At 42.2% G+C, this 144,179-nt stretch overlaps 5 protein-coding genes across 15 annotated transcripts in view; 2 read left to right on the forward strand and 3 right to left on the reverse strand.

The window, feature by feature from the left end:
- Positions 1 to 5,594: 5,594 nt before the first annotated feature.
- Positions 5,595 to 33,174, reverse strand: LOC106580813 (myelin protein zero-like protein 2). The gene is made up of 5 exons (XM_014162267.3): positions 32,762 to 33,174; positions 10,552 to 10,721; positions 8,276 to 8,486; positions 7,749 to 7,917; positions 5,595 to 6,401 (listed from the first exon to the last, which is right to left on the reverse strand). The coding sequence occupies exons 1-5, from the start codon at positions 32,814 to 32,816 to the stop codon at positions 6,245 to 6,247; spliced, it is 762 nt and encodes a 253-aa protein (XP_014017742.1). The 5' UTR covers positions 32,817 to 33,174; the 3' UTR covers positions 5,595 to 6,244.
- Positions 33,175 to 36,313: 3,139 nt separating this feature from the next.
- Positions 36,314 to 39,186, forward strand: cd3e (CD3 epsilon subunit of T-cell receptor complex). 2 transcript variants are annotated; one of them, NM_001123622.1, is given in 5 exon segments: positions 36,314 to 36,608; positions 37,524 to 37,733; positions 37,972 to 38,109; positions 38,377 to 38,432; positions 38,772 to 39,186. In NM_001123622.1, coding segments are annotated over 5 exon segments (546 nt in total). In that variant the 5' UTR covers positions 36,314 to 36,538; the 3' UTR covers positions 38,844 to 39,186.
- Positions 39,187 to 53,729: 14,543 nt separating this feature from the next.
- LOC106580814 (transmembrane protein 25) lies at positions 53,730 to 58,545 on the reverse strand. Its single transcript, XM_082966096.1, is given in 8 exon segments — positions 53,730 to 54,036; positions 54,454 to 54,487; positions 54,586 to 54,714; positions 54,902 to 55,111; positions 55,114 to 55,200; positions 55,468 to 55,818; positions 56,003 to 56,087; positions 58,477 to 58,545. Coding segments are annotated over 8 exon segments (1,272 nt in total).
- LOC106580817 (serine/threonine-protein kinase SIK3 homolog) lies at positions 58,232 to 110,253 on the reverse strand. 4 transcript variants are annotated; one of them, XM_014162271.3, is made up of 25 exons: positions 109,920 to 110,253; positions 92,725 to 92,841; positions 92,451 to 92,514; positions 92,008 to 92,169; positions 91,740 to 91,864; positions 91,279 to 91,402; positions 91,031 to 91,149; positions 90,785 to 90,895; positions 90,523 to 90,657; positions 86,898 to 86,975; positions 84,505 to 84,614; positions 84,216 to 84,372; positions 83,977 to 84,126; positions 77,281 to 77,354; positions 76,664 to 76,798; positions 75,357 to 75,498; positions 65,784 to 65,903; positions 65,446 to 65,504; positions 65,106 to 65,209; positions 64,624 to 64,921; positions 62,580 to 63,268; positions 62,223 to 62,389; positions 61,805 to 61,934; positions 61,124 to 61,250; positions 58,232 to 60,536 (listed from the first exon to the last, which is right to left on the reverse strand). In XM_014162271.3, exons 1-24 carry the CDS (start codon positions 110,202 to 110,204, stop codon positions 61,129 to 61,131), a joined length of 3,777 nt encoding a protein of 1,258 aa, XP_014017746.1. In that variant the 5' UTR covers positions 110,205 to 110,253; the 3' UTR covers positions 58,232 to 60,536; positions 61,124 to 61,128. The 4 variants fall into 4 exon arrangements, with proteins under 4 accessions (XP_014017746.1, XP_082822648.1, XP_014017747.1 ...); XM_082966522.1 differs by having other exon boundaries at positions 65,784 to 65,910; positions 75,355 to 75,498; positions 109,920 to 110,252; XM_014162272.3 differs by lacking the exon at positions 76,664 to 76,798.
- A 16,275-nt stretch (positions 110,254 to 126,528) lies between these two features.
- The window catches only part of LOC106580818 (SID1 transmembrane family member 2), a 26,136-nt gene continuing 8,485 nt past the window's right edge, over positions 126,529 to 144,179 (forward strand). The window contains exons 1-20 of one of the 7 annotated variants that reach the window (XM_014162278.3): positions 126,529 to 127,305; positions 127,657 to 127,781; positions 130,664 to 130,828; positions 131,195 to 131,240; positions 131,728 to 131,829; positions 134,383 to 134,466; positions 134,627 to 134,792; positions 134,948 to 135,041; positions 135,156 to 135,214; positions 135,459 to 135,470; positions 136,166 to 136,213; positions 136,570 to 136,644; positions 136,861 to 136,923; positions 137,329 to 137,447; positions 138,196 to 138,269; positions 138,483 to 138,549; positions 138,753 to 138,826; positions 138,925 to 139,048; positions 143,533 to 143,650; positions 143,903 to 144,039. In XM_014162278.3, the coding sequence (XP_014017753.1) occupies positions 127,084 to 127,305; positions 127,657 to 127,781; positions 130,664 to 130,828; positions 131,195 to 131,240; positions 131,728 to 131,829; positions 134,383 to 134,466; positions 134,627 to 134,792; positions 134,948 to 135,041; positions 135,156 to 135,214; positions 135,459 to 135,470; positions 136,166 to 136,213; positions 136,570 to 136,644; positions 136,861 to 136,923; positions 137,329 to 137,447; positions 138,196 to 138,269; positions 138,483 to 138,549; positions 138,753 to 138,826; positions 138,925 to 139,048; positions 143,533 to 143,650; positions 143,903 to 144,039 (1,974 nt within the window). In that variant the 5' untranslated portion in view covers positions 126,529 to 127,083. Of the gene's footprint in view, positions 127,306 to 127,656; positions 127,782 to 130,663; positions 130,829 to 131,194; positions 131,241 to 131,727; positions 131,830 to 132,764; positions 132,904 to 134,382; positions 134,467 to 134,626; positions 134,793 to 134,947; positions 135,071 to 135,155; positions 135,215 to 135,458; positions 135,471 to 136,165; positions 136,214 to 136,569; positions 136,645 to 136,860; positions 136,924 to 137,328; positions 137,448 to 138,195; positions 138,270 to 138,482; positions 138,550 to 138,752; positions 138,827 to 138,924; positions 139,049 to 143,532; positions 143,651 to 143,902; positions 144,040 to 144,179 lie in introns of those variants that run through there. The other 6 variants (XM_014162274.3, XM_045703622.2, XM_045703623.2 and 3 more) reach the window with 6 other exon arrangements.

Genomic DNA, 144,179 nt, shown 5'->3' on the forward strand with positions numbered 1-144,179 from the left:
ACATTTGTGGGCAGAACTGAAAAAGCGTGTGCGAGCAAGGAGGCCTAAAAACCTGACTCAGTTACACCAGCTCTGTCAGGAGGAATGGGCCAAAATTTACCCAACTTATTGTGGGAAGCTTGTGGAAGGCTACCCAAAACGTTTGACCCAAGTTAAACAATTTAAAGGCAATGCTACCAAATACTAATTGAGTGTATGTAAACTTCTCTCCCACTGGGAATGTGATGAAAGAAATAAAAGCTGAAATAAATCATTCTCTCTACTATTATTCTGACATTTCACATTCTTAAAATAAAGTAGTGATCCTAACTGATCTAAGACAGGGAATTTTTACTAGGATTAAAAGTCAGGAATTGTGAAAAACGGAGTTTAAATGTATTTTGCTAAGGTGTATGTAAACTTCCGACTTCAACTGTATCTGTAACGGCTCTCGTTGGTGGTAGAAGTAGACCAAGGCGCAGCGTGGAAAGTGTTCATGATACTTTTATTCATAAAACACTTTAAACAAAATACCAAAAGGTAAAAACGAAAGCGCACAGTTCTGTCAGGCACAGACACTAAACAGAAAACAAGATCCCACAAAAACCAAAAGGAAAATGACTACTTATATATGATCCCCAATCAGAGACAACGATAGACGGCTGCCTCTGATTGGGAACCACACTCGGCCAAAAACAAAGAAATAGAAAACATAGATTTTCCCACCCGAGTCACACCCTGACCTAACCAAACATAGAGAATAATAAGGATCTCTAAGGTCAGGGCGTGACAGTATCTGTATTCCCAGTCATGTGAAATCCATAGATTAGGGCCTAATGAATTTATTTCAACTGACTGATTTCCTCATATGTACTGCATCTCAGTAAAATCTTTGAAATTGTTGCATGATGCATTTATATTTTTGTTCTGTATAGTTGCTATGTTTATCTGAGTAATACAATTTTTGAGATACCAAAGTAGTTACTCAGTTACTACAAGCCATAAAGACAACTAAACTGTTACCCAAACAATGTATTGGTTGAAATAACCAATATATTGGTTAAGATGCCAATGTATTGTTTGAGATAATAATAATCGTTGTAACAGAAAATTGCAGCAATCATATCATGACATTGAATCAACCCTTCATAATCATTGAATAGTATTTTGACCAAAGATCACATTTTTTCTCCAAGACTTTTTGAGGAGAAAACCTGTTCATTCCCAATCTCCAGAGATGATTAAGTGATGAAATCAGGAGTGAACGTAGCGTTGAGTGGATAATCACCTGGAGCCTGGTGATACTGGAGAGCCCAGATTACACCATTGTTGCCTTTCAACAGAGCTGCCATTCTTAACTACAGAATGCAACAACAGATCCAATTATCTTGGATCATTAGACTCCCTTCTAGGGTATTATCCCCCGAGTCTGTCGCTCCCTCCCTCCTCTCTCCCTTCGCTCCATGCTCTGTCAGTCAGTAACCAAAGCCGCACCAGAGGGGATAGACTTTGATCAATGCACACACACACTCTCCGACTTTCACATGCAAACACTCTCCTCCTACAAGCACACACACGAAAGCAACTCGCAGATGCATGGACAAGCATACTTCGTGATTACAGCTCAAACAATGCTTTGCACTAGGGCAACAGTTACAGCTAAGGACACATCCATAGCATACACACATCAGTTGATAGACCACTAGAGACAACAAGTGATAGATAACGGTGCATTCCTGATGAGTGGGTACTTGTTGTTTTTCGTATAAATGTAACACTATTCAAATCAGCCCAACATTCTTGATGTGATACATTCTCTTTGGTACAGCGCATTGTGAGATCCCTGTTTTTTCTTTACGCAGCTCCTCTCACCTCATTCAGGTAGCAGTGTTCTGTCCCTTACCCTGTCCTTATGCCCTGCATTGGGCCATACTAGTCTGCTATGCTGCCTGGTGCTTCCTATTTCCCCTCTCAAACTTCATCATCATCTTCATCCAATAGGATTCTCAGATGTATTCTTGTTTTAGACTCTTCAAACTCTTCTTCAAACACTGCTTGAGATAAAATACTTTAAAGGCATTCCCCTCATGTTCTCCTCTCCTGTTATGTCATCCCGGCTGCCATGCTTAGCAGCAGGGGCGGTTGAAGAAATCACAGGTCACCTGGATTCACCTGGTCAGGCTGTCATGGAAAGAGCAAGTGTTCCTAATGTTTTGTACACTCTGTGTGTGTATATATATATATATATATACACTGCTCAAAAAAATAAAGGGAACACTTAAACAACACATCCTAGATCTGAATGAAAGAAATAATCTTATTAAATACTTTTTTCTTTACATAGTTCAATGTGCTGACAACAAAATCACACACAAATAATCAATGGAAATCCAATTTATCAACCCATGGAGGTCTGGATTTGGAGTCACACTCAAAATTAAAGTGGAAAACCACTCTATAGGCTGATCCAACTTTGATGTAATGTCCTTAAAACAAGTCAAAATGAGGCTCAGTAGTGTGTGTGGCCTCCATGTGCCTGTATGACCTCCCTACAATGCCTGGGCATGCTCCTGATGAGGTGGCGGATGGTCTCCCGAGGGATCTCCTCCCAGACCTGGACTAAAGCATCCGCCAACTCCTGGACAGTCTGTGGGGCAACGTGGCGTTGGTGATTGGAGCGAGACATGATGTCCCAGATGTGCTCAATTGGATTCAGGTCTGGGGAACGGGCGGGCCAGTCCATAGCATCAATGCCTTCCTCTTGCAGGAACTGCTGACACACTCCAGCCACATGAGGTCTAGCATTGTCTTGCATTAGGAGGAACCCAGGGCCAACCGCACCAGCATATGGTCTCACAAGGGGTCTGAGGATCTCATCTCGGTACCTAATGGCAGTCAGGCTACCTCTGGCGAGCACATGGAGGGCTGTGCGGCCCCCCAAAGAAATGCCACCCCACACCATGACTGACCCACCGCCAAACCGGTCATGCTGGAGGATGTTGCAGGCAGCAGAACGTTCTCCACGGCCTCTCCAGACTCTGTCACGTCTGTCACGTGCTCAGTGTGAACCTGCTTTCATCTGTGAAGAGCACAGGGCGCCAGTGGCGAATTTGCCAATCTTGGTGTTCTCTGGCAAATGCCAAACGTCCTGCACGGTGATGGGCTGTAAGCACAACCCCCACCTGTGGACGTCGAGCCCTCATACCACCCTCATGGAGTCTGTTTCTGACCGTTTGAGCAGACACATGCACATTTGTGGCCTGCTGGAGGTGATTTTGCAGGTCTCTGGCAGTGCTTCTCCTGCACCTCCTTGCACAAAGGCGGAGGTAGCAGTCCTGCTGCTGGGTTGTTGCCCTCCTACGGCCTCCTCCACGTCTCCTGATGTACTGGCCTGTCTCCTGGTAGCGCCTCCATGCTCTGGACACTACGCTGACAGACACAGCAAACCTTCTTGCCACAGCTCGCATTGATGTGCCATCCTGGATGAGCTGCACTACCTGAGCCACTTGTGTGGGTTGTAGACTCCGTCTCATGCTACCACTAGAGTGAAAGCACTGCCAGCATTCAAAAGTGACCAAAACATCAGCCAGGAAGCATAGGAAATGAGAAGTGGTCTGTGGTCCCCACCTGCAGAACCAGTCCTTTATTGGGGGTGTCATGCTAATTACCTATAATTTCCACCTGTTGTATATTCCATTTGCACAACAGCATGTGAAATGTATTGTCAATCAGTGTTGCTTCCTAAGTGGACAGTTTGATTTCACAGAAGTGTGATTGACTTGGAGTTACATTGTGTTGTTTAAGTGTTCCCTTTATTTTTTTGAGCAGTGTATATATATATATATATATATATATATATATATATATATATATATATATATATACATACACACACACATATACACACACATATACAGTAGGCTACTAAATACTCTTTCCAGTGGCACACTGACTCACCCAAAGATAAAGACGAAGCCATAGGCTACTCACCGCTGATGGCCGATGTCTTCGTCGTGGCAATAGTCTATCTCAAGATAAGCTCCTTTGAAAAACAGTGCTGATGTTCGCAGTTGTTGAGAAAAATGTTTCCATTGGTTCTATAGACAGTTTAGTGTTCTCTTTTCAGCAGTAGGCATTTGCTTTACAAACTGTAATTTATTTTTCTTCGATTGCATTTTGAAATATAATATAATCCATAGATGGCAGTTCCCATTCAAATCAGGACTGGCAGCCATTGCTAGTGTACCCATGAATTTAACAGTCAAATTGCCAGGGTAAGAGGTTCCAAAACCCTTCTATGGATTGTATTTCTATGTCCACAACGCAACAAGCTGTATATTTGGCGCACATGGAGGCTGGAGGCATACCGGTAACTGACAATATAAAGGAAACACTTGAGTAATGAGGGACAAAGTATATGTTATGGTGTGGGATGCATATTCCTGGCATGGTTTAGGTCCACTTGTAGAATCTAGGCCTTTTTAGGAGTTATCTGTATGTGCTTGTGATAAAACTTAATCCACAGCCATTTTTTGGAAACTATCGATCTTCTGTGGCTAAATAATGCTCTCTGGTGTATTTTGAATATTGAGAGTGGACTCCTGCAGTTGGATAAAAAATATATATGATATAATGTCTAGATATCTATTTTTTTTGTCTCTTGGGCCCTCCATAGGCTTGGGCCCAGGGGCTTCAGTCACTGTAAACCCCTGCATTATATTTATTTATACAACGGGTGGGTCTAATCCGGAATGCTGATTGGTTAAAACCGCATTCCATCCCGTTTCTATTCCACAAGTTACCACCGGCTAAATCTATGACGTTAAAATTCCTATTTACTCTGTTCCATCCGACTGCGCAATCCACTGTCTCATCAGTAAAAAACATCCACTGACTCCACTATAAAAAGCATCTAGACATTATCTCACGTCTTTTAGACTAACATTTAGTTTTCAACAGCAGAGATTTGAATAAAAATCTTGCTGTCTGTCTCTGACATTTGCAACATTGTTTCAATATTCAAATTCGATCTCCAGCTGTCCCATAGTAATGAGCATGTCGGAAGTCGGGACGAGACGACTTGGGTAGCAACCCTAGATTTGTGTCGGGACTATATCTTGTGGAAGGATGAAATAGTATGAATAAATTAATCAAAATAACATTTTAAATGTAAATATGTCAATCATTAATTAAATATGTTGGTAACCCATTGCATAAAAATACAATTTATGACTTTAATATATACATTACCATATACAGATTCTTCGAAGTAGCCACCCTTTGCCTTGATGACAGCTTTGTACACTCTTGGCTTTCTCTCAACCAGCTTCATGAAGAAGGATTTTCAACAGTCTTGAAGGAGTTCTCACATATGCTGAGCACTTTTTGGCAGCTTTTCCTTCACTCCGCAGTCCAACTCATCCCAAACCAACCCTTGAATGAGTATATACATACATACATACATACATACATATATATATATATATATATATATATATACACACACACTACCGCTCAAAAGATTGGGGTCACTTAGAAATGTCTTTTGTTTTTGAAAGAAAAGCACATTTTTTGTCCATTAAAATAACATCAAATTGATCAGAAATACAGTGTAGACATTGTTAATGTTGTAAATGACTATTGTAGCTCGAAATGGCAGATTTTTTATGGAATATCTACATAGGCGTACAGAGGCCCATTATCAGCAACCATCACTCCTGTGTTCCAATGGCACGTTGTGTTAGCTAATCCAAGTTTATCATTTTAGAAGGCTAATTGATCATTAGAAAACCCTTTTGCAATTATGTTAGCACAGCTGAAAACTGTTGTTCTGATTAAAGAAGCAATAAAACAGGCCTTCTTTAGACTAGTTGAGTATCTGGAGCATCAGCATTTGTGGGTTGGATTACAGGCACGTGTCATTGGAAAATCTACCGTTTCCAGCTACAATAGCCCTTTACAACATTAACAATGTCTACATTGTATTTCTGATCAATTTGATGTTATTTTAATGAACAAAAAATGTGCTTTTCTTTCGAAAACAAGGACATTTCTAAGTGACCCCAAACTTTTCAACGGTAGTGTATATATACTGAATACATTTTATCCAACCACAGGAGCCCACTCTCAATTTTTCAAAATACACCACAGAGCATAATTTAGCCACAGAGGATCAATAGTTTAAAAAAAATAACTGTGGATTAAAATTTACCACAAGCACATAGAGATAACCCCTAAAATAAAGCCAACATTCACTGTCCCCATCTCAGTCAGAGTCATTGCCTCCGCCGTAGTCAGAGCTCCTGTCGTCTTCCTCAGAGGAACTGGGGTCCTTGGTGCTGGCCTCAGAGATCATACCGTCCGAGCTGTCAATCTCTAGCACGTCATCGTCCATATACAGGTGTTTGGCCCTTGCAGGGTGGCTAAGACACACACACACACACACACACACACACACACACACACACAGGAGCAGTGGCACACAAACAAACACAAACATACACACATGTGTAAGCCGCAGAGGTCAGAGGCCAAAGACGGGAAAGGTTGAGCAGGAATTTGCCTTTTAGGTGAGGGGAAAAGAACAACTTTTCAAGCGAAGCCATCTTGGAACACCATGTTTGCTCAGGATTAATCAATTGGTCTGGATTTTGTTGTTTGAAAAAAAAAAAAAATCCTTCCATCGCCAAGTTATAGAGTTGGCTTTTGTTGGTGAGATTCGAAGGGCAATTTCTTTTGCATATGTGGTTACACATGACATTGTTAAATGTAACCCTAAAGAAGCACCCAATGCGCAGAGATCAGAAAACCCAACAGAATAAGAGGCAAAGTAGTGCCTTCACCCATAAACCATAGATATAGAATCCTACTGATATATTGTGTATCCCATAGACACCAAATCAAATAGAATGTGTTCAACTGATCATAAATGCACTGTCTAAAACAGAGACATCGGGTGTCAACCATCTAAAGGTAAAAAAAACTGCAATACGGTGACAGTCATAGTGAAATAGTCAATTCTTTGACATTTTTAAGCATTTGAACATAATGATTTTGTATAACCAACTTTATGTTGAGTGTGATATTTTATAAATGTCTGTTTTAAACAAATGCCTTGGGTCTTGCAGTGAATATTGACATTTTTTTTAGTATTTCTGCAGTAGTTGAACATTTTCACGGATAAAAAAAACAACATCTGCTTAGAAATACAAAATCACTTCAGAACAAAAAAAAAATGATATCATTGATCAGCAGTAAACTGAGACGGAAATGTAAAGACATCTTGTTTTGGACTTGTGGTTGAAAGGAATTGAACCAGATGAGAGAGAGACTGCTGGTACCTATACAACCATGTGCATTGGCTTACTAAGTGCATGCGATTGGAAATTGATTGGGCAGATGTTAGAGTTTGAAACTGGTTAGTAGTAAATCACAATAGAAACACTATACAGGAAATACAGGAAAATATGAATGCAGGCATACTGTCTTTCCAGAAAGGTGCATGGCAGTAAGATACAGGATCCAGCAGATGGATCATCTACAGTAGTATTCTAAGGCACTTTTAGCATTTAAGTCTGCTCTTTGTAAAAACATCTGCCCAATTATAGGTCCAGGTGTTTGGTTCCAAAGCTAGGTTCAGAGGAGAGTGTCCACACAGACAGAGCATTTGACTGAGCACAGTCCCAGAGGTGAGCACCGCACAGCCCAGCCAGAGTGAGGAGACCGGGTGGAGAGATCCCACTCTCTCTTGCTCCTTCTCTCTGTCTTACCACACGGTAGGGTCCTTTCTCTGTCTGCGAGGTAGATCCTCCGCCCCCTCTTCCTCCTGTCTCTTCTCACGACATCGTCTTATTGACATGATGATGACGAGGAGGATGACCATCAGCACGATGGCGCCCCCGATGGCTGCAGCCAGCATGATAATCTCAGAGAAGGATGCTTTAAAGAGAAGAGGGGTAAATGAAATAGACAAAGAGGTAACTGTCACTTTATCTATTCAAACAGGACTAGATGGCTGGTTCCCAGGGGAGGTACATGATGATGACTTTATGGGATGTGTTAGGATTTGCATCAACAGTATACATAGTATCCCACTACAGTAGCAATGTCGGCTAGTACCTCTTGTTGCTGTGAGAAAGGAGCTGCTGGATGTAATAAATTACAAATATGCCAGATTGGTTTTGTAAAGATTGCTGGGAGGTTTTCACAGCCTGAGGCCAAAGATTGGACAGCAGACATGTCTACAGTATATTTTAACCCAGCACCCTTGAACGCTTCACAGTAGACAGACACTAACCTGTGGTGACCACGGTTAGTTTCACCTCCCCTGCGGTGCCATGGACGTCTGGAGGGTTCTTCACCTGGCAGCTGAACGTCCCATTGTAAGTGAACTTGACCTTACGTACCACGATGGAGGCGTCCCGCCCCATGATGTCACCTGCCCATGTCGCCCGCTTATGGAAACGCCCGTCTGGGGGAGGGTAAGGCCTCTCATGGTAATAGAACACCTGACATAGATTGGCACAATGCTTAATGAGATCACATTGCACCTCATTAGAGGGTAGTTAATTGCATCTAATTGACACCTCTGATTGAGTTTCTCCAACAATAGCCTTTCCGAAACAAGGTACAGTGAGGGAAAAAAGTATTTGATCCCCTGCTGATTTTGTACGTTTGCCCACTTACAAAGAAATGACCAGTCAATAATTTTAATAGTAGGTTTATCTGAACAGTGAGAGACAGAATAACAACAAAAAAATCCAGAAAAACGCATGTCAGAAATGTTATAAATTGATTTGCATTTTAAGTATTTGACCCCCTCTCAATCAGAAAGATTTCTGGCTCCCAGGTGTCTTTTATACAGGTAACGAGCTGAGATTAGGAGCACACTCTTAAAGGGAGTGCTCCTAACCGCAGCTTGTTACCTGTAAAAAATACACCTGTCCACAGAAGCAATCAATCAATCAGATTCCAAACTCTCCACCATGGCCAAGACCAAAGAGCTCTCCAAGGATGTCAGGGACAAGATTGTAGACCTACACAAGGCTGGAATGGGCTACAAGACCATCGCCAAGCAGCTTGGTGAGAAGGTGACAACATTTGGTGCGATTATTCGCAAATGGAAGAAACACAAAAGAACTGTCAATCTCCCTCGGCCTGGGGCTCCATGCAAGATCTCACCTCGTGGAGTTGCAATGATCATGAGAACGGTGAGGAATCAGCCCAGAACTACACGGGAGGATCTTGTCAATGATCTCAAGGCAGCTGGGACCATAGTCACCAAGAAAACAATTGGTAACACACTACGCCGTGAAGGACTGAAATCCTGCAGCGCCCGCAAGGTCCCCCTGCTCAAGAATACATATACATGCCCGTCTGACATTTGCCACTGAACATCTGAATGACTCAGAGGACAGTTGGTAGAGCATGGTGTGTGCAACGCCAGGGTTGTGGGTTTGATTCCCACGGGGGGCCAGTACTACAAACCAAAAAAAATGCATGAAATTAAATGTATGTATTCACTACTGTAAGTCGCTCTGGATAAGAGCGTCTGCTAAATGACTAAAATGTAAAAAAAAAAAAAATGTAAAAATGTGGTCAGATGAGACCAAAATGGAGCTCGTTGACATCAACTCAACTCGCCGTGTTTGGAGGAGGAGGAATGCTGCCTATGACCCCAAGAACACCATCTCCACCGTCAAACATGGAGGTGGAAACATTATGCTTTGGGGGTGTTTTTCTGCTAAGGGGACAGGACAACTTCACCGCATCAAAGGGACGATGGACGGGGCCATGTACCATCAAATCTTGGGTGAGAACCTCCTTCCCTCAGCCAGGGCATTGAAAATGGGTCGTGGATGGGTATTCCAGCATGACAATGACCCAAAACACACAGCCAAGGCAACAAAGGAGTGGCTCAAGAAGAAGCACATTAAGGTCATGGAGTGGCCTAGCCAGTCTCCAGACTTTAATCCCATAGAAAATCTGTGGAGGGAGCTGAAGGTTCGAGTTGCCAAACGTCAGCCTCGAAACCTTAATGACTTGGAGAAGATCTGCAAAGAGGAGTGGGACAAAATCCCTCGTGAGATGTGTGCAAACCTGGTGGCCAACTACAAGAAACGTCTGACCTCTGTGATTGCCAACAAGGGTTTTGCCACCAAGTACTAAGTCATGTTTTGCAGAGGGATCAAATACTTATTTCCCTCATTAAAATGCAAATCATTTTATAACATTTTTGACATGCGTTTTTCTGGATTTTTTTGTTGTTATTCTGTCTCTCACTGTTCAAATAAACCTACTATTAAAATTATTGACTGATCATTTCTTTGTCAGTGGGCAAACGTACAAAATCAGCAGGGGATCAAATACTTTTTTCCCCCACTGTAATTTTTCTAAACTGTTCAGACAGATTTCAAAATGACGCTGACAAGGTTGATGGTTGACTCAGAGGTCCTTGAAAAACGACAGAATACAGACTATAAACAAACACACACACACACACACACTGTCTCTGAACTACATCTCAGGATGTAGGATGCCCAGAGGGTTCCACAATTAGCCAGGGTGACTCACTGACTCCTCACGGCCAGGTCCGATGGGTCGGAAGCTCCATGAGACCGTGAGCGTTGCTGGGGTGATGGGCGAGCTGCTCTGGAAGGTACATTTCAGCCACACATCTGTACCGTTCACTGCCTCCACCTCCCCCGACGTTTCCACCCTCAGCCCACTGACCGGTAACAAGCCTGAAGCCACAGGATCACAGCACAGCACAGTAGTTATGCAACAGAAACTCTGCTAAACATACATACAACATCAATACTGTATGTTATCGATGTTTGTGTACAAACAAACCCTCACAGAAACACATTACAGAGAAAATGCTGGAAAATGAAAAAAATTGGCTGCATTTTCCCTGCTCCAGATAATGGATTGAGTGACACCCACAGAATGGAGTCTGCAGTGTGGTCCACACACACACACACACACACACACACACACACACACACACACACACACACACACACACACACACACTCCCAGGAAGAGACATTCTTAATCGCTCCTCAGTTCCTGTTTCACGACAAACAACGTTACATCAGTGCTCAGCTGATTATTTCTGTTTTTCTCTGATATTATATTGGTTTTAAATCGCTTTAGTGCAATTTTCACAAGTATGTGATACATTTTCACAACTCTTAGTACAAAAAAAAAAGATAATCAAAAAGGCAGTTGTTTCAAAACTATAAGCACATTTTTAATTGACTAAGTACAACACACAAAATCAATCATACTTTCCCACCAAACTTAATCCGTGTATCATCTAGAAATACGGTTCACATTGCAATACGTGTTCATATGAAGCAATTACTTTTCAAAATGCAAAATTCACATTACTTTTGACATGATTGTATTCTCAGTTGTTAAAATACATTTTAGTATCACTTAATCAAATCAAATTGTATTTGTCACATGCTTCATAGACAACAGGTGTTGTAATAAAAATAATGAGTAAAAATAACATGGCTATACATTTTAGGGAGTCTAAAATAATATGTCTCTATACAGGGAGTAGCAGAACGCGTCGATGTGTAGGGGTAGGAGGTAATTGAGGTAGCAATTTAGCCAGGGGTAAAGTGACTAGTTAACAGGATTGATAATAGACAGTAGCAGTGTGAAAATGTGTGTGTGTGTGTGTGTTAGTGTGTGTATGGGTGTGGCGTCAGTATGCATGTGCGTGCGTGTGTGTGTGTGTGTGTGTGTGTGTGTGTGTGTGTGTGTGTGTGTGTGTGTGTGTGTGTGTGTGTGTGTGTGTGTGTGTGTGTGTGTGTGTGTGTGTGTGTGTGTGTGTGTGTGTGTGTGTGTGTGTGTTGGGGTGTCAGTGTACTGTAAGTATGTGTGAGTTTGTGGATAGTGTCCAGTGCGTGTGCATAGAGTCAGTGCAAGAGAGTTAGTGCAAAAAAGGGTCAATGCAGGTAGTCTGGGTAGCAATTTAATTAGCTATTTAGCAGTTTTAAATATAAGTCTTATGGCTTGGGGTAGAAGCTGTTTAGGGTCCATGCCAGATCTTTTCAGCCTCCTGAGGGGGAAGAAGCATCGTCGTGCCTTCTTCACAACTGTGTTGGTCTGTTTGGACCATGATAGATCCTTAGTCATGTGGACCCGCTCCACTACAGCCCAGTCAATGTGAATGAGGGTGTGCTCGAACCTCTGTTTCCTGTAGTCCACGATCAGCTCCTTTATCTTACTGACATTGAGGGAGAATGGGTTAAATCAGGGGCCCCACGAGTGTTTCTTGGTAGTCTTAAACAAATCTACTTCAAAACAAAAGTATACACCTCATATACATGGTTATGGGCTTATAAAAAATAAGACACCTGTACCATGTCAGATATAGAGTCGAAATGTATTACATTTTGAGTATGCGTCACAATATTACACTTTATACACATCACAGAAGACTGAATTATAACAAAACTGTTTGACATAGAAACACCAGATTTTCAGTGTTATAAAAAAATATTTGTCTACTAATTATGAAATTATGAAAAATATTAGTAACATTCCACCCATGATGGCACTAGGTCATTTGACTGCAGGAAAGGTGTGTCACTGATCTACACACAATATCCCATAATGTCAAAGTGGAATTTTGTTTGTAGAACTTTATTGAAATTAATAAAAAATGAAATTTCTGGAGTAAATAATGATTAAACCCCTTTGTTACAGCAGCCTAAATAAGGTGAATAAGACTGCTCTTTGCCTTTGTAGGGCAGTTCAGGTGAATGCCCTGCCATTGCCATTAGCCTGCCTCCTGTCCCTCCTATCGCCATGGGTACGCCTTCCTGAAACAATGGCACTATACTTTGCTTAAACCTGTTCTGCCTTAAAGATTAGTTGTTGACCTTTTGATTAGTTGTCCTTAAAAGACTAGAATGTTCCCATGTGGTTTGCCAAAAAAGATCACAAGATAGTAACCCTGAATGACGAATGTGTGAACTATCAAACAGATGTCACATTTCTTGTTTCCTGCTTGTAGCAGGGCACATTGAAAGGAATCCTTTTCTCTTACTTACAGTGCATTTGGAAAGTATTCAAACCCCTTCCCTTTTTCCCCATTTTGTTACGTTACAGCCTTATTCTAAAATGGATTAAATGGATCTACACACAATACCCCATAATGACAAAGCGAAAACAGGGTTTTAGAAATTTTTGCAAATGTATTACAAATAAAAAACCACAAAAACCTTATTATTTACATGAGCATTCAGACTCTTTGCTATGAGACTCGAAATTGAGCTCAGGTGCATCCTGTTTCCATTGACCATCCTTGAGATGTTTCTACAACTTGATTGGAATCCACCTGTGGTAAATGCAATTGATTGGACATGATTTGGAAAGGCACACATCTGTCTATATAAGGTCCCATAGTTAACAGTGCATGTCAGAGCAAAAACCAAGCTATGAGGTCGAAGGAATTGTCCGTAGAGCTCCGACACAGCATTGTGTCGAGGCACAGATCTGGGGAAGGGTACCAAAACATTTCTGCAGCTTTGAAAGTCACCAAGAACACAGTGGCCTCTATCATTCTCAAATGGAAGAAGTTTGGAACCACCACAACTCTTCCTAGAGTTGGCCCCCCAGCCAAACTGAGTAGTCAGGGGGAAAGGGGCCTTGGTCAGGGAGGTGACCAATAACCCAATGGTCAATCTGACAGAGCTCCAGAGTTCCTCTGTGGAGATGGTAAAACCTTCCAGAAGGACAACCATCTCTGCAGCACTCCACTAATCACGCCTTTATGGTAGAGTGGCCAACGGAAGCCACTCCTCAATAAAAGGCACATGACAGCCCACTTGGAGTTTGCAAAAAGGCACCTAAAGGACTCTCAGATCAAAAGAAACAAGATTCTCTGGTCTGATGAAACCAAGATTGGCCTGAATGCCAAGCATCACATCTGGAGGAAACCTGGCATCATCCCTACGGTGAAGCATGCTGCTGGCAGCATCATGCTGTGGGGATGTTTTTCAGTGGCAGGGACTGGGAGACTATTCAGGATCGAGGGAAAGATGAATGGAGTAGGTACAGAGAGATCCTTGATGAAGAGGGCTCAGAGGGCTCAGGACCTGCTCCAGAGGGCTCAGGACCTCAGACTGGAGCGAAGGTTCACCTTCCAACAGGACTTCCACCCTAAGCACACAGCCAAGACAACACAGGAGTGGCTTTGGGTCTCTGAATGTCCTTGAGTGGCCCAGCCAGAGCCCGGACTTGAACCCGATCGAACATCTCTGGAAAGACCTGAAAATAGCTGTGCAGCAACGCTCCCCATTCAAATTGACAGAGAAGAGTGGGAGAAACTCCCCAAATACAGGTGTGCCAAGCTTGTAGCGTCATACACAAGAAGACTCAAGGCTGTAATCACTGCCAAAGGTGCTTCAACAAAGTACAGAGTAAAGGCTCTGAACACTTATGTAAATGTGATATTTAAATGTTTTTGTTTTAATACATTTACAACCATTTCTAAAAACCTGCTTTTGCTTTGTCATTATGTGGTATTGTGTGTAGATTGATGATGAAAAAAAACAGTTTCATCCATTTTAGAATACAGTTGAAATGTAACAAAGTGTGGAAAAAGTAAAGAGGTCTGAATACTTTCCGAATGCACTGTAAATGTTACATGATTTCATGACAAGTGTTTCTGCAGTGAGGGTGTGTAATGCAAGTCAAGGTGTCCTTGGATGAATGTTAGCAAGATGCATAACCAGCATTGTTAAAATAACTATTTAATTAAATGTGACCATAGCTGTTCACATCCTAAAAGAATAATATGTTCAATCGTAGTCCATGAAGAGGTATTAGGGTTATGTGCACAGCTATAACTGCATGTAACAAAAGGTATACCCATTACAGTAAATATATATCCAAAATTAAGTTGCTGGGGTCTTTTTTATGGGGGGGGGGGGGGGGGGGGGTTCATACTGCTTTACTAAAATTGCATTGGAAAACGCAGTACCCTAATACAATACTACATGTATATGCCATTTTCACTTTTATCCAAAGTGACAACAGTCCACACACTTTTGTATGTGACCCCAGTGTGAATCGAACCCACAACTCTGTTGTTGCTAGTGCCATGCTCTTACTAACTGAGCCAAATAAGACATGAGCGTGCCACCCTCCATCAGGCCATGGATGAGCCATCCAATGACATCAATCCAGACACTATGTCAGGCTTGTTTGGTAATACGGCCCTGGACATTTACTACAATGTAGATGAGAACCAATGGTCATATGCTCAAGACAGGCTTGCTGCAAACTAGTACCTGTCAAACATGATGTTTTTTCCATTCATTTAATTAGTTGAATTTTATTACAGGACACCTATGTTGTAATTATATCGGTAAATATATATTTTGGATCAATGGTTGCGTGGTGAAAGATGTCTCCAAACAAAATTAATGCAAAATAAAAGGTTTTGAATATAAGACTGGCTGCGTTACAAGTGTTACCAATTTGGAGTTTTGTACTAAGAGTTTTGAAAATTCACCACATACTTGTGAAAATAGCAACAAAGCGAATGAAAAAAACTGTACCAAACAATCTTGTCCCCAATTAAATCAGAAGCCCTGCTTATTCTGTCCAGGTGTCGTCCGAGTTAAGATTGCCCTGTTTGCTTTGTGTTCTGAGTGAGTGTGTGTTCCAGGTAGAACCCTTTAGGAGCCATGTAGAACCCCCTGTGGAAAGTGTTTTACATGGACCCCTAAAGGGTTCTACCTGGAACCAAAAAGGGTTCTCAAAGGGTTCTCCTATGGGGACAGCCAAAGAACCCTTTTAGGTTCTAGATTGCACCTTTTTTTCTAAGAGTGTATGTTTACCCATTTATACTGAACAAAAAATATAAATGCAACATGCAACAATTTAAAAGATTTTACTGAGTTACAGTTCATACGAGGAAATCAGTGAATTTAAATAAACTAATTAGGCTCTAATCTGTGGATGTCACATGACTGGGAATACAGATACGCATCTGTTGGTCACAGATACCTTAAAAACAAGGACCTCACAATGGGCCTCACAATGGGCCTCACAATGGGACTCACAATGGGCCTCAAAATGGGCCTCAAAATCTCATAACGGTAGTTTTCTGCATTCAAATTGTCATCATAAAATACAATTGTGTTTGTTGTCCATAGTTAACAGTATGAGTACCCATTCCATAACCCCATCACCACCATGTGGCACTCTGTTCACAACGTTGACATCAGCAAACCACTCGCCCACACGACGCCATACACATGGTCTGCGGTTGTGAGGCCGGTTGGATGAACTGCCAAACTCTCTTAAACGACGTTGGAGGCGACTTATGGTATCATTATCATTAAAATACACTGCTCAAAAAAATAAAGGGAACACTTAAACAACACAATGTAACTCCAAGTCAATCACACTTCTGTGAAATCAAACTGTCCACTTAGGAAGCAACACTGATTGACAATACATTTCACATGCTGTTGTGCAAATTGAATAGACAACAGGTGGAAATTATAGGCAATTAGCAAGACACCCACAATAAAGGAGTGGTTATGCAGGTGGAGACCACAGACCACTTCTCAGTTCCTATGCTTGCTGGCTGATGTTTTGGTCACTTTTGAATGCTGGCGGTGCTTTCACTCTAGTGGTAGCATGAGACGGAGTCTACAACCCACACAAGTGGCTCAGGTAGTGCAGCTCATCCGGGATGGCACATCAATGCGAACTGTGGCAAGAAGGTTTGCTGTGTCTATCAGCGTAGTGTCCAGAGCATGGAGGCGCTACCAGGAGACAGGCCAGTACATCAGGAGACATGGAGGAGGCCGTAGGAGGGCAACAACCCAGCAGCAGGACCGCTACCTCCGCCTTTGTGCAAGGAGGAGCAGGAGAAGCACTGCCAGAGCCCTGCAAAATGGCCTCCAGCAGGCCACAAATGTGCATGTGTCTGCTCAAACGGTCAGAAACAGACTCCATGAGGGTGGTATGAGTGCCCGACGTCCACAGGTGGGGGTTGTGCTTACAGCCCAACACCGTGCAGGACATTTGGCATTTGCCAGAGAACACCAAGATTGTCAAATTCGCCACTGGCGCCCTGTGCTCTTCACAGATGAAAGCAGGTTCACACTGAGCACGTGACAGACGTGACAGAGTCTAGAGACGCCGTGGAGAACGTTCTGCTGCCTGCAACATCTTCCAGCATGACCGGTTTGGCGGTGGGTCAGTCATGGTGTGGGGTGGCATTTCTTTGGGGGGCCGCACAGCCCTCCATGTGCTCGCCAGAGGTAGCCTGACTGCCATTAGGTACCGAGATGAGATCCTCAGACCTCTTGTGAGACCATATGCTGGTGCGGTTGGCCCTGGGTTCCTCCTAATGCAAGACAATGCTAGACCTCATGTGGCTGGAGTGTGTCAGCAGTTCCTGCAAGAGGAAGGCATTGATGCTATGGACTGGCCCGCCCGTTCCCCAGACCTGAATCCAATTGAGCACATCTGGGACATCATGTCTCGCTCCATCCACCAACGCCACGTTGCACCACAGACTGTCCAGGAGTTGGCGGATGCTTTAGTCCAGGTCTGGGAGGAGATCCCTCAGGAGACCATCCACCACCTCATCAGGAGCATGCCCAGGCATTGTAGGGAGGTCATACAGGCACATGGAGGCCACACACACTACTGAGCCTCATTTTGACTTGTTTTAAGGACATTACATCAAAGTTGGATCAGCCTATAGTGTGGTTTTCCACTTTAATTTTGAGTGTGACTCCAAATCCAGACCTCCATGGGTTGATAAATTGGATTTCCATTGATTATTTTTGTGTGATTTTGTTGTCAGCACATTCAACTATGTAAAGAAAAATGTATTTAATAAGATTATTTCTTTCATTCAGATCTAGGATGAGTTGTTTAAGTGTTCCCTTTATTTTTTTGAGCAGTATATTAGGCAACAGCTCTGGTGGACATTCCTGCAGTCAGCATGCAAATTGCACGCTCCCTAAAAACTTGAGACATTTGTGGCATTGTGTTGTGTGACAAAACTGCACATTTTAGACTGGCCTTTTATTGTCCCCAGCACAAGCTGCAGCTGTGTAACGATCATACTGTTTAATCAGCTTCTTGATATGCCACACCTGTCAGGTGGATGGATTACCTTTTTCTTTTATATATAGATATTTTTTATATTAAAACACTCTACCTGCAGTGAAGCCACTCAACATTTACATTACATTCAGTCATCTAACCGTCTCCCGTCCAGAGCGACTCACAGTAGCAACCAGGGTCAAGCGCCCCACCCAAGGGCACGTCGACAGATCTCCCATCAAGTCAAGACGGGGAATCGAAAAAGCGACGTATCGGCCCCCGGCCCGAACTCCCAACCGCCAGGCCACCAACCATCCAAGATCCTCCCCTCAGGCCACCGTCCCCCAACAACCAACAACAACCAACAGCAACCAACCAAAAAAAGAAAAACTAAGTAAAACAACAACAGAAAACAACAATGCAAAAACAAAAGACATCAAGGTCAACAAAAATCAAAACGTCAAGATCAACTGTGTATGTTTCAGTGCATGTGTGGCAATACCCCTTTTTAACAGGGTAGGCAACAGGGGTGTTGTCCAACCCAATGACCAAGCAGAACATGACCTAGACCTTTAAACCTCTGGGAAGATATGATCGGAAGTACATGGTTGTATTCATTAGGGCACACCGTAGCAAAACGTTTTGCAACAGAAAACAAAATTGAACAAGTACAGGTAGTCAGTCACCTTCCCGCTTCAATTTGTTTTCTTCTGTTTGGTGCTAATGAATATGACCCAGGGTCTATAAGGTCCTTTTGGGGCAAACACATGCACTTGAACCAGCTACATGTGATCTTCACTTTAACTGGATAACTACTGTATATGGCAGGCAACCAAATACAGTCATAATACTAATCACTCTGATCTCTCCTCAAAATGCATGCATCCCTCCCGCACTGAGAGGGCTTTTGAAATGGATATAGGCATATGGGTCCATATAGACTGGATGCTTGTTTATCTAATGCGTTTACTCATGTAACTAGGAAAACAGCTGCTGGGCTCGGCTCCCCAGGAACCCAGGAACCCATCTCATCCTTATCAGCAGCGCAGAGGGCTTTCTGTAGGCCACATTACTAGTAACCAGCCCCACTGTACATTAGACAGAGAGGACCCTCTCTCTTCACCCCCACCAGAGAAGTTCCCCCTGGCCCTAATGTGTTTTAAATTGCCCAAAATCATTGGGGGGGGGGATGTTTTAGTTGGCGTGGCTGTTTTGTCTTTGGGGTGGGGGGCGGGGGGGTTTGGTAGAGGCAGACTGATTGGGGCGGCAGGTAGCCTAGTGGTTAGAGCGTTGGACTTCTAACCGAAAGGTTGCAAGTTGAATCCCCGAGCTGACAAGGTAAAAATATGATGTTCTGCCCCTGAACAAGACAGTTCCTAGGCAGTTCCTAGGCTGTCACAAAAATATGTTGTTCTGCCCCTGAACAAGACAGTTCCTAGGCAGTTCCTAGGCTGTCACAAAAATATGTTGTTCTGCCCCTGAACAAGACAGTTCCTAGGCAGTTCCTAGGCTGTCACAAAAATATGTTGTTCTGCCCCTGAACAAGACAGTTCCTAGGCAGTTCCTAGGCTGTCACAAAAATATGTTGTTCTGCCCCTGAACAAGACAGTTCCTAGGCAGTTCCTAGGCTGTCACAAAAATATGTTGTTCTGCCCCTGAACAAGACAGTTCCTAGGCAGTTCCTAGGCTGTCACAAAAATATGTTGTTCTGCCCCTGAACAAGACAGTTCCTAGGCAGTTCCTAGGCTGTCACAAAAATATGTTGTTCTGCCCCTGAACAAGACAGTTCCTAGGCAGTTCCTAGGCTGTCATAAAAATATGTTGTTCTGCCCCTGAGCAAGACAGTTCCTAGGCAGTTCCTAGGCTGTCACAAAAATATGTTGTTCTGCCCCTGAACAAGACAGTCATTGAAAATAAGAATTTGTTCTTAACGGACTTGCCTTGTTAAATAAAGGTAAAATAACATAATAATAATTGGGCCTGCTTTGAGAAACAGGGCAAAATTCTCAGGGATGAGAAAAATGCCTCTATTTAGAAGAGCTGAGCTGGCTAGCTAGGCCTCTATCAGTCCCTGTTAATGACCGTGGCTGGCAGAACGAGGACGAGGAGGAGGCTCAGACCTGGGCCAAACAGTCTGTCTGTCCACAGCAGACAGACTCCACACTGGCTTTGTTGTGAGTCAGGCATCACCCTCCTTCCCCAATACATTTATCTTCCACCAGGAAACTGGAGTAGAAAGGATGGGGGGGTGTTGGAGAGCGGAAGGGGAGGGGAGGTGGATTAAATTGGTTCTCACATGGTACTTATTTACAGTAGGTTCATCCAAACTCAAGTATGTTAGGTAATCATTTTAAAAGATCACACTATGAGCGGTACATCATTTGAATTTGTGTAAAAATGTTTAATCGTTTTCCTTTCATTTATTAGAAGCATAAATAGCACTTATTTCTCCGGCATGAAATAATTGGCCTTGATTTAATTCGGAGATGAATACTTCTGCTAATGCAGTAGCTTTTTGATGCCAGTGTTACTGATGAACAATTACTTCTCAGGATTTCTGAATCTAATGTGGGTTTTAATAGAGGTAAAAAAAATATTGTAAAGTGTGTACCAATTACTTTAATAGCATATCCATATATGTTATTATATGTTATTTAATGAGGAATTAGTGACAGTTACAATTACAACAAAAAAACTGTTCTGAGAACACACTGCTAGCTTAGTTTGTGTTACTGTTTAATGCCAAGCACAGATAGGAAACAAGGAAATTAATTTCCTTAAGCATTAATCGTGCAAACGCATTTCTTTTTTTATGGTGGCAAGGCAGCCGTGAGTTTCAAACCTGTTCTGTATCCATGAAACAGTCCACTGGGCCACCAGGATGGAGCTAGCATGCCATGAAGTGCGGCAAGTAGCCTAGTGATTAAGAGTGTTGGGCCAAAGGTTGACTAGGTGAAAAATATGTTGGTGTGCCCTTGAGCAAGGCACTTAACCCTAATTGCTCTGGATAAGAGTGTCTGCTAAATGACAAAAACATATTTTTTTAAATATTTTTTTCTACTCTTTTTTTCTACAAAGTTGTGGACTCGTGGGTGTGGCCAACACACCTGAATATACTTAAGATAGAGGATAGAGTTTTGTTGACGCTGAGAGCAGAATGTGTATGTTTTTAAACAGCATTCTTTGAACATTGTTAATGTTTTGTGGTTTTCCTGGAAAGTTTTCTTAACGTTCTCCGAACAATTAGCCACACCTGATCTTAAGTACTTGTTTCCATTGAAATTCAGTCTGTTAGAAAATACTAAAATGAAGAGCTTTGTATGAAATTAAAAAACATGATATGCTAGTTCCATCCTGGTGGCGCAGTGGACTAATTCCATGGATCGAGAACATAGGGTCAAATCTCACTGATGCCATGCCACAATAAAAATACGTTTTTGCATGATTAATGCCTAAGCAAATTCATTTCCATTATCCTATCTGTGCTTGAAGTTCAAAACAGTTAACCCAAACTAAGTCTTATTGAAACATTTTCTGAGAATATTATTTAATTGCCTTCAAATAACCTATAATTATCAGGTTTCAGGTATGACCCAGATGCAGACAGTGTCAAAGAAACAAACGTTTATTTACAGTACAGGGGCAGGCAAACGACAGGTCAAGTCAGGCAGAGGTCAGTAATCCAGAGAGGGTGCAAAGGTCCAGAACGGTAGGCAGTCTCAGGGTCAGGGCGTTTCTTGATGTGGTCGTTCCTTGATATCAGGAAATGCCCATTGGTGCCTGCCATTGGTCAGTTCTGATGGTTTCTCGACACAGATGATTTGCTTCCATAGCAGGTTAGAATAATTAGCGTGGCAAGTTAGGCAGGTTAGGAGAATGAGGTTAAGGTTAGGAAAAGAGTTAGGGTTAGACTTAGCTACAATGCTACAGTTGTCAACAACTATTGTCCCCGACGCGAACTAAATGGCCACGGACCAATGGCGAGCATCATAGGGTGTAACCTGATATCAAGAAGCGGTCTGTAATTAAACCCTTCTCGTTTTACCGGTCAGAAAACGTATGGATTTGTTCATTGGCATGGGAAACGTATGTTTATATTGCCAAAGCAAATGAAATAGATCATAAACAAAAGTGAAATAAACTATTAAAAAAATTAACAGTAAACATTACACTCACAAAAGTTCCAAAAGAATAAAGACATTTCAAATGTCATTATGTGCAAATAGTTAAAGAACAAAAGGGAAAATAAATAAACATAAATATGGGTTGTATTTACATTGGTGCTTGTTCTTCACTGGTTGCCCTTTTCTTGTGGCAACAGGTCACAAATCTTGCTGCTGTGATGGCACATTGTGGTATTTCACCCAATAGATATGGGATTTTATCAAAATTGGGTTTGTTTTCTAATTCTTTGTGGGTCTATGTAATCTGAGAGAAATATGTGTCTCTAATATGGTCATACATTTGGCAGGAGGTTAGGAAGCACAGCTCAGTTTCCACCTCATTTTGTGGGCAGTATGCACATAGCCTGTCTTCTCTTGAGAACCAGGCCTGCCTACGGCAGCCTTTCTCAATAGCAAGGCTATGCTCACTGAGTCTGTACATAGTCAAAGCTTTCCTTAAGTTAGGGTCAGTCACAGTGGTCAGGAATTCTGCCAAATAGCATTCTAGCATTCTGCTCAGTTTTTTGTTAATTCTTTCCAATGTGTCAAGTAATTATCTTTTTGTTTTCTCATGATTTGGTTGGGTCTAATGTGTTGCTGTCCTGGGGCTCTGTGGGGTCTGTATGTGTTTGTGAACAGAGCCCCAGGACCAGCTTGCTTAGGGGACTCTTCTCCAGGCTCATATGTCTATTGGTGATGGCTTTGTTATGGAAGGTTTGGGAATCGCTTCCTTTTAGGTGGTTGTAGAATTTAACGTCTCTTTTCTGGATTTTGATAATTAGCGGGTATCGGCCTAATTCTGCTCTGCATGCATTATTAGGTGTTTTTCGTTGTACACGGAGGATATTTTTGCAGAATTCTGCATGCAGTCTCAATTTGGTGTTTGTCACATTTTGTGAATTCTTGGTTGGTGATCGGAATTCCAGACCTCACAACCATAAAGGGCAATGGGTTCTATAACTGATTCACGTATTTTTAGCCAGATCCTAATTGGTATGTTGAATTTTATGTTCCTTTTGATGGCATAGGCCCTTCCTGCCTTGTCTCTCAGATCGTTCACAGCTTTGTGGAAGTTACCTGTGTTGCTGATGTTTAGTCCCCGGTGCACAACTGAGCAAGAGGACAAGAACATTAGAGTGTCTAGTTTGAGAAACAGACGCCTTACAAGTCCTCAACTGGCAGCTTCATTAAATTGTACCCACAAAACATCAGTCTCAACGTCAACAGTGAAGAGGCGACTCCAGGATGCTGGCCTTCTAGGCAGAGTTGCAAAGAAAAAGCCATATCTCAGACTGGCCAATAAAAAGAAAAGATTAAGATGGGCAAAAGAACACAGACACTGGACAGAGGAACTCTGCCTAGAAGGCCGGTATCCCGGAGTCGCCTCTTCACTGTTGACATTGAGACTGGTGTTTTGCGGGTACTATTGAATGAAGCTGCCAGTTGAGGACTTGCACTTGTGCAAATCTAACGAGTTGTTTTTACGTAATGTGTATACAAGGAATGGTTGCCTCTTTCATAAACGGTGGGATTTACATTGGATCTGGAAAAACAATGTAAGGCAAATCAACCAATCGGCAGGGCTCTCCCCTCGAACTCAGGAAATTGTGTTCTTTACATTATTTCCAAGATCGTGTCTGAGTTGCTTTTTCTTCCCCCGTCATGACCAGACTCCTAGTCCGTCGGGAGGAAACCTGACTCTCTTACAGGTTTGGAGGAAGAAACACTTGGGCCGGGTCTCCGACACACAACAACACAAAGCCTAAAAAGACTACAAAGACACTCTTCTCTCCTTTGTGGTCAGAGATTTCACAAGCCCAGGTTACATTTACAAGAGCTCTTTCATATTGGGAGAGTAGAGCTGAGTTCAGGTATCAACCTGTATTCACAGGCCAGGGCTACAGAGAGAGGGGCAGGGCCAGGGGTGTTGAGTGTTCCAGTGGTGCCGTGCAAAATATATGGTGGGATAGCTCCCACTTGGACATCGACAAATATGCACAGTAGGCTACACACTATCACTATCACTCTCTCCCTCCCTGTCGCTCTGTCTCTCTCCCTCAATCCCTCCCGCATAGGGCTGTGGCGGTCATGCCATTTTGCCAGCCATCAATTTAATAGACACCATCACAATAAATCCATTCTTTATTTTAGGCAGGTCTAAAAAAAAACATGATGATATGAAGAACATGTATTTCAGAAGAACAGAGTATGAGTTGGCCTACTGTGTGTTAGTTATCTGGCTATGCTCCATGCCATAGGCTCTGTAGGCTTGTTCATTTAGCAGACAAGATATGCTTATAAGTCCCGTGCCATTATTTTATTTTATATGACTTTATACTAAGAACAATATAAATTAACTTAGCTGAATAAAATAGAAAGGATATTTTTCCCATTACAGAGCGAGTGCGCATATGAAGTGGCTATGTTGAGCGTAAAAGTGACCATTTGAAACAGGTCCTAAGTGGTAGATTTATAGTTATTTGGCAACCTTAGTTGTGAATGATACAAACCTTAGAATGTCCTAGAAATCAAAACATATATGGGATGCATGACGCGACTACAGGCTATTGATGATTTGAGAAAGTAGCAAAAATACGTATGCGCTTTGTTCCTTGCTCCAGACTGCACAGCTGTTCTCTCATCAAGTCATCATATTTTCATCAATCAGACTATTCTCAATTGAATCTTGCCTTTCGATTTAGAATGGCCCATTATGAAATGTGCAGCAAAAGGGGCACGGGCAAAAACACATGTCAGATGTATGCACTTGAATAGCGAATGGAGGCCGCACGCTTTCCCTCCAGTCCGTTTTGTAGGATACTTCGGTTTTATAGAGGATCATGTGCTTAATATGAGCAGCTGAGAAATAAATATAAGAACACTTATTTACTCCATTCATCAACCACTGTTTGAGGAGCATGATCTTGCTGCCCGACAGGTGATATTCCGCCCAAACTCTGTATGCCATTGACTCTCCAACCTTGTTCCTGCAACGACCCAGTGCCTAATTTGGAAAGAAAGTCAAATCTGTTTGGGAACATCGATAGTAACATGTTTTCGCAGCAAAACATATTTCACTAAACTGTTGACAGCCCGTCAGCGTGCTCGAGAAAGGAATAAAGGAGAGAGAGGAGGAGATGGAAACATGGTTTGAGATATTCTATATAGCTAAAGGTAATATGTCACTCAATGAATTATGAAAATATTTTAAAAATGCCCTATTACTAGGCTATTCAAAATCAAATACAATACAATTCACTATAATTGTAGGCTAACTGTAAACCGCCCTGCACAATCAATGAACCATCAACATCACCCAGGGCTATAGTTCTCTCCCAGACTCATGGATAGACATTTTGGAGCGTACTGTAGCATAAGGTAACCAGTCCATCCAGTATGCATAATAATACAGTCCACACTCAAAGGCTAGACTAATTATGTACCAAAGACATCTTAAATCAGTTTTATGTTCTACTGACATGCGTAATATGCGGTAGGCTATGTTTGTATAACGACATAACCATCATTTTAATTCCGTTTTTTTCCCGGGTTTACACAAGAATAAGCTCTAATATGCATATGGGTGTTTTGAATTAATCACCACCTTAAAAAGCGCTGTCCGTTTCTTTGTTAGGCTTTGAAACAACATCCATGACCACCATGTTTTGCACTGTCTCAACCTGCTGTTGATCTTCTTTCTTCAAATTGATCATCACAGTGAGGTGAGTTTTAAAAGTAGGATAGTCCTACTGTTTTGATGATAAGTGTGTGATGTGATTTTCCATGGCATTTGCATTGATGTCAGAGTGGTTAAAGGGACAATAGAGTCCTGAGTATCAGGCCATTAGGACCTGATGGTAGTTAGTGAGTTGGGTACTACCAAAGCATGTCCAGAGTGCATAAAAGGAGATTACCGTGACTCAACGGTCACATGGAATTTCATTGCGGTCATGAGTCATGACGGTAATACGGTCACCACAACAGCCCTAGAGGGAGTCCCACTCCTTTTCCACCCCCTTCTCTCTCTCTCTCTCTCTCTCTCTCTCTCAACTTCCCCCTCTCCCCCTTTATTTACGAATTTAGGGGTGAACTGACAGACTACAATTAATCTTGTAGTATTGGCCAGGAGAAGTCTGTTTACAATAAGAAAGGATAAACATTTAATCCATCAAACCTTGTCACGCCCTGACCATAGAAAGCCCTTAGTTCTCTATGGTGTTGTAGGTCAGTGCGTGACTAGGGGGTGTTCTAGTCTTTTCATTTCTATGTTGGTGCTCTTGGTATGGTTCCCAATTAGAGGCAGCTGATGTTCGTTGTCTCTAATTGGGGATCATACTTAAGTTCTCCATTGTGCCCACCTGGGTTGTGGGATATTGTTTTGTGCATGTAGTACCACTACTTTCACATTTAGTTGTTGGTTTATTGTTTTGTAGAGGTTTCACTGTTTATTGAAAGATGTGGAACTCTAATCACGCTGCGCCTTGGTCCGTCTCTCATCACGTTCGTGACAAACCTCCTCTCCCTCCTCGGCCTCAACGCTGACTCAAGACGTTCTCCACAGATTGTTGATTTGGATTCATTATTTTAAGTGGGTCTAGGTCCAACCCAACAAAATCACTACCGCCCACACCAATTACGCTCTAATGCGCGGAAGAACTTTTCCACACACCATATTTAAATTACAGGTAGCCATTTTGTTTAGTTCCATAGCGCCTTAGAGGTGGAGGATGACTTTGGACCAGATAATTGAATGGATCAACTCCTTTGAATATGTAAGTTTGTCCCAGGGACTCCATAAAACATTTTACATAATACATGCAGTCTCTCACAGCGACAATTCTCTCATGCTCTGACATGTAAGCCTTTCATCAATGTTCATCACTTGGCTATTTAGCTGGTTCTTGACTAATTTCCTGCTGGCTCTAACGACGTCAGATGAGCCGTCTGAAGTTACTGGAACTGGTTTCTTTTTCCTGAGGAAACCCACTAGAGTTAACTGGAAGTCCATTTGCTTACATTATTTGACAAATCGTTTGGAGAACAACAGAACAGTCCCCACAACAACTTTGTCATGCACAGGGAAGTACATATGAAATCAAACCATTGTTTCAGCTTAGGGCCAAAACCGTTCTCATGAAAATAAATCAGGAGTTTTAAGAGTGGCTTTGCATTGAAAGCCCGGGAAAGCAGGTCCATCCCTTGACTTTATGAGGCTAGCTTATAGGGTGGAACTTGAGATAGACCAAGTGACTATCGACTGTCCCCCTGGGCTGCCCCTTCACTTTCTGCATAAAAGGTGTGTTGACTGTTTAGCATGTCAAAAACACACAGCTTTCCTTAGTGATATTGACCATGTACTAATACCAGAGGCGGTCAGTAGTGGAACAGAAGTGACCTTTCTCTATTATGGCTAATGAGATGTTATCAACTATGCCAAACTGCCAACCAAATATCTGGAGGTTAGATAACCAACACAGGCAATTCACTATTGCTCTGAACTCGTGTGTGTGTGTGTGTGTGTGTGTGTGTCAAGATGGTAAACCTGAATATCAAAACAAGCTGACACATGCATGGTTGTGTGCCTGTGAGCTCTCATGGTCACAGGCACACAAGGCTGGTTGATAGGAAAGGATACCTAGGTATATACTTATGAAAGGTTAACCCAGTCATGGTAAGAAAGAACAGTTATCACCAATGGCAGAATATCACATAATGGTTAAGAGAGCATTGTGACGGCGTCCAGTTCATGTTTTAGCTAAACAGGGGAAACAGGGATATTTACAATATCGAAACAATATTTCTCTCAGGCCCAGAGTAGTCCAAAAGAGCCTAGAGAGGGGGTAGGAAACCCTGGTCCTGGAGAGCCGCAGGCACTTCATGTTTTTGATTTAACCGACCTGGAAGACCAGGTGTGTTGAATTTAGGAAATCACTGAACTGATCAATTAGCTCAGTTGGTCAGGTGTGGTGTCTAGTTAGGACAAAATCCTGTTATATCTGCGGCACTCCAGGAACAGGGTTGCCTGTGAGCGAGCCTATAGGTCTATAGATGAATTGCAATTAATTGCAAAGTCCCTCTTTGCCATGCAAATGAACTGAATCCCCCAAAAACATTTCCACTGCATTTCAGCCCTGCCACAAAAGGACTAGCTGACACAGGTGTCAGGGTTGACGAGGACAAGGCTGGAGATCACTCTGTCATGCTGATTGAGTTCGAATAACAGACTGGAAGTTTCAAAAGAGGGTGGTGCTTGGAATCATTGTTCTTCCTCTGTCAACCATGGTTACCTGCAAGAAAATACGTGCCATCATCATACTTTGCACAAAAAGGGCTTCACAGGCAAGGATATTGCTGCCAGTAAGATTGCACCTAAATCAACTATTTATCGGATCATCCAAGAACTTCAAGGAGAGCAATTCAATTGTTGTGAAGAAGGCTTCAGGGCACCCAAGAAAGTCCAGCAAGTGCCAGGACCGTCTCCTAAAGTTGATTCAGTTGCGGGATCGGGGCACCACCAGTACAGAGCTTGCTCAGGAATGGCAGCAGGCAGGTGTGAGTGCATCTGCATGCACAGCGAGGCGAAGACTTTTGGAGGATGACCTGGTGTCAAGAAGGGCAGCAAAGAAGCTACTTCTCTCCAGGAAAAACATCAGGGACAGACTGATATTCTGCAAAAGGTACAGGGATCGGACTGCTGAGGACTGGGGTAAAGTCATTTTCACTGATGAATCCCCATTCTGATTGTTTGGGGCATCCGGAAAAAAGCTTGTCCGGAGAAGACATGGTGAGCGCTACCATCAGTCCTGTGTCATGCCAACAATAAAGCATCCTGAGACCATTCATGTGTGGGGTTGCTTCTCAGCCAAGGGAGTGGGCTCACTCAAAATTTTGCCTAAGAACACAGCCATGAATAAAGAATGATACCAACACATCCTCCGAGAGCAACTTCTCCCAACCATCCAGGAACAGTTTGGTGATGAACAATGCCTTTTCCAGCATGATGGAGCACCTTGCCACAAGGCAAAAGTGATAACTAAGTGGATCGGGGAACAAAACGTCAATATTTTGGGTCCATGGCCAGGAAACTCCCCAGACCTTAATCCCATTGAGAACTTGTGGTCAATCCTCAAGAGGTGGGTGGACAAACAAAAACCAACAAATTCTGACAAACTCCAAGCATTGATTATGCAAGAATGGGCTGCCATCAGTCAGGATGTGGCTCAGAAGTTAATTGACAGCATGACAATTGCAGAGGTCTTCAAAAAGAAAGGTCAAGACTGCAAATATTGACTCTTTGCATCAACTTCATGTAATTGTCAATAAAATCCTTTGACACTTATGAAATGCTTGTAATTATACTTCAGTATTCCATAGTAACATCTGACAAAAATATCTAAAGACACTGAAGCAGCAAACTTTGTGGAAGTTAATATTTGTGTCATTCTCAAAACTTTTGGCCACAACTGTATAGTGCTGCTACAGCCTAGGCTACTATATTGTAGAGGACAGGCATGAGATTGATTCTTACCCTAAATGCAATATATTTGAAAAATGCTACATGAATGTGAACATTTGAAAGAGGGAGAGTTTATACAGTTGAGTGAGTGATGCTCAAAAGTGTCAACAGTTTGTTGTCAGTAAATTGCTCAACAACAATATCAACAAGGTAGGTCCGTCAGGCCCTAGTTTTGTCGCAGCTGGACTACTGCCCAGTCATATGGTCAAGTGCCGCAAAGAGGGACTTGGGAAAATTACAACTGGCCCAGAACAGGCTGGCCCTTAAATGGACACGTAGAGCTAACATTAACAATATGCATGTCAATCTCTCATGGCTCAAAGTATAGGATAGATTGACCTCATCACTACTTGTTTTTGTAAGAAGTATTGACATGTTGAATGCACTGAGCTGTCTGTTTAACCTGTTGGGGCTAGGGGGCAGTATTTGCACGGCCGGATAAAAAACGGACCCGATTTAAACTGGTTACTACTCTTGCACAGAAACGAGAATATGCATATAATTAGTAGATTTGGATAGAAAACACTCTAACGTTTCTAAAACTGTTTGAATGGTGTCTGTGAGTATAACAGAACTCATATGGCAGGCCAAAACCTGAGAAGATTCCATACAAGAAGTGCCCTGTCTGACAATTTGTTCTCCTTCTGTGGCATCTCTATCGAAAATACAGCATCTCTGCTGTAACGTGACATTTTCTAAGGCTTCCATTGGCTCTCAGAAGGCGCCAGAAAGTGTAATGGGGTGTCTGCAGTCTCTGGGCTAAGTACAGGAGCTCTGTTTGTGAGTGGTCAGGCTCGGAACAGTGACACTGGAGATGCGCGTTCATGAGAATTCTCCATTTTTTTCTTTCAGCCTTTGAATGAATACAACGTCGCCCGGTTGGAATATTATCGCTATTTTATGAGAAAAATCGCATAAAAATTTATTTTAAACAGCGTTTGACATGCTTCGAAGTACGGTAATGGAATATTTTGACTTTTTTTTGTCACGAAATGCGCTCGCGCATCACCCTTCGGATACTGACCTGAACGCACGAACAAAACGGAGCTATTTGAATATAACTATGGATTATTTGGAACCAAAACAACATTTGTTGTTGAAGTAGAAGTCCTGGGAGTGCATTCTGACGAAGAACAACAAAGGTAATCAATTTTTTTTTATAGTAAATCTGAGTTTGGTGGGTGTCAAATTAGCTAGCCGTGATGGCCGGGCTATGTACTCAGAATATTGCAAAATGTGCTTTTTAAAATCTGACACCGCGATTGCATAAAGGAGTTCTGTATCTATAATTCTTAAAATAATTGTTATGTTTTTTGTGAACGTTATTCATGAGTAATTTTGTAAATACACCGGAAGTTTTCGGTGGGTATGCTAGTTCTGAACATCAAATGCTAATGTAAAAAGCTGGTTTTTGATATAAATATGAACTTGATTGAACAAAACATGCATGTATTGTATAACATAATGTCCTAGGAGTGTCATCTGATGAAGATCATCAAAGGTTAGTGCTGCATTTAGCTGTGGTTTTGTTTTTTGTGACATATATGCTTGCTTTGAAAATGGCTGTGTGATTATTTTTGGCAGGGTACTCTCATGACATAATCTAATGTTTTGCTATCGCTGTAAAGCCTTTTTGAAATCGGACAACGTGGTTAGATTAACGAGAGTCTTATCTTTCAAATGGTGTAAAATAGTCCTATGTTTGAGAACTTTGAATTATAACATTTTGTGGTTTTAAATTTGGCGCTCTGATTTGTCACTGGCTGTTGAATAGTGTACCCTAGAGAGGTTTTAAACAGATAAAAAGACAGCGAGGACTGTGAAAAGTCACACACACAGGTACAAACACCCAACAACAAACACATATAACATACACACAATACACACACGTACACCTGGACTGTGTGTAGTTGTAGAGTGGTGGCCAGAGAGCACACACTTAATGTATTGTGAAATCTGTTGTAAAATGTGTTTTAATGTTTAAAATTTGTATTATAATGTATATTACTGTCTTAATTTTTCTGGGCCCCATGAAGAGTACAAATATTGTCTATCTTTATTTGCACAATTAGTCAATATGAAGGAATTATTGCTCAGCACATGCTGTCAATGTAAACCTTAGCAGTTTGTGCTTTGCTTGCACCTATGCATATAATCCATTTATAGCATACAGTTGGACACTTCCAGAGATGAAGCCAAGGTTAAATAGGCCTACTGTTCTCCAGAGAAATATCAGTGATGCCTACCAGTGCATGAAACTAAAAACGTGTCAATTAACTTCAATTAGTCCAGCATGCTCCGTTGTATACATGTTAACTTAATAGCCTAACATTTGAACTATTTTCAGTGTCAGCTGTTTATTACATATCCACTGAGGGTCTTTGTATGTGCCAAGATAGTAGCTCATATGATACACTAGCGACATCCTTTGGCTTGTTCACGGGAAACAGGTGGACCTTCCTATCCGGCGGTCAACATCTCGGAACCCTTTGCTAGCACGCAAGCACGGATACACATGATCAAAAGCAGGAAAGTAATTATGTTGCATGAAGCTTCAAAACAATGCGTCTTTGCCTCAATACCGACAAATAATGTAAAGTCATTAAGGGGCTATAGCCAAGTTGCATTTTATAATCACGTAGGAACGCTCAAGCGAACAACCCTATATGGCAGCAACGCATGTTGCCAAATTCCCACTTCCCTTTGACGCACGTCGGACACACGGATCAGGTTGGAGACTCTTCCGGTATTCATAATGTTTTCACCACTTTAGTGCTCATAGAACAGCTACTCCAACATCTCACGATAGCATATTAATGATGTGTCGAGTGAAGGATGGAGGAGGAACATTACTGACACGAAAGAACCTAACCATATGAGCTAAACTACTATAAACAGAGATTAATAATACCCACAATGACTATTATCTTGGACTAGTTTCCATTGTTTGGATTAATTCAAAATGTGTAGAGCATAAATCAAAACAACTTCGCACACTCACCTGAAGCTGCCAGTCCGGACAAGAGGACGAGGAGATAAAAATGCTTTACGCTCATTGGAAAAGGTGTCCGGAGTCGACCAAATTGCCTAGACCCTTGTGGTGTCCCCACCAACCCACTGAATAAAATCAAAATGGACTGGACACTTCGATGCTATAAACTCGCTGAACTCTTCTGGACCTGTAGTTTAGACTGACTGTAAACCTCAACCCTACCCGCACTGACAGGCGGCCAGACGATGTGGGACACGTCTCAACTCGATCCTGCCCTCGTCATTTTTACGGTCTCCCACCTTTTTCGAGCGGAGTAACAAACCTTCACTCTATACTTATCTAATTTTCACTTGCTGAAGTTGGGGAAGACAATTTTCCAACCTGTTGAGCCACCAAACTTTTCAGATTTTACTGCCGTTCCATTACTTTAAAAAAAAAAATTGTCAGTGGCAAATGTATATCCAGAGTAAGATGGTGCCCCCAACATAAATGTTAACAGTGAACTTAAAACACATCAGTGGAAATCTTTTTTAAGGCTTCATAAAATTACATGTTGATGCTGTAGTCTCTACCTGAGGCAAAGAGTTATGCCATATTTGGCACAACACCAAAGGCCTAATGACTGTTTATATCCCCCTATAGTATGTTTATGTCTATAACATAATATGCAAAGCATTTTTAAGCCTAGTGCTTATGAAGAATAATATGCTTTTAAGCCTTTATTTATTGTGCTGCGAAACCTATTTATCCAATGTTTGTTTTTATTGAGCCTTTGTAAAAGTTTCCCTCAATATTTTTGGTGTGGCCACTGGCTTTATGTCAGTTCAAAGTTGTGATAACAGGGGGCACAAATGAGCTATATTCTCTGGTCCTTATCATCAAGGTTCCACACAAAGTACCACTGATGCTCTCATCCAAACCTGTGAAATATACACAAACATCGCTTTTCATATTATTCATTTAAAATGAGAGACTTTAGTTCAAACAATTTATTGTAATAGACAAAACATAGGCCTACACATAGTCTTACAGCAACACAATAAGAAACAACGTGACAAAATCATTCAGTCATATCTACATTTTAGTAGACACAACTTACAGTAGTGAATGCATAGATGTCATAATTTTTTCCCCCCGTACTGGTCCCCCGTGGGAATTGAACCCACAACCCTGGTGTTGCAAACACCATGCTCTACCAACTGAGCCACACGGGACTACAAGTCAAAACCATTGTGTGTGTGGTATTGTAAAAATAATTTAGGTACTGGCCTATGTATTTTCTTTAAAAAGCAATTATGTGGGATGGAAACAAAGCACTAATATGTATATTTAGGGGTAACTAATACGGTATAGACCCAGAGGCGGTAGAGAAAGCAAGACACCCCACTCTGTGGGCGGAGCCACTCTGGTCTACTTATTTCCCCCTGCTGGTGGGGAGAGCGGGGAGAGACAATAAGTAGACCAGAGCCATTGGTCTCACATGGGAACACCTACTTACACAGACAGGAACCTTGACCATTTTTTCCAATGGTAAACTGCCTGAGTAAGACATCTTCATTCATCCACCATCTTTGATAGGCTTACAGTATAACCACACTCTAAAAATAAAAGGTTTCTGGAGTATCCTTTAGGGGTTCTTCAAATTGAAACTGGGTGGGAACCCCTTAAGTTCTTCGAGGAACCCTTTGAAAGGGTTCTTCAAAGAACCCCTTTTAATGGATCCTCAAATAACCTTTTGAAGAACCTTTTGGGGTTCATTTTTGAACTACCCCCCTCCCCAATTATTATTAATAATAATAATACGCATAACAATAATACAATATTTTAGTTGTCAGTGTTTATGATGATTTTAGTGGCAAAGCAGAATAAAACAATTCTAAATATGAGGTAAACTTCCAGCAGAGCCCCAAGTCCAATGGGTATATCCTCTGTCCTGTTGATGTTAATGTGTTGATGTTCTCCGTATCCATAGCCAGAATGATTTTGCAGTGCATGGTGATCGAACAGGTTTCCTGTTATATTCATCAGAGGTGTAGGGAGAGTGAAGTCCGTGAATCACAAAAATGGTAGTTATACAGAAGATTAACAAAACATGCATACGACACTATTTTTTACCTTGCTTTTTGTGGTAAATATGAATGAAGAAAAAAACTGAAAATGGTTTTCATGCACATACCTTGTCCAGAACGTAGAGGCCTGTGAGATTTTCATTGAAGAAGTAAGGGAGGAGGATGGTACATGTGATCTGCATAACATACCAATACCTATTGACATGCCTTTGTATGCCTCCTCATCTGTATACCTGCAGACACAGACACAAAAGTGAGCAGTTTAGTCATATGCACCCAATACAGCTAGCATTCAACCTATTCTTATAGTTTACATATTCAAATCAAATCAAATGTATTTTTATATAGCCCTTCGTACATCAGCTGATATCTCAAAGTGCTGTACAGAAACCCAGCCTAAAACCCCAAACAGCAAGCAAAGCATGTGAAAGAAGCACGGTGGCTAGGAAAAACTCCCTAGGAAAAACTCCCTAGAAAGGCCAAAAACCTAGGAAGAAACCTAGAGAGGAACCAGGCTATGAGGGGTGGCCAGTCCTCTTCTGGCTGTGCAGGGTGGATATTATAACAGAACATGGTCAAGATGTTAAAATGTTCATAAATGACCAACATGGTCAAATAATAATAATCATAGTAGTTGTCGAGGGTGCAACAAGCACATCCGGTGAACAGGTCAGGGTTCCATAGCCGCAGGCAGAACAGTTGAAACTGGAGCAGCAGCACGGCCAGGTGGACTGGGGACAGCAAGGAGTCATCATACCAGGTAGTCCTGAGGCATGGTCCTAGGGCTCAGGTCCTCCGAGAGAAAGACAGAAAGAGAGAAAGAGAGAATTAGAGAGAGCATATTTAAATTCACACAGGACACCGGATAAGACAAGAGAAATACTCCAGATGTAACAGACTGACCCTAGCCCCCCGACACATAAACTACTGCAGCATAAATACTGGAGGCTGAGACAGGAGGGATCAGAAGACACTGTGGCCCCATCCAATGATACCCCCGGACAGGGCCAAACAGGCAGGATATATTCTTACCTCTTTGTTGATTGATATCCATTGAATTGTGTTCATTTTCTGTTTTAGAAAGATATGAAAAGATAGATGGTATCATTATAAAACAATATCAATTTAGATCATACAAGGGACAAACCTTTCCTTAAATTAAGGAGATCTTTACATTTTTCAGTTGCACCTGCCTGCACCTGCTGTCCTTTCAAATTCAAATCCAAATGTTTCAGTTGGGCAGTTAGGTTCCTGCAAGAACCCCCACCAACTAAGGAGGTTCCTCGATGAACCCCACCTTCTATGGGGTTCTTGGACAAACCTTTTGTGGGCAATTGTCAGTGCCAAGAACACTAAGGTTCTTCAAAGAACTTTGAGGATCTTAGAAGAACCCTTGTTTAACTCCTAATTTCTAGAGTGCACATAACAATCGCATACAAGCATTCACTTCCTGTTGCAAAGGGGAGAAGAGAGAGAGAGAGAGAGCGCAAGAGAGAGCACGAGAGAGAGAGCGCGAGAGAGGGTGCGAGAGAGAGGGCGCGAGAGAGCTCTTTGGATGACTATTGTTGACTTGTCACAACTTAAACAGTTTCTGTCTCCTCAAATGTTCCTGAGTTTAGTTTTGTTCTGTTTCAGATACAATCCTAGTAAGCTAGAATTTAAGTTTTAGACTGCTGAAAATCAAGATAATCGAAGGTCTGTCTGAGACGTAGAGAAAATGAACAGAGATGGCGTTTATGGCGGGCTTGTCTTCCTCCTCCTCATCATGACTTCTGTGGAGGGTGGAGGTAATGTAAAAAAATGTCCCTGTCTTTTACTCTACGACATTGACCCTTTTCTTATCAATTACAGACTCAAAACATTGCTGAATTGTATAAAAATGTACCCTAAGATAAGTTAATTTTGCATACTATTTTTATTGTGTTGGTGAATATACCATTATGTGTTTAATCAGACGTTGAATTTTTAATTGAGAATACAGTACTGTTTATTTACATATATTTTCCGAAATATAATACACAGAGTGTACAAACATTATGAATACCTGCTCTTTCCAAAGGCTTAGACTGACCAAGTGAATCCAGGTGAAAGCTATGATCCCTTATTGATGCCACTTGTTAAATCCACTTCAATCAGTGTAGATGAAGAGGAGGAGACATGTTAAAGAAGGATTTTTAATCCTTGAGACAAGTGAGACATGGATTGTGTATGTGTGCCATTTAGAGGGTGAATGGACAAGACCAAAAATGTAAGTGCCGTTGAACGGGGTACGGTAGTAGGTGCCAGGCGAACCGGTTTGTGGCAAGAACTGCAATACTGCTGGGTTTTTCATGCTCAACAGTTTCCTGTGTGTATCAAGAAGGGTCCAGCACCCAAACGATATCCAGAGAACTTGACACAACTGTGGGAAGCATTGGAGTAAACATTGGCCAGCATCCCTGTCAAACGCTTTCAACACCTTGTGGAGTCCATGCCCTGATTAATTGAGGCTGTTCTGAGGGCAAAGGGGGGGGGGCAACTCAATAGTAGGAAGGTGTTCTTAATGTTTTGTACACTCAGTGTATTATATAAAAGCTAGTTATTTGAATATTATTTGGAAAAAAAAAGTTTAATACTCAAATGAGCCATGGGCTGGATTGGACCACCTCGCCGTATGTTTGTCATCCCTGTGTTAAAGCACCCGTTGTGTTTTCTTTATTTAGGAGATGTGTCATTCTGGAGAACTACAGTCACATTGACCTGTCCTGATAAAGGAGATTGGTATGACAACACTATCAAAATGAACGAGGAAGAAAGTAAAGAAATCAAAATGGATTATGATGAAAGCAAGAAAAATGTTTACCAATGTAAATATCTGTATGATCAGTATGATACTGAAAAAACAACCTATCAGTTTTACTTTAAAGGAAAGGGTGAGTAAAAGTGTCCTAGTGACATCATTATGTTTAGTATAACCGTGTGCGGAGCCCCAGATTCAGCACTCATCTCTGTATCTCTGTTTATTGGCAAACACTACTTACTGGACCTTTCAAATCATATCTTTCCCTCTCCCTGAATACACCCCAACCTCTTTTCTCCATCCCATTTGAGCGGTCGTTTCAACACATTATTTCCACCCCTATGCCTATCTCTGTGTTGTTGGTGTTGCAGTGTGTAAGGACTGCTATGAGCTGAATCCGACTGTGGTTGCCGGGGCCATCATTGGGGACCTGCTGGTGACAGGAGGGGTCATCCTCATTGTGTATCTCAGGGCTCGGAAGAAGTCTGGACCTGCTGCACCCCAAAAACGTAACGCTGTTACCATCTGATTATCCATCCGCCAACAGTGGCACTTGGTGATAAGGAAGGCTCTTGACTATTTAATTTGACCATACCCAGGACTACTCAACAACAAAGCATTCAGAGATCATAAAAATCTAAATTCCCTGTGACATAGTACACATAGGGTATCGACCATATGTTATAAACGTTCAGTATAGTGACATGTTTATTTATTAAATATTTGTTTTGTTTATTTATTAATTGATACTAACTTATATTTGGTTTTCCCCATAGCCACTTCCCGCTCAGCAGGCCGTGGCCCACCAGTGGTGCCAAGTCCTGACTATGAGGTAGGCTGTCTACCACTACCTCTTGTCTATCCCTCCATCTGTATTTTTTGCTTTTATTTCATCCGTATCTCCTACCTGTCCTTCATTCCACATCTCCTGGTTAGCTAATGTCTGTCAGTATTTTAGGGAGATGATCTAGGCTAGCTATTCACAATACTTCCGGTGGAGATGCATCAAAAATAGTGGCGTTGCAATGGAAACTGATCTGTGAATCTTGATCTGTAAATCTGACTTAAACTGATCTGTGAATCTGACTTAAACTGATCTGTGAATCTGACTTAATTAACAACAACAAACAGCTACATCAGTCACCTAAAGCCTTTCTTTTCCCCCTGACAGCCCCTTAGTGTGGCAACCCGCAGCAGCGATATCTACGCAACTACGCAGACATCTACCCAGAGGACTGGGTAGACTGTCCTCTCACCAGACCACACCTGTTCTCTAGGACTCCTCTAGGACACCAGCAGACCTCAGCTCACCCTGCCATCAAAGAGGAGGGGAGAAGGCTCTGTAGTGCTTAGCTTAGACATAAATTTGCTTTTTATTTTTGCTTGATGTGTAAAATATGTGATATTATGATTTAGTTAAAACTGTAGTTTAGAATTACTGTAACTAGTGATAATAGTGATTAATGTAGTGTTGCTCTGGAAAATAGAGATATAAAGATAGGGAGATCTTTGTAAAGACTTTTAGATGTTTGCTGTACTGAAAACAACTTGTACATAGCTGTGTTGATCAACTGTTGTAAAATTATATTAATGTTTGCAGATGCCAGCCAAGTTGTTCCTCTTCACAATGTAATTGCTGCCTGTATTTACACTGAGTGTACAACACATTAGGAATGCCTTCCTAATATTGAGTTGCACCCCCTTTTGCTCTCAGAACAGCTTCAATTCATTGATGCTTTGACTCTACAAGATGTTGAAAGAGTTCCACAGGGATGCTGGCCCATGTTGACTCCAATGCTTGCCACAGTTCTGTCAAGTTGGCGGGATGTCCTTTGGGTGGTGGACCATTCTTGATACACACAGGAAACTGTTGAGCATGAAAAACCCAGCAGTGTTGTAGTTCTTGACATACTCAAACCGGTGCTCCTGGCACCTATTACCATTACCCGTTCAAAGGCACTTCAATATTTTTGTCTTGCCCATTCACCCTCTGAATGGCACAGATACACAATTCATGACTCAATCCATGTCAAGGCTTAAAAATCCTTCTTTAACCTGTCTCCCTTCTTCTACACTGATTGAAGTGGATCACTCAAGTGACTTCAATAAGGGATCATAGCTTTCACCTGGATTCGCCTGGTCAGTCTATGTCATGGAAAGAGCAGGTGTTCTTAATGTTTTGTGCACCTAGTGTATTAGCACATGTACGTTATATTTTGCATTGATTCTATCTACTTCACTGTGAGCCACTATGACACAAAGGAAATGTTTGTTTTATGAAGTGTAGTGCCATGAGTGTAGCTAGTCTAGCTAGTTTGTGGTTCTTTATCTTCAGTCTCAGCTCTCATGGTCTAAGCCACAGATGCCTGCACCCCTTACGCTTACAGTAAATGATGGTGGATGATTGGCCAGGTCTCTCTGTTGCTAATCATGATGATCTCACCGGAAACATTTCACATATGACTGTAGGCAGACTTTACTTACCCGCATCAGTGGAAAGAAAATGTATGTTTTGCCTTACTCAAACTTTCTATAGCTACAATGAAGTGGAAATCATGTCTATTTGATGTATATTTTTTTCTCTTTTGACAAGAATAAATCCCTTCTTACAACATTGAGGTGTGGGTGTCTATAGTTGTTTCCCACAGTTTTGTATCAATGAGTGACTAGATACTGTAGATCAATCCGGCCCTGAACTTAGACAGCTGATTCAGCTAATTATGGTCCAGTGTGAAGACCATGAACATGGGGCGTGCACACCTGGAACACTGAAGTGAATGGTATCTGTTAGACCTGATCAACAGTGGTTCTTTTGGGAAATTTGAGTGTTGTTTGATAACTGTGTATGTTTGCAAGTTTGGTTGATTGGTTTGTGTGTGTCTGTATGTAAGGGGGTGATGTGAGCTTGGATGTGTGGGGGTTGGCTGTGTACACTGTGAGCTCTGTGTTGTTTGAGCTCTTCCGTTTGATCTCATCTCTAAGCTCCGTTAGGAAACCGCACTTTGTAGACTAGCAGCAGTAAACCCCCATAACTACACTCGAAAAGCATTGCATATATCATCCGCTCTGTTCCATTAGAATATCTGACAGTTTTGGGCTTCCTGTAGAGCAAACCCTCCACTAAAGTTTCTCTATGTGGAAAGTCTGATAGAACAAAATTACTTTGACTCACTTAGTGATCTTCTAAAACGTAGGATGAAACCAGAAATAACAGAACACAATCAGGGAACATATAAAAGTCAATGATTTATTGTTGCAATTGCAGTCTATTTTGTGACCACCTTTCCATTTAATTATTTATTTATTTTATTTGGTTTTATTTCACCGGGTTAGTCTCATTGAGATTAAAAACCTATTTTCCAAGAGAGACCTGGCCAAAATAGTTGTTTTAGACATAATTACAACATACAACATAATTACAACAAAACAGTAGAGCAAACTTAACAAAGCAACTGAGCAAACAGGCAATGTATGTACATCAAACATCCGAATGACGTTAACTTGTACAGTCAATGGTTCTGTACATAAGATTGACAGTTGAGAGACTTGTCATGGACATTGTGGACCTGATTTCTCAATGCTTTACAACTATTATTCTGAGGGGTGGTAAAAGTAATGTAGCACTGAGCACATTTTATTATTCTCTTCATCTCCTTTTCGGCAGAGTGCTGTATTCAGATCTGTCCGAAAGAAAGAAAGAAAAAAGAAAGAAAGAAAAGACAGACACAAATGGATCCAATCCATGGTTATAAATTAACGAGTTCGACAAGTTGTTTTGTTTACACTGACCTCATTGTGGACAAGTTGTTTTGTTTACACTGACCTCATTGTGGACAAGTTGTTTTGTTTATACTGACCTCATTGTGGACAAGTTGTTTTGTTTACACTGACCTCATTGTGGACAAGTTGTTTTGTTTACACTGACCTCATTGTGGACAAGTTGTTTTGTTTACACTGACCTCATTGTGGACAAGTAATTTTGTTGACACTGGCCTCATGAGACCCATTTTGCTAGATGCTAGGGATGAAAGAGAGAAATGTAATATTGCTTCACATTATTGATTATGGTCTTCATGTGTATTATTTTTTTATGTTTACTGTAAAACATTTCATTTTTACTTCTGAGTATTCAAAATTCAATGCACAATATACAAAGAAAACAACAAAGTGGGTTGGGGCTCGTCGGGTACCATTCTCTTTTGTGTGGTCACTCACTTTTCTTGCCGGCGGTTAGTGTTCCTTTGGGCTGTGAGGCGATGCAGTAAACAGCTACTCCAATCAAGACAGTGGCCACCAGGACTCCCACAACCATCCCTACAGCCATAGATGTATCCAGCTTAATGCATTTATCACAGGCTGGGAACACACACAAACACGCCACACATACACGCACACAATACACACAAGCACGCACGCAGTCGCACGCACAATCCCATACACACATGTACATTATAATGACGTGTATAATGGCATACACACAAACAAATATTGACTTCTTATATTCTTGTGCCACATTATTGTACTGTACTTACTCCGACATTTCACATAGATTTTGCGATCTTCCTCTCCGTCTTTCTTGCATACAAACTCCCCTATGTTCTCATCCTTATAATCCAATATATGAGTTGTTTCATTATTAGGGCTGAAAGTGAAACCATAAACACGTGATAGTGTGATCTTGTCCGAGGATTCTGCCACGTTCATTTTCAGCTGAACTAAAGATATAGAAAAAACAGCATTTGATGAAACAGGTTGATAAGCCCTTTCAGGATATTCATTGGGGATTGGGGATGGCAGAATTGGGGATGGCAACAGTAAATGGGCCAGGGTGTACATGCACATTTCTAGATATCATCAACAGTAATACAATCAAGGCACGGCATAGGACAGGGAGAGCTCTGCAGTGTTGATTTATGACATCTGAATGTGTATCAGATGGCAACAAGATCATATTGTACAGCAATTTCATCAGGTAACATGAATACAAAGCCGGCAAGAGGTGGTTAGAATGGGATGGGAGACCAAAAATCTGTGTAACAAATAGAGAGAAAATTCCCAGCGACAATAAATGACATGGCCACTGTAGTTTCTATTTAACTAGATACACATCTAGCGCCATGTCTCCCCATGTACCAGACAGGGGGAGACAACCAGGGCAGATGGTGAACAGATCGCCAGGTGGAATCCAAGCAGCACTGCAGCAGGCAACAGGAGTAGGTGTCACACCCACTTGGGAGAAGCTTTTATTTCTGGAGGCAGATTTCTTGTAGAAAATGCCAGTCTCTGAACAGCAGGAGGGGGCTTCAAGGACCTCTATACCAGGTGGTGTCAGAGGAAGGCCCCAGAAATTCTCCAAGACTCCAGCAACCCAAGTCATAGACTGTTCTCTCTGCTACCACACTGCAAGCGGTACCGATGCACCAAGTCTGGAACCAACAGGATCCTGAACAGCTTTTACCCCCAAGCCATAAGACCTCTAAATACACTGAACAAAAATATAAAAGCAACATGCAAAGTGTTGGTCCCATGTTTCATGAGCTGAAATAAAAGATCCATGAAGTGTTCCATTCACACAAAAAGCATATTTCTCTCAAATTTTGTGTACAAATTAGTTTCCATCCCTGTTAACGAGCATTTCTCCTTTGCCGAGATAACCCATCCACCTAACAGGTGTGCCATATCAAGAAGCTGATTCAACAGTATGATCATTACCCAGGTGCACCTTGCGCTGAGGACAATAAAAGGCCACGCTAAAATGTGCAGTTTGTCACATAACACAATTCCACAGATGTCTCAAGTTTTGAGGGGGCGAGCAATTGGCATACTGACTGAAATCCATAGATTAGGGCATAATGAATTTATTTCAATTAACGAATGTCCTTATATGACCTGTAACGCAGTAGAATCTTTGAAATTGTTCCATGTTGTATTTATATTTTTGTTCAGTATAATGTAGTGAGTGTATTGTAGTTAACCAATAGCTACCCAGACTGTCTGCATTGACCCTTTTTGCACTAAGTCTTTTGACTCACATGCGCTGCTGTTACTGTTATTTATCCATCCTGTTGCCTAGTCACTTAATCCTTACCTATATGTGCTTGGTGTTATTGTCTTGCTGGAAGATCCACTTGCGGCCAAGTGTCAGCATCCTGGCAATGGCAACTAGGTTTTTGGCACAAATGTCCAGGTACTTGGTAAAGTTCATGATGCCGTTGACCTTAACAAGGGCCCAAGGACCAGTGGAAGCAAAATAGCCTCATAACATCAAAGATCCACCACCATATTTAACAGCATACAAGTATGCTTCTGTTTTTCAACACCAAACACACCACTGGTGTGCGTGGCCAAAGAGCTTGTTTTCATATCATATGACCATTGCACTGGTTCCAATCCAAATGCCATTTATCAAACTCCAGGTGTTGCTATGGTCAGATGACAAAATCATATTTTTTTGTGAGCAAATGTATTAGTATAAATACAGTAACCGCCCCATTTTTTTGTGTACATTATAGCTCAGTTTTTGTATTATTTATTTTAGTCTTTTTTTTTTTACTCATCTCTATCAAGGGTGCCAATAATTATGGTGGGTTTTAGTCAGATAGTTTTGAATACTAAATTAAATTAAGAGAGTTGGGAGAAAACCTGTTCTACAGAATGTCCAGATAATGCCCCAGAATTCATAGTTAGATTAAATCAGGAATTGAACTAGTCTGGCCACTTACCTGAGTCTGAATTTACAGGTACTGTTAAAAGAACGGGGGATAGCATCAGTTGGGGTCACAGTAAATAGATCAGAAAGCATTTGCGACCTTGACATCGGTGATCTTGTACTTTTTAATGTCATCCAGCTGATTAATCTAGTCAGAAATAAGCAGAAAAAACTGGTGTTGAAATATTGTGAAATTTTCTATGCAGTCTGTCTATTTTTTTTATAGCTACCCTAAAACTTAGCAGTCATGGTCCAAATCAACAACAGATGAGCCAAGAGTATGGTCCCCTTCATTCTATTTACTATTCTCTTGATTCTTCTGGGGAAAATAAAACTGATGTATCATTTCATACACTGCAGTTATAGGTGGTCCAACCTAAAGAGCCCTTATGTCCATAAAAAAAAACTAGAAAGACACCATTCTGTCCCTAGACAGCCATTCGACTCAAACTTCAATTTTGTATAATAGTAAAACAAAAAAAGACATATAGTTTTACTGAATTGAGGCCTGAAATGTTACAAGAAATAACACCTTCACACAAAGATATTGATTTATTGTTATTTTGTGTCTCTCGCAAACCTTTTCAACTGTAAATAAATCTCTCATGTCAGTGATGACAACTTGATAAGTGTCTCTATCAATTTCAATTTAACCCACCAGAAAAGACAGAACAAATAAATAATACAACAAATAGTGGTTCAACTCAAATATACTAATTGATTAAAAAAATCTTTGTTTTTTATTTTAAAAAAGAAGGTAATATCTTCGTAAATGATATCATAAATAGGACAGGTGGAGTTGTCACACATGCAGCTAACAAAAACATATGGAAATGTCGGCTCTACCCAAAATTTCAACCAACTAATTGCAGCATTACCGCAAAAATGAAAGAGTAAAGTGGAAGGGGTAAAAAGTAAGCAACTTGTCTCTCGGCCCTGTATTAAAGACCATAATTGGTTAAAGAAAATTGTGATAGATAAATAAAAAGTATACCTGTTTAATTTAAGCACCAAAAAAATGACACCCGTACCATATAGATCACAAAATAGTTGGGAAGAGATTTTTGACGTACAGATTCCATGGCACATGGTTTATGAACTGATATGGAAAACGACGCCAGATTCAATACTTAGAATTGTTCAATTTAAATCATTATACAAAATTATTGAAACCAATATAATGTTGTATATATGGGGGATACAACCATCCCAGCTCTGCAGATTTTGCTGTGAAGAGACAGAATCATTAGATCATTTGTTTTGGTACTGTCCATATGTAGCTTGTTTTTGGTCACAGGTCCAAGAATGGCTGAAGAATTGCTATATTTACCTGGAGCTAACCCTGCAGACAGCACTACTGGGTGATCTGAAAAGTCATAGTCAATCGACCAATAATATAATAATACTTTTAGCAAAAACAATGAGAATAAAAATGTTCAGAACTTTTGTGAAACATCACAGCACAGATGAAAAATATATGGCAAATAGAAATCCTATATGGATGGTGTTAAGAGATAGATGGGAGGGGTTGAACGAAGCTGAAGGTTGGGACTAATAACAACTAATAACAAGATAACTCATGTAAAACATACTGTGTCCGTAAAACGTAAATAGGTTAAGAACTTTTGTGAAAGAGCACAGTTTGAAAGATACAGCAAATATAATTCAAACTGGATGGACATTAGAAAATGGGAGAGGTAGAGGAAGGACACAGTAAAAACAAACAAAATAGAACAATTGTCAAATAAACTGTGTCCATAAAATGTATATAGTATGTATAAGCTGTAAGTAGAGGCTTAAGCATTGTTGTTCACTAGTTTACTCCAATTAGGAGAGGAATGGTAGGGTTAGAAAGTAATATAGGAAAATATATTTTTAAAAAGATATGTACAGTTGTTGGAAGTTTACATACAGCTTAGCCAAATACATTTCAACTAAATTTTTCACAATTCCTGAAATGTAATCCTAGTAAAAATTCCCTGTCTTAGGTCAGTTAGGATCACCACTTTATTTTAAGAATGTGAAATGTCAGAATAATAGTAGAGAATGATTTATTTCAGCTTTTATTTCTTTCATCACATTCCCAGTGGATCAAAAGTTTACATACACTCAATTAGTATTTGGTAGCATTGCCTTTAAATTGTTTAACTTGGGTCAAACGTTTTGGGTAGCCTTCCACAAGCTTCCCACAATAAGTTGGGTGAATTTTGGCCCAGTCCTCCTGACAGAGCTGGTGTAACTGAGTCAGGTTTGTAGGCCTCCTTGCTCGCACATACCTTTTCAGTTCTGCCTACATATTTTCTATAGGATTGAGGTCAGGGCTTTGTGATGGCCACTCCAATACCTTGACTTTGTTGTCCTTAAGCCATTTTGCCACTACTTTGGAAGTATGCTTGGGGTCATTGTTCATTTGGAAGACCCATTTGCGACCAAGCTTTAACTTCCTGACTGATGGCTTGAGATGTTGCTTCAATATATCCACATAATTTTCCATCCTCATGATGCCATCTATTTTGTGAAGTGCACCACTCTCTCCTGCAGCAAAGCACCCCCACAACATGATGCTGCTACCCCCGTGCTTCACGATTGGGATGGTGTTTTTCGGCTTGCAAGCCTCCCCCTTTTTCCTCCAAACATAACGATGGTCATTATGGCCAAACAGTTCTATTTTTGTTTCATCAGACCAGAGGACATTTCTCCAAAAAGTACAATCTTTTTCCCCATGTGCATATCGGTTCTTCCTTGCTGAGCGGCCTTTCAGGTTATGTCGATATAGGACTCGTGTTACTGTGGATATAGATACTTTTGTACCTGTTTCCTCCAGCATCTTCACAAGGTCGTTTGCTGTCTCTCTTTCCTGAGCGGTATGAATGCTGCGTGGTCCCATGGTGTTTATACTTGTGTTCTATTGTTTGTACAGATGAACTTGGTACCTTCAGGCGTTTGGAAATTGCTCCCAAGGATGAACCAGACTTGTGGAGGTCTCCAATTTCTTTTCTGAGGTCTTGACTGATTTCTTTTGATTTTCCCATGATGTCAAGCAAAGAGGCACTGAGTTTGAAGGTAGGCCTTGAAATACATCCACAGTAACACCTCCAATTGACTCAAATGATGTCAATTAGCCTAACAGAAGCTTCTAAAGCCATGAAATCATTTTCTGGAATTGTCCAAGCTGTTTAACTTCTCTAGGGTAGGGGGCAGTGTTTTGACGTCCGGATGAAAAGTGTGCCCGTAGTAAACTGCCTGCTACCCAGACCCAGAATGTAAGATATGCATATCATTAGTAGATTTGGATAGAAAACACTCTGAAGTTTCTAAAACTGTTTGAATGATGTCTGTGAGTATAACCGAACTCATATGGCAGGCAAAAACCTGAGAAAAATCCAACCAGGAAGTGGGAAATCTGAGGCTGTAGTTTTTTTAAGTAATTGCCTATCTAACACACAGTGACTTAGGGTACATTTTGCACTTCCTAAGGCTTCCACTAGATGTCAACAGTCTTTAGAAAGTTGTTTGAGGCTTCTATGGTGAACAGAGAGCGAACAAAGGAAGTTGGAAGTTGTTGACTCATGTTGACATGAGTTCATTGGTGCGCATTCAAGTGAGAGGTAGCTGTGTTCCATTACATTTTTCAAGACATTGGAATCGTCCGGTTGGAATATTATTGAAGTTTTATGTTTAAAAAGGCCCTAAAGATTGATGCTATACATTGTTTGACATGTTTCTACGAACGTAAATATAACTTTTTTGGACTTTTCGTCATGAAATTTTCGGCACGCTTCCTACATTTGGAGTAGCTTACTGAACGCGCAAACAACAAGGAGGTATTTGGACATAAATTATGGACTTTATCGAACAAAACAACGTTTATTGTGGACCTAGGATTCCTGGGAGTGCATTCTGATGAAGATCATCAAAGGTAAGTGAATATTTATAATGCTATTTATGATTTTAGATGACTCCAAAATGGCGGGTATCTGTATTGCCTGCTGTTGTTTTCTGAGCGCCGTACTCAGATTATTGCAAAGTGTGCTTTCCCCATGAAGCTTTTTTGAAATCTGTCACAGCGGTTGCATTAAGGAGATGTTTATCTATAATTCTTTGAATAACAGTTTAATATTTTATCAACGTTTATGATGAGTATTTCTATAAATTGATGTGCTCATTCACCGGAAGTTTTTGAAGGAAAAACATTTCTGAACATTACGGGCCAATGTTAAATGGATATTTTTGGATATAAATATGAACTTTATCGAGCAAAACATACATGTATTGTGTAACATGACGTCCTATGAGTGCCATCTGATGAAGATCATCAAAGGTTAGTGCTTAATTTTAACTGTATTTCTGGTTTTTGTGACGCCTCTTCTTGCTTGGAAAATGGCTGTGTGGCTTTCTTGTTTAGGTGGTGTCCTAACATAATCTAATGTTTTGCTTTCGCCGTAAAGCCTTTTTGAAATCGGACAATGTGGTTGGATTAACGAGTCTTATCTATAAAATGGTGTATAATACTTGTATGTGTGAGAAATTTGAATTATGAGATTTTGGTTGTTTTGAATTTGCCGCCCTGCTATTTCACTGGCTGTTGAATAGTGTGTCCTGCAGGTGGGATGGTCATGCCCCACATACCCAAGAGAGGTTAAAGGCACAGTTAACTTAGTGTATGTAAACTTCTGACCCACTGGAATTGTGATACAATGAATTATAAGTGAAATAATCTGTCTGTAAACAATTGTTGGAAAAATGACTTGTGTCATGCACACAGTAGATGTCCTAACCGACTTGCCAAAACTATAGTTTGTTAACGAGAAATTTGTGGAGTGGTTGAAAAACGAGTTTTAATGACTCCAACCTAAGTGTATGTAAACTTCCGACTTCAACTGTATGTATATATATATATATATACACACACACACTCATATGTATATATGTATTTATATATGTGGGTATATATATATATATATATATATATATATAGTGTATATATGTGTATATATATATATATATATATATATGTATGTGTATATATATATATATATATATATATATATGTGTATATATATATATATATATATATATATATATATATATATATATATAGATATATATATATATATATATATATATGTGTATATATATATATATATATAGTACGCATACATATATATATATATATATATATGTGTATATATATATATATATATATATATATATATATATATATATATATATATATATATGTGTATATATATATATATATATATATATATATGTGTATGTGTATATATATATATATATATATATATGTGTATATAGTATATATATATATATATGTATGTGTATATATATATATATATATGCAAAAAATATATATATATATATGCAAAAAAAATATATATATATATGCAAAAAAATGATATATTTGCAAAAAAATATATGGGAGATTGGAAGTGATGCAGACAATTACATTAACGGAAGATACAATCTATCTGCAATATTAAACCCGATCTACCCCACCAAAACTGTTTTAAAAATGTAAAACAAATAAAAGAATAGGGGATCAAAAACCTAAAACTTACCCTTTCCTTGTCGGTTTTCAAAAAGTCTTCAAAATGTCACCTTCTCATGGGGTCTGTCTGTCTCTATGTCTATGAGGAGGTATGTATGATTATCTTGCATTAACACCAGAGCTGTATCTGTCCCTATTTACTACCTCTGTAACTTGAGACCGGGTTGAGTTATGGGTGAGGCCACAGATCAGCATAACTTCAACATGCTGCTTTGGCAAGTACTATCACTTTTGAAACAACAATGTCCCAATGTTTAATACCAAGGGTAAGAAGAATTACCTATGGGCCTACAGTAAATTGCAAAAAAGAATTTAAGAGTAGTGGTTTTTAGTATGTAGTATGATTTTACGATGTAGTAAAACATGATTATGATCATAATCGCAGATCTTTAAGTTACGTCCCAATGATTCTGTTGAAAACCTAAAATCCCTACTGTTCTGCAGAGTGCAGAGGAGCCATGTGAGGAAGATAAAGAGACAACAGCTTCCTGCTTGGCAACGGTAGACCACAACACCCTGTAACCTACAACTGGCACCTGGAACACAGTTACAATCTCACCCAGGCACTAAGACACAATGCCTCAAACACTACCACCACTATGTCGACACTAATAACAATGCACTAACCACAGGTAAGACAGAAAACACTTTTCTTACAAGAATTGCAGTTTACAAAATGTTGATTTTGGCCAGTTTTATTACACACAATCACATATACCCGGACAGCAGTGTCAGAACCATCAAAGATAGGACAGCATCACTTCCCTATCATCAGTGTCAAATGAACACATTCTGAGATATATTTGTCATATGTGAATGTCATCACAATTTCCATTAGACTAAGGCTGCATTTCCTCCCACTAGCTCAGCATACTGATATGGGCCAACACTAGCCTGGGCTCCATTACAGCAGAACCAGTGAAGGCCAGCCCTGCACTTTCCCAACTGTCCCCTGATGATGCCCAGTCCTGACCTGCAAAGCACAGCTGACCTATGACAGCATTAATATGACAAGAAGACAGACCGTTATGTGTAAATCAATAGACAGTTGGTTCCTTTAGTCTCCAACTAGGGTATTTGACAGGGTAAGATTAGTGCCCCCTGCTGGTTAAATAAAAACAAACGCAGAATAGACTGTCCATATTCAAATCCATAGTCATACTCATCTTAATTAGATGTATTTTATACACATATACATATGAATACAAATATACATGTACACGTTATATACTTTTCGAGAAACATCTATTGTTTATGTATATATCCATAGAAATATATCTGTTCACATACATTGTCTTGGACATTCTTATGATATACAAAGAACACTAAGCATTCCGTAATCCAACAGGAGTTCATGGTTATGGTATGTGATCAACAAACTGCAGTATATGGATATTTGGTATTTGGTATTTTATTAGGATCCCCATTAGCTGTTGCAAAAGCAGCAGCTACTCTTCCAGGGGTCCACACAAAACATGATATATTACAGAATGACATAATACAGAACATCAATAGACAAGAACAGCTCAAGGACAGAACTACATACATTTTTTTAAAGGCACACGTAGCCTACATATCAATGCACACACAAACTATCTGGGTCAAATAGGGGAGAGGCGTTGTGCTGCGAGGTGTTGCTTTATCTGTTTTTTTTAAACCAGGTTTTCTGTTTATTTGAGCAATATGAGTTTGTTCTGGATTTGGGGACTGTGAAAAGACCCCTGGTGGCTTGTCTAGTGGGGTAAGTGTGTGTGTCAGAGCTGTGTGTAAGTTGACTATGCAAACAATTTGGGATTTTCAACACATTAATGTTTCTTATAAAAAAAAGAAGTGATGCAGTCAGTCTCTCCTCTTAACCAAGAGAGACTGGCATGCTTACTATTTATATCAGCCCTCTGATTACAATGAAGAGCAAGACGTGCCGCTCTGTTCTGGGCCAGCTGCAGCTTAACTAGGTCTTTCCTTGCAGCACTCGACCTCACGACTGGACAATAATCAAGATTAGACAAAACTAGAGACTGCAGAACTTGCTTTTTGAAGTGTGGTGTCAAAAAAACAGAGCATATCTTTATTACGGACAGATCTCTCCTCATCTTTACAACCATTGAATCTATATGTTTTGACCATGACAGTTTACAATCTAAGGTAATGCCAAGTAATTTAGTCTCCTCAACTTGTTCAACAGCCACACCATTCATTACCAGATTCAGCTTAGGTCTAGCACTTAAGGAATGATTTGTACCAAATACAATGCTCTTAGTTTTAGAGACGTTCAGGACCAGAGATGTGGTAGTTGTCAGTCAGTGTAAACCATCTGAAACACTGGTACAGTATACATCCCACACTGAGCATCAGTTTAGGTGTTTAGAGCCATCTAAAACACTGGTACAGTATACTTCCCACACTGAGCATCAGTTTAGGTGTTTAGAGCCATCTAAAACACTGGTACAGTATACTTCCCACACTGAGCATCAGTTTAGGTGTATAGAGCCATCTAAAACACTGGTACAGTATACTTCCCACACTGAGCATCAGTTTAGGTGTTTAGAGCCATCTAAAACACTGGTACAGTATACTTCCCACACTGAGCATCAGTTTAGGTGTATAGAGCCATCTAAAACGCTGGTACAGTATACTTCCCACACTGAGCATCAGTTTAGGTGTTTAGAGCCATCTAAAACACTGGTACAGTATACTTCCCACACTGAGCATCAGTTTAGGTGTATAGAGCCATCTAAAACACTGGTACAGTATACTTCCCACACTGAGCATCAGTTTAGGTGTTTAGAGCCATCTAAAACACTGGTACAGTATACTTCCCACACTGAGCATCAGTTTAGGTGTTTAGAGCCATCTAAAACACTGGTACAGTATACTTCCCACACTGAGCATCAGTTTAGGTGTTTAGAGCCATCTTAATGCATTAACTTGATTCTACAACTGCACCTTTTGATGATTCAGTCCATGCCAGTCAGAGTTATTAGCCTGGTCCCAGATCTGTTCATGACATATTGTCACACCAAACAGACAGACAGCACAAACATAGGACAAGGCTACAGATTTATACCTGTCAGCTTGAAATACACTAACCAATCAACAAAGGACGTGATATTCTGAGTTTCTGATTTTCACTGAATCAAGTTGGAATGTTGTAATATGTTCATCTGGACAACCTCAGAGTGAGATAGCTAACTACAGTATCTTCCTGATCGGTTTCTCTTGCTGGTCCGCGCCTGTAATCATCTCAGCATCTCTATTGGTCCTTTTTGAAGATGGGATCAGCTGATTGGCTGACAGGCAGTCGTTCACAGGTTCCTATTGGCCGGTTGAACTGTGCTTTGACAACCCAGTGGTGGGACTGTGGCATAGTAGTCAGAGACAGATCTCATCACTGCTCTTGCTGTTCACCTTATAGATGTAGCCCAACGTGGAGTACCGGCCAAAGCCTGGAGGGGGTGTCAACAACAAACTTTATAACAATGTACAGTCATATGTGGTGCACGGTATTTACACACAAACAATAATTACACACACACACACACACACACACACACACACACACACACACACACACACACACACACACACACACACACACACACACACACACACACACACACACACACACACACACACACACACACTAATATATAAACGTATTCACACCCTTTAACAGCCTGAAAGTATGTAACATTACATTAGTGTGAAGTGGGCCAACTAATTTCCATTCAACAGGCAAGCTAACCCTAAACCTCTGAACCATGTCTTACCCCTAGCAGCATAGGCAGCAGAGAGATCCTCCTCTTCCTCGCTCATCTTCTCCCCAAGGTGGTGTTTGGCGGCCTCTCTTGCTACAGAGAGACATCGTGATGAAGAAGTAGAGTAACAGATGGAACGGAGTCATGGAGAAGACCACCGGGACAGGTGCCAGTGCCCAGGGCACCAACATGGCCACTCTGTTTCCTGTTTCCTGTTCTGTAATTGCTTTGCCCCATTGATGAGACTTCTACCTCGGTTCTAATGAGGTATCTGTCTCTCAGCAGTAGTGTCTTACCTTTACGCAGGGTGCTGAGGTCATTGAGTTGCATGTTGGAAGGTAGAGACATGTTCTCTCTGGGTAGGTATATCTTGTCTACCTTCATAGTAGGTGATTCGATACTGAAACAAGAATCATGGGGTGTATTCATTAGTGCACACCGTCGCAAACCAAAGCAATGAAAATTAGTCTCTTATTGGATAAGTTCAGGTATGCCCCTCCCCATTTTGGCCTGTTTGTTTCCTAGTGAATACATACATGTAAAGGATATTATTATACAGACACTTGCCTTATATAGTGTACAGTAAATATAAACAGAGGAGCATGCTCATGCATAAATATATACCATTGAATACAATACGTAGGTATTACATTTTAGTAATTTTACCAGACACTCTTATCCAGAGCAACTTAGTGTGCATACATTTTCATACTCCCTCCCCCTTTACCTTTTATTTCATCTTCAAAGACACATTTAGACCGATACCTATGCTGACAACTGACACAAATAGATAAACTAGCCAAATAACGTACGTTACCATTTTTTCGCCATTATAATCTCGACTGGCTCATCTGAAAAAGAACAGGCACAGACATTCTTCAGAGACTTAAAGCACCTCATTCATTGTATCATCAAAATACAACAGTTCCTCCTTGTTCCCCTGTCTCACCGATGATGGCCTTGCCCTTGTGCAGAAGGCAGAGCACCAGAAGGCTGAGGATGAGAAGGGTAATGAAGGCCACAGCGCCCCCTGTCAGGATGCCCAGCACCGGCACCTCCACCCTGGACTGGAGGAACACTGGAGAATACAGATTCAGGACTGTAGTAGAAAAAGGGGCTTTTCACACTACTGATCGGAGCCGAGCTGGGCCAAACCAAGCTATGCTCAGGTGGCCTGGTTACGCGTCCACCCTTCACTGGAAATAAAATATGCAAGACAGTCTGGTTCGGTACCATAGTGAGAAAAGGGTAAAAATGATAATAACCTGCCAGACCTGCCAGAGGAAGGTTCCTCTGAGCTGCACCGACACTGTTGCTGGCGTTCACAGAGACGTTCCCTGATAGGCTGCTCAGGGTGACCTGCAGCGTGTGATTGGTCAGCCATGGGTAGCTCCGCGAGTCCAGGATGAGGAAGTCCGAGGTGTTGGCCACCAGCTGGCCAGACTGGTCCACCCAGGTGATGTGTGCAGGGGGTTGGACCGTACAAAGGCAAAGAGGACCAGGGAGAGGCCAGGGTCTGAGGTCTCAGTGTAGTGAGTATTTACACGCAGAATCTCTGGCAGGACTGGGAAAAGGTATGGGAACATAACAAATAGAGGGAAACTGAGCATCACATCGGTTCAATATACTACTGGGTTTAAATAACCTACAGTGGTGGGATCATATTGGATATTGATATTAGCACTGGAACCAATGATAATATCTGAGTAGGCAGAAGGACTGGGGTTAATACTGTATTTGGTTATGAAACCTTAGCAGCCACAACATATAATCATATAAACACATCCCCACACCACAAAACATCAGTAGATCATTCAACAAGCCTCCTGACACTGCACATTAAGGATGACGGTGGCGTTGTAGCTCTCTCCACAGTGAGGGCTGGAGGCAGCACACACCAGCTCTCTATCCCACTTCCTGGCTCTCAGAGAGAAGGTGCTGTTGTGCTTGGAGTCCAATTTCAGCAGCCCAGACTCCTCCACTGATGTCACCACCAGGCGCCCAGGTGTCCGTTTGTCCGTCGGCTGTCTCTGTTGCTTCCCGTTGAGACACCACGTCAGCAGGGGCGGGGCATTAGGATTCCAACCCTCTGACTGGCAGTTGAACTTGTGGGTGACATTCTCTTTCAGTGTTAGCGCAGCTCGATGCCGTCCATCAATCTTGGGATCGTGTTCGATCGCACCTGGATGTATAGAGAAGTTTATATGTTCAAAATATGTGCACTTGAAAGCAGTGTCTATTTAAATGTACTTTTCATCTGTTTCTCATGAGAATCTTTATCCTTTATCAGTATATTGTAACTCATAAAGAACTGAGTAGTATATTGTGTGGTGGTATATTTTCCATGATCCAGTCTTGTTACTGACCTGTCCATGCCCAGGCCAAGGTGTGTAGCAGCAGGGCAGTGGTGCCTGGCCCCTGCATCAGACACACAGGACCACCAACACCCAGCTGCTATCACACACACACACACACACACACACACACACACACACACACACACACACACACACAGTGAGTGATTGCTCTCCAGTGACTGATTAGAGGGATTACACAGACAAGAGAATAACAAGGAAAACAGAAGTGGACAAACAGACAGAAACAAGACAGGGAGAGAGAGTGCGAGAGAGCGAACATTGACATGTAAGAATTACATTAGCCCTAGAAAGAAAGACAAGAAACAAGAAAACACTGACAGAAGGAAAGAAACTGGAACAAAGACAGTAAAAACACGCAGGGATAAAGAGGACAGATCCCTACGAGAGACAAAGAATGTGGTGAACACAAGTTGAGACAGATAAACAACTAATGTGAACATACAATGTCAACAGAGGAGCAGTAGCTTCCTGGACAATCCATCAAAAGACACAGGAACAGCCAATCAGAGAGGATACAACAGTCTATGAAAGACACAGAAATAGCCAAAGTGCATTCCAATTTATTTTTTACATTTGAGTAATTTAGCACTCTTATCCAGAGCGACGTACAGTAGTGAGATCATACATTTCCATACTTTTTTCATTTTTGGTCCCTTGTGGGAATCAAACCCACAATACTGGCGTTGCAAGTGCCATGCTCTCCCAACTGAGCCACAGGGAACCATAGGCATATAAAGACACAATGAACAGTGACGAGGAGAGGTAGAGTAAGAGTTGATTATGCTCTTCACAAATAGACCCTGAATCCAAAGTATTCAATAATAAAAGTAAATGTGCTTGTTATCATAACAAGCACAGGCACAATCATAACAAGCACAGGCACAATGGATTGAAGGGAGTAATGGACAAGAGTGGGCTAGACTCTGCACAACACACTCAATCTGCTGTGTAGGGATGCACGCAGTGTCTCAAAACACACACACCCAAACACATACACAGCAATGCACACAGCACTGTCTTTCAAACTCAGATACACCAACAAACACAACACATAACAGTCCTAATCTTTCTTCCCCCATTCTTTCTTATTTTTCTCTCTCACACACACACACACACACACACACACACACACACGTTAGTGCTACCTTGGCACAGTCGGCAGAAGGATGATTCAGCCTGTCGGTCCTCCATGCATGCTGGGTAGGGTAGCAGAGGAGACGATAGGAAGCCCCCCCCCCCCTCCCCTCACTCAACTACACACACACACACGATCCTCCGACTGCAGCAAGCAGCATTTAGTGTCTGACGCAGGCCGTCATGCTGTCACCACACAGATAACGAGAAGGGGAGAGGAAAGAGGAGAGGAAAACAGGATAAGCTACGCAATGCAGCCGTCATTTAATGAGCCACTAACCATGTATTCCAAGGTGTGAGAGAGAGAAAAAGGGAGAGATGGCTGGAAGGAGAGTGATGAGGGGGCAAGGTGTCAGTCTATTAAGGCACAGGGACTAGACTTATCCATCATTCTTGTCCATCTTCCAATCGCAGCATCCCTGCCTGCCCCTCCCCTATTACATACTACAGGGCTCCCATAGATCTGTGCTCAGCTACCATTGCCTGAAAAGCCACTGCAGTGCAGCTCTACAGACAGACCAAAGAAGATGATCACAGAGCACTGCAGCACCAAGGTAGAGGGATGGAGTAGATCAATAGCTTACCCAATGATCCCCAATTCATCCCTACAGTGCTCCTGTGTCAGGGACAAAGAGGTCCTTTCCTTAAATCTGACAAATACAACTAGTGGAGTTGTTCTTCTTACCCAGGAGCATTTCAGGTTTGTGCCCCATGTATCACATACTGTCAAATCTGGAGTATATGGCAGGGTTGATCATTTTTAAATTCAGTCAATTGAGTAAGTCAACTGAAATTCCAATTCCAGTGGGAATTTCTGTTTACTTTCTGAATTGACTTTATTGAAGTGGAATAGAACGCAACCCTGTTATAGTGCATAAAGGTGTTTGCCATAGGTGTGCATGTTTGACCATCATTAAGTCTGCTCCTCAACTACAAGCAACTGCATTACAATAACTTCTAGCTTTTGTATCGAGTCAATCAGTATGAAATTCAGACTGGCAAAAGACAAACATTAATACAAGCAAACTTTCCACACAGGTGGTATACAGATTCCTTAAATGTATTGAACATCACCCAAACACATTGTCTTTTTAAATTATTTATTTATATATATTTATTTAATTCATCTCAGTTTGGTTGGAATTCTATTTAATCATCATTGTTGCACTTTAGTATTTTTGTACTAAAAATAAAATGAAAAAATGAAAGGATAGAAAGAGAACATAGGTGCCGAGCAGAGAGTTGGTTTACAGACGATGAGAGAAGTCAGACAGAAACAGATAAGGAAGAAGAAAACGAGGAGGTGGTCACTCATCAGCAACACTCACAGGCCCTCGCTGGACCATGATGCACTGGGAGTCCTTGCGGACAACGGGGAGGATAGGGGGGCAGATCATTCTCCCAACCCCTACGCTCACTATCTGAACTGTACATACTGCGTTGGGGTCAAAACCCGAGACCGCTCAGTTTATGGTCAGTTCCTCATTTCTCTCCTTCTGAAGCGATGGAGGACTGAGTCCAGTATTGGGGCTGGAGTAGGTCTCACTTGCTGATCATGTGACGAAGGGAGGGAATGAGATAGAGCGAGAAAGAGATAGAAAAGGGGGGCAGCACATGTGCAGAGTAGTAGTCTCCTCCTTGGATGTGGCCGTAGTGGGGCCAGAGTCGGGAGGAGAGACAATGTCCATTGTGTCTCGGCCAATAAGGGGGCGACGAGGTCAGAGACGGAGGGTACCACTGCAGATTGGGGGAGCGAGAGGAGAATGGGTCTTTCTATCTCCACCTCTAAATGTCTTACGTGATGATGGGGATGATATGTCAGCTATATTACAGTTCCCCTCCATTTCAACTACTGCACTCCCAGCACCGAACAGCCCTACAACCCCTTGCCTGCAAAATCTACCCCTAAAAAGCAGAGAACGATAACAATGACAACGGCATCAATGATTGAAATGATAAAAAGTAACACAAATAATCACTCTCCTCTTCAAGTGTCTCGATAATAAAACAATAAGAACAATATTTTTTTTTTATGACAATGAAGGAGACTTCTCCCTGTACTCTTTTGGCTAAAAATCTCAATATTCCCCCCCCCCCCAAATAAAAAAATTAAAGAAATATGATATCTGAAGACATCCAAAAATACAAATAACAATAACAATATAAAAATGCTTCCCCAACACCTCCCCCCAAAAATGTGATACAGAAATTGCAATCTATACATGGTGTCGCTGTACAGAGGAGGAAGGGGAAGAATGTCAGTTAAAACTACCCACAATGCCACACTGTCACAAGAGGGGGCAGGGGAGCGATGGGGAGTGGAAAAAGAGAGAGGAAGGATGGAATGATGAACGGGGGGAGGAGAAGGGCATAAAACAAGAGAGAACAAGGGAGTGAGAAAAGGAACAGGCAGTATGAGAGGGTAAACAGGGAGAAGAATATAAGATAGCATTGAACTGAAAGTGCAGAATTACGTAAGTAATCAAAACTAAAATGTTGTCCTCCTTGCAACACAGAACATTTTTTTTCCCTTTAATAATAATTGTCATTATAATCATAATAACAATAAAACTTATTTTACAGTAAACAGTAATAACAATAATAGTAACAATAATGATCATAACTTCTAGATGAACATTAGCCGTAAAAATTAATTTTAAAAACAAGAAAAAGAACGACAGAACAGGAAAATAAAATTAAAAAATGAGAGCTGGTTGTGCTGTGCGATCCTCGATGTCACTGAGCTCCATTGTTTTTTATTTTTTTAGCACCCCTGAGCCTGAACCAAACCCATCCCCGCAAGCCCAACGTAATGGGTCATTCTGAGAGAGAGCCTCATAGGATCTGAGATCACAGCCGCTCCGGAATGGTCCACCGGAATACAGTGGAGGGGAGAGGGAGGAGCGGACAGAACCTCACAGGAATCCCCACGCACAGACTTGGTGTGAATACTTTGGGTTTGTGGCTGAGTGTTTGCACGTGTATGTTTATGTGATCTATATGTTTTGCCTGTATGACTGCCTGGGACATTGAGGCGCATGAGTATGTTGCTACAGCAACAGTTGGGGAGGGGGACCACAAGGGGGTAGGAAGGAAGAAGTGAATGGGGGTGGCAGAGCCCAATCTATCCAATCGGATGGAAGAGCAGAAATGGAGAGAGCCAATGATGGCAATGCTTGCTAGATGGCTGTGCAGAACAGAATGCTAGCATTGGACCCACTCCCCTCACCCAGCCAATCCCCTCCCACCCACCCTGGACTGCAGCCTGCTGGCAGCCTGCCCTCCCCCAGGACTGACAGAGTGCCCCCTCCAGACAGACAATGGCGGTTTGGCGTGATGCTGCTCAACACAGGTGGCTGATGTGGACCTTTATACACAGGACACACTCCTAGGAGAGAAAGAACACAGAGGGACAGAGTTAACGCTAGGGGTGAATCCCAATTGTCTTTCCCTCATCTTGCTCTCATCTCAAAACACATTGAAAGAGCAGATCTGAGGTTCCTCCCCACCGTCCTTCTCCTCCAGTGCACTTAGAGAAGGCGGTGAAAGAGGTGAGGAACCAAGGTAATACTATTGAGATTCACCCTCGATATCCCCTAGCTAGGAGCACTAACAGTTCAAGTACTGTGCTTTATCATGTTCACCTCTTGACCAAAAAAGTCAGTACCGTGAATGAGAATCAGGCCAAAAATGACCTGCCTGGCTAAATTAAGGTTTAACTAACTGACAGCTGATCTAAGAACAGCATTAACAAACAGTGGCAACAGTATGGACAACCATTGACAAGAGCCTGGCTAAAGACATTCACTCACTGTAGACGGAGTGTAGCACAACAGAGTCATACTGTAATGTTAGCCCAAAATAGCTCCCTATTCCCTATATAGTGCACTACCGGTCAAAGGCCCTGGTCAAAAGTAGTGCACTACATAGGGAATAGGGCACCATTTGGGACACAGACTTAGTGCATGTGCGTACCCGTGCTAGACCCCGGCCTGCTCCATGCTGTACTGCAGGTCTGGGGGTTTGTAGCTATGAAGGATGTTGCTGGTGCAGGACGACGGGTAGCAGGCTCCAGCGTGGAGCTCTCCCTCCACGTCACATACTGCCAGGAGAAAACACACAGACACACAGCCTTTCAGAATGAAGAACTCCTCCATGTTCAAGGCAGGCATTTGGTGGGTATTGTGAGCGCATGTGCATGATCCTCTGTGGCTCAGTTGGGCGGCAGGTAGCCTAGCGGTTAGAACGTTGGGCCAATAACCAAAAGGTCGCTGGTTCGAATACCCGAGCCGTCAAGGTGAAAATCTGTCGGTGTGCCCTTAAGCAAGGCACTTAACCCTAATTTGCTCCAGGGGCGGCGTATTACTATGGCTGACCCTGTAAAACAACACATTTGACTGCACCTCTCCAGTGTATTTCACAAAATATATATTTAAAACGCTAGGATTCTGGGTTTGATTCCCTTTGGGACCACCAATTGAAAATGTATGCACGCACTACTGTAAGTTGTTTTGGATAAAAGCATCTGCTAAAATGGCATATATTATACATTTGTCATGTGATAGAAATGATTTACTTAAACCGGACTTAGTCTGCCATGTTTCACTCACTTTAACCCATTTGGTGTGTGTATGTGTATGTGTATGTGACACTGACCCGACTCTTCCCGCTGGTGGAGCTGCTGGCTTCCTGTCAGAGGTGATTGGCTGAGGATGTCAGACATGCGGGCGGAGCTCAGAGCCTTGCCAGCCAGTAGGCTCATCCCAGTCATGGGCTCGGCCTGGTCCTGAGGAGGTACAGAAAGACACATTAAGTACATAAATGCACGCACACAGACACACAATGTTCAATTCCAAATCAACCCCTAGTCCCTACCCCTAGGCATGCCATACAGATCTGAAAGGATAGGTATGAGCAACACGGTGCATCGTGCCCTCTGATAGGCTAGGTAAACTAAGACCTATCCATTGGAACTATCCAATCCTTTGAGATCTACATAAGAGGCTGAGAAATTCTGTACATTCTATTTCTATGGTCCCAAACGGACCACATTATGGCACCGTGAGAGACTCACATAGGCGTCGTCGCTGGTCTGGATGGTGTGGTGGCGCTGTAGCTGGCCCCGGGGCCGATAGCCGTCCCCCTGGGGGCCCCTGGTGGAGTAGCCCACTCCGTTATGGTCAGGCACGCCCTGCTCCATAACCTGCTGCCCCTGGGTCCTGCAGTCAACATGCTCATTGTCTGGAAGGGGGGAGAGAAGGAGGGAGGGATTACTGAAGTTAACAATGTAGAATGTAGCTTGTGCGACCAAAGCAGGAGAGCGTGTAAAACACATGTGAATATTAGCATACAGTGACGTGAAAGCTGTTTGAGACTACAGAAATAGAATGACTAGGTTCTACTTCTGTGGTTGAGCCTGCTTGGCCATTACCTCTGGTCGTGGTGGTGCTTCTGATGTAGCTGTGTCTGTGTGTGGGGGAGTTGTAGGGGGGCGTCCCTCCCCGGGGGGGGCCCAGCAGGTCATGGCTGTCCCCACAGCCTTGGGCCTTGGCCAGGAGGCCCTCATGGTAGCCGGGCGGCAGGTCATCCTCCTCCATGCTCTCAGAGTGGGGTAGGCTGGGGGGCTGGACGTCTAGGGGCCTGATCTGGAGGAGGTGTTGGTAGGGGCTCCCCGGCTCCAGAGACTCCCCTTGGCCGAGCTGGCGCAGCAGCATCTCCCCGTAGTCCTGGGGTACATTGGGGGGCGTGGGGGGTGCCGGTCGAGGACTCTGCCTCTTCAGCAAGGAGGCCAGGTCCTGGGGGGGCAGGCGGGGGTCGGCGTGGCCCGTCAGGGAGTGGCGGGGGGAGAGGAGACCCTGTAGAGTGGGGGTGACGTGCTGCTGGGGCCGGTACTCGAGGGGGGTGGGGGAGAGGAGAGCCTGCTGCAGGGCAGAGGGGCTCCCGTAGCCCCCGCCTCCGGCCCCACCCTGGTAGCCCTCCATCCCTGGCACCTTAAGGGAGGTCCCCTGGAGATAGGGGTTATAGCCCCCCACCACCCCCGAGGCCCGAGACCCCTCATTGAACAGATGGGGGTTGTTGAAGGCGGCCTGGTCGTATGTGTTGAACCGTCCGAGGCTGCGACTGGGGAGCGAGGGACCCAGGGAAGAGAGGGAGAATAGTCAGCTAATGCCCCTTGCAACCAAATGTACCATCCAACACGAACTCTAGCAAATACTGAGAGAGTTCTTACAGGAAAAAAACGAATACACCATTGAGATAGTATTCTGGATTAAGGAAGTATACAAGAAATACATGACAGTTATTATTATTAGTAGTATAAAACTGAAAGGAGTTATTTATGAACAGTATGAGAGGAGTATGTCACAAAACACAAATATGTCTACGTGATACAATGACAATACAGTTCTACATGTTCGTCTACACTTTTAACTACAACACTATGACCCACTATGGGTCAAAATCAGCACAGAAACCCTTACGGTTTTAAAGGTCACAAGTCCACTGAGGGGTGTGCAAGCAGTCAAATACACACAAATGCTTTTGCTTTTCCAGAGGAAATGACAAGAAAATTAAAGGATGAGGTAACTGCCAAGCTTGGCTAAATACAACACAGACTGGTAGGCGCAGAGCTGCCTAGCTCCTACAGTATGGTGACACTACTACCGTTAGCAGTCATCCCACCACCTACGTCCATTTTAGTCAGCCAATCTCAGTGGAGGATTCAGTGGTGACGTCTTCTTCTTCTTCAGCCAAGTACGTTGTTTTGGGTCATCAACAAACTTTAGTAACAATGGTATTTCTCAATGTAAAAACCCACAAGGATTTGTCTGAAATCCACTAACCTATCAGGTGTAAGACTCTGTCTGTGTGTCCCTAAATAGCAGGGGTGTCCAAAGAATTTTCCTCGCGGGTCGCATTCAGTCTTCCCCGAGGTCCCGAGGGCCACACCTAACGTTGGTTATATTTACTCACAGTCAAAATGTGCAAAACATAACATAAGCATCCATCCATCGCTTTTGGGATTTTCTATGATCCCTGACTGTCTAGATTGTTTTCAAAAGGGCCGGATTGAATGGGCTGACGGGCCCATATGTTTGACACCCCTGTTATATAGAGTACTTTGATCAGGGCACATGGTCTAAAGTAGTTCACCATATAGGGAATAGGGTGCCACGGGCAACACGGTTTAAAAAATGTACTACGAGTGAGTTTTTGGCTTCAGGAACATGGCTTCCTAGGGTTAACTGAGGTATGAGAGACTGAAATCTACAATAACGGTGAACATTATGAAAACGAAAAATAAAGAGGGGGAAAAAATGAAATTGAAGAATTCACAGAGTGAGGACATGCGAGAAAGTCCAAAACACAGAATTGAAGAACATAAAAGTTGAAGAAAAGTGCTGGCAGAAAAAGATGTGCAAAGGGAAAAAGGCATGCCGGGTCAGGCGCAAAGTGAGCAGCAGTGTGAGGGTCACCTGTGGGTCTCGGCGTTGTCTGCACTCAGCTGCTTCCCCAGGACCCGGTGGGCGCACGGCGTAGAAAGGAAGGCATGCTGCTGGCGCTGTTGGGCCCCGCCCCCTCCCAGCTCTACCTCCTGCACCTGGATAGTCACCTGCTGCTGGGGCATGGGTACACCCCCACCACGGGAGGAGGAGCAGGGCTGCTGCTGCTGGGGAGGCAGGGTGACGGGGCGCAGGCCGCAAGGTGGAGGACTCCCGCTGGAGGGCTGATAGAGGGCGGGGCCGTGCTGGTACTGAACCGCTGATGGCACACCTGTGGGAAGGAAGGAGAGATCAGTCAGTCAGGAGAGAGCTACTGTACCTACAAACAGGTCATTTCAACCATCACTACGTCCTAATAAGGGATCATTAACCATTTAGTCATATTGACTGATCATTCCATCCTTTAGTCCAATAAAAAAAGACAAGTAAGGCTAAGGGGTGGAGTTAGATCTCACCATGGCCCTGCATCATCGCTGTTGGAGGGGGACTCTGATTGGGCTGTCTGAACAAGTGGTTGCTGGGATGTGTAGGCGGTGGGCTGGAGGGCTGGATACGCAACCTGAGGGAAGGGAGAGAACAGACAGGGATGTAAATAACACTCAAATTAATAGAGCGGCACAAAAGCCTGGCTTGTTGGTGGAGCTTCTCTCAGCTACACTACATGTGTTTAGCAGACTATTGCCATCGAGTGTGTTATTTTGAACCTATGTGTCTAAAAATAAATGCTTGTTTTTAGTCACTAATGATTATCATTAGTCTCTCGCTCAGAGTTGTTGTTGTGTGTGGTGTTCTCACCTCTGGAGCTGGTGGGTAAGGTGACTGGGCTGGCACTCTCCGTGTCCCAAAGACAGGGCCTGCAGAAGGTGGAGAAAGATTCAGATAATGGAAAAACAATTTAGGAACACATCATGGCATGTGTTTACTGTTTTTGTGTCACATCGACCTGCATTTCATGGTGTGCGAGTCTTTCAGAGAGAGAAGAGATGGGGACAGAAATGTCTAGGCTAGGGTCATAGTGACTTGCATCTGCTAGTGTAGAAAACGCTGCTCCCGCTGATACAAACCATGCAGTGTGCGTGTGGTTCTCTGTGAGTGTGTGTGTCCATGTCTGTGTCAGTGTGTGTCACAGGGACCTGTATCTGCTGGTGTAGAATCTGCTGCTCCTGCTGGTACAGGAAATGCTGTTGTTGTGTGTGCTCAAGCAGCCTCTCGTCCTGGGGGCAAGCGTACATCTTCTGCAGCTGCTCACACTCCTGGTACACATACGCGCACAAACACACAAACATATTGTCGTTAGAGACCACACAAAGAAAGAAAGACGGTGGCACCCGAAATAAAGGAATAGCATTATTTGCTGTCACTTTCACTCAGAATACCCCCATCCAATGATAATAGAATGCAACGATAAATGAGACTAAAATCAATCCAAGTCTAGACCCGAAAGGCTTCTTAACAGCTTTTACCCCCAAGCCATAAGACCGCTGACCAGCTAATCAAATGGCGACCCGGACAACTTGCATTGACCCCCCCCCCCCCCCGTTTACGCTGCTGCTACTCGCTGTTCATTATCTATGCATAGTCACTTTACCCCTACCTACATGTACAGTTGAAGTCGAAAGTTTACATACACTTAGGTGGGAGTCATTAAAACTAGTTTTGTTTTTCAACTCCTCCACAAATTTCTTGTTAACAAACTATAGTTTTGGCAAGTTGGTTAGGACATCTACTTTGTGCATGACACAAGTCATTTTTCCTACAATTGTTTACAGGCAGATTATTTCAGTTATAATTCATTGTATCACAATTCCAGTAGGTCAGAAGTTGACTGTGCCTTTAAACAGCTTGGAAAATTCCTGAAAATGATGTCATGGCTTTAGAAGCTTCTGATAGGCTAATTGACATAATTTGAGTCAATTGGAGGTGTACCTGTGGATGTATTTCAAGGCCGACCTTCAAACTCAGTGCCTCTTTGCTTGACATCATGGGAAAATCAAAAGAAATCAGCCCAGACCTTGCAGACCTCCACAAGTCTGGTTCATTCTTGGAAGCAATTTCCAAATGCCTGAAGGTACCACGTTCATCTGTACAAACAATAGTACGCAAGTATAAATGCCATGGGACCATGCAGCCGTCATACCGCTCAGGAAGGAGATGTGTTCTGTCTCCTAGAGATGAATGTACTTTTGTGCGAAAAGTGCAAATCAATCCCAGAACAACAGCAAAGGACCTTGTGAAGATGCTGGAGGAAACAGGTACAAAAGTATCTATATCCACAGTAAAAACGAGTCCTATATCGACAACCTGAAAGGCCGCTCAGCAAGGAAGAAGCCAGTGCTCCAAAACCGCCATAAAAAAACAATGCGGTTTGCAACTGCACATGGGGACAAAGATCGTACTTTTTGGAGAAATGTCCTCTGGTCTGATGAAACAAAAATAGAACTGTTTGGCCATAATGACCATCGTTATGTTTGGAGGAAAAAGGGGGAGGCTTGCAACCCGAAGAACACCATCCCAACTGTGAAGCACGTGGGTGGCAGTATCATGTTGTGGGGGTGCTTTGCTGCAGGAGAGACTGGTGCACTTCACAAAATAGACAGCATCATGGGGTAGGAAAATTATGTGGATATATTGAAGCAACATCTCAAGACATCAATCAGGAAGTTAAAGCTTGGTTGCAAATGGGTCTTCCAAATGGACAATGACCTCAAGCATACTTCCAAAGTTGTGTCAAAATGGCTTAAGGACAACAAAGTCAAGGTATTGGAGTGGCCATCACAAAGCCCTGCCCCGATCCTATTGAAAATTTGTAGGCAGAACTGAAAAAGCGTGTGTGAGCAAGGAGGCCTACAAACCTGACTCAGTTACACCAGCTCTGTCAGGAGGAATGGGCCAAAATTCATCCAACTTATTGTGGGAAGGTTGTGGAAGGCTACCCGAAGTTAAACAATTTAACGGCAGCATGGACATTTCTGTAGGCTGCTGCCTGCACGCTTAGGTGCAGAAGGAAGATAAAATGAAACAGAAGCGTACGGGGTAAGGCAGGACAATGCTTAGGAACTGCACTGCTTACCCCAATAAGTATTGTAGACCGCAGATCAATGCAAAAAAATACAAGTTTGTCTTTACATATTTCAATATAGTTCAGCCAGCCCTGGAGTTGTGCAGGTGAGAAAATGTAGGAAAAAAACTGGACAAATAGCTGGAAAAATGAAGCTGGAAAAGTGCATTGATGACTTGTTCTTCACATGGAAAAAATATTGAATGAAAAGCAGAAAATAAAAAAAATTCTGGTTTCTGGGAAAACTAAAATGGTATGGTTCCTGGAAAAAAAGATGGATGGGAGAGAGGGATCTTTAAGTATACAGACTAAACAAGAACCAACTTGCGTTTTAGTGTCGCACCCTCTCTCTACACTGGTTATACCATGTACCTACCTGTTCCATTATAAGGCAGGACCAGCAGGATCAGGTGGGAAGGGTAAATAAGGACCAGCATGGATGTGACAGAATGAGAATTAAGAGGCATTTAAATCGATGGGATCTCAATAAAGAGCTAGTCCATGTGTTTCACACCACCTGGAACTTCCAGGGGTACAAGTAGAGCACTTGGAAAGCTATCTAGCTACGTGCGTATGCAAGTGGTTGTATTGTGACAAAGGCATTAATTGAATCACAGTAAGACCCTCTCTTTTCCCTGAATGCATTAACAAAAGACTTTCCAGTGAGGCCAGACTGTTTGGTATGACGATAGAGGACGTCAGGGGCCAGGCATTAAACACCAGTACAGTACCAGGTGGAGATGTTCACACTGACTCTACACTGAATCTATGTAGTCTAAAGAGGCTCAGTATCTAAATCTAACCCAGCACGTCTGTCCTTTCACTGTGTAGGAAAACAAACTAAGAGGAAGTACATGGAAAGTGAGTGGATGACGTCAAGGGAGGCTTGTGTGGCATTCACACTTGCGCCCCAGGGGTTGTAGGCAGTCTGGGCACTGATGTAGGATGCATGCATGCTTAGGAGCAGCAGGTAGACACATTGGAGCAGGACTATGCTTAGAAGCTACAGGTAGAGGTAAATCAGGACTAGTCTCTCATGAAAGAACACATTAAAATGCTATGTCTGTTGGGATATGTACCAGATGGGGGTGTATAGAATCAGGTGGGGGTAGTACAAGGTTTGGGCGTATAAACCAGGTGGGGGTAGGGTTGTGGCGCTCATGACATTTTGTCAGCCAGTGATGGTCATGTAAGTAAAATGTCGGTCTCCGGTAACTGACCGTTAATTAACAAACATGTTTAGCATCTCCTGGCTTCCACGCATAGCCTATAAGCCACTGAGGCAGACCTTTGGAACATCTACAAGTCTAATAAATCCATTTAATATAGCCTACACCATCACAATAAATCCACTTTAGGTGTGATACAAACATTAGGCTATATGTTCTGATTTTTAACACATTCTAAGGCTGCATAATGCGACACATTTTGTTTTAAGTTACACGAAACGCTTGAGCTGTGCAGTTTCTTGTGCTGGCTGCACACACTTCATCAGTCGCTCATTCACAATTTGACAAGCACTTGACAATATTCTCACCCATCAGACTACTCAATGTAATCTGGTCTTTACATATAGCCTACTAATATATTGGATTTCAATTTGCCATATATTTTTTAACTGTGCTGTTTCACAAAAGTCCTGAACATTTCTATTCTCATAGTTTGACCGACTGTAAATTAAAGATAAACATTTTTGCCAAAAGTATTATTATATAATTGATCGATTGACTATGACTTTTCAAAGCACCCAGTAGTGCTATCTGCACAGTTAGCTCCAGGTAAATGTTGTAATTCTTCAGCCATTCCTGAACCTGCGACCAAAAACAAGCTACATATGGACACTACCAAAACAAATGATCTAATGATTCTGTCTCTTCACAGCAAAATCTGCAGAGCTGGGATGGTTGTATCCCCCATACACACTATCGTTCAAAAGTTTGGGGTCACTTAGAAATGTCCTTGTTTTTGAAAGAAACCACATTTTTTTGTCCATTAAAATAACATTGATCTGAAATACAGTGTAGACATTGTTAATGTTGAAAATGACTATTGTAGCTGGAAACAGCAGATTCTTAAAGGAATATCTACATAGGCGTACAGAGGCCCATTATCAGCAACCATCACTCCTGTGTTCCAATGGACGTTGTGTTAGCTAATCCAAGGTTATAATTTTGTGTTAGCTAATCCAAGTTTATAATTTTAAAAGGCTAATTGATCATTAGAAAACAATTTTGCAAGTATGTTAGCACACCTGAAAACTGTTCTGTTTAAAGAAGCAATAAAACTGTCCTTCTTTAGACTAGTTGAGTATCTGGAGCATAAGCATTTGTGGGTTTGATTACAGGCTCAAAATGGCTAGAAACAAATACGTTCTTCAGAAACTCATCAGTCTATTCTTGTTCTGAGAAATGAAGGCTATTCCATGCGAGAAATTGACAAGAAACTGAAGATCTCGTTCAACAGTGTGTACTACTCCCTTCACAGAACAGCACAAACTGGCTCTAACCAGAATAGAAAGAGGAGTGGGAGGCCCCAGTGCACAACTGAGCAAAAGGACAAGTACATTAGTGTGTCTAGTTTGAGAAACAGACGCCTCACAAGCCCTCAACTGGCAGCTTCATTAAATAGTAACCGCAAAACACCAGTCTCAACGTCAACAGTGAAGAGGCGACTCTGGGATGCTGGCCTTCTAGGCAGAGTTACAAAGAAAAAGCCATATCTCAGACTGGCCAATAAAAAGAAAAGATTAAGATGGGCAAAAGCACAGACACTGGACAGAGGAACTCTGCCTAGAAGGCCAGCATCCCAGAGTCACCTCTTCACAGTTCACATTGAGACTGGTGTTTTGCCACTCAAGTCTCAATGTCCTTGAGTGGCCCAGCCAGAGCCCGGACTTGAACATGATCTAACATCTTTGGAGAAACCTGAAAATAGCTGTGCAGCCAATCCAACCTGACAGAGCTTGAGAGGATCTGCAGAGAAAGGGAGAAACACCCCAAATACAAGTGTGCCAAGCTTGTAGCGTCACACCCAAGAAGACTCGAGGCTGTAATCGCTGCCAAAGGTGCTTCAACAAAGTACTGAGTAAAGGGTCTGAATACTTATGTAAATATGATTTCAGTTTTCATTTTTTTAAATAAAATTACAAAAAATACTAAAAACCTGTTTTAGATTTGTCATGGGGTATTGTGTGTAGGTTGGTAAGGTAAAAAAAAATAACGAAAGGAAATGTGGGAAAAATAAAGGGGTCTGAATACTTTCCGAATGCACTGTAAATTCCAATCATACTTTATCAAAAGCCTTTTCAAAGTCAGCTATAAATACCAGGCCTGGTTTCCTAGATTTGTCATAGTGTTCTATTATTTCCAGTAATTATATTATCTCCAATGTCCATGTAAAGTCCATGTAAATCACCTGTCTGATTAGGATTAATAATGTCCGACAATACCTTTTTAATTCTATGCACAATGCTAGAATTTTTGCATCACAACACTGAAGTGTAAGGAAAGTCAACATTTTTAAATGGACTGGATCTTTATACTTACCACTTGGATTCTGTTTCAGTAAAAATGAAAATCAGACCTTGTTGACTATCTGATAATCTACTATTTTTATTTGAGTGGTTAAAAAACATGCTAATAACAGTCCTCTGAGTATACCAAAAAAGGTTTGATATACCTCCACTGGTGTGCCATTCAGCCCAGGAGTTTTCCCAGACGTAAAGGCTTTAATTGCATCAAAAGGTTCCTCCTCTGTAACTTTGCCTTCACATGAGCCTTTCGCTACAGCTGATCATTTTACATTATTAATAGAAAAAAATACATACAATTAACTTAACTTTGGTTAGTGGAGACGGAGGAGACAAACGAAAACATACTTTAAAAAGGACTTTGCTTCCTCTCAAAATATTGTTTGGTGAAGTTTCAGTAAATTATGTTTAGTAGCATTTCTATGTTGAAGACAAAAAAAATAATTTGGTGCATTTTCCCCAAATATTACATCCAGTTCGCTTTATTTTTATAACATAGTACACTTGATTTTTCTTGAATAAGTTCTTCCATTTATTTTTGTTTTTCCTCTAACTTATTCTGTGCCTCTATGTTACAGTTTTTATTGCTATCTAACTGTATTGTTAGTCCTATTTCCTTTGTTATAATGGTCTCTTTTAACTTAAATTGCTTTTGTTTTATAGATGAGTACTGAACTGCATGGCCTCTAAAGGCATATTTAAAAGTGTCCCATACAATAAGGGGATCTGCTATACCTATGTTATTTTGAAAAAAAGAAGAAGAAAAAAAGTCAGTTATAAATTATTCTGTCCTAGCTAAAAACAAGTTATCATCCAATAGGCTTTTATTAAATTTCCAATATTAATCGCCCACGTGGGAATTCTTTACGAGTAATGTATATGAAAATTATTTTATGGTTCCGACTGCATTCTGTCCCCTCTCAACACTTTTTAAAAACTTTGGGTGCCAGCGAGAATGACAAGAAAGTAGTCAAGACAACTATCTCACTAGGTCACGATATTAAACCTCCTCCATGTATATCTCACTAGGTCAGGATATTAAACCTCCTCCATGTATATCTCACTAGGTCAGGATATTAAACCTCCTCCATGTATATCTCACTAGGTCAGGATATTAAACCTCCTCCGTGTATATCTCACTAGGTCAGGATATTAAACCTCCTCCGTGTATATCTCACTAGGTCAGGATATTAAACCTCCTCCGAGGAATATCTCACTGGGTCAGGATATTAAACCTCCTCCGTGTATATCTCACTAGGTCAGGAAATTAAACCTCCTCCGTGTATATCTCACTAGGTCAGGATATTAAACCTCCTCCGTGTATATCTCACTAGGTCAGGATATTAAACCTCCTCCGTGTATATCTCACTAGGTCAGGATATTAAACCTCCTCCATGTATATCTCACTAGGTCAGGATATTAAACCTCCTCCATGTATATCTCACTAGGTCAGGATATTAAACCTCCTCCATGTATATCTCACTAGGTCAGGATATTAAACCTCCTCCATGTATATCTCACTAGGTCAGGATATTAAACCTCCTCCATGTATATCTCACTAGGTCAGGATATTAAACCTCCATGTATATCTCACTAGGTCAGGATATTAAACCTCCATGTATATCTCACTAGGTCAGGATATTAAACCTCCTCCATGTATATCTCACTAGGTCAGGTTATTAAACCTCCTCCATGTATATCTCACTAGGTGAGGATATTAAACCTCCATGTATATCTCACTAGGTCAGGATATTAAACCTCCTCCATGTATATCTCACTAGGTCAGGATATTTAAGCCTCCATATTTCCACTAGTTCCAATATATCAATGACATTGGTGATTTCCTTAAGTGCATGAGGGTGATAGTTTGTAGTGTGATTTCCTTTAAGATCCAGTTTATAATTTACCACCATTGTATTGCTTGTAAGTTTGACAAATTATTAGATATATTTTCAAAGAAGCATTGATCATCATTATTTGAACCGTATATATTAAATGAGCCAAATATGTTTATGGTCCAATAACATATTTAAAATCATCCATCTAGCTTGAGGATCTGTTTGGACAATTTGCAGATTCAGATGAAAATGATTGTTTATTAAGATCATCAACCCCCCATCAAACCCTCAGTTTCTTTGCCCATGGAAGAAAAATACCCCCCCACCAAATTGTTGAATGAGTTCCCTGGTAATAGATATTATATTCCTTTTTTTTTATCCAGGTAAATACTGATAGTCTTTTCTTATTATCTGCTAAGACATTACAATTATAATTGGCTATACTTATTTCACCATAATGAGATACAAGTTGCAATTAAATTTAGCATAATATATGTTTGTAAACTTACCATTAAAAAGTACCATAGTGATTGAGTGTCCATATAGGTGTACCATGATATTTGCATTGCTATTAAGTTAACCTCCAATTGTTCTCCACCTTTCCACCCTTTTCTCCACAAACAACCACAAGCTCAGATGTTGTTCCAATTGTTCCATCCTCGAGCCCAACTCAAGAAAGGACTTGATGTGCAAATACAGTTGCAGCTGTTTGAGAAGGTATGCAAAAATGGGGAGATTTGATTAACCAATGTCAAGTCCTAGCTGATGGAGAAATTCTTTGTATATTATGCTCACCCATCAGAGAGCAGGGGAGGTGCTGCTTTAGTGGGTCTCCGACCGCATTTATCTTTCAGTTTTGGCTGCGTATAGGCTAGTTACAGTAGGCCCAGAAAACAGATAAGGACTTCTTCTTAGTGTAGGAGTCGCTCAGGTGGGTGTCTAGGATATAGGGTTGGGGACCGTCTCATCATGATAGGCCAACAAATCAATAACCTAGATTTATAATTTGTTTTAAAATGTATATCCCATATCTGCACAATATTGAAAGCTCTCTCTCACAACCCCTGCTCACAGACACACATGGCTCTGAGATTTGCAACCATTTTCCTTTTTCACTCACCCTTCCATCACAATACACCTGCACATACCCACATAGTGTGCCTTCTATGTCCTCTGTGTTTTATCTCTACCATGTTGATTTGAGTACTTTTGTGTTCCAGTTCCTTCTATTTGGAGATGTATTATTTAGCTAATTATCCTTTCGTATAATGCTGTCTTATCTATTTATAAAATACTATAAATAGAAAGTGGAATACTAATTATTTTACAACATTCCCTACCATCTTGAATGGTATAGTGTAGTTGTGGTTCATTTCTTTATCAATTGTTGTATTTTATTGTTTTCCTATATATTTTATGATTACAATCCCTACAATTATTTTTCTTCTAGATGATTACAATCCCTACCATGGATAGTATTGGGTGTTCCATTATTCCACTCCTCTATGGGAACTTTGTGATATTTAGAATTACCGTCTTCGTGTCTTGGAACATTTGGTTATCAATGCACAGTTTGACTACAAGGGCTACACGTTTCTCTTTTAATCCATTATTGAAGTGTGGACACAGAACTTTGCGCCGCGCTGCAATTTTCTTTGGGAACTGATCATTCATGCCTATTTTCGTGCCAGCGAGTGTGTAGAATTATTTTTGACTTAGAATAGCCCACAAAAAGAAAACTTGTCATCCGTAGCCTGCACTCGAATAGCGAATGGAGGTTACATGCGGTTACATTTTTAATATGCTAGCATAGGCAGTGCTTCCATAAGGCTAGAGGAAGCGAAGCTTTCCCTAAAGTAAATTTAATTGCCACAACTATATTGCCAAATTAGCCTATTCCTGTCTATACAGAAATAAATAACATAATTCAAAATAGGCTACTAAACCATGATTTGGCCAGAGGATAATTAGCTCCTTTAAAAAAAAAGTTGTGGATTGTTTAAAATCGTTCTGCCTACAGTCAGAAGGAAAGGCAGCGCGTGCAATTTGGGCAGATTATTGTTGAGTTGTGAAAAGTAGAAAGGCCAAGCCAGGCATATCGCAATATTTCAAGATACAGTTGCATAGCCTATAGAAATGTTGTGCAACAAGCCTAGTTACCTTGACTAAACGGTCATGTGGAATTTAACTGCGGTAATACATACGGTCACCGTAACAGCCCTAGGTGTAGGTTTACAACACCAGGTGGGGGTGTACAGAGCCAGGTGAGGGTGTATAGTACCTGTTTGAGCTGCCTGATGAGGCTGCTGTTCTCCAGGTGGGCCTTAAAGGCCTGGATGGTGGTGGCCCCATCGGAAAAGCGCCTCACGGGGGAGAAACGCTCCATGGGCAAGTGCAGGGTGTTACAGTCCTTGTAGCTGGACCTGGGGAGGTGTGCAGAGCCGCACACATACATACACACAGATCCAGACGCATAGACAGGAGCCAGATATAGATAGAAATGGATACACAGGTGAAGTCGCAGAAATGGATACAGAGGTGAAGTCGCACACAGACACACAGTCATACACAGATGGAAAATACAAATAAAAACATTTACATGAGCTACTCTGGTCTCTCTGCATCAGAATGTCACTGTAAACACAGAGCTGATCCTAGAGCCGTGAACACAAGATCCACAGCAGGAATGCACCACTGTCATCATACCCAATCCAAACGTAGACCTGATCGACAGGATCATTTGGAGAATCCCATACCTGGCTGTAACATCTTAGCGTCGTTCAGCTGCAGTCAAAAAAACGAAACATCTTATTTTTTTCTATATCGAGAATAGCTAGCTAGAGAAATCAGAGAATATCTAGGTCAACTTAAACTGGCTGTAGAATGAACCGTTTGGGATAATAAAGACGTTCCTCCGAAACAGAGTTGAACGTGTTCAATCAGTATCAGAAGACCAGCGGCCGGCCGTATGTATCAAGCGTCTCAGAGTAGGAGTGCTGATTTAGGATCAGTTTTGCCGTTTAGATCACAATGAATGAGGTTAGATGGGGAGCTGATCCTAGATCAGCACTCCTACTCTAAGACGCTTGATACATAGACAGACAGACCTCATCCAATGAGACGGCAGCTTCTCCACAACACAGACTGTCCAATGGCTGACCTGCAGCTCAGGAGATCTCAGAGCCCGGTGCAAGGCTCTGATAATTGTTCTGTTACCTAGCCTACCCCTGGATCACTAGAAGTCCTCATGTCGTATTCTCCAAGCTGGTGACTGTGATAGTGTAACCTGCACGGTGCACTGGTGTCCCTGCTCCTGTGTGCTGGCTGGGGACCATGCATACCCCCCGGTGTGGACTTTCAGCTCATTATAAAGTGAGAATATGTGTCTCGGTGAATGTCTCTAAAAGTTCCCGTGCCCCTATCCCTGCCTCGCTGAATGCTGGGGCCCATGCATAGTGAAGGGGGTGTATGTGTGTCTGTGCATCTTAGTGCTTGTGTCCCTCTCTCTATTACTGTCCCTGTGTGTTGGGGCCCATGCATGCCCCCCCCTGGCCTGGGGTGTCTGTCAGCCCCAGTGAGGCCCCTCACCGGCAGTGCTGCTCCGGGGCCCACCCCCTCTGCCGGGAGCCCTGGGGCCTCTGCGAGTCTGCCAGTGTCTCAGCGCCGTGCGCTGTGCTCATGAGCGCGTGCGTCGTGTGCCGCTTGGAGCGGTTCGCCAAGTACCTGGGCCGCGGGGAGGGAGACAGGAAGCAGCACTGGTCAGCTCTCTGTCCTCATTGGCCCTTGCGTGGGGAAGGGGCAAAACCACCCTCCCCTTCCTTCAGGCAGGACGAATCACATATCAGATAACTCCCACAACCCCCCGTTCCAATTTGAGGATTGGATTGTTTGAGCAAGCGTAGTGTAAGCGAAGCCGTGGCGAGATAATTTGGCGGCATAATTTGAAATGAGAGAGATATTTTAAGAGGATATTTAGAGAGGTAGATTTGGTAGAAGTTGGAGAAGAGTTGATTGATTGCCTAATGAAAGCCAGTTGCGTGATGGAGAGGGGGGGAAGAAGACACCGGAACAGTGGCCCGGTCCCCCGGTGGCAGAAAGCAGTGCTGCAGCCTACTTGCACCTCGACTCCCAGTAACCCAGGAACACTAGCGCTTCTACAGTTACGCCTCAAAGCCCCCCGGTCCCTGTGCCCCTCCCAGGCTTACCTCTGCACCGCCTCCTGGTCTGGTTCCCCGTCAGAACCCTCCTCATCCACCGGAGCCACAGCCGGGATGGGGTGCTGCGAGAGGGAGGGACAGAGTGAACGGGAGGAGATGGAGAGAACATGATGAGGAAAAACAATTTTGGACAGTGAAAGTCTGAAAACAGGTGGGTGATGTATAAAACCACTGTCAACTCAGTAGACAGAGTAGGTACATTGGCACTGACAGAGAACATGGCTTAGTAGACTGGACAAAAAAAAACTATGCTCTTAACAGACCTGCGTGCAAATACAATTTAGGGTATTTCAATTACCTTCAAAGACATTTGGAAGAACATATTTTGATATTTTTTATTTGAAAAAACAAGTAGTTGAATATTGGAATGTATTTGGAAATAGACTGGGAAAGTACTAGCATGTATTTAAAAATACTCAAATACAGTGTAAAAACAAATAAATACTCCCATGCATTTGAACCAAGTATTTGAAATAATGGATTTGTAAATAAGTAATTTAATAGGAAATTGGAAAATACGTCAAAAACCTCCAATGTACAGTACCAGCCAAACGTTTGGACACACCTAGTCATTCAAGGGTTTTTCTTTATTTTGACTATTTTCTACATTGTAGGATAATAGTGAAGACATCAAAACTATGAAATAACACATACAGAATCATGTAGTAAGCAAAAAAAGTGTTAAACAAATCAAAATATATTTTATATTCTTCAAATTAGCCACCCTTTGCATTGATGACAGCTTTGCACACTCATGGCATTCTCTCAACCAGCTCCACCTGGAATGATTTTCCAACAATCTTGAAGGAGTTCCCACATTTGCTGAACACTTATTGGCTGCTTTTCCTTCACTCTGCGGTCCAACTCATCCCAAACCATCTATAATTGGGGTGAGGTCAGGTAATTGTAATTGTCTCTGGCCCCCTCCCAGTTAGGGGGAGTGATGAGCTCTACAGCAGAGTCTCACAACTCAATCACTGGTTGAAAACAGTTTTCTGCCCCTCCCAAAAGATAGAATTTGTAGATAATTGGCCCTCTTTCTGGGACTCACCCACAAACAGGACCAAGCCTGGCCTGCTGAGGAGTGACGGACTTCACCCTAGCTGGAGGGGTGCTCTCATCTTATCTACGAATGTAGACAGGGCTCTAACTCCACTAGCTCCACAATGAGATAGGGTGCAGTCCAGGCAGCAGGCTGTTAGCCAGCCTGCCAGCTTAGTGGAGTCTGCCACTAGCACAGTCAGTGTAGTCAGCTCAGCTATCCCCATTGAGACCGTGTCTGTGCCTCAATCTAGGTTGGGCAAAATTAAACATGGCGGTGTTCGCTTTAGCAATCTCACTGGAATAAAGACCTCCTCCATTCCTGTCATTATTGAAAGAGATTGTGATATCTCACATCTCAAAATAGGGCAACTTAATGTTAGATCCCTCACTTCCAAGGCAGTTATAGTCAATGAACTAATCACTGATGATAATCTTGATGTGACTGGCCTGACTGAAACATGGCTTGAGCCTGATGAATTTATTGTGCTAAATGAGGCCTCTCCTCCTGGTTACACCAGTGACCATATCGCCCGCACATCCCGCAAAGGCGGAGGTGTTGCTAACATTTACGATAGCAAATTTCAATTTATAAAAAGTAAAAAAACGACTGTTTTCGTCTTTTGAGCTTCTATTCATGAAATCTATGCAGCCTAATCAATCACTTTTTATAGCTACTGTTTACAGGCCTCCTGGGCCTTATACAGCGTTCCTCACTGAGTTCCCTGAATTCCTACTGGATCTTGTAGTCATGGCAGATAATATTCACATGGAAAAGTCCACAGACCCACTCCAAAAGGCTTTCGGAGCCATCATCGACTCAGTGGGTTTTGTCCAACATGTCTCCGGAGCTACTCACTGCCATAGTCATACTCGGGACCAAGTTTTGTGCCGTGGAATAAATGTTGTGAATCTTAATGTTTTTCCCTCATAATCCTGGACTACCGGACCACCATTTTATTACGTTTGCAATTGCAACAAATAATCTGCTCAGACCCCAACCAAGGATCATCAAAAGCCATGCTATAAATTCTCGGACAATCCTAAGATTCCTAGATGCCCTTCCAGACTCCCTCCACCTACCCAAGGACGTCAGAGACCAAAATTAAGTTAACCACCTAACTGAGGAACTCAATTTAACCTTGCGTAACACCCTTGATGCAGTCGCACTCCTGAAAAACAAAAAACATTTGTCATAAGAAACTAGCTCCCTGGTATACAGAAAATACTCGAGCTCTGAAGCAAGCTTCCAGAAAATTGAAACGAAATGGCGCTACACCAAACGAGAAGTCTTCCGACTAGCTTGGAAAGACAGTACCGTGCAGTATCGAAGAGCCCTCACTGCTGCTCGATCATCCTATTTTTCCAACTTAATTGAGGAAAATAAGAACAACCCAAAATGTATTTTTGATACTGTCGCAAAGCTAACTAAAAAGCAGCATTCCCCAAGAGAGGATGGCTTTCACTTCAGCAGTGATAAATTCATGAACTTCTTTGATGATCATTTGAAAGCAAATTACAGACTAATCTTTAAATCTGCGTATTTCTCCAAAGCTCAATTGTCCTGAGTCTGCACAACACTGCCAGGACCTAGGATCAAGGGAGACAAGTTTTTTAATACTATACATCTCTTGACACATTGATGAAAATAATCATGGCCTCTAAATCTTCAAGCTGCATACTGGACCCTATTCCAACTAAACTACTGAAAGAAATGCTTCCTGTGCTTGGCCCTCCTATGTTGAACATAATAAACGGCTCCCTATCCACCGGATGTGTAACAAACTCACTAAAAGTGGCAGTAATAAAGCCTCTCTTGAAAAAGCCAAACCTTGGCCCAGAAAGTATAAAAAACTAAAAATTGGCCTATCGAATCTCCCATTCCTCTCAAAAATGTTTGAAAAAGCTGTTGTGCAGCATTCTCACTGCCTTCCTGAAGACAAGCAATGTATACAAAACGGTTCAGTCTGGTTTTAGACCCCATCATAACACTGAGACCGCACTTGTGAAGGTGGTAAATTACCTTTTAATGGCTTCAGACTGAGGCTCTGCATCTGTCCTCGTGCTCCTAGACCTCAGTGCTGCTTTTGATACCATCGATCAACACATTCTTTTGGAGAGATTGGAAACCCAAATTGGTCTACACGGACAAGTTCTGGCCTGGTTTAGATCTTATCTGTCGGAAAGATATCAGTTTGTCTCTGTGGATGGTTTGTCCTCTGACAAATCAACTGTACATTTCGGTGTTCCGTAAGGCTCCATTTTAGGACCACTATTGCTTTCACTATATATATTACCTCTTGGTGATCTAATTCAGAAACATAATGTTAACTTTCACTGCTATACGAACGACACACAGCTGTACATTGATGAAATATGGTGAAGCCCCAAAATTGCCATCCCTGGAAGCTTGTGTTTCAGACATAAGGAAGTGGATGGCGGCAAATGTTCTACTTTTAAACTTGGATAAAACAGAGATGCTAGTTCTTGGTCCCAAGAAACAAAGTGATCTTCTGTTGAATCTGACAATTAATCTTGATGGTTGTACAGTTGTCTCAAACAGAACTGTGAAGGACCTCGGCATTACTCTGGACCCTGATCTCTCTTTTGACGAACAAATCAAGACTGTTTCAAGGACAGCTTTTTCCATCTATGTAACATTGCAAAAATCAGAAACTTTTTCAAAAAATGCAGAAAAACGTATCTGTGCTTTTGTCACTTCTAGGTTAGACTACAGCAATGCTCTACTTTCCAGCTACCCGGATAAAGCACTAAATAAACTTCAATTCGTGATAAACACGGCTGCTAGAATCTTGACTATAACCAAAGAATTTGATCATATTATTCCAGTGCTAGCCTCTCATCACTGGCTTCCTGTTAAGGCTAGGGCTGATTTCAAGGTTTTACTGTTAACCTACAAAGCATTACATGGGCTTGCTCCTACCCATCTTTCCGATTTGGTCCTGCCGTACATACCTACACGTAGGCTACGGTCACAAGACGCAGGCCTCCTTGCTGTCCCTAGAATTTCTAAGCAAACAGCTGGAGGCAGGGTTTTCTCCTATAGAGCTCCATTGTTATGGAATTGTCTGCCTATCCATGTGAGAGACGCTGACTCGGTCTCGACCTTTAAGTCTTTATTGAAGACTCATCTCTTCAGTAGGTCCTATGATTGAGTCTAGTCTGGCCCAGGAGTGTGAAGGTGAATGGAAAGGCACTGGAGCAACGAACCGCCCTTGCTGTCTCTGCCTGGCCGGTTCCCCTCTCTCCACTGGGATTCTCTGCCTCAAACCCAATTACAGGGGCTGAGTCTCTGGCTTACTGGTGCCCTTCCATGCCGTCCCTAGGAGGGGTTCCTGTTCGTGCCGTGGGGGAGATCTTCGTGGGCTATTGTCTTACTATCCTTGTCTCAGGATAGTAAGTTGGTGGTTGAAGATATCCCTCTAGTGGTATGGGGGCTGTGCTTTGGCAAAGTGGGTGGGGTTATTTCCTGCCTGTTAGGCCCTGCCCGGGGGATCGTCGGACAGGGCCACAGTGTCTACCAATCCCTCCTGTCTCAGCCTCCAGTATTTATGCTGCAATAGTTTGTGTGTCGGGGGTCTGTTATATGTGGAGTATTTCTCCTGTCTTATTCGGTGTCCTGTGTGAATTTAAGTATGCTCTCTCTAATTCTCTCTCTGTCTCGCTCTCTCTCTCTCTGAGGACCTGAGCCCTATGACCATGCCTCAGGACTACCTGGTCTGATGACTCCTTGCTGTCCCCAGTCCACCTGGTCGTGCTGCTGCTCCAGTTTTAACTGTTCTGCCTGCAGCTATGGAACCCTGACCTGTTCACCGGACGTGCTACCTTGTCCCAGACCTGCTGTTTTCAACTCTCTAGAGACAGCAGGTGCGGTAGAGATATTCTGAATGATCGGCTATGAAAAGCCAACTGACATTTACTCCTGAGGTGCTGACCTGTTGCACCCTCTACAACCACTGTGATTATTATTATTTGACCCTGCTGGTCATCTATGAACATTTGAACATCTTGGCCATGTTCTGTTATAATCTCCACCCGGCACAGCCAGAAGAGGACTGGCCACCCGTCATAGCCTGGTTCCTCTCTAGGTTTCTTCCTTGGTTCCGGCCTTTCTAGGGAGTTTTTCCTAGCCACCGTGCTTCTACACCTGCATTGCTTGCTGTTTGGGGTTTTAGGCTGGGTTCTGTACAGCACTTTGTGACATCAACTGATGTAAGAAGGGCTTTATAAATACATTTGATTGATTGTGGAGGCCAGGTCATCTGATGCAGCACTCCATCACTCTCCTTCTTGGTCAAATAGCCCTTACACAGCCTGGAGGTGTGTTGGGTCATTGTCCTGTTGAAAAACAAATGATAGTCCAACTAAGCGCAAACCAGATGGGATGGCATATTGCTGCAGAATTCTGTGGTAGCTATGCTGGTTAAGTGTGCCTTGAATTCTAAATAAAATCACTGACAGTGCCACCAACAAGTACCCCAGCACCATCACACCACCTCCTCGATGCTTCACGGTGGGAACCACACAATGTGGTGATCATCCATTCACCTACTCTCCTTCTCACAAATTCATGGCAGTTGTAACCAAAAGTCTCACATTTGGACTCATCAGACCAAAGCACAGATTTCCACAGGCCTAATGTCCATTGCTCGTGTTTCTTGGCAGAAGCAAGTCTCTTCTTCTTATTGGTATCTTTTAGTAGTTGTTTCTTCGTAGAAATTCAACAATGAAGGCCTGATTCACACAGTCTCCTTTGAACAGTTGATGTTGAGATGTGTCTGTTACTTGAACTCTGTCAAGCATTTACTTGGGCTGCAATTTCTGAGACTGGTTTCTCTAATGAACTTATCCACTGCAGCATAGGTAACTCTGGGTCTTCCATTTCTGTGGCGGTCCTATTAAGAGCCAGTTTCATCACAGCGCTTGATGGTTTTTGCGACTGCACTTGAAGAAACTTTTAAAGTTCTTGAAACGTTCCGCATTGACAGACTTTCATGTCATAATGTAATGATGGACTGTCGTTTCTCTTTGCTTATTTGAGTTGTTCTTGCCATAATATGGACTTGGTCTTTTATCAAATAGGGCTATCTTCTTTATACCACCCCTACCTTGTCACAACACAACTGATTGGCTCAAACACATTAAGAAGGAAAGAAAATCCACAAATTAATGAACACAGTTAATTGAAATGCATTCCAGGTGACTACCTCATGATTGAGGTAGATTGAGGCTGGTTGAGAGAATGCCAAGAGTGTGCAAAGCTGTCATCAAGGCAAAGGGTGGCTACTCTGAAGAATCTAAAATATAAGATACATTTTGAATTGTTTAACACTTTTTTGGTTACTACATGATTCCATGTGTTTTTTCATAGTTTTGATGTCTTCACTATTATTCTACAATACAGGAAATAGCAAAAATAAAGATGATTGAGTAGGTGTGTCCAAACTTATGACTGGTACTGTAAATAGTTGATTCCGGCTATATTATTTATTTATATTTACATTATACAGAGAAAATAAGTATTAAATAACAAATAATCAAATACACATATATTTCAATCCAGTTCTGTCTCTTAAACACAAACACACATTGGGGGGGTGGGGGGGAGGGGCAGGGACTCACAGGGTTGGCAACCAGAGGGGACTGTCCACGTGGCCTCTTCAGTAGCTGGGCGTGCAGCTGGATGTTGGCCCCTCCGTCCGAGGCCCTACGGCCCAGGGGTCCCATGCCATTCAGCAGCTGCAGGGTAGGGGGCTGCAGCAGGGACTGCTCCTGGAGGGACAGAGAGAGAGAGAGAGAGGTGTCAGGACTATGTAACTATACTCTGTCATACCAAACACACATCCCTTCCGATCCCTCACCTTGTATTCCAGCTGCTGTGTGGGCTGCAGGTGTGGGTTCTGGGTGGGCATCAGTGTGTGCATGTGGCCCATGGTGGGGGGCATGGGGAACGGGGGCTGTGGGGCCACACGGGGGAACCCAGGGGGCAGCTTCTGCAGATCCTCCTGCATCTCCGTCCTAACAGAGAAGAACACAGTCAGTAAGGAGATGCAAGCAAGCAAGCACACACACAGACGGCAAGACAGAGACAGCCAAACAGCCAGAGAGACAGAAAGACAAACGGACAGACAGACAAGGTGTATAGAGTACCTGGGGTCTGGGACGCCCACAGTGTGACGCCTCATGGACAGGTAGCGAGCCATTGCCTCTGGAGACGGCTCCTCCGCGTCATCACTGTCCAGGGCCATGTTTCCGTCCGGCTACACAGCAAACGACAAACAATATCTTTATGTGTAAAAATGCATTTGTTTCTACATTTGTGTATGTGGTATGTGTATGCCTGTGTATCTGAGTAATTCAGAGTTGGATATATATGAATCACAGGGATATACAGTGGGGGAAAAAAGTATTTGATCCCCTGCTGATTTTGTACGTTTGCCCACTGACAAAGAAATGATCAGTCAATAATTTTTATAGTAGGTTTATTTGAACAGTGAGACAGAATAAGAACAAAAAAATCCAGAAAAACGCATGTCAAAAATGTTATAAAATGATTTGCATTTTAATGAGGGAAACAAGTATTTGACCCCTCTGCAAAACATGACTTAGTACTTGGTGGCAAAACCCTTGTTGGCAATCACAGAGGTCAGACGTTTCTTGTATTTGGCCACCAGGTTTACACACATCTCAGGAGGCATTTTGTCCCACTCCTCTTTGCAGATCTTCTCCAAGTCATTAAGGTTTCGAGGCTGACGTTTGGCAACTCGAACCTTCAGCTCCCTCCACAGATTTTCTATGGGATTAAGGTCTGGAGACTGGCTAGGCCACTCCAGGACCTTAATGTGCTTCTGCTTGAGCCACTCCTTTGTTGCCTTGGCTGTGTGTTTTGGGTCATTGTCATGCTGGAATACCCATCCACGACCCATTTTCAATGCCCTGGCTGAGGGAAGGAAGTTCTCACCTAAGATTTGACGGTACATGGCCCCGTCCATCGTCCCTTTGATGCGGTGAAGTTGTCCTGTCCCCTTAGCAGAAAAATACCCCCAAAGCATCATGTTTCCACCTCCATGTTTGACGGTGGGGATGGTGTTCTTCGGGTCATAGGCAGCATTCCTCCTCTTCCAAACACGGCGAGTTGAGTTGATGCCAAAGAGCTCCATTTTAGTCTCATCTGACCACAACACTTTCACCAGTTGTCCTCAGTCATTCAGATGTTCATTGGCAAACTTCAGACGGGCCTGTATATGTGCTTTCTTGAGCAGGGGGACCTTGCGGGCGCTGCAGGATTTCAGTCCTTCACGGCGTAGTGTGTTACCAATTGTTTTCTTGGTGACTATGGTCCCAGCTGCCTTGAGATCATTGACAAGATCCTCCCGTGTAGTTCTGGGCTGATTCCTCACCGTTCTCATGATCATTGCAACTCCACGAGGTGAGATCTTGCATGGAGCCCCAGGCCGAGGGATATTGACAGTTCTTTTGTGTTTCTTCCATTTGCGAATAATCGCACCAAATGTTGTCACCTTCTCACCAAGCTGCTTGGCGATGGTCTTGTAGCCCAATCCAGCCTTGTGTAGGTCTACAATCTTGTCCCTGACATCCTTGGAGAGCTCTTTGGTCTTGGCCATGGTGGAGAGTTTGGAATCTGATTGATTGATTGCTTCTGTGGACAGGTGTCTTTTTTACAGGTAACAAGCTGCGGTTAGGAGCACTCCCTTTAAGAGTGTGCTCCTAATCTTAGCTTGTTACCTGTATAAAAGACACCTGGGAGCCAGAAATCTTTCTGATTGAGAGGGGGTCAAATACTTATTTCCCTCATTAAAATGCAAATCAATTTATAACATTTTTGACATGCGTATTTCTGGATATTTTTGTTGTTATTGTCTCTCACTGTTCAAATAAACCTACTATTAAAATTATAGACTGATCATTTCTTTGTAAGTGGGCAAACGTACAAAATCAGTAGGGGATCAAATACTTTTTTCCCTCACTGTATTAGTGTAGGATCTTACAAAACAATTGCTGTGCAGCCTAGATACAAATGTTCCCAAATTCCTACTTAAAAAGTCCCAGTGCAGTTTTATATATTTCCACACTATGAGATTGGAATAATACTGTGAAATTGTGAAAATTATGATAATGCCCTTTAAGTGTAAGAGCTGTTTGGAAAAAAAGCCTGAAATTTCAATGTGTTTTGGTGGGATAGAGTCCTGGCCTGCCTGGTAAATTAGTTAATAGACCAATCAGAAAAAGAGCTCCAAACCTCTCTGCCAATAGCTAGTTTTCCCCTCCCCAATCAGACCACAGTCCAAGCAAAATTCTTCCTTGAGAAATTGCTCTTTGCTAAAAAAGCTATTTTTTGGGCTTTTTTAATTGAAATCAATCACAGTGAGGTACTTAATTGTTACCCAGAATGGCATTGGACCTTAAAGAAGTATGCTAGGAGGCTAAGCTTAAAGCGATCATAGCAAACAGGCCACCATGTCAGTGTCACTAGAGCAGCTGCATTGCAGGATTGTGTAATGGGTGTAGGTGGACTCACTAACCTCAACGATCTGGTTCTCTGGGTTGATCAGCTGGACGTGAGGGACATTCATGCTAACAGGATTACCCTGCTGATCCGTCTGCAGGAAAAAGACATGCACGCGCGCACACACACACACACACACACACACACACACACACACACACACACACACACACACACACACACACACACACACACACACACACACACACACACACACACACACACACACAGGTGAGGTCACTCAAGGATTGCACTGATTGGCTCGCAATCTGCTCTGGCCTGCTGCTAAGTGGATGTGGGTCACTCAGTTCACCTCAACATAACCAGTACACCTCAACATAACAGATGGAAATTAGGATTGTCACTCACAGGCATCCTTCCTTCAAAACTTGCCTTTTTACTATAATATGTAATATATAACATGCCAATTAGCAGACGCTTTTATCCAAAGTCACACACAGTGCCTTCAGAAAGTATTTGCACCCCTTGACTTTTCCCAAATTTTCTTGTGATACAGTCTGAATTAAAAATGTATTACATTGAGATTTCTTGCCACTGGCCGACCCTATAATGTCAAAGTGGAATTATGTTTGACATTTTTACAAATTAATAAAAACTGAAAAGACGAAATGCATTGAGTCAATAAGTATTCAACCCCTTTGTTATGACAAGCCTAAATAAGTTCAGGAGTAAAAATGTGCTTAACAAGTCACATAATAAGTTGCAAGGACTCAATCTGTGTGCAATAATAGTGTTAAACATTATCTTTGAATGAATACCTCATCTCTGTACCCCACATATACAATTATCTGTAAGGTACCTCAGTCGAGCAGTGAATTTCAAACAGATTCAACCACAAAGTCCAGGGTGGTTTTCCAATGATACGCAAAGGGCACTTATTGGCAGACATTGGATATCACTGTGAGCATGGTGAAGCTATTAATTACACTTTAAATGGTATATCAATACACCCAGTCACTAAAGATACAGACATCCTCCACAATTCAGTTGTTGGAGAGGTAGGAAACTGCTCAGGGATTTTACTATGAGGCCAAAGACTTTAAAACAGTAACTGAGTTGAATGGCTGTGATAGGAGAAAACTGAAGATGGCTCAACAACGTTGTAGTTACTCCATAATGCTAACCTAATTGACAGAGTGAAAAGAAGGAAGCCTGTACAGAATACAAATATTCCAAAACATGTATCCTGTTTGCAACAAGGCACTAAAGTAATACTGCAAAAAATGTGGCAAAGCAATTCACTTTGTGTCCTGAATACAAAGTGTTGTATTGGATTTGCCCCAAACATATTAGTGAGTACCACTCTACATATTTTCAGGCATAGTGGTGGCCGCATCATATTGTGGATATGCTTGTAATCGTTAAGGACTGGGGAGTTTTTCAGAATAAAAAAGAAACCGAATGGAACTAAGCACAGGCAAAATCCTAGAGAACAAACTGGTTCAGTCTGCTATCCACCAGACACAGAGATGAATTCCCCTTTCAGCAGCACAATAACCTAAAACACAAGACCAAATATACACTGGAGTTAAAGTTAACTTAAATCTGCTTTAAAATCTATGGCAAATGGTTATGGCAAGACCTGAAAATGGTTGTCTAGCAATGATCAACAACCAATTTGACAGAGCTTGAAGAATTAAAAAAATATATTAAAAAAATTATAATAATATTCAGCAAATGTTGCACTATCTAGGTGTGGAAAGCTCTTAGTGACTTTCCCAGAAAGACTCACAGCTGTAATCGCTGCTAAAGGTGATTCTAACTCAGGGTTTTGAATACATATCTAATCAAGATATATTAGCATTTTATTATTTATGTTTTCATATTTATTTTTTACAGATTTTATAATTTCCTTCCACTTTGACCGAGTATTTTGTGTACATTGTTGACAAAAAATTATGTAAATTAAATCAATTTTAATCCCACTTTGTAACACAGTAAAATGTTGAAAAAGTCAAGGGGAGTGAATACTTTCTGAAGGCACTTGCATGCTTTCATACATTTTATATAGGGGTGGACCCAGGAATTGAATCCACTATCTTGGCGTTTCAAGTGTCATGCTCTACCAACTGAGCTACAGAGGACCACTAAAGTACTAAAGTCAGTCCCTCCAGGATTCCATTTTTATATATTTATTTATTCAACAATGGCCCGCATATTATGCGAGGGCTTGCAAATTTTACCAATCACTGCACTATTTCCACATAAAACAGTCAAATCATCCCAATATTTTAGCATAAAACTGACCACCATAGTACAAAAAGAGGGCTTGCATTTTCAACCAATCACCACATAATATGGTTCAATCAAGCCATGCATCAAAAAAAACTTTTCCCATTGTCGCTCTACATTGGACAAAATCATTGCATATTGCCATGAAAAATGTCAGAATGGCCTACAGCAAAATCAAGCATTTTTGACTGCAAATATAAAAAAATACCCTCAAAATCTTGGAGTGACAGTAAAGTACTAATCACTAAAATACTAAATACGAAAGGCACTAATCTCTCACATAGGTTAAACAAGTGTGAGCTCTGAATTCAGTGTACTTAGTAGTCACGTTCGCTTCTGTCTTTTAAAGGTTGACAAGGGAGAGAAAATTAATTCCTGTCCAGTCTTGTCAATTTTTTTCCTATACTGTTCTGATCCCGCAACAGTTCTATAACCCCGGAACTTTCCTGTCCTGTCCCGATAAAAATCCCTCCAGTCCCGTCCCGTGCTCATTTTTAAGTGCAGAAATAAGAAATAACTTCTTCTGTTAGCTGCTCGTCTGTCTGTCCCCCCCCCCCCCCCCCCCCCCCCCCCCGCGTGTGAGTAGCCATAGCAACTGCTCAATTTGGCTGTTGTTCAGCGCTCACGAGACAGTTGCCTGCACACACAGCTGATAATAACAACCACATTACGAGGTTTTGGCAATGACGGCAGCCCTTCTACTTACCCAGAGTCAGATGAATTCATAGATCTGGACTTTGGGCCACGATTTCAAAACCTTTGCCCCAAACCAGATTAAATGGCCGGAGGTCTTTTGTGCACATATCTGCCACCCTATCGGCAATCCTACTCTTCACCTCAGACGGCACGGGTTTAGATAAATATATAAACAATTGGGCTTGACCGGTAACGCTGTTGGTAGTAGAGCAGCTATGCCGCTTGTCCCACTCTCCGGGTTGGTATTTGATTAAACCGCAGCTTTTTTATTCAAGCCATCTACTCAGTTCGTTCATCGTTAAAGACAGCAATCCAACTTAGTTAAAACATCGCTATATAATGTCAGTGATGGGTCCTTGGCTGTAACGAGACATTGCAATTCCTCTCTTGAAGGCTTCATCATTCACTGACATACGTTGGCATCTGAGGTAAAGTAGTGACTGGCAGAGGATACCGGAGCAAGGCGCGAGAGTGAGCTGACGCAAAGTGGAGAAGGAAAATGACCATTTATTTATTTTGTTCTTTTATTAAGTAAACTATATATTAGGCCAGTTTGCTCCACACACTACATATTTCTAACCCCCCCCCCCCCAAAAGAAACGTAATTTAACCATGATATGGTATCTGTTTCATATAATCTTAGTAACCAATCAGATTCCTTACAATCTGTAGATCTGAGGGGCAAAGGTTACCTGTACAGAGTTGAGAGGGTAGACAATGGGGCGGGGCGTGGGCGGGGCCATGCGCAGGGTCTTGTGTTTCTTCAGGCGGTCAGAGAGCAGGCTGTAGATGGCGCTGTAGTGATCGTACGCATCAGTGTGCAGAGACTGGAGAGACAGGGTGAAACAAGAGAGCCGATCAGCCAAGACAGACGTAAGCCAATGGCATTTCATATGCACTACAGCGTTTGTCTACTGTAACAATGTGTCTTGTGTGTGTGTGTGTTGGTCCCACCTGGAGCGTGCGCTCGCGGTCCAGTCCCATCTCAGACATGGCCATCAGCACCTGCTCGTTAATGAGCTCTGTCTCCCGCTCAGACTTCACCTGCTCACATTCCACGATCAACTGAGAAAGAGAACGAGTGAGAGAGACAGGGAGAGAAAATCCATTAAAACGTTGGGTCCATTCTTCATTGAGTCCAGAGATGTCTTGTCAGATCATCCAAAAGCAGCTCCATGGAACCAGAGTTTGGGAACTCACCCTCTCAAACTCTGGGTCGGGGTCTCCCTGCTTCATCCACTTGTTCTTACAGATCTGCTCCATGGAGAGGCGTCTACTGGGCTCCAGCACCAGCATGTGTCGGATCAGGTACTCACAGTCTGTCAGACAGAACACAAGGTCAGAAGCAACACTGATGCTAGTGACACACTTCAAAGCAGCCAGTCAGACCCCGTAGAAGACACCATTGTTTCAACTTGCAAGGTATTAGTACTGGCATCAGGTCTCACCTGTGGACATGAAGAAGGGGATGCGGAACTTCCCACTCAGCACCCGGGCCCTCAGGTTCTGGAGGGTGCTGCCATCAAAAGGCAAGGCACCGCACACCAGAACATACAGCACCACACCCAAACTCTACAGAGAGCGAGATAGAGGGAGAGTGAAAGAACGTGGGGAAAAGAAGGATGAGGAGGAGACGTAATCCTCATAGGTGAGATTCTCCACCCTTTCTCAAAAGTGAACACATGCTCACTCCCCTGTCATCGATTTGAAAGCACTGGATTGGGGTGTAAGTATTGGCTGGAGGGGATGTCCACCGTTGTTAAATCCATGCCGGGAAGTGTGCAAGACAAATGCACACGTTGAGAAAAGGGTGGAGAATTGGGACGTAGCCATGGTCCACTATAGGCTATGAGGAGTAGCTGTGGTTGTTTCTTATAGGAACTAGGATTGATAAGACTAGGTCACTGACCCAGATATCCACTTTGGGTCCGTCGTACTCCTTCCCTTCGAAGAGCTCTGGGGCTGCATAGGGAGGACTCCCACACCAGGTCTTTAGCAGCTGGCCTCGGGAGAACAGGTTACTGAAGCCAAAGTCTAATACGGACAGAGGAGGAGCAGGGAAGTACAGAAAAGGGGGGGGGGGGGGGGGGGGGGGGAGTCAGGGAAAATCAACCTGGTCACTCCTAAAAATCCAGTGGAAAAACTACAAACACTCACACAAACACACTGTACTATACCTGCAATCTTGATGTTGAGGTTGTGGTCCAGGAGCAGGTTTTCGGCTTTCAGGTCTCGGTGGACGATGTTGCGGCAGTGACAGAAGTGGACGGCCGCCACGATCTGCTTGAACTTCCGCCGCGCGTCCTTCTCCGCCATCCTGCCGTGGGCCACCAGGTGGTCTGAACACAGACACGTCAGAGGTCAAAGTTCAAATTCAGTTCATTTTCCTTTTACAGGAGGAGGTTTGCTTTGCATTTCTTGAGCTCCACCACATCACGAATCAACAATGAAACAACGACAACGTCAAACCCAGGATCACAGAGAAACAGATAGTCACTAGTCAGAGCCATTGACATAGGTAGCAAAGCCATACAATTGGACGCAGGTGGAGAGGTCAAATGTGACAGATGAGTATACAAAAAAATGACACTAGCTCACTACAAAAGAGACAGAAACTTACCGAAAATCTCCCCGCCACTGGCATACTCTGTTACTAGGTAGATCATCTTCTCATTCTCCATCACCTGATGACAGAGACAGACAGACATTTGCATTGACAATATAACCGCTGCAGTCAACATTAAACACAAGGTATCAGCGGTGTGGATCCGGTGATAGACACTGATCTTGGGTCAGATTTGCTTTCTCCATACAAATGGTAAAGGTTGTGGTTGGGGGAGGGGATGCTGACCCTAGATCTGCAAACTCCACCCCGAAGCTGTGGATCTACTGACCTGGTAGAGACGAATGATGTGGGGGTGCCTCAGCATCTTCATGATCTGCACCTCCCTGAAGATCTTCTTCAGGTTTTCATCGTCCAGCTGGGTCTTGTCCACTATTTTGATGGCCACCTGAACAGAGACAGAAAGCCAATGGAGTGGGAGTAGGACAAGATATTCATTGAACCATTTCAAGCGAACCAAAACCATTTGAGCGAAATGATTCATCAACGAGTGACCATACTCGACTCAACAACAGGAGGTCAAAGTCAGAGCACTGATCAGGGACAAAGTGGCACCCTTTTCCCTATTTACTCCACTCATTTTGTTCAGGGCTCAAAGGACTCTAGTCAAAGGTAGTGCACTGTCTTGGTAAAAGGGTGCAATTTGGAACTTAGACAGATTGTCAGATATGAACAAATCAGTTACTTCCTTTGGCTTAGATAAAGAACCACTTGGACACCAAGACTGGGACATAGAAAGCCAAGATTCCTACCCAACTCACACCATCCGCAAAAGCCAGGATCCTAAGAATTAGCCTAATAGGTTCATCATACAATACATAATACATGGGTTTTTATAAATAGCTTAGCACTCGTCAAAGACCCAAAGAGGACACGCTCCTACAACCAAGCTGAAACCGGCAGCTAACCAGGCATAGAGAGACAATGCCTCAGATGTCAGTGACCTTAGGGCGGGGGATCATTTACATAACGCCACTAAAATACCAAGTGAATGTATATAATCCAGGGGTGCTAAGCTCAGTTCCTTAAGCGCTACAGTGCCTTCAGAAAGTATTCACACCCCTTGAATTTTTCCACATTTTGTCGTGTTACAGCCTGAATTTAAATTGAACTAAATAGCCCATAACGTCAAAGTGGAATTATATTTTTCTAAATTAATTAAAAATGAAAGGCTGAAATGCATTGAGTCGATAAATATTCAACCCCTTTGTTATGACAAGCCTAAATAAGTTCAGGAGTAAACGTTTGCTTAACAAGTCACATAAGTTGCATGGACTCACTGTGTGTGCAATAATAGTGTTAACATGACTTTTGAATGACTACCTCATCTCTGTACCCCACACATACAATTATCTGTAAGGTCCCTCAGTCGTGCAGTGAATTTCAAACACAGATTCAACCACAAAGACCAGGGAGGTTTTCCAATGCCTTGTAAAGAAGGGTAGATGGGTAAAATAGTTTTTTTTCTTCAGACATTGAATATCCCTTTGAGCATGGTGAAGTTAATTAATTACACTTTGGATGGTGTATCAACTTAGTTGCCAGAGAGGAAACCGCTCAGGGATTTCACCATGAGGTCAATGGTGACTTCAAAACAGCTTGAGTTTAATGGCTGTGATAGGAGAAAACTGAGGATGGATCAACAACATTGTAGTTACTCCACAATACGAACATAACTGACAGTGTGAAAAGAAGGAACCTTGTACAGAACAAAAATATTCCAAAACATTCATCCAGTTTGCAACAAGGCACTACCAATTACCCCACCAAAGACATTCTTTTAAATAGTATACTCAGTAATAACAGACTTTATATGGACAAATAAAATGTCATAGAATAAAAACACATCCTGAGTCTGAGGGTGGTTTTAACCTTCCAGACTTGGAATTGTATCAACTTGCCACCCAGGGATTTGACTTGCAACATATAGTTAAATACACTAAAGAGGAACAATGGGTACATATTGAAGATGAGCATGCTCATCCTCAGAATATTTTTACGTGTCTAATTTTAAGGACAAAGCTAAAAACTACTTCATAGTTAAAACCATAACAATATGGAAGAAAATGTAACGTATTCTACAAGAACCAATATCAGTCCCTAAAAAAACAAAAACACAACCCTATGGAACAATATTTGGATAGCTTTTCAGAATTCACAGATAAATTGGGCTACATGGAAAACTAAAGACATAGAAACCGTAAATTAATTAGTAATAGGAAATACATTTATTTTCATGACAGAATTGAAATTTATTACACAAGAGACAAAATTCCCAAATTATACAGCACAACGGCAGAGTCAAAACTAACAATGACAACTAACAAACTAACAGTGTAAAACCAAATAATGACTCAATAATCCACAGGGTTGCCAGGTCTAACTCAAATTTCTAGCCCAATGACCCCTGAAAATCAACCTACAAGGACAGAAAACTAGACACCCAAATATTTTTGCAGCAAGAAAGGAGTTGACACATTTATCCAATAAACCCTTTTCCCCATAACGCTATTAAGTGAATTAAGAAGGAATATCAACTATTTAACTTCTTTGACTGCTATGAGTAAGCAATAAGGCCTGAGGAGGTGTGGTATATGGCCAATACAGCACAGTTTGGGCTGTTCTTAGGACATAGCCCTTAGCCGTGGTACTGTATATTGGCCATATACCACAAACCCGAGTTGCCTTATTGCTATTATAGACTGGTTACCAACTTAATTAGAACAGTAAAAAGTACGTTTTTTTCATTTTCGTACACGTCTGATATACAATGGCTTTCAACCAATTAGTATTCTGGGCTCAAACCACCCAGTTTGTAATTGTTAATAAATCCCGTTTGCGCATGTGCATAACTATAGATACATACGACAGGGAGTCTGATTGATGTAAATTGGACAGAGGATCTCGAAATCTCTGTGCAAGAAACACTTGGACGAACTTAAATGTTAGGCTATTTTCTGGCAATTGTGCCGTTATTATGTGACAGATGTTAAGACGACAAATGTTAACACTAAAAACGGTTATAAATGGCCTATTTGCGAGATTGATTTATTTCAAAAGGCATAGGCTACTGACTAAAATCCGGGTTTATAATTGTAATTCTATTTTGCCAGGGTTTGCTGTCCTAGATGCAAGTAGCCTACAGCCAGATAGGCCAACATCTAATTTCAGGGAAAAGTCCACATTGAAACGGACATTAATAAAATGTGGAGAATGAGCTGTGACAGTGAACACAATTGATAACTTCCAATTTAAATTAACTAAACAAGGCCATTAACAATTGCATAATAACACAAGTCTACAACAACAAACTGGGTTTAGGCTATTTAATCCGTTTGCCAGTTCCAGGTAGGCTACACAAGTGCCACAAATTGATTTGCAATGACTCCAGTAATATCGTCATTTCAACATATTGTATCAAATGGTAGGATACAGTAGCCTATAATGGAATATACATTAATAGCCTACTTGATGGCCAATATGCACATTTTGCCTATCAATCATTCGAAAAATGTAATGTAATTTTCATTGTCCACTTTTTCCCCACAACACAAGCAGGCGAAGGAGTTGAACAACTTCCATCTCAAATGTCCACTGGCGCAGCGCTCCAGACCCTAGAAATGAGCATGAGTAAAACCGTTCGCTTGATACGGTTATCCATAAGAAAAGTAGACATTAGAAAGCAGTTTATTTTAAACCACCTCTGAGTGAACTGATCTAAAGAGCTTGTGCGCCTAAAATCGTTTTCCAATGCGCTGTAGCCGTTACATAAGTTCTACGGCGTTAATATGTTTTATGGGAAAAGGGTGTCTCCATAATGACCAATCCAAATAGCCTACCGACAACCGGTAAAAAGTTGTCAAGACGTGTGCGCGTGCTGCTCTGTCTCCGTGACTCAGCTGCAGCACTCTCTCAACGCACACACACTGCTCCGGCCCTCCTCCTCTCCACCACCACTCACAGCCTGAAAGTCTGCAGCAGCAGCAGGTCACCGTGAAATATATATATTTCCAAGAGAAATACATTGATGGCAATGGTGCAATTTAGATGTAGCCCAAAAACCCAACACCCACGACATCGTTTTCAAAGTAGCCCAATTTGGCTAGAAAACCGAGAACATGGCAACACTGACAACCCGAGAACATGGCAACACTGATAACCCATAGCTTCTTGGAATGCAATAAAATCATACAATTATGGGCAGAGTTACAAAATTGGCTGTCAGAAGTATTAAAATGTAAATGTACTTCTAATCCGCAGTGAGATACCCTACGGGTTGGACATAACTTTTCTCACCAATCATCTTGAAAAAAACGTGTGCTTAAAATGGAAATCAACAAATTCTCCATCATTAACAAAATGGAAAGGTCAAATGCTTTATCTAAATGTTGAATGTGCATGGGCTACAGACAGAAACAAAATGGTGCAGTTTGAGGTCATGTGGCAGAGAGTGATACTGGCGCTGGAGATGGTGGTGTGAGCAGGTGGTTCTGGGCAGGGGTTATGTTGTGGATGTTTGTGTGCTGTTGTTTGTATGTGTATGCTTTGTATTGCAAAAAAATAGATAATAATCTTACCAAAAAAGTTGTACTGCAAAAAATGTGCCAAAGCAATTCATTTTTTTGTCCTGAATATAAAGTGTAATGTTTGGGGCAAATTCAATACAACACATTACGGAGTACCACTCCCTATTTACAAGCATAGTGGTGGCTGCACCATGTTATGAATATGCTTGTAATCATTAAGGACTGGGGAGTTTTTCAGGATAAAAAAATAAACAGAATGGAGCTAAGCACAGGCAAAATCAGAGGAAATCCTGGTTCAGTCTGCTTTCAACCAGACACTGGTAGATGAATTCACCTTTCAGCAGGACAATAACTTTAAACACAAGGACAAATCTACACTGGAGTTGCTTACCAAGAAGACAGTGAATGTTCCTGAGTGGACGAGTAACAGTTTTGACTTAAATCAGCATGGAAATCAAAATAAATTGTATTTGTCACATGCGCTGAGTACAACAGGTATAGATAGACCTTACAGTGAAATACTTACTTGCAAGCCCATAACCAACAATGCAGTTTTAAGAAGAAAAACATTTTAGTATTTACTACTATAAATGGAGGTAAAAAAATAACACATATATACATACAGTTGAAGTCGGAAGTTTACATACACTATAGTTTTGGCAAGTCCGTTAGGACATCTACTTTGTGCATGACACAAGTCATATTTCCAACAATTGTTTACAGACAGATTATTTTACTGTATCACAATTCCAGTGGGTCAGAAGTTTACATACACTAAGTTGACTGTGCCTTTAAACAGCTTGAAAAAAAAATCCAGAAAATTATGTCATAGCTTTAGAAGCTACTGTTAGACTAATTGACATCATTTGAGTCAATTGGAGGTGTACCTGTGGATGTATTTCAAGTTCTTCCTTCATGGGAAAGAAATTAAAAGAAATCAGAAAAACAATTGTAGACCTCCATGAGTCTAGTTCATCCTTGGTAGCAATTTCCAAATGCCTGAAGGTACCACGTTCATCTGTTCAAACAATAGTACGCACGTATAAACACCATGGGACCACACAGCTGTCATACCCTTCAGGAAGGAGACGCGTTCTATCTCCTAGAGATGAACGTGCTTTGGTGCGAAAAGTGCAAATCAATCCCAGAACAGCAGCAAAGGACCTTGTGAAGATGCTGGAGGAAACAGGTACAAAAGTATCTATATCCACAGTAAAATGAGTCCTATATCGACATAACCTGAAAGGCCGCTCAGCAAGGAAGAAGCCACTGCTCCAAAACCACCATAAAAAAAACAGACTACGGTTTGCAGCTGCACATGGGGACAAAGATAGTAGTTTTTGGAGAAATGCCCTCTGGTCTGATGAAACAAAAATAGAACCATTTGGCCATAATGACCATCGTTATGTTTGGAAGAAAAAGCGGGAGGCTTGCAACCCGAAGAACACCATCCCAACCGTGAAGCATAGGGGTGGCAGCATCATGTTGTGGGGGTGCTTTGCTGCAGGAGGGACTGGTGCACTTCACAAAATAGATAGCATCACGAGGTAGGAAAATGATGTGGATATATTGAAGAAACATCTCAAGACATCAGCCAGGAAGTTAAAGCTTGGTCACAAATGAGTCATCCAAATGGACAATGACCCCAAGCATACTTCCAAAGTTGTGGCAAAATGGCTTAAGGACAAAGTCAAGGTATTGGAGTGGCCATCCAAAGCTCTGACCTCAACCCTATAGAAAAGTTGTGGGCAGAAATGAAAAAAACGTGTGAGCAAGGAGGCTTACAAACCTGACTCAGTTACACCAGCTCTGTCACGAGGAATGGGCCAAAATCCACTCAACTTATTGTGGGAAGCTTGTGGAAGGCTACCTGAAACATTTGACCCAAGTTAAACAATTTAAAGGCAATGCTACCAAATACTAATTGAGTGTATGTACACTTCTGACCCAGTGGGAATGTGATGAAAGAAATAAAAGCTGAAATAATCATTCTCTCCACTATTATTCTGACATTTCACATTCTTAAAATAAAGTGGTGATCCTAACTGACATAAGACAGGACATTTTTACTTGGATTAAATGTCAGGAATAGTGAAAAACTGAGTTTAAATGTATTTGGCTAAGGTATATGTAAACTTCCCACTTCGACTGTGTGTGTGTGTGTGTGTGTATATATATCACACACACATACACACAGACATACATATAATACACACACACACACAACTGTTCAAAAGTTTGGGGTCACTTACACATTTCCTAGTTTTTGAAAGAAAAGCAAAACATTTTGTCCATTAAAATAACTTCAAATTAATCAGAAATACAGTGTCGACATTGTCAATGTTGTAAATTACTATTGTAGCTGGAAACGGCAGATGTTTAATGGAATATCTACATAGGTGTACAGAGGCCCATTATCAGCAACCAACACTCCTGTGTTCCAATGGCACGTTGTGTTAGCTAATCCAAGTTTATCATTTTAAAAAGGCTAATTGATCATTAGAAAACCCTTTTGCAATTATGTTAGCACAGCTGACAACTGTTGTCCTGATTAAAGAAGCAATAAAACTGGCCTTCTTTAGACTAGTTGAGTATCTGGAGCATAAGCATTTGTGGGTTCGATTACAGGCTCAAAATGGCCAGAAACAAATAACTTTCTTCGGAAACTCGTCAGTCTATTCTTGTTCTCAGAAATTAAGGCTATTCATGCGAGAAATTGATAAGAAACTGAAGATCTCGTACAACGCTGTGTACTACTCCCTTCACAGAACAGTGCAAACTGGCTCTAACCAGAATAGTAAGAGGAGTGGGATGCCCCCTTGCACAACTGAGCAAGAGGACAAGTACATTAGTGTCTAGTTTGAGAAACAGACGCCTCACAAGTCCACAACTGGCAGCTTCATTAAATAGTACCCGCAAAACACGAGTCTCAACGTCAACAGTGAACAGGTGACTGCGGGATGCTGGCCTTCTAGGCAGTTGCGAAGAAAAAGCCATATCTCAGACTGGCCAATAAAAATAAAATATTAAGTTTGGGAAAAGAACACAGACACTGGACAGAGGAATCCTGCCTAGAAGGCCAGCATCCCGGAGTCACCTCTTCACTGTTGATGCTGAGACTCGTGTTTTGCGGGTACCATTTAAAAAAAATCTTGATCGGAGCTCATCCAATTTGTTATTCAATGATTGCACGTTGGCTAATAGGACTGATGGTAGAGAGGGATTACACACATGCCGTCGGATCCTTACAAGGCACCCCGACCTATGTCCCTGATATCTCGGTCTCTTCTTCAAGCGAATGACTGGGATTTTGGGCCTTGTTGGGTGTCTGAAGTAAATCCTTTGCGTCCGACTCGTTGAAGAAAATCTTTGTCCAGTACGAGGTGAATAATCGCTGTCCTGATATCCAGAAGCACTTTTCGGTCATAAGAGACGGGGGCAGAAACATTATGTACAAAACAAGTTAAAAATAACGCAAAAAAAAAAAAACACAATAGAAAAACGGCAGCCATCTCCTCCGGCGCCATGGAATCTATGACAAGACCTGAAAACGGTTGTCTATGAATGATCAACAATCAACTTGACAAAGCTTGAAGAATTTTGAAAATAATAAACAGGCAAATATTGTACATTCCAGGTGTGCAAAGCTGTTAGACTTACCCAGAAAGACTCACAGCTGTAATTGATGCCAACGGTGATTCTAACATGTATTGACCCAGGGGTGTGAATGTGAGGTCGACCGATTAATTAGGGCCGATTTGAAGTTTTCATAACAATCGGTAATCAGCATTTTCGGATGCCAATTATATTGGAATCCACGAGGAGACTGCGTGGCAGGCTTGACCACCCCTAGTTACGCGAGTGCAGGCAGCAATGAGCCATGGTAAGTTGCTAGCTAGCATTAAACTTATCTTATAAAAAACTATCAATCTTAACATAATCACTAGTTAAACTAGTAATATCATCAACCATGTGTAGTTAACTAGCTTGTCCTGCGTTGCATATAATCAATGTGGTGCCTGAAATTGTGTCACTTCTCTTGCGTTCAGTGTAAGCAGAGTCAGGGTATATGATGCAGTTCGGGTCGCCTAGCTCGTTGCGAACTGTGTGAAGACCATTTCTTCCTAACAAAGACCGTAATTAATTTGCCAGAATTGTACATAATTATGACATAACATTGAAGGTTGTACAATGTAACAGCAATATTTAGACTTAGGGTTGCCACCCGTTCGATAAAATATGGAACGGTTCCGTATTTCACTGAAAGAATGAATGTTTTGTTTTCGAAATGACCGTTTCCGGATTTGACCATATTAATGTCCTAAGGCTCGTATTTCTGTGTTTATTATAATTAAGTCTATGATTTGATATTTGATAGAGGAGTCTGACTGAGCGGTGGTAGGCAGCAGGCTCGTAAGCATTCATTCAAACCGCACTTTCCTCCATTTGCCAGCAACTTTTCGCAATGCTTGAAGCACAGCGCTGTTTATGACTTCAAGCCTATCAACTCCCGAGATTAGGCTGGCAATACTATAGTGCTTATAAGAACATCCAATGGTCAAAGGTCTATGAAATACAAATGGTATAGAGAGAAAAAGTCCTATAATAACTACAACCTAAAACTTATTAACTGGGAATATTGAAGACTCATGTTAAAAGGAACCACCAGCTTTCATATGTTATCATGTTCTGAGCAAAGAACTTAAAAGTTAGCTTTTTTTACATGGCACATATTGCACTTTTACTTTCTTCTCCAACACTGTGTTTTTGCATTATTTAAACCAAATTGAACATGTTTCATTATTTATTTGAGACTAAATTGATTTGATGTATTATATTAAGTTAAAATGAAAGTGTTCATTGTTCATTCAGTATCGTTGTAATTGTCATTATAAATAAATACATTTAAAAATATATATATATTTTTTTATTTTATTTATTTATAATGACAATAATAATGGCCGATTAATCGGTAGTGGTTTTTTTTTGGGTCCTCCAATAAATCGGTATCGGCATTAAAATCAATCGGTCGACCTCTAGTGTGAATGCTTATGTAAATGAGATATTTCTGTATTTCATTTTCAATAAAATAGCAAGAAATTCTAAAAACATGTTTTCACTTTGTCATTATAGGGTATTATGAGTAGATGGCTGAGAATAGCTTTTTAATACATTTTGAATTCAGGCTGTAACACAACATGTGGAATAAGTCAAGGGGTGTGAATACTTTCTGAAGACACTGTGTTTGCTTGTTTTTGTTATTTCCTTACGTGTCTAATTAAGACCTAGACAACCAGATGAGGGGTTCCTAACTAATCAATTACCTTAATTGATTCATCAAGTACAAGGGAGGTGCGAAAACTCGCAAACGCACGACCCTCCAGGAATTGAGTTTGACACCATGCTGATCTAACCAATTCTGGCGGTGCTTACTTTTACCAATAACTGTGACATGTCAGCTCGACGTCAGGTTTCAGGCTAATGAATAAATTAGCCTAACAGTGTAATGGGGTGATCTATTGAGAATGAGACAAAAACCTGCTCTTACACATGCCTAGACCTCCTTGTGAGCTGGCTTCGCGTTCTGGGAAGACTAGTTATTTCTGAAGCTACTCTTCCCCCTCTCTGTTCTTGGCCGAGATAATAGAATGGGGCCATATGAAAGCAAGCTGCGGCCCATTTCCGGCTAGCGGACAGGAAAAGGAAGAGCCAGGCACATGATGTTCTAGCACTGAACCCTGTGTGTGTGTGTGGTGGGTCCATCTTTCTCAGTAGGGCTGTGTGCATGTCCATCTCTGTGGTATTTTAAGCTTCCTTGGGCTATTATTGCTCTGGCAGTCATCCAGCTGTGTTGATGTAAACTCCCCCCTGCATCGTGGGTACGATGGCCAACATCTGGAGCAGGGACCCACTTGAAAAACACACACAACGTATGATACAGTAAAAACAGAAAGGCCCAAATGAGGGAGGAAGGTCATGAGGCATTGTGAGTTCACACTCCCGGTCTCACGCCACAAACTCAAATTCTTTGGGAACATCAAGTCCCTCTCCATGCAAATGGACTCAAAATAAGGAAATTGGGTGCGAAATCAAAACTGGAAGAGAGTGCTATGCTGGCCTATAAAAGCTGGTGCCAGCATCATGTTTGATAGAACATCATTTGACAAGCCCGATAAGCTGAGCACACAGAGGAGTTTGGACAAGCTATCCGAATGACTAGCACAACTCATTTCCTCACACACGCAATTCAAATGGCCAGTTGTAGTTGGAACTATTGGCTGGTTTTTAATGTACAGCTTTAGTTACAGTAATCTACTTGGAGGGGTGACGTGTCTGGCCTGCATTACTTTGGAATTTTCCATTGAAAGATATGGATACAGAGAGTCAGTTAAGCTGAAGTGTCATATAGCCCCCGCGATCACACGACTGTTGACCTAACCATAGCACCGCGCCAAAGCTGATACTTAGCAACCAGGAACAAACAAGTGGCAAGTGGCCTACAAAATGAACAGGAGAGATGGATAGGCCTCCAAAACAAGCAGACCAATAAACTGAGATTATTTGGGGCACGGCACTCTAAACAACACGACTGTGCTGCTGACAATTACATCAAAGGAATGCGGACAAGAGGACATTTCAAGTTTGGTATGATGACTTTGTCGTCATGAAATTCCTTTTATGTTTTATATAACAGCGTATGACTGCGGAGAGCTCAGAGAGGCAAATATGAAAAACCGAAAACACAATATGGAGATCGAAGATGGAATAAAAATGCTGGATCAGAGAGTAATAAAAGTTAAGAACAAAACAAGGAGTTTAACACAAACCAAATGAAACGTTTTAAAAAGACACAGCCATAAAGACACCATCTCAGCCGTCTGCAATGAGAATAGTCAAAGTCGAAATCTTTACTGCCTGAGTCAGTCAGGCCCAAAGCCACTTGGCTCAGGAGCAATGCTAACCAACTGAGACCAGGTCTGTGTCCTCATCGAAGGAGACTGGACCAAGAACCCCCCCCAAGACACACTCAAACATACTCTTACATACAAACATAGCCTACACACACACAAACACACAGTGCATCTAAACATATGACAGTCAGTATGAGTCAGCATGAGTGGGATTGATGATAGGGTTGGTTTGAGTGCACAGAGAGCAAACAAGCATGTGCATGTGAGTGACCGTGTAGCATGCAGGTGCCTGTATTCTGCTGTGCGTGAGCATGAGATGATCAGTGTGACATTGTTCCAGTATGGGGAGGGGGGGGGGGACAGTTGCCAACACTGACATCAAAAACATTCACATTAAAGATGGTCGAAATGACATCATCACAACCAGTTAACAACAGGTTATAATGACGTCATCTCTATCAGCTTAGCCCGCTTGGTTCCCTGTTGTAGAGGGTTGACCTTCTACTCCAATCAAGCTCCCTTATGTGGAGGTTAATGTGTGCAGTGAGCGTCACATGATCACACAAATAAGACCGTATCTTTTATTCAACCCGTGCTGTTGGTTTTCTTTGCGTGTTCCTTTCAGCGGCAACACTACGCAGCGCTGCGTGTGGGAGGTCCTCACCCCTGCTGCTCAACGTTCTGCTCAACGTCCTCATTGTGGGAAATTAGCTTTAAAACTGCAACATTTTCTCTCCGCCAACAACAGAGCTGTGAACAGTTTGGGGTCACATGTGTTACGAGGTGGGGGGTTGTTAGTACGCCGATAATTGACGATATCCATCCTAGGTCTGATACCAGTTGATACCATTGTCCAAACTCACCCCCTTTTACCACAGAAAGGTTCCTCAGTAAGCATCCCCATAATGGAAACTTTCACCTACATTCAGGTCTTACTGACTGCATGGTCTGGGTCCATGCGTTACAACACTATCATCAGCTATATTTAGCCCCTTGACAAATAGCCCCTGGCATCGCCTGCCTGTGTGTGCCAGTCCGGCCAGTCCCCCCTTGAGAGTCAGTTGGCAACATCGACGACATGATGCGTCTTTCACAGAGACTTACACATTGGAGTCACTTAACTTTAGTGAGTTAAACATCAGGTGCCCCGGGAACGGTAATTCCATTGGAATCTTGTTGGAATCCATAGAGACGTTGGTCATGTGTTGGTGAGAGATGGAGGGCTACGGAGACCTGACCCCTCCATGTATGGAGCTCAGCTGCTGCAAGGGGACCACAGTCATTGGTTGATATCAAGATCCAACGCAAACTCTGTCTACAGAAAAACTGTTCTCATTGGTTTGCAAGTGGAGGTGGCCAGATGGACTAAACCACCCACATAACCGTGAACATTAAAGCAATAAGGCACTAGAGACTGTGGTATTGTGAATAGGCTATATCATGATGATACACACGACTGGATCACGAAAGGTTAAATTTAAAAAAAATTAAAAACACCTGTATTTGGGGAGTTTCTCCCATTCTTCTCTGCAGATCCTCTCAAGCTCTGTCAGGTTGGATGGGGAGCATCGTTGCACAGCTTTTTTCAGGTATCTCCAGAGATGTTCGATCTGGTTCAAGTCCGGGCTCTAGCTGGGCCACTCAAGGACATTCAGAGACTTGTCCCGAAGCCAAAATGTTGTATTGGCTGTGTGCTTAGGGTCGTTGTCCTGTTGAAAGGTGAACCTTTGCCCCAGTCAGCTCGTCTCCCAGTCCTTGCCACTGAAAAATGTTTCTCATGGTCTGAGTCTTTAGGTGCCTTTTGGCAAACTCCAAGCGGGCTGTCATGTGCCTTTTACTGAAGAGTGGCTTCAGTTGGCCACTCTACCATAAAGGTGTGATTGGTGGAGTGCTGCAGAGATGGTTATCCTTCTGGAAGGCTCTATGGCAGAGTGACCAAGGCCATCTCCCCCAATCGCTCAGTTTGGCAAGGCAGCCAGCTTTAGGAAGAGTCTTGGTGGTTCCAAACTTCAACCATTTAAGAATGGAGGCCACTGTGTTCTTGTGGAACTTCAATGCTGCAGACAGTTTTTGGTACCCTTCCCCAGATCTGTGCCTCGACAATCTTGTCTCGGAGCTCTACGGACAATTCCTTCGACCTCATGGCTTGGTATTTGCTCTGACATCTACTGTCAACTGTCTGACCTTATATCGTCAGGTGTGTGCCTTTCCAAATCATGTCCAATCAATGGAATTTACCACAGGTATCAAGTTGTAGAAACATCAAGGATGATCAACGGAAACAGGATGCACATGAACTCAATTCCGAGTCTCATAGCAAAGGGTCTGAATACTTATTTAAATAAAGTATATGTTTTTTGATTTTTAATAGATTTGCCAAATTTCTAAAAACGTGTTTTTGCTTTGTCATTATGGGGTATTGTTTGGAGATTGATGAAGACTTTCATTTTTGTTGACCCATTTTAGAATAAGGCTGTAACGTAACAAAATGTAGAAAAGTCAAGAGGTCTGAATACTTTCCGAATGCACTGTAAGTAGTATGAAATTGCCTGTCAAAAACTACTGGTTTTGGATGAAAAAAAAAACTACATGAGTTAGACCTAGGACAGATTCCACTAGGGCTAGTACTGAACGCACCAACAAGAACATTAGAAGATGGGCATACAGTGTGCATAACCCAATAACTATGGGACATGAAGGCAGGTCAAGCAGCAACACCACAATTGTCAAATTATTAATGCAAATGAAATCACGGCACGACACGTGCATTAGGCCCGTTATCTAACATTGCCTGGCCATCACGGCTGCTGCTCCTCCTCCTCCTCGATGCAAATCTAAGCTGAGGAGGCGGCGGTAGGGGAAGAAGTAGTCTGGATAGATGCAGTGTAACATGAGGAGACGGCGCGATGCACCGCAGACAAGCCAGAGCACGCCGGCTGCCTTCTTTAGCCATACCTGTCTGACTGTAGTGGAGCCAAGAGGAGGTGCCCCGTCTTCTGATAAGGAGGGAGCTAGTCAGCTGGCAGACACATTTAAGTTTAGAAACACTTTTTTATTCAGGTGTGTGTGTTTTGTTGTTGACCCTAGTCCCGAGCCTGTCAGGTCTGCCCTAACGGCTCTAAGACAGTCCCTCTTCCATAGCTGTGACGCTTGGCTCAGTCTAACACCACGGCTCAACAAACCACTTCTCCCTGACTGGCTTTGCGGACCGAAGCATTGAGCTATAGGTCCTGTCTTTCACACCAGTGATTAGGCCTGACTAATGCTGGTGGAAAAGGTGTGCAGTCCGAAGATCTGTCCAAATATACTGAATTTGCTCACTTCTACGTCGGCTAACTGACTGTTAGGGAGGGTGTCATGTCAATGCATGTGAGCAATATTAATAGACAGGCTACTGTTTGAATTCAGAAGAAATTTTGTTGATGTAGCTAGAAGAGGCAACGTTTTTGTTTATTATTCCAATATCATGCAATTTCTCTTAAATCGGGACATCAGTAGCTCTTAGGTTGCATAACATGCCCTTCTTTGGACTTTGAATTTCATAAACATGACCAGAAATATCAGTGTTTATAATCTTGAGTTGGTGAGAAGGCAGCACCAAGGCACTGGTTTCATATGTTTGAGCATCTATTTTTAAAAACATAACCTAGTCCCATTTAAATTGTACATACAAACCCGATGAACCTGAAGCATGTCATGCTTCATAAGATGCAATGGGAGGGGTAAAAAAAGAAGGGGAAAAAAGGTTTTGGGTGGTGGTACATTTAATGACAAACCCAAAACAATCATACTTGGACCAGCTACTTCCCCTAAACATTACACAGAAACCACACTGGCCACATACATGTTATTCAATCAGATCACCCACACAATTCACGCTCGTGAATGAGTCTGCGTAGCCAAGCGCTAAAATAGAACTTGCTTCTATTTGAGACACTCCACAAGCTGCAAGTCCCCTCCTTACTGGATATGAGGAAAATACAAACCCATGTGGGTGCTTGAAAGACAAACGAGGAGAGATTAAAGATAACCTAGTTTGTTTTTAGTTGTTTTTCCTTAATCATTGGAGTAGAGAAACACCCGATTTTGTACGACTCCGGGTCACAATTCTACAAAGAACCAGCTAAAAAGAGGACCATATGCATGTCAGGTAAAATAACAACCCAATGTACATCAACCAGGAAAAACTAGCTAGCAACAGATAGCTAGTCAAATGTCCATTCATGTGTTGACCTGCCCCCGTGATTCAGCATGGCCTATTTAATGATACATTTATTAAATGACAGAAATCAAATGTAAATTCTCACAATGACGATGACCTCTGCCTAGAAAGGGTCATTTTCAAATTGCACTAATGCAATCCATTCTACCAATCCAGTTGATTGCAAAATATCAGGGCCTGTGTCCCCCTCTGCAAAAGGATCACTCAACAAAAAAACTTGGCACAATAATGGAGAGACTGTAGTTTTTAGTGGTCAGTGTTTTATCAATGAATCGTTAAGTAACTTTAAAGCACTAATATGTGGTTCCGTATAAATACATTTTCACAAGTTCTGTGGCATTGCCTAAGCTGCTTACAGCCTAATGTGTTTTTGATTATGTTCCATGTCACCATGCGAGTTAATCTATCAGAATAGTCAGCCTCCATCACACAACACACAGAGGTAGCTAAGTGTTCTCGCTCTTCTACACACACATTACAATCGTGATGTCCTTACATGACTGGCCTCAGTTCGATTCCATGAGCGTGTTGCAGATCCACAGTCTTATTACTAGGAGATATGTCAGCTTAGTGGCACTGGCACAGGCTTAAAAGTATGACCCGAGTGGGTAGGCTATCAATTGGCCTGCTCTACTCCTTGGCCACCCAAGTCGTTATTGAGAGAAAAACATTGAAAGGGAAAGAGGGATACCTAGTCAGTTGTACAACTGAATGCATTCAACTGAAATGTGTCTTCCGCATTTAACCCAACCCCTCTGAATCAGAGAAGTGCGGTGGGATGCAACCGCTTCTCAATAAGATACCTGGGAAAATAAAATGGAATGGTAATTTATGTAAAGGCAAAATGTGGATAAAAAAAAGTTGTTTACTGTTCATGCTAAGGTCTCTCAACTATAAGGATGAGAAATGACAAAGGTAAAAGTTGCAACAACTATGATTGTTTTTTTGTTTCAATATTGAAAAACAAGATCTGTAGTCTCCCGTGCCTATCCACCAGCAATGCATCTGCCTACAGACACCCACACTATGCAACAGAATAAGCACACTCAAAGGGATATCAATAAGCTATGACATATCTGAGGCTGCAGATGTTCCCATAGCCTCTGCCTATACTCAAATGGAAATGCCACATAACCTGGCAAAAACTAAAATACCAGCCCTTGAATACACCACTAAATCAAAGAAATACACCATGACAAAATGAAAAACGAACTTTTTCAGTGAGAAAATACGTTAGTGTACACATTTTTAGGGATGAGATATGGCCAGCCAGCTATATGTTTACTGCCTGTCAAGCAGGTTTGTTATTTTAGTTAACTACCAAGCCAACTTAACTAGCTTGCCAAAGGCGCATTCACTTCAAAATATCACAAATATATATCTAGTTGCTTGCTAATGATACGTGTAAACTACTGATGACATGCTTGTGATTCTACCTAGCTAATACATAATGCCAAAAATAGCTGGTTAGTTAACGAACGCAGTGCACGCTCGAAGCGCCCCTCTCCTCTCTTTCATCCCAGCGGTACCCTCATCTCCGCAGACAAGTCACCCCCACTGCCCTTGTTACATTAGATCTGGTTCTATCATGTGAAAGACTACAAGGCGAATGATTGCTTATGATGCCCCATGTTTACACCCCCGCACTGCGACCAAAAGCGGTCTAGCCGTTGTAACGTTACTCGCTCCCAGCCGAAGGCCCAATCTTCAGCCTGGATGAGAGTGACAGCGATAACAGTCAAATTAGTACAAATCGTTGACAACCTGGAATTGATCCCCTTCAAAAGCCTTGCATTAATCATCCTACCTTTGCTTTGGTGATGATGTGTGTTGCTAATTTAACAACGGCGAAATTTCCCTTGCCGATGGTCCGCTCGATTTCGTAGTAGCCCACTCGGGCTAGGGGGGGCCTGCCGGACGAGGGGTGGCCGGGGTTGGTGATGCACCCCGCGGCCGGGCGATTGGAGTGGCTGATCCCAGAGGATGGCTGTGCTCGGTTCTGGGCGCCCATGCCTGCGTGGGCCGGTCGGGTAGAGTGCGTAATCCCGGGAGCAGCGGACCCAGCTGCACCTCCGCTTGACACGGCCGCCATCTTCTCGCCTCTCTGCGGGAACAACAACCAGTCTTGCGCATCGCGAGCACGCCCCCACCCTGCGTCATATTACGTACATAGCCCCTCCGCAGCGCCCTCTCTAGGTTGTAACTATAGCAACTATTAGCGTAACAATGACTTCATCCACAGAAACGGTTGTCTTGGCGACAGAACTGCGCATTATGCACTAGTACAAATCTGTGTGTGTTTCTAACCCGGAAGACAGCAGTGCAGTTTCACACGTCTGTCGAGTGTACATCACATGGTTGGATGGATTCAACCTCTCGACTTCAACTCATTCTAATGGACACTGAAAACACTTTATTGCCTGCAAAATGACACTCATCACCTCTGGGAAAAAATACAGTTATTATGTTCTGTTCAATTCTATTCGTTTACACCTGGCGGCCAATAATTCTGCATTGTTGGGATGGGCTCGTAAGGAAACATTTCACTGTAAAGTCTACACCTTTGTATTCGGCGCATGTGACAAATACAATTTAACTTGATTTGATGTCATGCCTCATCCATCGTCTACAGCAGGGGTGTCAAATATATGGCGAGGCGTCCAATCCCGCTTGAGTAAAATAAACACGGGAACTCAATATACTCTCAACCTCGTTGAAGACAGGGGCGAAAATCTGATATCCACTTTGGAGGGGACAATTACATGAAATTTTCTCAAGAGCAATTCCTGAGGGGGACACCAACAGTAGTGCTGTAACACATAGCCTACATTGTAATATGGTAAATGTATATTGAGGAACCAAAGAAATAAGGTGTTTGCCGTACTCCTAACTACCGGTACCCAAAACTACACAACTAATCACAACAGCAATACCATTGCCTTTAACAAATCTTAGTTCAGTCACCAGTTTAAGTTGAGAGTGGGGGTATCCATGGCATTTTCCAATTATGTTCCTATTTTACAAGTCAAAAAAATTGAGAACCTTTCATAATGTTGCCAAACAAAGACTCAACAAACTTACCTGAGACTCCCTGTCTCTGCCAGTCTGTCCCTCCATATCTGTCCCCAACTCTGCTGTCTGTGTGCCATCTGTTGCCTGCTCTGCCTAATGACATCATTGTGAAACATTTCCATTAGAATTTCATTTCTTTTTTATGAACATTTTATCAACTAGTCTTTGAGATATTAGGCTACTAGGGTTCTTACTATGCGTTTTGGTGTATTGAAAAATACTCTGAGGTCCGTCTTTTATTTTTCTGCCATTTTTCTACCTGGCTGGCTGGCTGGCTGGCTGGCTACACACACAGTGTGTAGGTTATTTACAGTAGGAGATGGGCTTCTATCATCTTCAATCATTCTATATGGGCTTCGATCTAAAAGGTAGCTAGCAAATGTGAAACGGATTAAAATGACAAGAGTTGACAGCTGTATGAGTTCACCATTTACACAACATATGCTGCAACCTTTTGTAATTTTAATAGTTTGTTTCATATTGGCTGGCTTCCAACAATAGCTGAATTTGCAAAGCTAGTGAGCACCAATTCAGTTTCAGTGGTGTTTGCTATAATCTTTTCTACCCGGGTTAAATAAAGGTGAAATAAAATAAATAAATAAAAGTTCCCTTGTGACAATTTAGCTTTTGCAACGAGACCATTAAATATATTTAAGACAATGGTAGAAGAGAGTGTAGTTCTGTTCAGTTTGGACTTCAGTTTATCGCTAACCTTATCACAGGGACTTTGAAGCACTAACTTACATCATCTGCATGCTGATTCCATCTTTGACGACGCCACATAAATGGAATAGGTACTAGCTAGCTTAATAGTTAATATTTGCGCGCTAGCTCTGCATATTCAGCTAGTGTGTGTGTGCGCGCGATTGACTGGATGAACCTCACGGCAGTTACGTAGCAAGCTAAGGAACTGGCAGTGGATCAAACCATTGTGAGGCAAAGGGCGGGGGGGGTCGCAATCTTTTGATACTTAAAAACGCGCTATTAAGTGTCTATAATCAGCACAATTGCTTTCATTGCGTATTATTAATATTATTTAAATTACATAGTTATGTTTCAGTGATATATTGGGGGGGACAAATCATATTTTTCCCAGGATGGGGGGGTCGTGTCCCCCCTGTCCCCCCCGGGATTTCCTCCCCTGGTTGAAGACCGAATCCTGTCTCGGAGCTCTATAGACAATCCCTTCAACCTTATTGCTGATTTTTGCTCTGACATGCACTGTCAACTGTGGGACCTTATATGGTAGACCACACAAGGGCCATTCACTTTTCTGAATCTAAATGTATCTATTTCCTTTATCAATATTATACCATTTTTCCTTTCACACGACTAAATCAAGTTGTATAATAAGAATTAGAAGAATAAGAATCTGATGGCAATTAGACACCTAGGCTACTTCCTACTTTGATGGTGAAACTATAGAGGCATAAGAGTTAAGAAAGAAGAAGAAAGAGAACGAAAGAAAGAATGCAAACATATTTTTTCTGATGAATTATAACAGATGAGAAACATTGCCAAAGAGACACAGCACTACTTCACTGTTATTACCTATTAATTAAACAATTTCTCTCTGGAAAAACTAAGGGGATGTGACTGACCAGAAAACCAATGTTGAATTTCAGAATTGGTTCATTTATGGTTAGGGTTATGTTTAAGGGTTAGGGTCAGTTTCAGATGTTGTCCTAGTCGGGCTGTCAATGGGATGCTGAACAGTCAAGTCTCTTGATGACCCATTTATCGAATGTTGGCATTTATTGTCATGAATCTTGCCCCGGAGGCAGCTCTGCAGAGTGATCACTAGCTGACAAAGTCATAACATTTCTTACCTTAACCCTAACCACATTGGTAACCCTAATGCCTAACTCTAACCTTAAATTAAGACCAAAAAAACATTTTTTTTCAGCAACTTTTACGATATAGCCAATTATGACTGCAGCTGGCACATCTAGTGGCAATAGTTCAGTTCTGCCTCCAGGTCAATAAACGTAAATACACACATAAACTTTTTTGCAGTAACTCTCCTGCACTGACTCTATGCACACACACACTACATACGCACGCCCACAGACACATGACACGCACACACATACATACTGACACCACACACACACAAACAAAAACACTTTCACACTTACCACATACCCTGCTACTGTATATTATCCTGTTGCCTAATCACTTTACCCCTACCTGTGTACATAGCTACCTCAATTATCTCATACCCCTGCACATCAACTCGGTACTGGTACTCCAGTTCTAGAGCTCAGCTGAATCTGGTAATGAATGGTGTGGCTGTTGAACAAGTTTAGGAGACTAAATTACTTGATATTACCTTAGATTGTACTCTGCCATGGTCAACACATATAGATTCAATGGTTGTAAAGATGGGGAGAGGTCTGTCCATAGTAAATAGATGCTCTGCTTTTTTGACACCACACTCCAAAAAGCAAGTTCTGCAGTCTCTAGTTTTGTCTAATCTTGATTATTGTCCAGTCGTGAGGTCGAGTGCTGCAAGGAAAGACCTAGTTAAGCTGCAGCTGGCCCAGAACAGAGCGGCACGTCTTGCTCTTCATTGTAATCAGAGGGCTGATATAAATAGTATGCATGCCAGTCTCTCTTGGTTAAGAGGAGAGACTGACTGCATCACTTCTTCTTTCTTTAAGAAACATTAATGTGTTGAAAATCCCAAATTGTTTGCATAGTCAACTTACACACAGCTCTGACACACACACTTACCCCACTAGACAAGCCACCAGGGGTCTTATCACAGTCCCCAAATCCAGAACAAATTCAAGAAAGCATACAGTATTATATAGAGCCATTATTGCATGGAACTCCGTTCCATCTCATATTGCTCAAATAAACAGCAAACCCGGTTTCAAAAAACAGATAAACGGCACAACGCCTCTCCCCTATTTGATCTTGGTAGTTTGTGGTATGTATTGATATGTAGGCTATAGAAGAGTAGCTGCTGCTTTTGCAACAGCTAATGGGGATCCTAAGAAAATACCAAATACTCCCTGTATATAGCCATGTTATTTTTTACTCGTTATTGCTGTTCGTTATTCACTGTGTATTTATTCTGTATACATCAATGATGTCGCTCTTGCTGCTGGTGAGTCTCTGATCCACCTCTACGCAGACGACACCATTCTGTATACTTCTGGCCCTTCTTTGGACTCTGTGTTAACAACCTTCCAGACGAGCTTCAATGCCATACAACTCTCCTTCCGTGGCCTCCAACTGTTCTTAAATACAAGTAAAACTAAATGCATGCTCTTCAACCGATCGCTGCCTGCACCTGCCCGCCCGTCCAGCATCACTACTCTGGACGGTTCTGACTTAGAATATGTGGACAACTACAAATACCTAGGCGTCTGGTTAGACTGTAAGCTCTCCTTCCAGACTCAAATCAAACATCTCCAATCCAAAGTTAAATCTAGAATTGGCTTCCTAGTTCGCAACAAAGCATCCTTCACTCATGCTGCCAAACATACCCTCGTAAAACTGACCATTCTACCGATCCTCGACTTCGGCGATGTCTTTTACAAAATAGCCTCCGATACCCTATTCAATAAACTGGATGCAGTCTATCACAGTGCCATCGGTTTTGTCACCAAAGCCTCATATACTACCCACCACTGCGACCTGTACGCTCTCGTTGGCTGGCCCTCGCTTCATACTCGTCGCCAAACCCACTGGCTCCAGGTCATCTACAAGACCCTGCTAGGTAAAGTCCCCCCTTTATCTCCGCTCACTGGTCACCATAGCAGCACCCACCTGTAGCACGCGCTCCAGCAGGTATATCTCTCTGGTCACCCCAAAAGCCAATTCCTCCTTTGGCCGTCTCTCCTTCCAGTTCTCTGCTGCCAATGACAAGAACGAACTACAAAAATATCAGAAACTGGAAACACTTATCTCCCTCACTAGCTTTAAGCACCAGCTGTCAGAGCAGCTCACAGATCACTGCACCTGTACATAGCCCATCTATAATTTAGCCCATACAACTACCTCTTCCCCTACTGTATTTATTTATTTTGCTCCTTTGCACCCCATTATTTTTATTTCTACTTTGCACTTTCTTCCGCTACAAATCTACCATTCCAGTGTTTTACTTGCTATATTGTATTTACTTTGCCACCGTGGCCTTTTTTGCCTTTACCTCCCTTATCTCACCTCATTTGCTCACATTGTTTATACTTATTTTTCTACTGTATTATTGACTATATGTTTGTTTTACTCCATGTGTAACTCTGTGTTGTTGTATGTGTCGAACTGCTTTGCTTTATCTTGGCCAGGTCGAAATTGTAAATGAGAACTTGTTCTCAACTTGCCTACCTGGTTAAATAAAGGTGAAATAAATAAAAATAAATACAATTCCTCGTATCACTATTTCTATTTTTTAATCTTCATCTTTAATTCTGCATTTTTGGAAAAGGACCCATATGTAAGCATTTCACTGTTAGTCTACATCAATTCTTTACGAAGCCTGTGATTTGAACATGACACGACAGTTCAGTTGGAAACAGTGCCTCTGCTGGTGTAAGACCCATCCTGCATCCAGGCAAGGCTTAATTTCTTTCAGGAAAGGCCTGTGTTCACAGGCTTCAGTCATGTGTTGCATGAACAGAGTTCCAATAATTACAGGATTAGTTCCAGGCTTATGGGAATAATATGAAGGACCTGTGACTTTTCTTGTTCCTGTGATAGTGTGAATGAGTTAGGTCAAATGATTTACCCTGGACACAGAATATGTCTATAAATCTAAATTGAATGAATGTGAGTTGCATTATGGTTTAAATAATAGTTTCTATAGTCCCCCTGGGATGGTTAGTGGAGAGGTAAACAAGACAGTCACTGGGATTGACTGAATGTACTCTCTTCTTCGTGTGGCTTTCCGGCAGACTAGACGCTGTGTTGCGTATTGCTGCCTTTAGCAGGTCGGAGTCCAAAATGCACATTTTGGTCTGCCAGAAAATAGGGGAATGGGAAAAACTTAAATTGCACCAACATCTAACTCATAAAAACCCTCCACCCAATCCCACTACTTGGCCCTAAACGATCCTACACCAGGGCGTCTGCCTGTGAGGATGGAACCCCTTCTCTCAAAACTCCCTGTAGCTCTTCTGCACTAAAATCTCTCACACCCAAATATTTCTCTGCTGCAACTACCACATCTAGCTTCTGTGATTTCCACTCCATCAGTGCAGTGAAGTTGATCACCATGGCTATAAAAGCAAGAAATCCAACCTTACCAAAACTCATCCTCTGTCTTTTCACGCCTACTCACTGGGGGCATCCCAGTCGACTCACTGACCCTTGGGTTATCCTCTACTCTCTTCACTACCTTAGCATAGGAAACTTTCTGCCCCACTCGAACTCAGTCAATCTCAACCTTTCATTCTCTCACAGGGCACTTCAGATCCCCAGCTGCATGGGCACCCCCACAGTTGACACACAGTGCTTTCTCTATCCCAACTGTCCACTCCCTATGACTATGCCATCCTGCACATTTCTCACATCATGGTATCTCCCTTCTACACACTGCTGCATCATGTCTGAATCTTTGGCACCTAAAGCACCGAAGCGGATTCGCAACATAGGCCCTCACAGAATAGCAACTATAACCTAACGTGACCTTATCAGGTAGAAACTCTGTGTTAAAAAAACAGAGATGGTATTCTCAGTCTCGCCATTGACACTGGGTCTACGTCTTACCAAATGCTGGGCGTCACAAACACTAGGAATATTCCTTTTCATTGGATCCACTTCTACACTCAACGCTACCTCACTGATCACCCCTTTTAGCAGCGCCATGCTCTGGAAAGCAAAGCACACCACAGGTCAACCCTCGAGCCATGTGACTCGAAGAACCCACTTCCTCTGGGAGGCAGATACTTCTTGAAGCTTTCACAGATGTAACCATTCCCAGTTTGTCCTTTACCCATTTTGACACAACATATGGGTCCGCCAAAAAGCAGGAATCCATTCTTTCCAAAAATGTCACTCAGGGCAAATGTTGGAAGACTCTACCTTGGTGATGCTTCGGAGACTGTAGAAGCACCAGTATAAGACCACCACACCTAAGCTGTGTTTCAGAAAAGCCCCCTACGAAGCAAGCTTCTGCATCCCATCACACAACAGTCCACTTCCCTCTAGGAACTGGGGCAGGGGGCCAAAAAGCTGATGCTGTTGATCTGGTGTTGCGGTATCATTCAAATCATAGCAAGCTAGCTAGCCAAGCCAAATAAACTGACTTGCTTGCCATAATCAGTCCAGATATTTCAGTTAATCTATCAACAGGTTATCAAACCCCAAAATGTTGATTACATTTTTTAAATAAAATATACAAATGCAATAAAAATCGAGAAATGCTATTTAAAAAAAATGCTTTAAAAACAATACAATATTTACTATATTGACTATGGGCGCGTTTGTAAATTATCTCTGGCTATCTACTCCGATTTCAGAACACTCATCTGTGTGCCAGAGCGCAGAATAACTGATGAATTTACAAACGCTCAACACAAGTTGATATATGGCCGGTGTCGGTAAACGTCGGCAAAAGGCGTATTTAAATTGTTGCCAACAGCACAATTACAGTCACCAATGCTCTGGATAACATGAAAACAGACTAACCAGCTCTACTAGGGCGAGTAAAATGGTCAGAGTGAGGTGTTCTCTCATTTGTGCCTGGCAGTAGCTAGCAAGCTAGCCAACGTTAGCCAGTTAGCGTGGGTGCTTGACTGCCATTGCGTGGTCAGAACGCTCGGATCAACCCTAGTCCTCGGCCGGGCGCTCTGAACGCTCCGAGAGCGAAACACTCTGAATTTACCAACAGAAAATCTGACAACGCTCTGAATTTACCAACGGACAATCTGACAACCAGTGTTACCAAGTAATTTTCATGGTATGTTGCTAGAGGCAGGTTGATTTGTTGCTAAAAGACGTTGTGATGTCATTGCGTGATAACGTAAAACTACGTCATTACGTAGAATACACAATAACTTAACTCAAATTGACTGGCCATCTTGGCAAAAAATATGATTTGACGTTTGTTCAGGTACAGACTCCCACTCTTTTCTGTACTTCTGGCTGTACAATTTTGATTGAGACATGTTGATTGATGTTGTAAGTTTGTTCAAGATCAAACATTCATGACCAACTATATTCATTGGGTTTGGCACGTCGAACCCGTACTACTGCTGCAGTCAGCCAACAATGATTTGCAATTTGCTGAAATTGCTGCTGCCTGTGCACGAGCTGAGCGCCTGTTGTTGACGTCACTCACAATGCAATTTTGCAGCCAGTCACGTGTGTTGTGACTGAGTGTGTGACAGAGAAAATCGGGTTTGTGTCATTTAGAGGGAAAATGCGTGCATTTTAGTGTTTGGGTCACTTTTAAAAAGTTGCTAGAAGATCCAAATACATTTTTAAAAGTAGCTCAATTTGTTGCTAGGTGCTGTTTGAAAAAAAAGTTGCCAGGGTAGTCTGAAAAGTTGCTAAATCTAGCAACAGAATTGCTAAATTGGCATCACTGCTGACAACGCTCTGAATTTACGAAGGCCCAGCGCGCACTTCAGAGTGAATTTACAAAAGCACACTATATTTACAATATTTGCAGAGCGCTCTGCCTCTCGGCGCCATGGCAACCACAGAACAAGGCAGCATAGTCATCCATAAAATATATATGTATTTTCTCTCGACTGTCCCATTTGCTATGGATCATGTATTATATAAATTATCCCTATAGTTTTAAGTTTTATTAGTCGTATGTAGACCTATAGGATACACGTGGTATCACCGTCCAACAAAATGCTTACTTGCAGGTTCCTTCTCGACAATGCAACAACAATAAGAAAAAAAATAAGTTACGAATACGAACATAAAGTAAATGGCTCAGCAGAATATAATAAACATTTTAGCTTAAGTAGACAGGAAGGAACACTTTATGGTTCAATATTTATAGATGTTTGGGAGGATTGGGGGAAAAGTGTTTAAATTGTGCAGTATTTAGCAATCATAATATTCTGGAAATGTGTGCATTTTTGATAAACTTTCTGGAAGTTTCTATGAATTCTATTTTTTTAATAATAATTTTTGGCACAAAACACCACCTACAGGAAATATACAAACAAACAAACAAACAAACAAACAACAACATATATGCTATATGCTAGGGGGTACAACAAACTACAGATTAAACAAAGGCCTTTAAAGACACACATATTGACTGTTTTTACAGCTTTTTCATTCGAATGATGTAGAATGGTCTCAAACACCTTACAGAAAACAAGGAAGAGTGTTTTTTTATTAGTGAATTTATATTTATGAATATAACATTTTTCCTTTAGCAAAATTAAATATCAGACGTAAAATTGTTTTTCTTTATCCTTATTATAGTTAAGGAAACTGAGCAGCACATGCTCCCATAATAAACAAAATTAATCAAGAATATTATCAATTATAAATCTACAAATATCTTGCCATAATCTCTTTACATGTAGACAGGGCCAAAATAAATGCAACATTTTTTCTGGATGCTCATCACAAAAAAAGTGCAGTTAATGTAAAAATAAATTCAGGTAATGATTCGCAGGAAAATACAGGTATTGTGTGGTAATAACATACCTTTTCACAACAGACAGAATTGACAAAGTCAACGTTTGAATGCAGAAGGGTTGTTTTTCATTATGACAATTGTTCATCTCTTGTGACACCTCTTGTGACACCTCTCTGGAGTGCCAGAGAACGCTCAAGAAACTGGCTAAAATTAGCTAGCTTGCTAGCTACTGCCAAACAAATGAGAGAACACCATTTTACTTGCCCTAGTAGAGCTGGTTTGGCTGTTTTCATTGTTATCCAGAGTGGTGACTGTAACTGTGCTGCTGGCAACAATTTAATTAAGCTTTTTTTTGCTGATGTTTACAGACAGCGGCCAAATTCAACGGGTGTTGAGAGTTTGTAAATTCATCAATTATTCACTCAGACGAGAGTGCTCTGTAATCTGAAATTTACGAACGCGCCCCTAGAGCTCGCTATAGTCTTTGACGTATTCCATCTGCAACGTGCATGTGTACCCAGTCAAACCTCACTTTCTTGAGATACTTTTGCTTTGTCCAGTTGAGTCTCCAGTAGGAAAAATGTATTTGTTCTTACTCCCTCAGAACAATAATATATCTAATACGTGCTTTATTTCAAAGGAATGTTGTATCTATTCCTTATGTCAGAATTTACCGGGGTACATTAGGTTATATGCTCCAGATCAAAACTCCAAACCTACAACCTAATTTTGACCTAAATTAACCGGAGAGATTACTGCTTCCAAGATTTTATTTTTCCAAGCTATACAGAGGGTGCTCTAGCAAACAAACAGCAGAGACCTAAGGACACCATTCCAACCTGGAACTGAGCTCCCAAGCTTGAAAAGACAGACCAGATACAAAATCAATTAGCACTAAGGTGTGTAGTAAAAGGGCTTTTGGCCCATCAAGTGTCAGGAGTCTTTGAAGCGTCCCCTGAAGCCCCCTCCTGCTGTTCAAAGACCACTCACTGGCATTTTCTACAAGAAATCTGCCTCCAGAAATAAAAGCTTCTTCCAAGTGGGTGTGACACACACCTACTCCCATTGCCTGCTGCACTGCTGCTTGGATTCCACCTGGCGATCTGTTCACCGTCTGCCCTGGCCTGTCTCCCCCTGTCTGGTACAGGTACCTCCACCACACTCACCCCTCTCTCCCGAGCTTTCGCTCACCTCCAGCACACACGCACTGTGGGGACGAGTGACTCTGAACTTACAATGGCTAGCCCCAAGTCGTTATATATTTTATTTTTTTCTTGTGCATCTTGCTATTTTGCTATTTGCCTCATGACTCCTGCATAGTTGTTGTTGACTACAAACTTTCTTTACCCCACTGTGGGACAGACTGTTTGTTCCCACACTCGGGACTCTGACCCTCGATTGGTTAGACAGACTTTTAGTCTCCCATCCTATTCTAACCACCTCTCGCCAGCTTTGTATTCATGTTACCTGATGAAATTGTTGTACAATATGATCTTGTTGCTATCTGATGCACATTCAGATGTCATAAATCGGCACTGCAGAGCTCTCAGTGTACTATGCAGTGCCTTGATTGTATTACTGTTGATGATATCTGGAAATGTCGATGTACTCCCTGGAACATCTACTGTTGCTAGCCCCAATTCTGACTTGTGCTCTGATATCTGCTTCATTGATTTCTGCTCTCATAAAAGCCTGGGCTTTCTGCATGTTAACACTAGAAGCTTATTACCTAAAATGGATCAATTGAAAGTGTGGGTTCACAACTCCAATCCAGATGTGTTGGTCATTACTGAGACGTGGTTAAGGAAGAGTGTTTTGAATACTGATGTTATCTTTTCTGGTTATAACCTTTTTCGGCAAGACAGATCTTCCAAAGGTGGGGGAGTGGCAATCTTTACCAAGGATCACCTTCAGTGCTCGGTCGTCTCTACCAAGTCTGTCCCCAAACAATTTGATTTGCTGGTATTAAGCATTAAACTTTCAAATAGCTCTTTGTTGACTGTTGCTGGGTGCTATTGTCCTCCATCAGGACCGGCCTGTACCCTACTTGCCCTAAGCTCTCTCCTGGCCCCTTACACTAAGTCTGAATTTGTCCTGCTAGGTGACCTAAACTGGGACATGCTTAAACCACCTGACCAAGTCCTAAAGCAATGGGACTCCCTAAATCTTTCTCAGATTATCATCAATCCCACAAGGTATGACTCCAAAGGCTATTCTCCTCAATGTTATCCTCACAAATAATCCTGATAGGTATTAGAGGTCGACCGATTAATCGGAATGGCCGATTTCAAGTTTTCATAACAATCGGTATTTTTGGCCACCCGATTTGCCGATTTAAAAATAAATAAAAATAAAATAAAAAAATGTACACCTTTATTTAACTAGGCAAGTCAGATTAAGAACACATTCTTATTTTCAATGGCGGCCTAGGAACGGGGGTTAACTGCCTTGTTCAGGGGGGATTCAGGGATTCGTTTTTGCAACCTTCCGGTTACTAGTCCAACGCTCTAACCACCTGCCTTACATTGCACTCCACGAGGAGCCTGCATGGCAGGCTGACTACCTGTTACGCGAGGGCAGCAAGAAGCCAAGGTAAGTTGCTAGCTAGCATTAAAGTTATCTTATAAAAAATGATCAATCTTAACATAATCACTAGTTAACTACACATCGTTGATGATATTACTAGTTTATCTAACGTGTCCTGCGTTGCATATAATCGATGCGGTGCCTGTTAATTTCTCATCGAATCACAGCCTACAAGTGCATTTGCGAAGAAAGCACTGTCGTTGCACCAATGTACCTAACCATAAACATCAATGCCTTTCTTTAAAATCAATACACAAGTATATATTTTTAAACCTGCATATTTAGTTAATATTGCCTGCTAACATGAATTTGTGTCACTTCTCTAGCATTCCGTGCAATCAGTCAGGGTATATACAGCAGTTTGGGCCGCCTGGCTCATTGCGGACTGTGTGAAGTCCATTTATTGCTAACAAAGGGCGTAATTAATTTGCCAGAATTGTACATAATTATGACATAACATTGAAGGTTGTGCAATGTAACAGGAATATTTAGACTTAGGGATGCCACCTGTTAGATAAAATACGGAACGGTTCCGTATTTCACTGAAATGATAAACGTTTCGTTTTCGAAATGATAGTTTCCGGATTCGACCATATTAATGACCAAAGGCTCGTATTTCAGTGTGTTAATATGTTATAATTAAGTCTATGATTTGATATTTGATAGAGCAGTCTGACTGAGCGATGGTAGGCAACAGCAGGCTCGTAAACATTCATTCAAACTGCACCTTCATGCGTTTTGCCAGCAGCTCTTCGCAATTCTTCAAGCATTGCGCTGTTTCTGACTTCAATCCTATCAACTCCCAAGATTAGGCTGGTGTAACCCATGTGAAATGGCTAGCTAGTTAGCGGGTGCGCGTTAATAGTGTTTCAAACGTCACTCGCTCTGAGACTTGGAGTAGTTGTTCCCCTTGCTCTACATGGGTAATGCTGCTTCGAGGGTGGCTGTTGTTGATGTTCCTGGTTCGAGCCCAGGAAGGAGCGAGGAGAGGGATGGAAGCTATACTGTTACACTGGCAATACTAAAGTGCCTATAAGAACATCCAATAGTCAAAGGTATATCAAATACAAATCGTATAGAGAGAAATAGTCCTATAATTCCTATAATAACTACAACCTAAAACTTCTTACCTGGGAATATTGAAGACTCATGTTAAAAGGAACCACCAGTTTTCATATGTTCTCATGTTCTGAGCAAGGAACTTAAACGTTAGCTTTTTTACATGGCACATATTGCACTTTTACTTTCTTCTACAACACTTTGTTTTTGCATTATTTAAACCAAATTGAACATGTTTCATTATTTATTTGAGGCTAAATTGATAGTATTTATGTATTATATTAAGTTAAAATAAGTGTTCATTCAGTATTGTTGTAATTGTCATTATTACAAAACGGTTAATCGGCCAATTTATTTATATTTTTATTTTTTGTAATAAATAAAAATAAAAATAAATTGGCCAATTAATCGGCACCGGCCTTTTTGCTCCTCCAATAATCGGTATCGGCGTTGAAAAATCATAATCGGTCGACCTCTAATAGGTATCAGTCTGATGTTTTCTGTAATGACCTTAGTGATCCCTGTTTTACAGCCTGGGTTCGTAATGGCTGCTCAGTGAAACGACCTGTCCTGATTTGTCATAGACGCTTGTAAAAATTTTTGAATGAGCAACCCTTCCTTCATGAACTGGCCTCTGTAAAATGGTATAAAATCAGCTTGATCCCCTCTGTCGATCCCCTTCTGTTGATCCCCTTTTTGATATTTTCAGTGGTATTGTTAACGAACACACTCCCATAAAGAAAATGAGAATTAAAAACAGGTTCAGCCCCTGGTTCGACTGTGATCTTGCAACCAAATGCAACCTCAAGAATTGCATTTGGCGAAAGGCTCGGCACACACATACTCAGGCTGACTGGCTATCGTTCAGGCAAATGAGAAGTAAGTGCAGTCAGGCTATCCGGAAGGCCAAAGTTAGTTACTTTAAGGTCTAACCCCAAGAAGTTCTGGAAAACGGTTAAAGACCTGGAGAATAAACCCTCCTCCTCACAGCTGCCCATGTCCCTTAATGTTGATGATGTGGTTTTTACTGACAAGAAGCACATGGCTGAGCTCTTTAATCACCACTTCATTAAGTCAGGATTCCTATTTGACTCAGCCGTGCCTCCTTGCCCGTCCAACATTTCCTCATCTCCCACCCCTTCTAATGCAACTATCCCCAATGCTTCTCCCTCTTTTTCCCCTGTCCCGCTACAAGGTTTCTCCCTGCAGGCAGTCACTGAGTCCGAGGTGCTAAAGGAGCTCCTGAAACTTGACCCCAAAAAAACATCTGGGTCAGATGGTTTAGACCCTTTCTTCTTTAAGGTTGTTGCCCCTATCATCGCCAAGCCTATCTCCAACCTTTTTAACCTGTCTCTCCTTTCTGGGGAGGTTCCCATTGCTTGGAAGGCAGCCACAGTTTGTCCTTTATTTAAAGGGGGAGATCAAGCTGATCTTAACTGTTATAGGCCTATTTCTATTTTTCCTTGTTTATCAAAAGTGTTGGAAAAACGTGTCAATAATTAACTGACTGGCTTTCTTGATGTCTATAGTATTCTCTCGGGCATGCAATCTGGTTTCCGCTCAGGTTATGGATGTGTCACTGCAACCTTAAAGGTCCTCAATGATGTCACCATTGCCCTTGATTCTAAGCAATATTGTGCTGCTATTTTTATTGATTTGGCCAAAGCTTTTGATACAGCAGACCATTCCATTCTTGTTGCCGGCTAAGGCGTATTGGTGTCTCTGAGGGGTCTTTGGCCTGGTTTGCTAACTACCTCTCTGAGTGTAGTGTATAAAGTCAGAAAATCTGCTTTCTCAGCCACTGCCTGTCACCAAGGGAGTACCTCAAGGATCAATTCTAGGTCCCACGCTCTTCTCAATTTACATCAGCAACATAGCTCAGGCAGTAGGAAGCTCTCTCATCCATTTATATGCAGGTGATACAGTCTTATACTCAGCTGGCCCCTCCCCAGATTTTGTGTTAAATGCTCTACAACAAAGCTTTCTTAGTGTCAAACAAGCTTTCTCTCCCCTTAACCTTGTTCTGAACACCTCCAAAACAAAGGTCATGTGGTTTGGTAAGAAGAATGCCCCTCTTCCCACAGGTATTATTACTACCTCTGAGGGTTTTGAGCTTGAGGTAGTCACCGCATACAAGTACTTTGGAGTATGGCTAGAGATTGCACTGTCCCTTCTCTCAGCACATATCAAAGCTGCAGGCTAAAGTTAAATCCAGACTTGGTTTCCTCTATTGTAATCGCTTCTCTTTCACCCCAGCTGCCAAACTAACCCTGATTCAGATGACCATCCTACCCATGCTAGATTACGGAGACATCATTTATAGATTGACAGGTAAGCGTGCTCTCGAGCGGCTAGATGTTCTTTACCATTCGGCCATCAGATTTGCCACCAATGCACCTTATAGGACACATCACTGCACACTATACTCCTCTGTAAACTGGTCATCTCTGTATACCCGTCACAAGACCCACTGGTTGATGCTTATTTATAAAACCCTCTTAGACCTCACTCCCCCTATCTGAGATATCTACTGCAGCCCTCATTCTCCACATACAACACCCGTTCTGCCAGTCACATGCTGTTTAAAGTCCCCAAAGTGCACACATCCCTGGGTCGCTCCTCTTTTCAGTTCGCTGCATCTAGCGACTGGAACGAGCTGCAACAAACACTCAAACTGGACAGTTTTATCTCAATCTCTTCATTCAAAGACTCAATCATGGACACTCTTACTGACAGTTGTGGCTGCTTTGTATGATGTATTGTTGTGTCTACCTTCTTGACCTTTGTGCTGTTGACTTTGCCCAATAATGTTTGTACCACGTTTTTGTGCTGCTACCATGTTGTGTTGTCATGTGTTGCTGCCTTGTTATGTTGTTGTCTTAGGTCTCTCTTTATGTAGTGTTGTGTCTGTCTTGTTGTGATGTGTGTTTTGTCCTATATGTATATTGTATTTATTTTTTTAATTCCAGGCACCGTCCCCGCAGGAGGCCTTTTGCTTTTTGGTAGGCCGTCATTGTGAATAAGAATTTGTTCTTAACTGACATGCCTAGTTAAATAAAGGTTAAATAAAAAAAAATCTGCATGATATTTCTATGTTTGCGCCGTAAAGAATGACCTCACTACGCCGTGCCTGGTTTGTTTTCTGCGTGCAGAGGGAGAGAGTGGGTGACACAGATTTAACCCCTCAAACGTGGTCAGTCGATTCAACAGATGCAAACAACGTTCACTTTACGATACTTCATATTATCAACACTATACAGGCATATGTCAACCTAAATGATAAAATGCGAATGACATTAGCTGTAAAAACCGCGGATATTAAATCATTCGGGATCTATCTAGCGAGTAGTAGCTGTGTTGTTATCGTCTAGCTAACGTTAGTTTACGTCGCAGTACCGAGGAGTGGTTAGCTTGCCAGCTGGTGATGGTGAAACGGGAGGAGCGGTGTGAATGTAATACATTAATCATTGGCAAGCAAATGTAGCTAGCTGGCTAGATTATTTTACTAGCTAGTCGTTCGCTATCAACTGTTCTGTTGTTTTGAATGATACATTACAACTGAGCTCTCTAGTCTAGTTAGCTAGGTAGGTTTGCCATTCATTGCTATTATTATCATCATCCAACGTGCCAGTAAGTGCATTTAGGTCGTTTTGATCAGCTAGCACAGCTATTGTTGACAAATCGCAAGGAAATGGTTTTGAGGAGCTGTTGTAAATTTGGCCCCGTTTTAGTCTTGTTCCAGCTTGGTTATGTGGCCCTGTTGTTGTTATGTGTGACCCACTTGCGGTTCGCACGAGCAGAAACTAAAACGGTGGTCCAAAAGGATGCAGAGTTTGATGTTACCTACAACGATACAGTTACGAGTGACAACCAAACCATCTATGCCTTCAATCACACCGTCTCCCGAAACAAGGTGAGTACATAGTTCAGGTCACAAATCCCACTTTGTTCTTCGAACCTGCTTTTGCACAGACCCCACAGCCTATTGCTAATACACCTGTTTCAACCAATCATGTTAGTACTGGGCTGGAATTAAACCTGCGCATTCCGTCCCCAGTACTAGGATTGAAGAACACTGAACAACTGTCTTGCTATGAGTAGCATAATTTGGTTTTATGGTAAAATAGGATTGCAAAAAGTGATCAATACAAAACTTGAGTGTGCAGGTTTATGTTTGTGATGGGTGTGTATGTACTGTATGTCGTTTTACTTAGATTCTGTGAGTTTCTCTAACCCTCTCCACTCTCTCGCCCTGCCCTGGCAGACAGAGGGGGTCCGTGTGACTGTGGACGTACTGTCGGAGGGGGCAGAGAGCAGTCCCATCCTGTTTGTGGTCAGACAGAAGCAGGCCGTGCTCTCCTTCCAGGTCCCCCTCATACTGCGTGGACTGTGAGTAGCCTACCCTACTGGCACACCTGGGGGCGCGTTCAGTAGGACACAATGTCGTGGAACGTTCAGACAGAAGCAATGTGTTATGTAGAACAAACCTGCATCGTTGACATGTAGAATAAGGACTCAAGTCGGCTCTATACAGGACATTTCTATCTGCAACGTTCCACAACGTTGTGCCCTACTGAACGCAACCCTGGCACATCCTGTTCCTGTCCCTGTATTATGTCACCACATTTTATTATGTCAATATACTGCTGGCCATATTCATCTAGAGTGGAAAGGAAGCGCGATGCGTGGTTATGCTTTGGTATTAAATTGTTCAGTCAAAGAAAACAACTGAAGTTATGTAGCCTAGATATTGTAGAGGTTTTGTTTCTCCTTGGGTCTGTTTTTGCTGTGTTTCTCTTCATTATGTAGGCTAGATATTGGCTTAGTCACGGGTGAAGATACAATGAGCTCCAAAAGTATTGGGACAGTGACACATTTTTTGTTTGTTTTGGCTCTGTACTCCAGCACTTTGGATTTGAAATGATACATGAAGTTCAGACTGTCAGCTTTAATGTATTTTCATCCATATCAGGTGAACCGTTTAGAAAAAGGACAGCACTTTTTGTCCCATAGTCCCCCCATTGTAAGTATTGGGATAAATTCACTTATGTCTATTAAAGTAGTTAAAAGTTTAGTATTTGGTCCCATTTTCCTAGCACACAATGATTACATCCAGCTTGTGAGTCTACAAACTTGTTGGATGCATTTGCGGTTTGTTTTGGTTTCAGATTATTTTGTGCCCAATAGAAATGAATGTTAATAATGTATTGTGTCATTTTGGAGTCAGTTTTATTGTAAATAAGAATATAATATGTTTCTAAACATTACATTAGTGTGGCTGATACCATGATTACGGATAATCTTGAATGAATTGTGAATAATGATGATGCACAAATATCATACCTCCCCAAAAAATGCTAACCTCCTCTGTTATTGTAATGATGAGAGGTTATCATGTCTTGGGAGTATGATATAAAATGCTAACCTCCTCTGTTATTGTAATGATGAGAGGTTATCATGTCTTGGGAGTATGATATAAAATGCTAACCTCCCCTGTTATTGTAATGATGAGAGGTTATCATGTCTTGGGAGTATGATATTTGTGTGTCTCACTCATCCGTATTCACGATTCATTCAGGTTAATCCGTAATCATGGTCGCATTCACATTAATGTAGAAGTGTTTAAAAACATATTCTATTCTTAAAAGTGACTCCAAAATGACACCTTACATTATTAACATTCATTTCTATTGGGCAGAAAATAATCTGAAACACAACCAACACAAACCGTAAATGCATCCAACAAGTTTGTAGAGTCACAAGCTTGATGTAGTCATTGTATGCTAGGAATATGGGACCAAATACTAAACTTTTTTTCTACTTTAATACATTAGTGAATTTATACCAATACTTTTGGTCCCCTCAAATGGGGGGGGACTATGTACCAAAAGTGCCGTAATTTCTAAACGGTTCACCCAGTATGGATGAAAATACCCTACAATTAAAGCTGACAGTCTGCACTTTAACATCATAGTCAATGTATCATTTACAAATTGCTGGGGTACTGAGCCAAAACAAAAAAGTGTCACTGTCCCTAAACTTTTGGAGCTCACTATATTATAAACAGTACAGAGAGATGTGCAGTCGAAGTACTGAATGGGTTAACTGAAGGGAGTGATGGCAGGGCAATAAGACATGAAAAGAAAACCGCAAATCCTGTTTCGCCCTGTAACCGAAAGGTTGCTGTTTGAATCCCCGAGCCGACAAGGTAAAATCTGTCATCCTTCCCTTGAGCAAGGCACTTAAACCCTAATTGCTCCAGAGTTGCCGTCAATAATGGCTGATCCCTGGCCGTGACCCCACTCTCCGAGAGTGTCTCAGTGGGATCTGCAAAAAACACTTTTCCACTTCACACCTGTACAGGTTACCCACTTGTACATACAGTCAAACAGGACTATATAAGCATTCCCTAATTATTATATGATATAGCCTAGGTCTAAGTGTTTAGCCTGCACGCAGAACCATCCTGTTGGATCAGTGTATAATTTGTTCTATTATACAGTATCCCAGGTTTTTTACAAACTCGGATCCTCTGGACCCCAAGTGGTGCACATTTTGTTAAAAAAAGAAAAAAAAAGAAACGTGCACCCCTTGGGGTCGCGAGGACCGTGTTTGGGGAACACTACAGTAGCCTGTCTTTCATGGTGTAACATAATCCACGGACTTGCACAATACCAGAACACCTGTGTCGGGTGGTAAAGCCATCTAGTTGAGAGTGAGTCATCGTTGAACCTTGAGCTTTCACTTCCACATAAACATAAAGCATAGGCCTAATTTCCCATAGACACTAGCCATAATTACAGTACTAGCTAGGTTGTTGTGTTTTGGGAAGTTGCAGACTGTTGGTTTTTCTGTCATTAACACCGTTTTTTGTGGGACTGTAGTTGACACAATTCAACAGGCCAATTCAATCCCTTTTTTAGCAGTGGTTCATTCTTATCATCCTGTTGTTATCATCAGTTACCGCCATGTTATGAGCGGTCTGCAATGGTCATGGTTGTTTAGTTCAACCTTAAAATGGCTTATGAAATGGCACCCTACATTCCTTATGGACCCTGCTCAAAAGTAGTGCAATTATGGTACTACTTAGGCATTAAGGTGCAATTTTGGACATGCCCCTAGTCTAATACAGGCCTTTTATGTTCTATGAGCCCATGTGATCATGATTTGTATATTGAGCTACCCTCTTGGCCAGGTCTCCCTTATAAAAGAGGTCTTCTGACCTCAACGAAAATGAGTGGAGAAGTGATATCTCTTCCCCCCCGCCAAAGGTACCAGAGGAAGTACCCCTATGCCCATGTGGGCCGAACGCTTTGCCAGCCCCCTACCCGCACCCTCACCGAGACCCAGTACTTCTTTGTGGACGTGTCCACCCTGTCCAGCTTGGGCACCCACTACCAGCTGAGGATCAGCCGCGTGGACAGCTTCACCCTGCAGTGAGTCATCTTCATCAGGGATCATTCCCTTTATGCTAGCTAGCTAGCCGAGCAAATACATGATACCTCATATCTGGTTGTAGAGCTACATGCCTTACACAGCCTCCCACAGCAGTACGTATTCAATACTCTGAGTCATCATATTTTATATCACTATTATGCAATTGTGTAGAGCTGGTCTAATTTGCATTGAATGCGGCCTTTTTGCATACACACAATCGTGACTGCCTATTTGTACAGCAAGGCCAAGACACACCTTGTGTAGCAGCATCACTTATAGAGTAGAGATGGCATACTGCGTATGTGACCTGACTGGCTAATATGGCTGTTGTATTTGTTGAGTGTTTCTTGTCTTCTTCATTACAGTACAGACAAAAAGTTCAGCTTCACTGCCTCACCATCCCAACCCCAGGTAAGAAACATAGCCACTCACTCCGATGCACACGTGCGTACATACGCACATAGCACATTTCCCGTGAAACCCTTATACTGCACGTGACCATGAGAGGTGTGCGTGGGTGGAGAAGACAGTTGGGTACTACCTCTTTACTGTGCCTAAGTCTAAAGGCCAGGGCCAAGAAGGGGAGTGATATTAAAGAACAAATGTGTGTGGCTGATCTGTTGAGCTGTTGCGTGACAGAGATGGAGAGAAAGAGACAGGAGAAAATTGATATTGTTACGTCATACATTTTGTGTGTGCACATGTTGTGCGTTTGTATTCGACGCAAGATTTGCCCTTTCAAAACGGTACATCTATCAACATAATAGAATAGTATTGTTAGGAAGATTGCTTGAATTCTTTAAAAAATATATATATTTCTTTCACTCGGCTGATTTAGGACTTAGTTCCAATAAATATGTGATCCTTTTTTTATTCTAACTTTGTTTTTCTCTCTCAGTACTTCAAATATGTGTTCCCTGACGGAGTGGACACGGCCATCGTCAAGGTCAACTCTGAGATGACCTTTCCGTGCTCTGTCATGTCCATCCAGGACATCCAGGTAAACTAACTTGACCAAACCTGTTCATTAGGCACCAGAGGTGGGACCAAGTCACAAGATCCGAGTCTCAAGTCGAGTCCCAAGTAGAACGGGTCAAGTCTCGAGTCAAGTCCAAGTTGTGCGTTCTAAGAGCAAGTCAAGTCATACGTTTTCAAATCTCAAGTCAAGTAAAAAAAATCTATACATGCCATGACTTGTTCAGCTACAAATATGTGTATATTTATTGAGGCTACCAGACAGCCCTTTTCATTATTGTGTCTGCGACACATTTTAATAATCCCATGTCATTGCAAAATAGAGACCGTGTAGCAGTCGTGAGGGCATGCCATCAGCAGAAGGCAAGGCAGGTTGACGTGTTCACAGTGTACATTTATTTACAAATCTTGGTGATCCTGTGGTGAAAGTACCATATCATACAAAATATACAAGTAGATTGACCAAATATACATGGTCAGTAGTCCAAAAGAAACAGCCTCTGTATCAGGCTTAACCTGTCCTATCTGAACGGACACAGGTAAAGACTGTACAGCCTCCCCTTGAGAAACCAAGTCGATTCTGTCTAACAGGAGCTCAAACAGGTAGGTCTGCATAAATAATATAAGCACTTGGCCCCCAGGACCATACAATTACCCAATTGGCAATTACAACCAATAAACTGGTTCTACAATGTAAAAGGCAATTTCCACATCCATTTCCACATTGCTACATTCCTCTTAATCAGAGTTAATGATATTTCAACACCACGCATACATGGAACAATCCTTTGATCTTATTCAACGTTCTGACTCCAAAGCCTATTTTATGAGGCCTGCACACTCATATTATGCACAACCAGAATGACAGAGACTAATGGTGCTTTCAAGACAACTCGAAAGAATTTGAGGTCAAATCATGACGTCAGTGAAAGAGGCCCGAGTTCCCAATTGTCTTGAACGCACTGAAGTCGGAGAGTTCCGAGTTCCCTGTTGTTTTGAACGCGGCCATAGGACACAGACACGGAACTCCGACATAACCCGGGAAAATATGAACAAAGGAAACCATACATTGAATTAAATAAACATCACTCCACTGAGGGTAAGAAATGGTTGGCTAAATGAAAATGTATCGTAGTCCTATCAAACATAGGCCGTCATTATAAGTAAATAAGAATTTGTTCTTGACTGACTTGCCTAGTTAAATAAAGGTTAAATTAAAAATGTCTACTTGTTGTAATCAACGCTACGGGGATTTAATGATGAAACGCTAGCAATTATTGTAGGGCCTATGCATTTAGACGTGTGAAAGCCAGAGCAAACATTTCAACAACAGGGGGAAAAAAGCACTCTCCACTGGCGCGAGTTTGGAGAGCGTCTTCGCCACAGTTATAATTAATTTTAACAACAAATTCCAAATGCAATCTTCATAAGTTAAAGCAATTGTTACATACCTAAAGACCTGTAGGCTTATGCTAGTAATTGTTGCCCCATTGCTGATTATCTTGCAATGTAAACAGTTCATATTCTTGATCACCGAACAATTTTTGCAGCTGCAGATGTATTTATTTACAGTTTGATGTTTGCGCTGCACCCGATCCTATAGCTTGTACAGCAAATCAGCAACATTTCTGCTAGCTCACCCAGCCTGTGTTGATTGACAGTTTGCTGATCCAGTCAGAGTGCCGAGTGTGCGTTTCACTAGCCAATCTGTGGCAGGGTTTTTTGCAAGGGCGATGCTGCGGGTACTGTCTCTGGCTGTGTGTGGAATAATCGACGTAGACTCTCTTCCACAAAATGAGTGACAGACAAAACAATACAAAACCTGGCCAGACAAATTCAAGTCATCAGTCTCAAGTCAAAGTCGAGTCCCGAGTCTTGAGGCTCCAAGTCAAGTCTCAAGTTATTTTATTTTATATAGAGTCTCAAGTCATGTGACTTCGAGTCCACAACTCTGTTAGACACCAATCGGAAGTAAGCGAACTAAAACGGGGAGGGACTGTTCAGAAACGCTAAAATAAACAGTTGTTTAAGTTTTCTGTTGCAAAACGTTTTGCTATGGTGTACCCTAATGAATACAGCCATGACCTTACCATGACCTGCATCCACTGACCTCACATGACATCACTGAACTGTGGTCCCTCAGCCTGTCTCCAATGGCTAGCCTCCGATTCACCACACAAGGGCAGTGTTGAGTTCATTCTGAGCACCCCAGCAACCACTAGACAGCTGTGAATGAGCTTGGGAAATGCACAGGATCTACCCTAAAGCAGCTTAAAGCTGTGAAAGAGAGGTGTTACTAAAACGCTATGTAAAGCTCTGTCTGGTGTGTAATAGCTCACATTGGGGGTGTCCCTGAAATGTAGGCCAATATAGAAATCTCCATTCCACACACTTGATGGGGAGTGCAGAGGTGCCCGTTGCCGTGGAAATCACATTAGCCGTGGCTGCACCTGTTCTTTGCTCAGGCAGATACACACAGACAGACAGACAGACAGACAGACAGACAGACAGACAGACAGACAGACAGACAGACACTCATTCCTCTCTGATTGCTAAATGCTGTGTTCTACCTTATCAGTGCCCAGTGTATGACTTGGATAACAACGTGGCCTTCATTGGAATGTATCAAACCATGACCAAGACAGCTGCCATCACTGTCCAGGTAGAATACACACACACACACGCACTGGAGAGATCAGGTAATTGATCAATAAATGAATGTTTACAACTCACTTGCCACAATGGGCAACCATTTAATCTACTCTCTCTCTCTCTCTCTCTCTCTCTTGTTCCCCTCTCCCCTTTTCTCTCGTGGCTCTCAGAGGAAGGACTTCCCCAGTAACAGTTTCTATGTGGTGGTGGTGGTGAAGACGGAGGACGAGGCATGTGGGGGTCCCCTGCGCTTCTACCCCCTCCGTCCAGATGAACTCATTGATGCCGGCAACCGCAGTAAAACTCTGGACGTGGTCGTCTCGCCCGCCATCAACTGTGAGTCACTCAGCCAGGCGGACCAAACAGTACATCATTCCCAATGTAGCAGAGAGAAGTGTTCTATTTGTCTCTGTTTCTCTCCAACACCTCTCTCTCTCTTCCTTTCTCCCTCCTCTCCCTCCCTCTACACCCCCCCCCCCCCTCCGTCTCAGCGGATGTGTATGTGATGGGCATGCTGTTCTGCCTGGGCATCTTCCTCTCCTTCTACCTGCTCACCTTCCTGGTGGCCTGTGTGGAGAACAAGAGGTCTGTCGATCGCGTTACTGTCGTATACAGTAAGTACATTATTTCATACACTGTCATATAGAAGCTTTGGAACTCAAGTGTCTCCCTCTCTCTCTGGGTCTTTTCTCTGGTCAGGATGCACAGGAGGAGGGAGGGGCTTCTGAACCCAGCGGACATGTCACCCGCGGAGACAGGTATCCCAGCAACCCACTACAACGGCACACTCCGTTGTATTTTGTTTTCAGAGAGGTGTACAGTGAAGAGAACTAACTCTGTGTTTAAGATTTAAAACGAGTTTAAGATGGATGCGAACCATGAACAGTTGCCGCATCAGATGAAGGATTACTGATCTATTTCTCTAGGTTTTCTATGTCTTTGTGTATTGAATTTGTCTCGCTTTCTCCTCATGCTTTCTCCCCATGCTACTCTTTGGCTCAGCCTCTCTACTGGGTAAGAATGGAGTTGGAGTAGTGAGATATTGCATGTGTCTGAGCTTCTCTCACAATGTCACACTACTTATTACCCTTCGTGCACGCTATATAGATTGTTACACCCATCTCACAGTCATTATCACCAGTATGATCTGGGTGGATGAGGAATCATACATGTCTAATGAATGACCTTCACCACAGTTGGGTGTCAATTTGAAATCAGGAAGTGATTTCGGTTTAAAATATGGAAAAAAACATTTGAAATAAATATATTCTCCTTTGCAGTTTTATTGAGGAGTCATTGAAAATAGAAACCCCTTTTTCAATTATTGAATTGGAATTTCGGTTTACTTCCTGAGTTGCCTGACTTCACAGCATTGTCCAGTCACAAACACTTGTCATGGTGGGGGATGACTAATATGCTTCTGCCATGCCCGTCGCCATGCATTGGATGATATTATGGTTTGGTTCCAATGGGAGTTTGACTGAAATGGACTTATTTTTCTCCCGTTGGACTCACACCCTAGGGTACTGATTAGCACCCGTGCATTAACCCTTGCCTCACGTTTCAACCTTGTCTCTGAACCCACAGGGCATGGTGTCCTCTCTAACTAACCATTCATCTAGATGCTGTGGTTGTGTGTACACTACTAACGGCTATGGTGGCATGTGTTTGGTGTGTGTTTGTGACATTATCTCTACCTGTTACCACAGGAAAGCCAAGTGTGACTCCAGTCTCCCCCTATGAATACGGCTCCTTTGGTGAGTGTGTATGTGTGTGCTCATTTACATTACAAGTGTGACGATGTTTGAAAGGTTTTGAGTTAAATATTGACAGCTGGGGAAGACGGCTTTCACTGCTCCAGTTCTGTTGTGTGTCTCCTCGTGAATGTGCACTCCTTCACTACTTCCCACAAATCTAAAAGCATTGGATTGGGGGAGTCATGGACTAGTTGCACTTTTCACCATATTTCTTTTACCAGTCATTTCCTTTAAATCAGTGAAGGGAAGTGAACACTTTGGGAGGAAGGAGAGAGAATTGGGACACAGCCTTAGTGAATACTTACACCACTTCAAGCACTCTTTAATGTTGTTTCTCTCTGCTATTGTTTCTACAGCGGACAACGCCAGCACATTGAGCTCAGAGGCCATCACAGACAGCATAGCATCAGATGCCAACTACGGATACATGGGTATGGAGCAGGATGACCAAATACAGACGCATAATTACACATATACACTCCAATACTGTACAAACACAGATGTGCAAATACACACAATGGGGTCCACATAGCACAAAATCAGTCTTCGAGTAATGTTGCACAGCATTTCACCACCAAACTGGCTCTTGATTGGAGGGCTGCGGAGTGCTCTTGTTTCTTATTGGTTTATTTGTGTTTGTTTATCAGGACAGGAGACTTTGAAACGCAGACCATTCCTAACTGCCATCCACCACGTAGCCATCTGCATTGGTGACACTCACTGCCTTAATCAGCCAGCCAATCGCATCCCTTCACTGTATAAATCAGCACCATGTCAATCACTTCGGAATGTGTTCAAGATCTATCCGCCTTTTGATGTAATTTAATGCTCTGATGACCACAGACGGAGACCAAAACGATCACATATGGTCAACAATCATGTTTGACTGTACGCAGAGATAATGATTGAATGTCGAGAACAATTTCAATGATACATTTTGTGATTATCAGGAATGCGTCATTGGCCAGAACCACAAATCTATTGAATACGTCCCAAATCATATAAAAAAAAAATAAAAATCCAAGCCGTAAAACCAACAAAAACGATAAAATCGAGAAATATAACCCTCAGTCGCTGACATACTGTAAAGGTAGTTACTGTTTCCTCTCTCTCAGAGCGTTCATTGGAGAGCGTTACAGGCCGTAGTCGACAGGAGTCTCTGAGCTCAATAGAGGAGGATGACTATGACACGTTGGCCGACATCGACTCGGACAAGAACATCGTCCGCACCAAGGTCTGGCCCATCCCTCCTCCATCCCTCCCCCTCTACCTCTCATCCATCCCTCTACCTCTCATCCATCCCTCCCTTCCCCCTCTACCTCTCATCCATCCCTCCCTTCCCCCTCTACCTCTCATCCATCCCTCTACCTCTCATCCATCCCTCCCTTCCCCCTCTACCTCTCATCCATCCCTCTACCTCTCATCCATCCCTTCCTTCCCCCTCTACCTCTCATCCATCCCTTCCCCTCTATCTCTCATCCATCCCCTCCCCCTCTACCTCTCATCCATCCCTTCCCCTCTACCTCTCATCCATCCCTTCCCCTCTACCTCTCATCCATCCCCTCCCCCTCTACCTTCCATCCATCCCTTCCCCCTCTACCTCTCATCCATCCCCTCCCCCTCTACCTTCCATCCATCCCTTCCCCCTCTACCTCTCATCCATCCCTCCCTTCCCCCTCTACCTCTCATCCATCCCTCTACCTCTCATCCATCCCTTCCCCTCTACCTCTCATCCATCCCCTCCCCCTCTACCTTCCATCCATCCCTTCCCCTCTACCTCTCATCCATCCCCTCCCCCTCTACCTTCCATCCATCCCTTCCCCCTCTACCTCTCATCCATCCCTTCCCCTCTACCTCTCATCCATCCATCCCCCTCTACCTCGCCTCCCCTGTGTATCACTCAATATTATCTTTATCCTCTGTTGTTTTTATTTCGTTTTTCCCTCCCAATGAAACTCTTGTGGTCGCTTGTCCTTTTGCAGAAGTACCTGTGTGTGTCGGACCTCGCTCGCAAGGACAAGAGGGTTCTGAGTAAAAAGTACCAGATCTACTTCTGGTGAGTGGGACGGAGAGTTGCCTCAAAATCTGTACATCAATGCTGGGGGCTATAACCCTATGGCACCCTCCACTCTATCAGTACTTTAGTCAAATGCATGATAACAATTGCTTCTTTGGACAGGGTGTAGGTTTGTTTTGTATCAGTCGGATTGTACAGTAATCATACAACTGTCAGTGTCATGGCAGTTAATGTCAGTGTTCCTCTCCTCAGGAATATTGCCACCATAGGTGTGTTCTACGCCCTCCCTGTCATCCAGCTGGTCATCACTTATCAAACGGTACTGTGTGCTACCCTCATTCACACTCCAACTGCGGATTTACTACATTATTACAGAAATGGCTACATTATTACAGAGTTATAACGAGTGCATTTGTAGTGTGTAAAGGAATTGGCTTCGAGTGAGTAGATATGACTGTAGAATCCACACGTGGTGGGTGGGTGGGTAGTGTGTTGTTGTTGACATTTTCCTCTCTCCTCCAGGTTGTCAACGTGACAGGAAATCAGGACATCTGCTACTACAACTTCCTGTGTGCACACCCCCTGGGGAATCTGAGGTGTGTGTGTGTGTCATAAGGGGAAACACCTATGGCTGTGCATGTAATGTATGACTTGTATCATTCATGACATCCATTCTCTACCCTCTGGCGTGCAGTGCCTTCAACAACATACTGAGTAACCTTGGTTACGTGATGCTGGGCCTCCTCTTCTTGCTCATCGTGCTGCAGAGAGACATCATCCACAGCAGGGCGCTGGACCGCAATGACCTCAACGCACTGGTGAGAGATCAAACTGAGATGGTGCTTTTGTTTTTCCATATTTTGGGGGGTATTTTGTAGTGTTTTTGGATGACAGGTAGGGCGTTGAACACACCTATGGTGGCAATAATCCTAGTTTCTTTTATTGACAGGTGTAGATTAGAGTATGTGATGAAATACAGAGTGTGAGTGGCGGAACTGGGGGATCGAACCGCTACCTCCAGGGGCAATATGTGTTCCAGGGGTGGCAACACAACCTCTAAACCAACCCCTGGTACAGATAGTACAGATAGGTTATTATAGCAGTGGGGTAAACAATAGAACATGAAATGCTCATATTGGTATTTCCATGTATGGAATTCATATCACCTCCCATGATGTTGACGTGAGGGTTTTGTCCAAAATGATATTTCCTATACACTAAGGAACGTTCCATACCAGTAAGCAGGTTTCCATCCAAACTTAAGTACATGTGGTATAAAACATTTCATGAGATGCCTGATGTAAACCGCAAATTTGTCAGTAAACTTTCCAAACGTCGACAAAACTACAGTTGAAGTCGAAAGTTTACATACACTTAGGTTGGAGTCATTAACACATTTTTCAACCACTCCACAAATTTCTTGTTAAACAAACTATAGTTTTGTCAAGTCGGTTAGGACATCTGCTTTGTGCATGACCCAAGTCATTTTTCCAACAATTGTTTACAGACAGATTACTTAACTTATAATTCACAATTCCAGTGGGTCAGAAGTTTACATACACTAAGTTGACTGTGCCTTTAATTTTCTGGAATTTTCCAAGCTGTTTATGTCATGACTTTAGAAGCTTCTGATAGGCTAATTGACATAATTTGAGTCAATTGGAGGTGTACCTGTGGATGTATTCCAAGACCTACAGTGGGGAAAAAAAGTATTTAGTCAGCCACCAATTGTGCAAGTTCTCCCACTTAATAAAAAGATGAGAGAGGCCTGTAATTTTCGTCATAGGTACACGTCAACTATGACAGACAAAATTAGAAAACAAAATTCAGAAAATCACATTGTAGGATTTTTAATGAATTTATTTGCAAATTATGGTGGAAAATAAGTATTTGGTCACCTACAAACAAGCAAGATTTCTGGCTCTCACAGACCTGTAACTTCTTCTTTAAGAGGCTCCTCTGTCCTCCACTTGTTACCTGTATTAATGGCACCTGTTTGAACTTGTTATCAGTATAAAAGACACATGTCCACAACCTCAAACAGTCACACTCCAAACTCCACTTATGGCCAAGACCAAAGAGCTGTCAAAGGACACCAGAAACAAAATTGTAGACCTGCACCAGGCTGGGAAGACTGAATCTGCAATAGGTAAGCAGCTTGGTTTGAAGAAATCAACTGTGGGAGCAATTATTAGGAAATGGAAGACATACAAGACCACTGATAATCTCCCTCGATCTGGGGCTCCACGCAAGATCTCACCCGTGGGGTCAAAATGATCACAAGAACGGTGAGCAAAAATCCCAGAACCACACGGGGGGACCTAGTGAATGACCTGCAGAGAGCTGGGACCAAAGTAACAAAGCCTACCATCAGTAACACACTATGCCACCAGGGACTCAAATCCTGCAGTGCCAGACGTGTCCCCCTGCTTAAGCCAGTACATGTCCAGGCCCGTCTGAAGTTTGCTAGAGAGCATTTGGATGATCCAGAAGAGGATTGGGAGAATGTCATATGGTCAGATGAAACCAAAATATAACTTTTTGGTAAAATCTCAACTCGTCGTGTTTGGAGGACAAAGAATGCTGAGTTGCATCCAAAGAACACCATACCTACTGTGAAGCATGGGGGGTGGAAACATCATGCTTTGGGGCTGTTTTTCTGCAAAAAATGAAGGAGTGGCTTCGTAAGAAGCATTTCAAGGTCCTGGAGTGGCCTAGCCAGTCTCCAGATCTCAACCCCATAGAAAATCTTTGGAGGGAGTTGAAAGTCCGTGTTGCCCGGCGACAGCCCCAAAACATCACTGCTCTAGAGGAGATCTGCATGGAGGAATGGGCCAAAATACCAGCAACAGTGTGTGAAAACCTTGTGAAGACTTACAGAAAACGTTTGACCTGTGTCATTGCCAACAAAGGGTATATAACAAAGTATTGAGATAAACTTTTGTTATTGACCAAATACTTATTTTCCACCATAATTTGCAAATAAATTCATAACAAATCCTACAATGTGATTTTCTGGATTTTTTTTTCTCATTTTGTCTGTCATAGTTGAAGTGTACCTATGATGAAAATTACAGGCCTCTCTCATCTTTTAAGTGGGAGAACTTGCACAATTGGTGGCTGACTAAATACTTTTTTCCCCCACTGTACCTTCAAACTCGGTGCCTCTTTGCTTGACATCATGGGAAAATCAAAAGAAATCAGCCTAGACCTCAGTCTGGTTCATCCACGGGAGCAATTTCCAAATGCCTGAAGATACCATGTTCATCTGTACAAACGATAGTACGCAAGTATAAACACCATGGTACCATGCAGCCGTCATACCGCTCAGGAAGGAGATGTGTTCTGTCTCCTAGAGATGAATGTACTTTTGTGCGAAAAGTGCAAATCAATCCCAGAACAACAGCAAAGGACCTTGTGAAGATGCTGGAGGAAACAGGGACAAAAGTATCTATATCCACAGTAAAACGAGTCCTATATCGACATAACCTGAAAGGCCGCTCAGCAAGGAAGAAGCCAGTGCTCCCCCAAAACCGCCATAAAAAAAGCCAGACTACGGTTTACAACTGCAAATGGGGACAAAGATCGTACTTTTTGGACAAATGTCCTCTGGTCTGATAAAACAAAAATATAACTGTTTGGCCATAATGACCATCGTTATGTTTGGAAGAAAAAGCGGGAGGCTTGCAACCCGAAGAACACCATCCCAACCGTGAAGCATAGGGGTGGCAGCATCATGTTGTGGGGGTGCATTTCTGCAGGAGGGACTGGTGCACTTCACAAAATAGATGGCCTGATGAGGTAGGATAATTGTGTGGATATATTGAAGCAACATCTCAAGACATCAGTCAGGAAGTTAAAGCTTGGTCGCAAATGGGTCTTCTAAATGGACAATGACCCCAAGCATACTTCCAAAGTTGTGGCAAAATGGCTTATGGACAACAAAGTCAAGGTATTGGAGTGGCCTTCACAAAGCCCTGACCTCAATCCCATCGAAAATTTGTAGGCAGAACTGAAAAGCGTGTGCGAGCAAGGAGGCCTACAAACCTGACTCAGTTACACCAACTCTGTCAGGAGGAATGGGCCAAAATTCACTCAACTTACTGTGGGAAGGTTGTGGAAGGCTACCCGACACGTTTGGCCCAAGTTAAACAATTTAAAGGCAATGCTACCAAATAATAATTGAGTGTATGTAAACTTCTGACCCACTGGGAATGTGATGAAAGAAATAAAAGTTGAAATAAATCATTCTCTCTACTATTATTCTGACATTTCACATTCTTAAAATAAAGTGGTGATCCTAACTGACCTAAGACATGGAATTTTGAAAAACTGAGTTTAAATGTATTTGGCTAAGGTTTATGTAAACTTCCGACTTCCACTGTAAATACGCTAGACAAGGTGAGTTTTGTGGTGGTTTTATGTAGGTAAAATGAATTATCCGGTGGGAAATTGCGGTAGAAGTTTACATCATATCGAAGTAAACTTGGAGTCATGCAATGATATCTTGTGTGGTCCTCCCGCTATGATTAGGGAAAGCATGTGTTTTATTAGGCTACGGGTTAAATAAGTTATGAACTTCACAGGGTGGTGAAAGTGCACGGTGATGAGCTTGAGGCTCCTTTCCAATAAATATCTTATTCTGGTGACACGATGATCGATGCTTGGCTGCCATTTGACAAATACAAATGATCGCTCTTTTGTCCATAAAATCTCATGTCGGCTATGCCTGCACTGTATCTGCAAGCTGTTGGCTACAGCGCTCGTGCCAAGACCAGAGTGGACACATTCACTATATAACGCAACTTTTTTTTTTTTGTGACAAAACCATCAGTAGGGTTGAAAATGCAATGGAAAGCCATTTTAACTTGTATATTTTATTCTGTACATGGGAATTTAACCGCAAAAGTAATTTTCATGTGTACTACATTATCAAAGAAAAAAGCAAGGTCCACAACTCTGGAATGCTCCTAGGGTGAGTTAATCAGACGCACAATAAAGACAAAGTTTCGATCCCAGTGGGATCTTTGTCAGGTCATACACCACTGTGAAACACACCTACTTAAATAACCTCTAGAAGCATGAACATTGGATGTGAATATTTTTCCTCTTTTCACTACATTATCATACAAAGCCTTTTATCCACAACAAGTCAATTTGATGGATACCGATCTCTGGTGGGAAAATGCGCATATTGAATATTTGCATGAAAATCTGTCACCAATTGGGTGGAAACCTAGCTAGTGACAATTTTATTGATATAATTTTGAGCCTCTTTCTCTCCCTCTCTGCTGGTCTCCAGGAGTGTGGCATCCCTAAGCACTTTGGGTTGTTCTACGCCATGGGCACAGCTCTGATGATGGAGGGACTGCTGAGTGCCTGCTACCACGTTTGCCCCAACTACACCAACTTCCAGTTCGGTGAGACTAATGTCATGGTTGGCTAATTGGAAGATCCTGAAGATACTGTAACACAGATCCTCAATAGATGGGTTTCTCAATCAGTCCCAGATCGGTTCATATTGTCATGCCAAATGCATTGCTTTGACTGCCGGACGGCACAAACAGATCTGGGACTCTGGCTACTTCCCAATAACTGTACTGGAAGATATTCTGTACTGTAACAAATGTCATTAATGTCACCCTTTCCTCCTCGATCTCCCTGTCGGTCAGACACCTCCTTCATGTATATGATCGCTGGGCTGTGTGTGTTAAAACTGTACCAGAAGAGACACCCAGATATCAATGCCAGTGCTTACACTGCCTACGCCTGTCTGGCTGCTGTCATCTTCTTCTCTGTGCTAGGAGTGGTGAGTGACAAGGGACACACTCACCACACACCACTCACCACACAGAGACCAAGACAGAAACACAACAAACACCCAACAGTAGACTCTGACGTACACAATCTATAGGGTGGGCTGCACCAACATGGATTAACTCTTAAACT

Source organism: Salmo salar, chromosome 20, assembly GCF_965601325.2.
Source record: "Salmo salar chromosome 20, fSalSal1, whole genome shotgun sequence".
In the NCBI taxonomy this organism is placed as follows: Eukaryota; Metazoa; Chordata; class Actinopteri; order Salmoniformes; family Salmonidae; genus Salmo; species Salmo salar.

Excerpts from the sequence above, each read along its gene's own strand:
- LOC106580813 (XM_014162267.3), bottom strand. The coding sequence starts at position 32,816 with ATGAGCGTAAAGCATTTTTATCTCCTCGTCCTCTTGTCCGGACTGGCA. Across the intron at positions 8,487-10,551 it reads GACCTGGCCGTGAGGAGTCA|GTGTTCTATTACCATGAGAG; the intron begins GTGAGTCACCCT and ends AATCTATGTCAG. Across the intron at positions 6,402-7,748 it reads AGAAAGGACCCTACCGTGTG|CCACCCTGCAAGGGCCAAAC; the intron begins GTAAGACAGAGA and ends TGTGTGTCTTAG.
- LOC106580817 (XM_082966522.1), bottom strand. The coding sequence starts at position 110,204 with ATGGCGGCCGTGTCAAGCGGAGGTGCAGCTGGGTCCGCTGCTCCCGGG. Across the intron at positions 91,403-91,739 it reads GACCCAAAGTGGATATCTGG|AGTTTGGGTGTGGTGCTGTA; the intron begins GTCAGTGACCTA and ends CGCTCTCTGTAG. Across the intron at positions 64,922-65,105 it reads AGCGATGATGCAGGGCCATG|GTGTGCCATCAGCGGTTCAG; the intron begins GTGAGATCTAAC and ends TCCTTCCCACAG.
- cd3e (NM_001171847.1), top strand. The coding sequence starts at position 36,539 with ATGAACAGAGATGGCGTTTATGGCGGGCTTGTCTTCCTCCTCCTCATC. Across the intron at positions 36,609-37,523 it reads GACTTCTGTGGAGGGTGGAG|GAGATGTGTCATTCTGGAGA; the intron begins GTAATGTAAAAA and ends TTCTTTATTTAG. Across the intron at positions 37,734-38,376 it reads GTTTTACTTTAAAGGAAAGG|CCACTTCCCGCTCAGCAGGC; the intron begins GTGAGTAAAAGT and ends TTTTCCCCATAG.